Consider the following 121,896-nt stretch of genomic DNA (forward strand, 5'->3'; position numbering starts at 1 on the left):
ATATTCTTTGCGATCTTTTCTTCTAAAATATTTATATGTTCTCTCCAAGTAACATTTTCATCAAAAATAACTCCTAAAAATTTCATGGATTGTGCTCTTTTTATACTTATGTTATTAATAGATAAATCAGAAAACTTCAATGGCATATCAACTTTTTTATTTTGCCTGTGAAAAAGTGTGTACTTTGTTTTAGAAATATTTAGGGACAGTCTGTTTGCCTTAAAACCATTCTGCCACCTTAGAGAGTTCATTATTGACTGTGCGAAATAATGTGTTTATATCTTTATTATATTTGTGTAACAACGCATGCTGCTATGTACCGCTTATTTTTGAATTTAATTATGAATGACATGGAGTTAAGTAGTATGTGAATATTCAATGCATTCTTAAGGCACCAAACACTGAGCTTAGAAGTATTAATATGGGTGAGGTCATCAATTTATGTTTCGTTATCTTTCGCAAATTCGTTAAAACATTCATCTAGTTTAATTATGCTGAATCATATGGTCAATTAAGATTGTCACCTAAACAGACAGGGGTCGGCTTTCTTAAGATTGGTATTGAATGTAAGCGCTTAAAAAGCACCAGGGACGATGTTGCATCTGCACCTAAAAAAGTTTTATTCACAGGGAAAGGGACACGTGTTAAATCTTCCTGTTATTAAAAAATCCATTCAGCTTTATAGCTTACATTCAAGACAATTGATTATTTGCCATGTACTCATCGGTTTGCAATTTGATTTAAAAATATTTGTCACAGCTGATATTTGTCAAAAATAGTTGCATTTAATGGCGGACATTTTTATCGAAAGTATCCTATTAGTTAACAAATATGCTTATAATATTTGCCATACTCTTTAAACTTTGTTAATCGTGGTTACTTGTATTTCTTCCTTTTTGAAACTACCTAAGTTAACGTCTTCAGCCCAACATTAGCTATTACATAATGTTATGTAACAACAATCTTTTAAGAGTAATACAACAGATAAGTTGGTTAGAACATATGGAAATCTTGCATTGAATTATGGTACTTAATGGGTAGCTGTTTTGTATCCACCCAGGTAATTTTAGCCCTACAGTTTGTTTAAAAATTCTTAATAATTGGGCAATGTAATGGCTGATCTTCCCTAACCACAATTTTAAATGATCTCTTTCTTTTATAGTCTTTATTTTGATGCGTATACATGCGTAATCTAACATGTCAGCCTTAACTCTTTTACATCGGCGCTAGTACCTCTTAGCATTAGAGAATTCTTTAACATCTATTTTTCCCAACTGAAAAAACTAAAGTATTGTACCAAATTTGAACTTATCGTTTACCTTGTGACAGAATCATGGAGTTTGCCAGTCATTTTTATATTTTGCAAAGGAAAGAAATTGTCCAACAAATGTTAGACACAATTGCTTGTCCCTACTGGTATCCATTTAGAACTAAAGTACGTCAACATGTTTTTTCAAGATAATAAACAATACAGTAAATAAGACACTCTTCGGGGAAATATTAAAATCAAAAACTTTTTCTAATTTTTATAAATATTTTGTAATCGTTCCTTGATGTCTGTAAGTCGCATTTTTACACCGTATAATACTCTCTTTGAAACTTGATCATTGTACAGCATTTGTTTCAAACTTCTGGTTTCTTCAACACTCATCACAAGTCCACAGTCAAGTCTTCTGTTGAGGATTTCGATTCTCATTTGTAAGTATTTAATCAAATCCCTGGCTTGATTGATTTGTTGGTACACACCAGTTAACTTTAAATTTGCGTTAAAACGGTTCAAAACTAAAATAAAAATTAAACTTGCATTCTGAATACATGTTTTTTTTTATAACAGCACATAACCTTGGAAATGCAGAATAGTTACGTATAGTGTATGCAGAAAAAATCCTTCTTTACTTACATGGAATAATGTTATTGCAAACGATGATATTATCATTTGCAAGTGCCAACAGAACAGTAATGTCTCCATCGTTGGGTTTCATTGGGACTTCTGGAATGTTAGTGCAATTAAGAGGTTGCATTGGAGCCATTGTGGTTGTCATGTGATGAGACATGCCTGTAACTAATAATTAAAATGGGGGAAAGAATGAGTGAAGTCAATACAAATAAATATTTAAGTAAAAATGAAAAAGAAATTAATATCAATCATTTACCTGAAGCTAATGCAGACAAAGCAACGAATATGCAGTTCCAAATTTTGACCATTGTGGATAATAATGCTCTGTGAAGATTAGCAACTAAAAATCGTACCGTGAACCTAAAAAAGGAATTACTGTTAGTTACATTTTATAACTTACATAGGAACTATATTTTTTTAAAAAACGTTGTATTACCTTTCTGATTTAATCTAAGTGAGTTGTGTTTTGGCTATTGATTGATGTACCCCTTTTATAGCAAAACATCGGTGAATGAGTCAGGATCTATTCACGTAAGAAAATTGCCTAGGAATTATATTTTAAATAGTCATATTTCGAATAACCTTTTATCTCAAAAATCAGGAAGCTTAATTTTGTTTTCACGTACTTTCCGTTAGCCACGGAAGAATGATAAAGCATTATTTGATTTTAAAATTATAGTATGACATTTGTAAAATGACTGCACATTTTAACGGAAAACAAAAAAAAAAAATGAAACTTTGCTATCCGGTTGTTCTTATCATTTTATTTGAATTTCAAAAAACAAAAAAAGCAACATAATTATGAAAAAATAAAAACAAACAATACGGCACAAAACAAAGCAAACAAACATGAAAGTGGCGAGCTGATGAAGTCATTTGTACTCTTTATACTAATAAAAGATGAGAATTACATGGTCTGGTACTTTCGAGTTAGATGCCTTGAAATACTGGACAAATTTATGTTTTAATAAAACATTTGGCAGACAAACTAGACGGAGTTACTTTTTTCCAAGCATTGCAGGGTTATGCTCTAAACAGGTGGATACTTCCCAGGTGCTCAAGTATGCCAATCGAGAACCCTGAGTAGCAAAGTAAATGCAAATACCTTTTTAATAACTCTCTGTACTCTGGATTTAGCAGTATTTTTATTTCAGCTGGGTACATTATAATGTAAAATCTTTAAAAGCCTGAAATTAAGCCTGATTTAGCAATATGTAATAGAGCATTATTAGACAGTATAATGTTTTTTGGACGATGTGTCTTAAGAATGAACTAGAAAAGCAAACCTTTATAGTAATACAATTTTGTTGTCTATTGAACTTTCGATAAAAGTAATTTTTGCTTGCATCAACACTCAAGTCTCAATGCAGTTTTTTTAATTTGTTCAATGAGTTTGTTTATGGTCTGCATAAAATGCTGCTAAATGGATATAAAATTTTACATTCACATCAGATCACGTTGCATTTAAAGCAGCTTACTACTAAAGTCTGTAGAATTTGATCTAGTTGCCAATACAGTTGAACTCATGTAATTCGAACTCCTATAATTCGAAAACTCACTTAATTCGAACAGATTCTGTGGTCCCCTCAGAATTTACCTTGAAAACCTTACAAGAAAACTCCTATAATTCGAACCCATGTAATTCGAAAAATCATGTAAATCGAACAGATTTTCCGGTCCCATCAAGAAATTTTAATCATGTAATTCGAATTTTCGAATTTTTTGAGTTTTTGAAGCTTACTAACTCGATAATTTGCAATCGAATGTTTATTTTTTTACATTCGATTGGAGCTCGTCCACTGCTTTTGGCTTCCATTTCTTATGAAGACAAGATGGGGAAAAGAAAGCATAAAGAACTCACTTTAAGAACAAAATATGAAGCCCTCCGTGACTTGGAGGATGGTATGTCCAATAAAGACGCATCCATCAAGTACTCCGTTCCAAGCAGCACCTTGTCAACATGGAAGAACAATAAAGAGAAGATATTCCTTGCTTTCAAAAACTCGTTAGTATTTCATTATTCTAACTCGAAAATACAAAAAATAGTTCGAAAGTAAACCTGTGAAAGACTTTTTTCATCGAATTAGGTCAAAAATATGAAAACTCATCTAGTTCGAAACTCATGTAATTCGAACAAAATTCTTGGTCCCTTGAGAATTCGAATTACATGAGTTCAACTGTAATTGTTTTCATTCACTTACTCGCTCTTTATTCTCGTATTATTGACCGCTAAAATCTATAACGTGGTTGTATGACATTTTCATAACCACAAAAGAGCCCTGTTAAATTTTATACTTTAGCTAAACTCAAAAGCTTCCTCTTCCTTTGGATTTTTTTAAGTTTTTTTTAATAAGTTGAATACTTTCGTGTAGTTATTTTTTATCAATTATTTTTCCAAAGTGACAGAAAATAAGGAATTCGTCTGAAATAACCACGGAGACATGACAATGCACATTACATAACGGAGCGACGAATTGCTATTATAGAAATGCACCGGTCAAGTTATACTTCCTATGACATCAAAAACAAAATTAAAAACGAGCCGCGATAAAACTGAAAGGCACTAGTTCCAGTGGCAATAAAATTATATGGACTTCGAAAAGTTGTATGCGCACTCTATTTACAATGTAAACGATTTGTATACGTTGCCTATAAAACTTATATATGGAGTACATCTTAATGTTTAATGTACTTCCGTTAAGTTCTCTATGCCTCAGTTTTCTTCATTTGAGATAAAATGAGTTTTAGCCGATGTTGGTATCTTATAGCTTTTAGAAGACAAGTCTCAAAAAAATGCTTTGGTACGTAGTTATTTCTCGAATAATAATAGGCCAAAATTAGGCAAAATAAGCAGCGTCCCTTAACGATAATGCATTAATGAAAAATTGTCATGTTCACGCGGATCATTTTGCAGTGAATATAAATCTACTTATAACACATCTTTCTAAAATATAGATAAACAACAAATACAAATTGAAATAATAATTTTCTTTAATTCTAATTTCTACTTGTATCATGGAGGGGGTCTTCAAAATGTGATTCCAATGCAATAATATATTACCAAGTGTGACAACTACGCAATTAAGCTGGGTAATCACCTCATTTAAACTGAAATAAAGAAACAATCAAATGCTATTATTAGAGTCATTGCTAACAAACACGAAAATCAAAGTTACAAACTTTTAGTTTCCTTGACAACGGATGAAAATGAGTAATTACAAGTCATTTACCAGGGAAAGGTACATCTAAAGAATGTGAATAAAAATCCTACTGCAGACGTATATGTATGTAATAATAACTTGTATGTCACGTTTTGACAAAAGTGGGATAAACTTTGACTCCTCATTTTCGATTAACTTAAACTACGTAGAGTAAAGAATTAGAAAGGTTGAATTGATTTCTCTTGCCTAGTTTGGGTTATTTTAGCCATTTCTTAGAACAAATATATAATGGTTTACAGTACTAAAACCGTGAAAATAAAGTAACAAATTGCTATGTTACATGTCATACGACAAGAACAATCCAGTCTTATAATAATAATAAAAAAGCATAGAATTCTTACAAAACTCCTATTTAAAGAAGTGAATAAGTGCATAATTGATGGTACGATGCTATATTATTATATAGAAGACTATCAATAAATGTGGATAGTTTCGTACACACAGGAAATTTATATTGTATAGCAACAGTTCCAGGTCAACAATAATAATCACTATTTATTCCTTAAATTTGGCACACAGGATTAAAACTTCGAAATATATCCTTAAGAGGTCATTAATTATCTGCAAAACCCTTGTGATTCTGGAAGTGAATTAAATAAATATGATGTATGAAGTCGTATAATTGAGTAATAAATAATTCAATCAAAGACCTGCATGCCATGTTACTATTAATGCAATGTTGCTGACTAATGACAACATCAATTAATTTTCCATTCGGCTGCTGATGCGGCAGTTTTTTGAGTAATCAAGGCTTTTTTTACTTATTAAACTCTGCAAATTTTTCAGTTTACGCGTGTAATTGTGGACGTTCCCTAATTACGTACAGGTTGTGGGTGAGAAACTCGCAGTCGGCATAGAAAAAGTGTGCGTTTGGAAATAGTAATTGAATAGTAATTTAAAACACGTTTAAAATTAGCTTGTTTTTTCTTAGTTCAGGTCTTTATCAGATTTTTGAACAGTGTCACTGTTGTTGAATTTATTGTGTTGTGTTGTACATGGCTCGACGTAACTTTGTGACAAAAAATTGTATATATTAATAAATTGCAAGCAAAAAGTTTCCAGACTAAGAAGCCCTTCAATCTAGATATTTTATCACTAATAATTATGCGTAGACAACGTTCATGTAAACGATTGGTACGATTACATCCATACGGATGGACAATAGGAGAGCTAAGAAATAATAAAGTTATTAGAAGGAAGTCTTTTTACCTTGGAAAGATTTACAAAGATATTCACTGAAAAATATTAATTTTCTACTGACTTTAGAAAAAATGTTTCTAACAATTACGACAATAAAGTTCTCATTAAAATAATCATGTGATATAGATAAATCTGAGAGCAAAACTGTTTTAACTTTGTATAAGGTATTGTCGCAATTTGTTATAAACATACTCCGTCGGTTAATTAGGTTGATGTGATTATTACGTCTTCCTACTGTCATTTAATGCTATGGAAACCAGGCATATTGACCGACAACGTTTAAGGTAAGTACATGAAACCATTACTTACAATAAGAAGAAGAACATAACTTTAAAAGTTGAAATTTGTTTCTTAATCTCAGATAGATTTTAAGTTATGGAGCGTAGAAAGACAGTCTGTATAGTGCGTATTTACGCCTTTGAACAATACGGCGCGCCTTTAAAACAAGGTTTTAAAAATGCAGCTTTTTCTTCCTTTAGTACGATATCATATTCTTGTAATTACCTCTTTCTTTATCTTCGTCATGTCCATATTTAGAATGATTTTTTATGTCCTTTTCGATTGTTTAAAAGACAGTCATTTGTACTGAAGGATTTATCATATATTTCATATTAATAATTGCACACGGAAGATAACGAGGAGTGATTAAACGCAAATAAATTTTGAAAAGGTTTTCCGAACGGTGCTTCAATCCTAGAGTTTATTTTAAGAGAACGCGCATTAAAATTTGTTTCTGATTACAATGCCTGGAAATTTGCAGTTTTCGTAATAAAGATAGGTCAACATTCCAACTTTTGCAGACACACAAAAATTGATAAGAATAAAAAAAGTTTATAACATTTTGCCATGTTTATGATCTAGAAATTAGCCATAATAACCGACCACGTTTAAAACTTGGGCACTACCAGGCATGAGCACTATAATGGCAAGAAACACAATTTCCGCACTAAATAAATGAAGATATAATTTATTCACGTCAAATAAATATTACATAGCATTTATAAAAAATCATTTATTATAAACGCTATGTGTAAATGATACTTCTATTTTTTGGATATATATCCCAGCCGTTCTTTGATGACTGTAAGTCGCATTTTTATACCGTATAATACTCTTTTAGAGACTTGATCGTTGTAATACATTTCTTTTAGATATTGTGCTTCTTCTACACTCTTCACAAGTCCACAGTCAAGTCTTCTCTTGGTAATTTCCATTCTCATTTGTAAGTATTTCATCAAATCCATAACTTTATTGATTTGTTGGTACACACCGGTTAACTTTAGGTCAGCAATGAAGCGATTTAAAACTGAAAGAAACGGTGGACAATTTACAGTCTGTTTTGGTTATGTTTGTATGACAATTTCCTTGCGATGAAAAGGAGTATTTGCTAATGCAATTTATTAGATAATAATACGTACTGTTAAAATTTAAGAAATCTAAAGAATAACTGGAAAAAATATTTCACTTACATGGAATAATGTTATTGCAAACTTTTATGTTCTCATTGGCAAGTGCAAGGACCGAAGTAATATTTTCGTCATATGGCATCATTGGAACCTCTGGGATGTTGGTGCAGTTAAGAGGCTGCATGGGAGCCATCGTCGTCATCATATGGTGAGACCAAGGAGGTTTAAAACTTTTCTAATAACGTTTTCAATTCTTCTGCAAAAAATAAACATGTCATCATTGACTTTTATCAGGTATCCTCTGCTGACTTGGTCCACCCAAGATCTTGTATAATCCAGAAAACTATATACCTGCAGTTTATCATCACCTGAAACTTTCAATGAGTTCAGAAACTGCAATGCAGCCACAGCAACAACTTTGTTTTTCGAATCTGCTAATCTTTGGTATTTTTTACGTAGCGAGAAAATTATGTATCCTGAAACATAATACAGAACAGTTTGTTCCTCAGTTGTGAGTTTCAAGTCAAGACTTTTTTCGACATGTCGATTTTTGTTTTCATGAGCTACTAGTATTTTTATTAACTCCATAACAAATTTCTGCAACAACATAGAGAATTCTTGACTGTCAATGCAGTATCCTTTAGGTAATACATGTTTCCAATGTTGTCTGAATTTATCGTCTTGTGCAAGTTCATGCACTTTTCTCCAAAGAGATTCTTTTCCTGAACCAGTCAGTAGGTTAGATTTTTGCAATTCTTTAAATATGCGACACACTACATTTTCAGAAATAATGTCCAAAACATCACTCCCAGCATTCAAAATTGAGTTGGCTAATTCTTTGACACGATTTCCAGGTGTTTTGAATCCTTTCACAACAATGTTATTGATTGGGTCTTTTGAAATTTTAACCATAGCATCACGAACAAAATTCATTTTTTCTTGCTGCAGCTCATGATCGGTGATGGATAAAGATTCTAAAAGGGTGCAAAAAAAAAGGTTTATACCACCAGTTCACAATATTTTGCTCTATATATAGCAAAAAAAAATTCCTTATGTTCTCAGAGTTCATGAATGAATACTTACGATTCGATTTTGATTTAACTTGTTTTGTGGAAATTGTTGTAGTTGATTTATTTTTTGAGTCATCAAGAGTTTTTCTTGCCACTGTTGTTGTTTCTGGATCTATTATTGGAATACAGAGTTGACATCAGAACACAGTTGTGATAACAAAACAAGACAACAACAACAAAAAGCATATCAAATGATGATAATACAATAGCTTTTCTATGAAATCTACATGCAGAGTCAAAAAACAAAACATTATAGCTAGCTAGCTAATGGTGTTTTAAAGAAAACATGACTTTATTAAACTGAAGCATTACCTGTTGGCTTTTTACATATCAGAGTATGTTTCTTGTAGTAAGCTTCTTTAAAATACTGTTTTTTGCACTTGCTGCACACAAACTTCACATTTTTGGTACTGTTGTTATCAACCACCATGTCCACATCTTCTTCATCAACGAATACTATTTGAGGAATACCCAAATATCCAGCATCTACTTCATTTTCTTCTTCCAACAGATCTTCCACAAACGATACTTCCACCTCACAACTTTCGTAAACAGTAAAATCTGACAACATTTCTTCCGTCACAAAAAAGTCATCATCCAATTCTATTATATTTTTAACGTCTTCGCCTGCCATTTCGCTTCTTGCTTGTTTATGATATGTAAAAACGACAAATTTATCAACTAACAAGCATTTACCGCTGAGAGAAAAATAGCCGCGGGCTCATAATTTATGCAAATAGTAACAAAAGACAACGGCTAATTTATTAATTTAAGCGCGAGATTTCAAATTTTGATTGACAGAATTCGATGTAAGAACAATAGAGAAAAGTAAACATGAGACACGGATGATTTCAATAGAAATAAAAGAGTTCTCTCTCCTTCTTTTTAAACCTCCTTGGTGAGACATACTTGTCACTAGCGAAAAGAATGAACATAAATATAAGTTGTATGGAATCAAAGTAACCAATGTTAGACTATGTATATAACTAAAGTGGTATAAATGATAATTACCTGAAACTATTGACACAATAACACCAAAAATGTAGTACTCTATTCTGGCCATGTTTGTTTCTGAAAGTTGAGTTTGAGAATTTACCAGAAAGAGTGTTAAGAAGAATCTAAAAGAAATGAATTGAGTTAAGTCAATCGGCTGAATATTACCCAGAATTATTTCTTGTTTAAACATGTCAAAAATATTGTAGCTACCTACCTGCTTGATTTGCTTTCAGAGAATTGTGACTTTCCAACTGTGAAATTTCTTCTTTTATGGCAAAAGATTGTTAAACGAGTTAAAACTTATCGAGACAAAAAAGCAACTAATTTGTCTAGTCATCTTTCCAGCAATCATTTTTTTATCGGAGAAACAGGAAAAGCAATACTTGTTGTGGGATTTTCAATTCCGTTGCAACGTAAATAGGATGAAGCAGTATCTGTTTGATGGTCTGCGAACTTATTACATTAACTCATTGACCTTGTCAGGATGACTTTTCTCACTCTGATAAAAGAATTATGACTAGATGAAGTACACCAATTCAAAAAGAAAGAAAGATAGCATTATTATAATGTGTTATCGCTTAATAAGTAATGTAAGATACGGAAAAAAATCTCTGTGTTTTAATCCAAAAGAGAAAATTAATGCTAAATTTGAATTTAAATATATTTCTGAAAATATTTTAGTACAATTTTGTAACTGAAACCTTGCTACAATAATTCTGCGTTTAGAATAACTAATAAGTGATTACATCAACGAACAATCTTGAAATTATTTTTCAATACACGTTTAGTGACTCATCATGTTTGATTGCAAATTAATTTCAGCAGTGTCAAACACCTGACTGCAATTTCGGAACTGATTTTAATAATAAATTCAAGAAAGTTCTGTTGTTCTGCCATTATTTTGATAAAAAAGTTTTCTACATTATGGTTGACATTTCTTCTTACGTCAATACCGCCACCACTAATTACAGTAATTAAAATAACTTCCTACTGTAACTTTCGAAAGATAATTAAAAGTGAATTAAGATTTGAACTTCCACGCCTGTATCCATGATAAATACATGTACATATCCGGGTGAAGTATCTGCTCACGTCGTTAGATTTTGCTACACGCAATGTAGTAGTTTGGCTGGTGGTTCAGCGATATAATCATGTTACAAACACCTAAAAATAGAGACCGGATATATGGAATTCGAACTTATGAATGTTTACAGCGGACTTAGAATCTTAGCTTATTTAGTCAAACCCCTTTAAAACCTTTAAAATGCACTCAGCATGACCATTTTTGTAAATGTTGTTTTTTTTAGTTCAACGTTAATTACTTCGTAGAGCAGACGTGTTAGAAAGTGCAACTAACGCAATTACGACGCTAATTCCCTAATCTACGTGTCTAAAATGTAGTACTTCAGCAGCCTCCTACCGACTGTTGAAAACTTTCGAGCTGATTCTTTTTCTAACTACGAAAAAGGACTGGAAAGTACTATTGACTCAATCTTTTGTCGAGGAATTGTAGCTGCCAGACATTACACTGTACGGCATGGAAAGTAGCACAACTTTTTTTAGCTTTATTCCCTAGCTTTATAAACTCAGTTGGTAATTTAAGCAAAAGCAAAAAGGAAAGGTAACATGAGTTTCTGATCTGAACTTCGTAACTCCAACTAAACTGATTGCACTCTGTATCATTAAGCATCGTTGTTTTATCTCAAAAAGTCGATTGAAATAGTACATTTAAAACACTATTTTAACCAGGTTTTGTGAAAGCAAGATTTTATAGAGCAGTGTAGAACCAGTAAACCGACAGTACACCATGGGGATGTAAGGGGGTTAAAGAAAAGGTCATTTTAAAATTAGTTGTTGAGAATAAAGTAAATAACTGCAGGCTAATGTTATTAACGTCTTTGGTTGACTGTCCCGACTGTGTCCATGTTACATTAATGCTAGAGGACCTTTAACAATGCTACAACTTAGTTGTTTGCCGCACAGGCAAGTTCTTGATTAGAAAATGACTGACTGACTAGTAGGAAAAATACCAATGCATTGCAAGTAGTACAATTGGGGAGTCATCCTGCAACACTAGTAAATGTCTTCGAATAGGCTAACACAACTGCATAAAGAATTGCCATGGTATTTCAATTTCGCAATACCATGCAATGTGTTAGCATTACAATATCTTTTTTTTTTATTTTGCCGTTGAAGAATTTACAGTTTTCCGTAAGAATAAAAAGCAAATCTTAAGCTATTATATCGTATAATCTAAAGATAGGATTGCATATGCTAAAAAAATTAGCTAGAGAGATAAAAAATGGCAGGAGCGAGAAGAAGGCTATAATAGCCTTATCACCAAGCCCCCAACCTATATAAAAGGTTAGCATTGAAGATGATGAGGAGTTGTGTTATATGTCGTACGTTGTAACTGTCGCGTGTTCTAAAATGAATTATTAGATTGTCAATAGCAATAGTTTATTTTTTAGTTTATGTTTGAATTCGCTAAGTGATGTAATAGTTTTCATGTCGTTATCAAGAAATGTATTCCACAATTTAGGTCCTCTGCTAGTTATAGAGAACTTTGTGATTGTATAATTAATCCTAGGTTGTGAAAAACTGTTAATTGAAAATCTGGATGGATATTTATGTTGTATCTTCTGAAACAAATTATTAAATACTCTTGGTAACATATTGTTTTCAAGCTTAAACATAAAAATAAGAGTTTGATAAATGTTTAGTTGGTATACATTCAGTACACTGAGCTTTTTAATAACTCTCTGGAGTGAGTGTACCTGTCAACATTTAAAATAATTCTGATTGCATTTTTTTGTTTATTTTGTAATTCTGTCAATTTTCTAGCGTTGGTGCTGCACCACGCAGTATTTGCATAATTTAAATAGCAGTGAATGAAAGAAGAATATATGTTTTTTCAACAATTCTGATCTGGAACAAATTTTGCTTTAAATAGGATGCCAATATTCTTTGCGATCTTTTCTTCTAAAATATTTATATGTTCTCTCCAAGTAACCTTTTCATCAAGAATAACTCCTAAAAATTTCATGGATTGTGCTCTTTTTATACTTATATTATTATTAGATAAATCAGGAAACTTCAATGGCATATCAACTTTTTTATTTTGCCTGTGAAAAAGTGTGTACTTTGTTTTAGAAATATTTAGGGACAGTCTGTTTGCCTTAAACCCATTCTGCCACCTTAGAGAGTTCATTAATGACTGTGCTAAATAATGTGTTTATATCTTTATTATATTTGTGTAACAACGCATGCTGCTATGTACCGCTTATTTTTGAATTTAATTATGAATGACATGGAGTTAAGTAGTATGTGAATATTCAATGCATTCTTAAGGCACAAAACACTGAGCTTAGAAATATTAATATGGGTGAGGTCATCAATTTATGTTTCGTTATCTTTCGCAAAATCGTTAAAACATTCATCTAGTTTAATTATGCTGAATCATATGGTCAATTAAGATTGTCACCTAAACAGACAGGGGTCGGCTTTTTTAAGATTGGTATTGAATGTAAGCGCTTAAAAAGCACCAGGGACGATGTTGCATCTGCACCTAAAAAAATTTTATTCACAGGGAAAGGGACACGTGTTAAATCTTTCTGTTATTAAAATATCCATTCAGCTTTATAGCTTACATTCAAGACAATTGATTATTTGCCATCTACTCATCGGTTTGCAATTTGATTTAAAAATATTTGTCACAGCTGACATTTGTAAAAAATAGTTGTATTTAATGGCGGACATTTTTATCGAAAGTATCCTATTAGTTAACAAATATGCTTATAATATTTGCCATACTCTTTTAACTTTGTTAATTGTGGTTACTTGTATTTCTTTCTCCTTGAAACTACCTAAGTTAATTTAGAGAAACAGATGAAGGAAATGTAACGTCTGCAGCCCAACATTAACTATTACATAATTTTATGTAAAAACAACTTTTTAAGAGTAATACAACAGATAAGTTGGTCAGAACATATGGAAATCTTGCAATAAGTTATGGTACTTAACGGGTCATTAAAGTGTACTATAAACTGTTTTGTATCCACCCAGGTAATTTTAGCCCTATAGTTTGTTTAAAAATTCTTAATAATTGGGTAATGTAATGGCTGATCTTCCCTAACCACAATTTTAAATGATCTCTCTCTTTTATAGCCTTTATTTTGATGCGTATACATGCGTAATCTAACATGTCAGCCTTAACTCTTTTACATCGGAGCTAGTACCTCTTAGCATTAGAGAATTCTTTAACATCTATTTTTCCCAACTGAAAAAACTAAAGTATTGTACCAAATTTGAACTGATCGTTTACCTTGTGACAGAATCATGGAGTTTGCCAGTCATTAGATTTTTAGCCGTCGTTTCCTTATCTGTTGTTCGTATAATTTTGTCTCGCTGATAGCATAGCACGTAAAAGGAACAGTATGTAAAGAGCATTTGAGAGAAATTTGTATTTTTATATCTACTCGTTAAGATAACCTGTTTGAAAAACGACGGAAAAACAGCTCAATAAGACAACTGATCTGGAGCAAAATGAATTGTAAATACGTCCAGCATTTTGTAATAGCCCACTAATTACGCACAAAATTCTTTACAGCGATGACTTTCCGTTACACGAAATTGTTGTTATATACCACCTTAGGCCGCTTAAACGATTTCGTAATGTATTTAGTTTCTCTTATATAAAAAGATTTAGGGGGAAGGAGGAAGAAATCTTTTCCAAAAATACACTGCTGAAACTAAGCAAGAAACACATGCTTGTACTTACATCGCAAATTTATTTGACAAGAAAAGCTAGCTCCTATACCCGTCATTTTTATCAGAATAATGAAGTAAATGCAAAATCCTGTTTTAAACAGTTCCGCCTATTACGTTCTGTTATGACATACACTTTCTCTGTGCAAACCTTTGAGCTTTTTATATTTTGCAAAGGAAAGAAATTGTCCAACAATTGTTAGACACAATTGCTTGTCTCTGCTGGTATCCATTTAGAACTAAAGTACGTCAATATGTTTTTTCAAGATAATAAACAATACAGTAAATAAGACACTCTTCGGGGAAATATTAAAATCACAAACTTTTTCTAATTTTAATAAATACTTTGTAATCGTTCCTTGATGTCTGTAAGTCGCATTTTTACACCGTATAATACTCTCTTTGAAACTTGATCATTGTACAGCATTTGTTTCAAACTTCTGGTTTCTTCAACACTCATCACAAGTCCACAGTCAAGTCTTCTGTTGAGGATTTCGATTCTCATTTGTAAGTATTTAATCAAATCCCTGGCTTGATTAATTTGTTGGTACACACCAGTTAACTTTAAATTTGCGTTAAAACGGTTTAAAACTAAAATAAAAATTAAACTTGCATTCTGAATACATGTTTTTTTTATAACAGCACATAACCTTGGAAATGCAGAATAGTTACGTATAGTGTATGCAGAAAATCCTTCTTTACTTACATGGAATAATGTTATTGCAAACGATGATATTATCATTTGCAAGTGCCAACAGAACAGTAATGTCCCCATCGTTGGGTTTCATTGGGACTTCTGGAATGTTAGTGCAGTTAAGAGGTTGCATTGGAGCCATTGTGGTTGTCATGTGATGAGACATGCCTGTAACTAATAATTAAAATAGGGGAAGAATGAGTGAAATCAATACAAATAAATATTTAAGTTAAAATGAAAAAGAAATTAATATCAATCATTTACCTGAAGCTGCTGCAGACAAAGCAACGAATATGCAGTTCCAAATTTTGACCATTGTGGATAATAATGCTCTGTGAAGATTAGCAACTAGAAATTGTACCGTGAACCTAAAAAAAGGAATTACTGTTAGTTACATTTTATAAGTTACATAGGAACTATATTTTTTTAAAAAACGTTGTATTACCTTTCTGATTTAATCTAAGTGAGTTGTGTTTTGGCTATTGATTGATGTACCCCTTTTATAGCAAAACATCGGTGAATGAGTCAGGATCTATTCACGTAAGAAAATTGCCCAGGAATTATATTTTAAATAGTCATATTTCGAATAATCTTTTATCTCAAAAATCAGGAAGCTTAATTTTGTTTTCACGTACTTTTCGTTAGCCACGGAAGAATGATAAAGCATTATTTGATTTTAAAATTATAGTATGACATTTGTAAAATGACTGCACATTTTAAGGAAAAACAAAAAAAAAATGAAACTTTGCTATCCGGTTGTTCTTATCATTTTATTTGAATTTCAAAAAACAAAAAAAAGCAACATAATTATGAAAAAATAAAAACAAACAAACGGCACAAAACAGAGCAAACAAACATGAAAGTTGTGAGCTGATGAAATTATTTGTACTCTTTATACTAATAAAAGATGATAATTACATGCTCTGGTACTTTCGAGTTAGATGCCTTGAAATGCTGGACAAATTTATGTTTTAATAAAACATTTGGCAGACAAACTAGACGGAGTTACTTTTTTCCAAGCATTGCAGGGTCATGCTCTAAACAGGTGGATACTTCACAGGAGGTCAAGTATGCCAATCGAGAACCCTGAGTAGCAAAATAAATGCAGATACCTTTTTAATAACTCTCTGTACTCTGGATTTAGCAGTATTTTTATTTCAACTGGGTACATTAAAACGTAAAAGCTTTAAAAGCCTGATATTAAACCTGATTTAGCAATAAGTAATGTATCATGTTTTTTGGACAATATGACTTAAGAATAAACTAGAATAGCAAGCCTTTATAGTACTTTTAAAACTACTTAATACAATTTTTTTGTCTATTGAACTTTCGATAAAAATCTTAATGCACTTTTTTAATTTGTTCAATGAGTTAATGTTTACGGTCTAGATACAATGCTGCTAAATGGATATAAAATTTTACATTCACATCAGATCTATCACACTTTGTATTTGAAGCAGCTTACTACTAAAGTCTGCAGAATTTTATCTAGTTTCCAATATTTGTTTTTATTCACTTACTCGCTCTTTATTCTCGTATTTTTGACCGCAAAAATCTATAACGTGGTTGTATGACAATTTCATAACCACAAAAGAGCCCTGTTAAATTTTATACTTTAGCTAAACTCAAAAGCTTTCTTTTCCTTTGGATTTTTTGAAGTTTTTTTTAATAAGTTGAATACTTTCGTGTAGTTATTTTTTATCAATTATTTTCTCAAAGTGACAGGAAATAAGGAATTCGTCTGAAATAACCACGGAGACATGACAATGCACATTACATAACGAAGCGATACACCGGTCAAGTTATACTTCCTATGACATCAAAAACAAAATTAAAAACGAGCCGCAATAAAACTGAAAGACACTAGTTCCAGTGGCAATAAAATTATATGGACTTCGAAGAGTTGTATGCGCACTCTATTTACAATGTAAACGGTTTGTATACGTTGCCAATAAAACTTATATATGGAGTACATCTTAATGTTTAATGTACTTCCGTTAAGTTCTTTACGCCTCAGTTTTCTTCATTTGAGATGAAATGAGTTTTAGCCGATGTTGGTATCTTATAGCTTTTAGAAGACAAGTCTCAAAAAAATGCTTTGGTACGTAGTTATTTCTTGAATAATAATAGGCCAAAATTAGGCGAAATAAGCAGCGTCCCTTAACGATAACGCATTAATGAAAGATTGTCATGTTCACGCGGATCATTTTGCAGTGAATATAAATCTACTTATAACACATCTTTCTAAAATATAGATAAACAACAAATACAAATTGAAATAATAATTTTCTTTAATTCTAATTTCTACTTGTATCATGGAGGGGGTCTTCAAAATGTGATTCCAATGCAATAATATATTACCAAGTGTGACAGCTACGTAAATAGGCTGGGTAACCACCTCATTTAAACTGAAATAAAGAAACAATCAAATGCTATTATTAGAGTCATCGCTAACAAACACGAAAATCAAAGTTACAAATTTTTAATTTCCTTGACAACAGATGAAAATGAGTAATTAAAAGTCATTTACCAGGGAAAGGTACATCTAAAGAATGTGAATAAAAATCCTACTGCAGACGTATATGTGTGTAATTATAACTTGGATGTCACGTTTTGACAAAAGTGGGATAAACTTTGACTCCTCATTTTCGATTAATTCAAACTACGTAGAGTAAAGAATTAGAAAGGTTGAATTGATTTCTCTTGCCTAGTTTAGGTTATTTTAGCCATTCTTAGAACAAATGTATAATGGTTTACAGTACTAAAACCGTGAAAATAAAGTAACAAATTGCTATGTTACATGTCATACGACAAGAAAAATCCAGTCTTATAATAATAATAAAAAAGCATAGCATTCTTACAAAACTCCTATTTAAAGCAAGTAAATAAGTGCATAATTGATGGTACGATACTATATTATTATATGGAAGACTATCAATAAATGTGGATAGTTCCGTACACACAGGAAATTTATATTGTATAGCAACAGTTCCAGGTCAACAATAATAATCACTATTTATTCCTTAAATTTAGCACACAGGATTAAAACTTCGAAATATATCCTTAAGAGGTCATTAATTATCTGCAAAACCCTTGTGATTCTGGAAGTGAATTGAATAAATATGATGTATGAAGTCGTATAATTGAGTAATAAATAATTCAATCAAAGACCTGCATGCCATGTTACTATTAATGCAATGTTGCTGACTAATGACAACATCAATTAATTTTCCATTCGGCTGCTGATGCGGCAGTTTTTTGAGTAATCAAGGCTTTTTTTACTTATTAAACTCTGCAAATTTTCCAGTTTACGCGTGTAATTGTGGACGTTCCCTAATTACGTACAGGTTGTGGGTGAGAAACTCGCAGTCGGCATAGGAAAAGTGTGCGTTTGGAAATAGTAATTGAATAGTAATTTAAAACACGTTTAAAATTAGCTTGTTTTTTCTTAGTTCAGGTCTTTATCAGATTTTTGAACAGTGTCACTGTTGTTGAATTTATTGTGTTGTGTTGTACATGGCTCGACTAACTTTGTGACAAAAAATTGTAAATATTAATAAATTGCAAGCAAAAAGTTTCCAGACTAAGAAGCCCTTCAATCTAGATATTTTATCACTAATAATTATACGTAGACAACGTTCATGTAAACGATTGGTACGATTACATCCATACCGATGGACAATAGGAGAGCTAAGAAATAATAAAGTTATTAGAAGGAAAGTCTCTTTACCTTGGAAAGATTTACAAAAATATTCACTGAAAAAAATTAGCTTTCTACTGGCTTTAGAAAAAATGTTTCTAACAATTACGACAAGAAAGTTCTCATTAAATAATCATGTGATATAGATAAATCTGAGAGCAAAACTGTTTTAACTTTGTATAAGGTATTGTTGCAATTTGTTATAAACATACTCCGTCGGTTAATTAGGTTGATGTGATTATTACGTCTTCCTACTGTCATTTAATGCTATGGAAACCAGGCATATTGACCGACAACGTTTAAGGTAAGTACATGAAACGATTACTTACAATAAGAAGAAGAACATAACTTTAAAAGTTGAAATTTGTTTCTTAATCTCAGATAAATTTTAAGTTATGGAGCGTAGAAAAGTCTGTATAGTGCGTATTTACGCCTTTGAACAATACGGCGCGCCTTTAAAACAGGGTTTTAGAAATACAGCTTTTTTTCCTTTAGTACGATACCATATTCTTGTAATTACCTCTTTCTTTATCTTCGTCATGTCCATATTTAGTATGATTTTTTATGTCGATTTTAAAAAGACAGTCATTTGTACTGAAGGATTTATCATATATTTCATATTAATAATTGCACACGGAAGATAACGAGGAGTGATTAAACGCAAATAAATTTTGAAAAGGTTTTCCGAACGGTGCTTCAATCCTAGAGTTTATTTTAAGAGAACGCGCATTAAAATTTGTTTCTGATTACAATGCCTGGAAATTTGCAGTTTTCGTAATAAAGATAGGTCAACATTCTAACTTTTGCAGACACACAAAAATTGATAAGAATAAAAAAAGTTTATAACATTTTGCCATGTTTATGATCTAGAAATTAGCCATAATAACCGACCACGTTTAAAACTTGGGCACTACCAGGCATGAGCACTATAATGGCAAGAAACACAATTTCCGCACTGAATAAATGAAGATATAATTTATTCACGTCAAATAAATATTACATAGCATTTATAAAAAATCATTTATTATAAACGCTGTATGTCAATGATCCTTCTATTTTTTGGATATATATCCCAGCCGTTCTTTGATGACTGTAAGTCGCATTTTCACACCGTATAATACTCTTTTAGAGACTTGATCGTTGTAGTACATTTCTTTTAGATATTGTGCTTCTTCTACACTCTTCACAAGTCCACAGTCAAGTCTTCTCTTGGTAATTTCCATTCTCATTTGTAAGTATTTCATCAAATCCATAACTTTATTGATTTGTTGGTACACACCGGTTAACTTTAGGTCAGCAATGAAGCGATTTAAAACTGAAAGAAACGGTGAACAACTTACAGTCTTTTTTGGTTATGTTTGTATGACGATTTCCTTGCGATGAAAGGAAGTATTTGCTAATGCAATTTATTAGATAATAATACGTACTGTTAAAATTTAAGAAATCTGAAAAATAAGTGGAAAAAATATTTCACTTACATGGAATAATGTTATTGCAAACTTTTATGTTCTCATTGGCAAGTGCCAGCACCGAAGTAATGTTTTCGTCATATGGCTTCATTGGGACCTCTGGAATGTTGGTGCAGTTAAGAGGCTGCATGGGAGCCATCGTCGTCGTCATATGGTGAGACATACTTGTCACTAGCGAAAAGAATGAACATAAATATAAGTTGTATGGAATCATAGCAACCAATGTTAGACTATGTATATAACTAAAGTGGTATAAATGATAATTACCTGAAACTATTGACACAATAACACCAAAAATGTAGTACTCTATTCTGGCCATGTTTGTTTCTGAAAGTTGAGTTTGAGAATTTACCAGAAAGAGTGTTAAGAAGAATCTAAAAGAAATGAATTGAGTTAAGTCAATCGGCTGAATATTACCCAGAATTATTTCTTGTTTAAACATGTCAAAAATATTGTAGCTACCTACCTGCTTGATTTGCTTTCAGAGAATTGTGACTTTCCAACTGTGAAATTTCTTCTTTTATGGCAAAAGATTAATAAACGAGTTAAAAATTATCGAGACAAAAAAGCAACTAATTTGTCTAGTCATCTTTTCAGCAATCATTTTTTTATCGGAGAAACAGGAAAATCAATACTTGTTGTGGGATTTTCAATTCCGTTGCAACGTAAATAGGATGAAGAAGTATCTGTGTGATGGTCTGCGAACTAATTATAATAACTCATTGACCTTGTCAGGATAACTTACTCTGATAAAAGAATTATGACAAGATGAAATAAACCAATGCGAAAAGAAAGAAAGAAAGAAAGAAAGAAAGACAACATTATCAAAATGTGTTATCGCTTAATATGTAGTGGCATGTAGTAAAGATACGAAAAATTTCTTGTGTACTTTAAGGAAAAAGAGAAAATAATGCTGAATTAAAATTTAGATACATTTCGCAGAGCTATTTAGGAAAAATATTTAGTGCAATTTTGTTACTGAAATCTCCTAACATAATTCTGCGTTTAGAATAACTATTTGGTGATTGCATCGATGAAACATCTGGAAATTATTTCTACAATCCACGTTATAATGACTCATAATGTTCGATTAAAATTTTTTTACGTCAGTCTCAAACACTTGGCTACAATTTCGGAACTTGTTTTAATGATAATTTCAAAAACAATAACTAATGATAGTTTGAATTATTCTTCCAATTTTTTAAGAAGTTTCCGTACATTATTGATATTTTTTCACATGTCAATACCGCCATCCATAATTACAGAAGTTAAAATCACTTCCAACTGTAATTTTTGGAAAGATAATTAAAAGTGAATTAAATTTAAGCCTGTATCCATGACAAATACATGTACATATCCGGGTGAGTATCTGCTGAAGTCATTCAATTATTACTGCACGCAATGTAATGTTTTTGGCCGGTGATTCAGCAATATAATCATGCTAAAAACATATTAATAACAGTGACTTAATTTAATTCACTTAGTGTATAGCGGACTTAAGACTTTAACTTATTTAGTCAGATCCCTTCAAAACTTTAAAATGCGTTGACGTCAGCATGTCCATTTCGCAAACGTAGGCGGCTTCTTTGAGTCTAACGTATGTTATTTGGTAAAGCAGTTGTGTTAGAATGTACCTGAAATGTGTCTGAAAATTTAGTACCTCTGCAGCCTACCGACACAAGAAAATTCATGAGCAGATTACTTTTTAAATTAGAAAAGGGGCCAAAAAAGCTATAACTTAGTTGTCTGTCACACAGGTAAGTTATTAGTTAGTAGATGACCGACTTACTAGTGGCTTAACACCACGGCATTACAAGTAGTACAGATGGGGAATTTTAACCTGCAACTTTAGTAAATGACTACAAGTGGGCTAGCACTACAGCATAAGAAGTCAGCGCGGTATTTCAATTTTACAATACCGTGCAATGTGCTAGCCGTACAACATCTTCACTCACTTCTCTATTATATTTGTGTAACAACGTATGCTTTTAGATACTGCTTACCTTTGACTACAATTGTAAATAACATGGAAATAAGTAGTATGTACATATTCAAGACGTATGCACTAAACATTGGGCGTCGAAAATAATTTAAGGATGACGTCATCAATTTTTCGTAAAATTGATTACCATCTAGTTTAATTATGCTGAATCATATGGTCAATTAAGATTGTCACAAAAAAAGACAGGAGCGGTTTTATTAAGATTGATGTACAATGTAAGCTCCTAAAAAGCACCAGAGCCGATGTTGCATCTGCGCCTTAAAGTCTGTTATTCGAAGTGAAAGGGACATGTGTTAGATTTTTCTGTTATGTAAATATACATTCAGCGTTTTTGCCTCTATTTAAAACAATTGATTATTTGTCATCTATACTCATCTTTTGGTATATTTTGATTTAATAACATTTGTTACGCTTTATATTTGTTAGAAGTACTTGTATTTAAAAGTTGTATTTTCTATAGAAACCTTCATGGTAGTAAACAAGGAATATGCTTATAATGTTTGCCGTTCTCTTTTAACTTTGTGAATTGTGGTCACTTGTATTTCTTCCTACTTTCAGTTAATTGGAAAAGCAGATAGAAGAAATTTAAGGTCTACAGCGCATCATTAACTATTACATAATGTTATATAACAACAACCTCTTAAGAGTAATACAAGAGAAAGCTAGTTCCTGTACCCGTGATTTTTATCAGAATAATGAAGCAATTAAAAAAAACTGTTTAAATAGCTCCACCTATCATCTTTCGTTTCATATATACTTCCTTTATCAAAATCTTAAACTTTCTATATTTTATGACGGACAACAATTGTCCTACAATATTGGAAACAACTGCTTGTCTTTGCTGGTATAAGCTTAGAACTAACTAAGTCAATTAAGTAAAATAAGTTTTTTCTCAAGATATAAAATAATACAGTAAATCATAAAATCTTCAAAGAAATACTAAAATTAAAAAACTTTTTTAATTCTAATAAATATTTTGTAAACGTTGCTTGATGTTTGTAAGTCGCATTTTTACACCGTATAGTACTCTCTTTGAAACTTGATCATTGTACAGCATGTGTTTCAAACTTCTGGCTTCTTCAACACTCATCACAAGTCCACAGTCAAGTCTTCTGTTGATGATTTCGATTCTCATTTGTAAGTATTTCATCAAATCCATGGCTTGATTGATTTGTTGGTACACACCAGTTAACTTTAAATTTGCGTTAAACCGGTTCAAAACTAAAATAAAAATTAAACTTGCATTCTGAATACATGTTTTTCTTATAACAGCACATAACCTTGGAAATGCAGAATAGTTACGTATAGTGTATGCAGAAAATCCTTCTTTACTTACATGGAATAATGTTATTGCAAACGATGATATTATCATTTGCAAGTGCCAACAGAACAGTAATGTCCCCATCATTGGGTTTCATTGGGACTTCTGGAATGTTAGTGCAGTTAAGAGGTTGCATTGGAGCCATTGTAGTTGTCATGTGATGAGACATGCTTGTAACTAATAATTAAAAGACGGAAAAAATGACTGAAATGATTACAAATAAATGTTATAGTCAAAATAAAAAGGAATTTTATATCAACCATTTACCCGAAGCTGCTGCAAGCAAAGCAACGATTATACAGTTCCAAATTTTGGCCATATTTGCATAAAAATTTTCTGTGAAGATAACCAACAAGAAATCGTACGGTGAATCTAAGAAAAGAAAGTATTGTTATTTACATTTGATAAGTTACATAAAAACAATATGTTTTCTATTGGTTTAATTACCGTTGTATTACCTTCCTGATTTACTCTCAGTGAGTTGTGAATTGGCCATTGACTGATATACTCCTTTTATAGCGAACCATAGTTGAATGAGTCAAAACCTATTGACACAAGAAAATTACCCAGGAATTCTATTTTAAATGGACATATCTTTTATCTCAAAAAAAGGAAACTTGGTTTCGTTTCCACGTACTTTCCTTAATCCACGAAAGAATGATAAAGCGTTATTTTTCTAAACTCCAAAGAAGTTTTAAAATTAGAAGATGACATTATGTAGATGACTAAATTGAAACCTTGCTAAGATTCCCTTGTTCTTATAATTTTAATTAAATTTCAAAAAGAAAAGAAAAACGTTAGTATGAAAAAACAAAACAAACAAAACTAAACAAAACAAACAAACAAGAAAAATTAAAACTTATGGAGCTAATGAAAGTACTTGTACCCTTTATACTAATAACAGGTCATAAGAACATGCTTTGGTTCATACGAGTGAGATGCCTCTAAATAGTGGACAAATTCATGTTTTAATAAAATATTTGCTGAAAAAACTAAACTCTAAAAAGGTGGATACTTCAGAAGAGCTTAATTGGGAAACTTAAGTAGCGAAAGGAATGCAAAAACCTTTTTAATAACCTTGTGTATGCTGGCGTTAGCAGTATTTTACTTTTAACTCGGCGCATGCATTAGAATGTAAAAGCGTTAAGAATGATAAATAGGTCTGATTAAGCCATAAGTTATAGAACATTCGAGAGCATCATGGTTTTGGAAGGTCAAGACTTAAGGATAACCTAGAATAGCAAGACTTAAAAGCAATTTTATAACTCCTTTACAAAATTTTGTCTACTGTTTCCCTACTGAACTTTCGAAAGAAATAATGTTTGCTGGAATAAATAGATAAATTTCAATGTGGATCTTTCTAATTTGTGCATAAGTTAATATTTAAGGATTACTACCAAATAAATAAAAAATTTACATTTAGTTTAGAACGACTACCCTTTGAAAGCAGCCTACTGATAAATTCTGCAGAAAGATGATCTAGTTGCCCTTTTTTTTACCACTACTCAATGTTTTCGTATTTTTAAGCACTGAAGTTTATAAGGTGGAAGTATGTCATTTTTACAACACTCTAAAACCCTGCTAAATTTAATTTCTTAACTTTCAAACTTCCTCTTCCTTTGGATTTCTTTTACTTTTCTAACAAGTTGAAGTCTTTCGGAAAGTCATCTTTTAATAATCAGAGTGACAGGAAATAACTTGTTTGTTTGGAAATTTGTCTGATTACGCTACGAAGACATGACAATGCATATTACATAACGTAGCGACAAATTGCTATCAATAATACACGTGCTTAGTTATATGTCCCATGACATTAAAAGTAAAATTAAAAGGAACAGCTATAGAACTAAGTCACACAACTTCTGGTTACGATAAGAATGTATGGACAAAGAGACGTGGTATGCGAACCCTATTTAAGCAAGTATGTAACCTGTATACGTTGCCAAAAACCTGATATGAAGAGTGTGTATTAACATACTTATGTAAAGTTCCTTGCGCTGTTTTCTGTATATTTAAGATAAAATAACTTTTAGCCCAGATCGGTATATGGTAGTTTTGTGGGAGACCTAATTTAATTCAATTTAATGAATGGTTGACACTTTCTTACAACATATTTTTGACGCATTTTTAGCAGGGAAGCAAAGGACAGTAGAAAAATATCTTAAAACGTTCATGCGTATTGGTGAAACGGTTTTAAATTCTAATTTCTACTAGTGTAACAAATGGCTTTTAAAATGTAATTCCAATGCATTAAGATATTACCACATGTAACAGCTACGTAAATACGCTAGGTAACCATATTACTACATCAAAAACAATTTAAATTCAAGTTAGGAGATAATCCAATTACATTGTTAAAGTCATCGCTTATATTTACCACAATTTAAGCCATTAATTTTTGGTTTTCTTGACAACGGATGCATACGAGTAATAAAGACTCATTAACCAGGAAAAGGTTCATCTAAAGAATGTGAACAAAATTCCTACTGTAGACAGCTTTGTTTGTAGTTATAACTTGAATATCACGTCTTTCAAAACTTAAACTTATATTTTTCATTTAAATTAAACTGTGTAGACTTGTCCTATGTAACGGAAAAGAATTGAGAAGGTTAAATTAATTACCATGCTAGCTCTGGGTATTCTTAGCCGTTGATAAGACAAACGCAAAATGTTTTACAGTACTACTGCAACAGTAGAAATAAATTAACAAACTCTTAGCTTATATTGAGTCTTACATTAAAAAAGACATAGCATCCATAGAAAATTCTTAATTAAGTTAATAAGTAAGTGTATGCTGCGCAAAAATGTGTAAGGTTGGCAAAGAAATGTGAAATGTTTGGTATCCACAGGGAATTTATATAGTCTTGCAACAGTACCAGACCAACAACAATTATCCCATATCATTCCCAAACGTTAGCACACATGAACATAAATGTGAAATATATCCTTAAGACCTTATTAATTATCTGCAATACCCTTTGCAATTCTAAAAATATAATGACCTTCTTTTGACATAGCGCTAGCCCAAATCATGTCCTCGAAATCATGATATATGTACAATCTTCTATGAAATTGAGTTTTGTACGTACTACTCTATGATGTATGAAGTCGTATAATTGAGTAGTAAACGATCTCGTCGAAGACGGCTGCATGTTATCTTACAATTATTGTTTTGTTGCTGACTAATGACAACATCAATGAACTTTCTATTTCGGCTGCTAATGGAGCCGATTTTTTTAATAAACAAGGCTTCTTATACAAAATTAAACTATGCAAACTTTTGAGTTGACGCGTTTAATTGGGGACCTTCCCTAATTACATACAGGTTGCTTGTGTTTTCATCAGTCGGCACAGGAAAAGTGTACTTTTACAAATAGTAATTGAATAGTATTTCTTAACACGTTTAAAATTAGCTTATTTTTTCTTAGTTTAAGTTTTTATTAGATTTTAGAACAGCATCATTATCGTTGTATTTGTTGCTTCATATTATGCATATCTGGTCGTAACATTTTGACAAAAATTTGTAGATATCCAATAAATTGGAAGACAAAAGTTCCAGAAGTTATTTCTACCCTCGACGCGATAAAGATAGAGTTCTACTTAGCCTGTGTATAAGTTTTTTGAAATAGTTTTAGAAAAGCATTTTCAGATAGCTGTTTCAGATTTCACTTCTCAGTATTTCTAGTAATTATTTAACCTAGTTATTAAGCTCATTTAAGTTTAAGTTCTCAGATCTTTCAGAATATTAAAAATTGCAAATTGCTAAAGTCTTACTAATCTTTTTTATAAAATCGGAAAAAAAAAATGATTCAGTTACGGCCAGAATGTTTCAAATGGCTCTAGGTATTTTGTAAAGTTTTTAAACGTATATTTGATTTTGTGAAAAAAAGGCAGAATCTTTTAGCGAATTTCTCAATGATATTATCATTTAAATGTGTGAGGAGTAGAAATCAGTATGAAAAGCCTTTATACCTCCATCAGGCTCTTGATAAAAATCAAAGAGAAACTTTTACACTGAAGCAAAAGATAATTAAAGAAAACATAAGCATTTAGAAAAAAGTCTAAATTCTGATTTTGGAACCACCTATTAATCTTTTTATGTGGAACAGTTATGAAAGTGTTGCATGCTCATTGCCCCAAATTTAGTTAAATAAAATTTGACAATAAATAACTTTAACATATTTTAAAATTCCTGATTAATAGGCACATAGGAGACGTGACCAAGTTTCGCAATTAAACTTTGTTAGTTCAAAAGATATTTAAAAATATCTGTACATGGATCCGAAAGGGTTAAGTGCACCCAAATTTGTTTGTTGTTTAAAAATATTTTAAATAGCATTGTATGTAGGAAAACCAAGGTTTTTTTCTCAAACTTTGCCTGTCAAGAATGGTTTAAAAAGTCTTGAATCGAATGAGATTAAACAAAATCCAATTCGAGAGTAATTAGTTAAAGATTACTTATTGATTGTATACTTATTAAACCTTTCCTGCAAACTCACTTTTTTAGTGCTATAATAAATTTTTACCATAGAATTGCTTAAAGTAGGAGAAGTTGGCATGGTGCGGAAAATTCTACGAAAAATTCCAGTCTTAGTAAACATTTTTGCACCGATATTTTGTACAGCCTTTACTTCCCTTATAAACAAAATATGGAGTTGTTGTATAGCAAAGGTATGTATACAGCACCTTGATAAGATACATTTAATTTAGGGATTTAATATGACAGTGATGCCAAACTGGCATATGATAAATAGATATTATTCAGACATATTTTTGAATAAACCTTTTGCAAAACTCTTTCCCGAATTTATAAGATACTTCTCTAAAATTATGATAAACCGAAGAAAAATGCACTGTAATTTACAACAAATGCTATTTTGGCACATAACCTTATGCCCATTATTTCTGATTACTTATACTTTATGTTTTTATAATCATTAGTTTATCTTAAAATGAAGGAGACAGTGGGCAGGTATGCAAGGTTTAGAAAATGTTTCTTAAATTGGCATCATCAAATCTAAAAATAAAAACTTTAAAGACAGCCGTTTCATTAAAGAGGCAATGGTAGCCTAATGATGACTTGATGATAACAAAAATAATTTTTAAAATATCATTAGTTTGATGTTTCATTTTCTTAGTTTTTTTATCATCGTTATTATTGTCAATAATACCATGCCCATTATTTCAAAAGGCGCACAAATTATAAATTAAAGGTGTTCCTTGTAAAAGCGTACATGAACGCAGCTCCGCCTAATATGGTCAGTTTCCAAAATACCAAACGACAACTGCTTAAGCATTTTGATTTTGGGGTGAAAAATATGCTTGCCGCAAAGATTTTGAAATTTGAGTCGTCCCACTCCCAATGCTGCCATATGCCGCAGCCAGAAATTTTTACTGTAAACTAGCTTTTATAGACAAGTATGTACAAAATGTAATAAACAAAAATACTATCACATCTTTCCTAATAGCTGTTGTCTGTTTGTTTATCTGTCTCTTACGAAAACACAAAATGGGATATATAAAGGACGGGCGACCCCGTGGATTTTTTCACCTGTTAACTACTAGTTTTTAAGTACTATTCTGAAAATGTACTTTTATTGCAGAAATAAAATTTTTTAGTTACATTATCGCTTTTTCAAATTTATAAGAAATGACAAACGACGACATTTGCAGAAAACAATTTGGTTCATTTTAATCCATAACAAACACTAAAAAGTCTGGTAAGCATTGTATTTTAAGAAAAAAAAAAGATACAACATTTTCTGTTGAAAAAACACGCTGATAGCGAACAATTTTCTTTATTTAATTAATATTTTGTAAACGTCCTTTAATGTCGGTAAGTCGCATTTTTACACCGTATAATACTCTTTTTGATACTTGGTCATTGTGCAACATTTTTTTCAAACTTCTAGCTTCTTCTACACTTATCACAAGTCCACAGTCAAGTCTTCTGTTGATGATTTCTATTCTCATTTGTAAGTATTTCATCAAATCCATTACTTGATTGATTTGTTGGTACACACCAGTTAACTTTAGATTTGCATTAAAACGGTTCAGAACTAAAATAAAAATTTAACTTACGTTCTAAAGACATGGTTTTTTATAACAGCACATAACCTTTAAAATGCAGATTAGTTACGTATATTGTACGCAGGAAATCCTTCTTTACTTACATGGAATAATGGTATTGCAAACAATGATGTTATCATTTGCAAGTGCCAACACAACAGTAATGTTTCCATCAGACGGCTTTATTGGAACTTCAGGAATGTTAGTGCAGTTAAGAGGTTGCATTGGAGCCATTGTGGTTGTCATGTGATGAGACATGCTTGTAACTAATAATTAAAAGAACGAAAAGATGAGTGAATTCAGTATAAATTACTATAATCGTCACAAAATAATGAAATATTATATAAATGATTTACCTGAAACTGCTGCAAACATGGCAACGAATATACAGTTCCAAATTTTGTCCATATTTGCATAAAAAAGTTCTGTGAGGGTTACCAACAAGGAGTAGTACTGTTAAGCTAAAAGAAGGCAGTAATGTTAATTGCCTTTATTAAGCTATTGAAATAAGATAGTTTATAATGGTTTCAAACCGTTGTATTACCTTGCTGATTTGTTCTGACTGATTTATGGCTGAACCATTGGTTGGTGTACCCCTTTTATAGCAAAACATTAGTGAATGAGTCAAAAGAATGCTTTGGTACGTAGTTATTTCTTGAATAATAATAGGCCAAAATTAGGTGAAATAAGCAGCGTTCCTTAACGATAATGCATTAATGAAAGACTGTCTTGTTCATGCAGATCATTTCGCAGTGAATATAAATCTACTTATAACACATCTTTCTAAAATATAGATAAAAAACAAATATCTTTAATAAAGACTATCGATTTTCGTAATTGAAATAATAATTTTCTTTAATTCAAATTGATACTTGTATCATGGAGGGAGTCTTCAAAATGTGATTCCAATGCAATAATATATTACCAAGTGTGACAGCTACGTAAACAAACTGGGTAATCACCTTATTTAAACTGAAATAAAGAAACAATCAAGTGCTATTATTAGAGTCATCGCTAACAAACACCACAATCAAAGCTACAAATTTTTGGTTTCCTTGACAACGGATGTAAATGAGTAATTAAGAGTCATTTCTCGGGGATAGGTACATGTAAAGAATGTGAATAAAAATCCTACTACAGACGTTATGCATGTAATTATAACTTGGATGTCACGTTCTGAGAAAAGTGGGATAAATTTTGACTCCTCATTTTCGATTAACTCAAACTACGTAGAGTAAAGAATTAGAAAGGTTGAATTGATTTCTCTTGCCTAGTTTAGGTTATTTTAACCATTCTTAGAACAAATGTATAATGGTTTATAGTACTAAAACTATGAAAATAAAGTAACAAATTGCTATGTTACATGTCATACGACAAGAAAAATCCAGTCTTATAATAATAACAAAAAAGCATAGCATTCTTACAAAACTCCTATTTAAAGCAAGTAAATAAGTGCATCATTAATAGTACGATACTATATTATTATATGGAAGACTATCAATAAATGTGGATAGTTCCGTACCCACAGGAAATTTACATTGTAAGCAACAGTTCCAGGTCAACCATAGTCATCCCTATTTATTCCACAATTTTGGCACACAGGAATAAACATTCGAAATATATCCTTAAGAGCTCATTATTAATCTGTAAAACCCTTGCGATTCTGGAAGTGTAATGAACTTCTTTCGACATGGCTCTAGCCCAAATCTCGTCAAATCATGAATTCCTATGAAATCGATTGTGTGCGTTTGTACGTCTAATATCAAACCATTTATTACTCAATAGTTCCTACATGATTGAATAAATATGATGATGGAAGTGGTATAATTGAGCAATAAATAATTCGATCAAAGACCTGCATGCCATGTTACTATTAATGCAATGTTGCTGACTAATGACAACATCAATTAACTTCCATTCGGCTGCTGATGCAGCAGTTTTTTGAGTAATCAAGGCTTTTTTTACTTATTAAACTCTGCAAATTTTCCAGTTCACGCGTGTAATTGTGGACGTTCCCTAATTACGTACAGGTTGTGGGTGAAAAACCCGCAGTCGGCACAGGAAAAGTGTGCGTTTGTAAATAGTAATTGAATAGTAATTTAAAACACGTTTAAAATTAGCTTGTTTTTTCTTAGTTCAGGTCTTTATCAGATTTTTGAACAGTGTCACTGTTGTTGAATTAATTGTGTTGTGTTGTACATGGCTCGTCGTAACTTTGTGACAAAAAATTGTAAATATTAATAAATTGCAAGTAAAAAGTTTCCAGACTAAGAAGCCCTTCAATCTAGATATTTTATCACTAATAATTTTGCGTAGACAACGTTCATGTAAACGATTGGTACGATTACATCCATACTGATGGACAATAGGAGAGCTAAGAAATAATAAAGTTATTAGAAGGAAGTCTCTTTACCTTGGAAAGATTTACAAAGATATTCACTGAAAAATATTAGCTTTCTACTGGCTTTAGAAAAAATGTTTCTAACAATTACGACAAGAAAGTTCTCATTAAATAATCATGTGATATAGATAAATCTGAGAGCAAAACTGTTTTAACTTTGTATAAGGTATTGTTTCAATTTGTTATAAACATACTCCGTCGGTTAATTAGGTTGATGTGACTATTACGTCTTCCTACTGTCATTTAATGCTACGGAAACCAGGCATATTGACCGACAACGTTTAAGGTAAGTACATGAAACGATTACTTACAATAGGAAGAAGAACATAACTTTAAAAGTTGAAATTTGTTTCTTAATCTCAGATAAATTTTAAGTTATGGAGCGTAGAAAAACAGTCCTGTATAGTGCGTATTTACGCCTTTGAACAATACGGCGCGCCTTTAAAACAGGGTTTAAGAAATACAGCTTTTTTTCCTTTAGTACGATACCATATTCTTGTAATTACCTCTTTCTTTATCTTCGTCATGTCCATATTTAGTATGATTTTTTATGTCCTTTTCGATTTTTAAAAGACAGTCATTTGTACTGAAGGATTTATCATATATTTCATATTAATAATTGCACACGCAAGATAACGAGGAGTGATTAAACGCAAATAAATTTTGAAAAGGTTTTTCGAACGGTGCTTCAATCCTAGAGTTTATTTTAAGAGAAAGCGCATTAAAATTTGTTTCTGATTACAATGCCTGGAAATTTGCAATTTTCGTAATAAAGATAGGTCAACATTCTAACTTTTGCAGACACACAAAAATTGATAAGAATAAAAAAAGTTTATAACATTTTGCCATGTTTATGATCTAGAAATTAGCCATAATAACCGACCACGTTTAAAACTTGGGCACTACCAGGCATGAGCACTATAATGGCAAGAAACACAATTTCCGCACTGAATAAATGAAGATATAATTTATTCACGTCAAATAAATAATACATAGCATTTATAAAAAATCATTTATTATAAACGCTATATGTAAATGATACTTCTATTTTTTGGATATATATCCCAGCCGCTCTTTGATGACTGTAAGTCGCATTTTTATACCGTATAATACTCTTTTAGAGACTTGATCGTTGTAATACATTTCTTTTAGATATTGTGCTTCTTCTACACTCTTCACAAGTCCACAGTCAAGTCTTCTCTTGGTAATTTCCATTCTCATTTGTAAGTATTTCATTAAATCCATAACTTTATTGATTTGTTGGTACACACCGGTTAACTTTAGGTCAGCAATGAAGCGATTTAAAACTGAAAAAAACGGTGAACAACTTACATTCCTTTTTGGTTGACGATTTCCTTGCGATGAAAGGAAGTATTTGCTAATGCAATTTATTAGATAATAATACGTACTGTTAAAATTTAAGAAATCTGAAAAATAAGTGGAAAAAATATTTCACTTACATGGAATAATGTTATTGCAAACTTTTATGTTCTCATTGGCAAGTGCCAGCACCGAAGTAATGTTTTCGTCATATGGCTTCATTGGGACCTCTGGAATGTTGGTGCAGTTAAGAGGCTGCATGGCAGCCATCGTCGTCGTCATATGGTGAGACATACTTGTCACTAGCGAAAAGAATGAACATAAATATAAGTTGTATGGAATCATAGCAACCAATGTTAGACTATGTATGCAACTAAAATGGTATAAATGATAATTACCTGAAACTATTGAAACAATAACACCAAAAATGTAGTACTCTATTCTGGCCATGTTTGTTTCTGAAAGTTGAGCTTGAGAATTAAACCAGAAAGAATGTTAAGAAGAATCTAAAAGAAATGAACTGTTCAATCGGCTGAATATCACCCAGAATTATTTCTTGTTTAAACATGTCAAAAATATTGTAGCTACCTACCTGCTTGATTTGCTTTCAGAGAATTGTGACTTTCCAACTGTGAAATTTCTTCTTTTATGGCAAAAGATAGGTAAACGAGTTAAAACTTATCGAGACAAAAAAGTAACTAATTTGTCTAGTCATCTTTTCAGCAATCATTTTTTTATCGGAGTAACAGGAAAATCAATACTTGTTGTGGGATTTTCAATTCCGTTGCAACGTAAATAGGATGAAGCAGTATCTGTGTGATGGTCTGCGAACTAATTATAATAACTCATTGACCTTGTCAGGATAACTTACTCTGATAAAAGAATTATGACAGGATGAAATAAACCAATGCGAAAAGAAAGAAAGAAAGGCAACATTATCAAAATGTGTTATCGCTTAATATGTAGTGGCATGTAGTAAAGATACGAAAAATTTCTTGTGTGCTTTAAGGAAAAAGAGAAAATAATGCTGAATTAAAATTTAGATACATTTCGCAGAGCTATTTAGGAAAAATATTTAGTGCAATTTTTGGGTGAAAAATATGCTTGCCGCAAAGATTTTGAAATTTGAGTCGTCCCACTCCCAATGCTGCCATATGCCGCAGCCAGAAATTTTTACTGTAAACTAGCTTTTATAGACAAGTATGTACAAAATGTAATAAACAAAAATACTATCACATCTTTCCTAATAGCTGTTGTCTGTTTGTTTATCTGTCTCTTACGAAAACACAAAATGGGATATATAAAGGACGGGCGACCCCGTGGATTTTTTCACCTGTTAACTACTAGTTTTTAAGTACTATTCTGAAAATGTACTTTTATTGCAGAAATAAAATTTTTTAGTTACATTATCGCTTTTTCAAATTTATAAGAAATGACAAACGACGACATTTGCAGAAAACAATTTGGTTCATTTTAATCCATAACAAACACTAAAAAGTCTGGTAAGCATTGTATTTTAAGAAAAAAAAAAGATACAACATTTTCTGTTGAAAAAACACGCTGATAGCGAACAATTTTCTTTATTTAATTAATATTTTGTAAACGTCCTTTAATGTCGGTAAGTCGCATTTTTACACCGTATAATACTCTTTTTGATACTTGGTCATTGTGCAACATTTTTTTCAAACTTCTAGCTTCTTCTACACTTATCACAAGTCCACAGTCAAGTCTTCTGTTGATGATTTCTATTCTCATTTGTAAGTATTTCATCAAATCCATTACTTGATTGATTTGTTGGTACACACCAGTTAACTTTAGATTTGCATTAAAACGGTTCAGAACTAAAATAAAAATTTAACTTACGTTCTAAAGACATGGTTTTTTATAACAGCACATAACCTTTAAAATGCAGATTAGTTACGTATATTGTACGCAGGAAATCCTTCTTTACTTACATGGAATAATGGTATTGCAAACAATGATGTTATCATTTGCAAGTGCCAACACAACAGTAATGTTTCCATCAGACGGCTTTATTGGAACTTCAGGAATGTTAGTGCAGTTAAGAGGTTGCATTGGAGCCATTGTGGTTGTCATGTGATGAGACATGCTTGTAACTAATAATTAAAAGAACGAAAAGATGAGTGAATTCAGTATAAATTACTATAATCGTCACAAAATAATGAAATATTATATAAATGATTTACCTGAAACTGCTGCAAACATGGCAACGAATATACAGTTCCAAATTTTGTCCATATTTGCATAAAAAAGTTCTGTGAGGGTTACCAACAAGGAGTAGTACTGTTAAGCTAAAAGAAGGCAGTAATGTTAATTGCCTTTATTAAGCTATTGAAATAAGATAGTTTATAATGGTTTCAAACCGTTGTATTACCTTGCTGATTTGTTCTGACTGATTTATGGCTGAACCATTGGTTGGTGTACCCCTTTTATAGCAAAACATTAGTGAATGAGTCAAAAGAATGCTTTGGTACGTAGTTATTTCTTGAATAATAATAGGCCAAAATTAGGTGAAATAAGCAGCGTTCCTTAACGATAATGCATTAATGAAAGACTGTCTTGTTCATGCAGATCATTTCGCAGTGAATATAAATCTACTTATAACACATCTTTCTAAAATATAGATAAAAAACAAATATCTTTAATAAAGACTATCGATTTTCGTAATTGAAATAATAATTTTCTTTAATTCAAATTGATACTTGTATCATGGAGGGAGTCTTCAAAATGTGATTCCAATGCAATAATATATTACCAAGTGTGACAGCTACGTAAACAAACTGGGTAATCACCTTATTTAAACTGAAATAAAGAAACAATCAAGTGCTATTATTAGAGTCATCGCTAACAAACACCACAATCAAAGCTACAAATTTTTGGTTTCCTTGACAACGGATGTAAATGAGTAATTAAGAGTCATTTCTCGGGGATAGGTACATGTAAAGAATGTGAATAAAAATCCTACTACAGACGTTATGCATGTAATTATAACTTGGATGTCACGTTCTGAGAAAAGTGGGATAAATTTTGACTCCTCATTTTCGATTAACTCAAACTACGTAGAGTAAAGAATTAGAAAGGTTGAATTGATTTCTCTTGCCTAGTTTAGGTTATTTTAACCATTCTTAGAACAAATGTATAATGGTTTATAGTACTAAAACTATGAAAATAAAGTAACAAATTGCTATGTTACATGTCATACGACAAGAAAAATCCAGTCTTATAATAATAACAAAAAAGCATAGCATTCTTACAAAACTCCTATTTAAAGCAAGTAAATAAGTGCATCATTAATAGTACGATACTATATTATTATATGGAAGACTATCAATAAATGTGGATAGTTCCGTACCCACAGGAAATTTACATTGTAAGCAACAGTTCCAGGTCAACCATAGTCATCCCTATTTATTCCACAATTTTGGCACACAGGAATAAACATTCGAAATATATCCTTAAGAGCTCATTATTAATCTGTAAAACCCTTGCGATTCTGGAAGTGTAATGAACTTCTTTCGACATGGCTCTAGCCCAAATCTCGTCAAATCATGAATTCCTATGAAATCGATTGTGTGCGTTTGTACGTCTAATATCAAACCATTTATTACTCAATAGTTCCTACATGATTGAATAAATATGATGATGGAAGTGGTATAATTGAGCAATAAATAATTCGATCAAAGACCTGCATGCCATGTTACTATTAATGCAATGTTGCTGACTAATGACAACATCAATTAACTTCCATTCGGCTGCTGATGCAGCAGTTTTTTGAGTAATCAAGGCTTTTTTTACTTATTAAACTCTGCAAATTTTCCAGTTCACGCGTGTAATTGTGGACGTTCCCTAATTACGTACAGGTTGTGGGTGAAAAACCCGCAGTCGGCACAGGAAAAGTGTGCGTTTGTAAATAGTAATTGAATAGTAATTTAAAACACGTTTAAAATTAGCTTGTTTTTTCTTAGTTCAGGTCTTTATCAGATTTTTGAACAGTGTCACTGTTGTTGAATTTATTGTGTTGTGTTGTACATGGCTCGTCGTAACTTTGTGACAAAAAATTGTAAATATTAATAAATTGCAAGTAAAAAGTTTCCAGACTAAGAAGCCCTTCAATCTAGATATTTTATCACTAATAATTTTGCGTAGACAACGTTCATGTAAACGATTGGTACGATTACATCCATACGGATGGACAATAGGAGAGCTAAGTAATAATAAAGTTATTAGAAGGAAGTCTTTTTACCTTGGAAAGATTTACAAAGATATTCACTGAAAAATATTAGCTTTCTACTGGCTTTAGAAAAAATGTTTCTAACAATTACGACAAGAAAGTTCTCATTAAATAATCATGTGATATAGATAAATCTGAGAGCAAAACTGTTTTAACTTTGTATAAGGTATTGTTTCAATTTGTTATAAACATACTCCGTCGGTTAATTAGGTTGATGTGACTATTACGTCTTCCTACTGTCATTTAATGCTACGGAAACCAGGCATATTGACCGACGAAACGATTACTTACAATAGGAAGAAGAACATAACTTTAAAAGTTGAAATTTGTTTCTTAATCTCAGATAAATTTTAAGTTATGGAGCGTAGAAAAACAGTCCTGTATAGTGCGTATTTACGCCTTTGAACAATACGGCGCGCCTTTAAAACAGGGTTTAAGAAATACAGCTTTTTTTCCTTTAGTACGATACCATATTCTTGTAATTACCTCTTTCTTTATCTTCGTCATGTCCATATTTAGTATGATTTTTTATGTCCTTTTCGATTTTTAAAAGACAGTCATTTGTACTGAAGGATTTATCATATATTTCATATTAATAATTGCACACGCAAGATAACGAGGAGTGATTAAACGCAAATAAATTTTGAAAAGGTTTTTTGAACGGTGCTTCAATCCTAGAGTTTATTTTAAGAGAACGCGCATTAAAATTTGTTTCTGATTACAATGCCTGGAAATTTGCAATTTTCGTAATAAAGATAGGTCAACATTCTAACTTTTGCAGACACACAAAAATTGATAAGAATAAAAAAAGTTTATAACATTTTGCCATGTTTATGATCTAGAAATTAGCCGTAATAACCGACCACGTTTAAAACTTGGGCACTACCAGGCATGAGCACTATAATGGCAAGAAACACAATTTCCGCACTGAATAAATGAAGATATAATTTATTCACGTCAAATAAATAATACATAGCATTTATAAAAAATCATTTATTATAAACGCTATATGTAAATGATACTTCTATTTTTTGGATATATATCCCAGCCGCTCTTTGATGACTGTAAGTCGCATTTTTATACCGTATAATACTCTTTTAGAGACTTGATCGTTGTAATACATTTCTTTTAGATATTGTGCTTCTTCTACACTCTTCACAAGTCCACAGTCAAGTCTTCTCTTGGTAATTTCCATTCTCATTTGTAAGTATTTCATCAAATCCATAACTTTATTGATTTGTTGGTACACACCGGTTAACTTTAGGTCAGCAATGAAGCGATTTAAAACTGAAAGAAACGGTGAACAACTTACAGTCTTTTTTGGTTATGTTTGTATGACGATTTCCTTGCGATGAAAGGAAGTATTTGCTAATGCAATTTATTAGATAATAATACGTACTGTTAAAATTTAAGAAATCTGAAAAATAAGTGGAAAAAATATTTCACTTACATGGAATAATGTTATTGCAAACTTTTATGTTCTCATTGGCAAGTGCCAGCACCGAAGTAATGTTTTCGTCATATGGCTTCATTGGGACCTCTGGAATGTTGGTGCAGTTAAGAGGCTGCATGGGAGCCATCGTCGTCGTCATATGGTGAGACATACTTGTCACTAGCGAAAAGAATGAACATAAATATAAGTTGTATGGAATCATAGCAACCAATGTTAGACTATGTATGCAACTAAAATGGTATAAATGATAATTACCTGAAACTATTGAAACAATAACACCAAAAATGTAGTACTCTATTCTGGCCATGTTTGTTTCTGAAAGTTGAGCTTGAGAATTAAACCAGAAAGAATGTTAAGAAGAATCTAAAAGAAATGAACTGTTCAATCGGCTGAATATCACCCAGAATTATTTCTTGTTTAAACATGTCAAAAATATTGTAGCTACCTACCTGCTTGATTTGCTTTCAGAGGATTGTGACTTTCCAACTGTGAAATTTCTTGTTTTATGGCAAAAGATTGGTAAACGAGTTAAAAATTATCGAGACAAAAAAGAAACTAATTTGTCTAGTCATCTTTTCAGCAATCATTTTTTTATCGGAGAAACAGGAAAATCAATACTTGTTGTGGGATTTTCAATTCCGTTGCAACGTAAATAGGATGAAGCAGTATCTGTGTGATGGTCTGCGAACTAATTATAATAACTCATTGACCTTGTCAGGATAACTTAATCTGATAAAAGAATTATGACAAGATGAAATAAACCAATACGAAAAGAAAGAAAGAAAGAAAGACAACATTATCAAAATGTGTTATCGCTTAATATGTAGTGGCATGTAGTAAAGATACGAAAAATTTCTTGTGTGCTTTAAGGAAAAAGAGAAAATAATGCTGAATTAAAATTTAGATACATTTCGCAGAGCTATTTGGGAAAAATATTTAGTGCAATTTTGTTACTGAAATCTCCTAACATAATTCAGCGTTTAGAATAACTATTTGGTGATTGCATCGATGAAACATCTAGAAATTATTTCTACAATCCACGTTATAATGACTCATAATGTTCGATTAAAATTTTTTTACGTCAGTCTCAAACACTTGGCTACAATTTCGGAACTTGTTTTAATGATAATTTCAAAAACAATAACTAATGATAGTTTGAATTATTCTTCCAATTTTTTAAGAAGTTTCCGTACATTATTGATATTTTTTCACATGTCAATACCGCCATTTATAATTACAGAAGTTAAAATCACTTCCTACTGTAATTTTTGGAAAGATAATTAAAAGTGAATTAAATTTAAGCCTGTATCCATGACAAATACATGTACATATCCGGGTGAGTATCTGCTGAAGTCATTCAATTATTACTGCACGCAATGTAATGTTTTTGGCCGGTGATTCAGCAATATAATCATGCTAAAAACATATTAATAACAGTGACTTAATTTAATTCACTTAGTGTACAGCGGACTTAAGACTTTAACTTATTTAGTCAGATCCCTTCAAAACTTTAAAATGCGTTGACGTCAGCATGTCCATTTCGCAAACGTAGGCGGCTTTTTTGAGTCTAACGTAGCTATGTTATTTGGTAAAGCAGTTGTGTTAGAATGTGCCTGAAATGTGTCTGAAAATTTAGTACCTCTGCAGCCTACCGACACAAGAAAATTCATGAGCAGATTACTTTTTAAATTAGAAAAGGGGCCAAGAAAGCTATAACTTAGTTGTCTGTCACACAGGTAAGTTATTAGTTAGTAGATGACCGACTTACTAGTGGCTTAACACCACGGCATTACAAGTAGTACAGATGGGGAATTTTAACCTGCAACTTTAGTAAATGACTACAAGTGGGCTAGCACTACAGCATAAGAAGTCAGCGCGGTATTTCAATTTTACAATACCGTGCAATGTGCTAGCCGTACAACATCTTCACTCACTTCTCTATTATATTTGTGTAACAACGTATGCTTTTAGATACTGCTTACCTTTGACTACAATTGTAAATAACATGGAAATAAGTAGTATGTACATATTCAAGACGTATGCACTAAACATTGGGCGTCGAAAATAATTTAAGGATGACGTCATCAATTTTTCGTAAAATTGATTACCATCTAGTTTAATTATGCTGAATCATATGGTCAATTAAGATTGTCACAAAAAAAGACAGGAGCGGTTTTATTAAGATTGATGTACAATGTAAGCTCCTAAAAAGCACCAGAGCCGATGTTGCATCTGCGCCTTAAAGTCTGTTATTCGAAGTGAAAAGGACACGTGTTAGATTTTTCTGTTATCTAAATATACATTCAGCGTTTTTGCCTCTATTTAAAACAATTGATTATTTGTCATCTATACTCATCTTTTGGTATATTTTGATTTAATAACTTTTGTTACGCTTTGTATTTGTTAGAAGTACTTGTATTTAAAAGTTGTATTTTCTATAGAAACCTTCATGGTACTAAACAAAGAATATGCTTATAATGTTTGCCGTTCTCTTTTAACTTTGTTAATTGTGGTCACTTGTATTTCTTCCTAGTTTCAGTTAATTGGAAAAGCAGATAAAAGAAATTTAAGGTCTACAGCGCATCATTAACTATTACATAATGTTATATAACAACAACCTCTTAAGAGTAATACAAGAGAAAGCTAGTTCCTGTACCCGTGATTTTTATCAGAATAATGAAGCAATTAAAAAAAACTGTTTAAATAGCTCCACCTATCATCTTTCGTTTCATATATACTTCCTTTATCAAAATCTTAAACTTTCTATATTTTATGACGGACAACAATTGTCCTACAATATTGGAAACAACTGCTTGTCTTTGCTGGTATAAGCTTAGAACTAACTAAGTCAATTAAGTAAAATAAGTTTTTTCTCAAGATATAAAATAATACAGTAAATCATAAAATCTTCAAAGAAATACTAAAATTAAAAAACTTTTTTAATTCTAATAAATATTTTGTAAACGTTGCTTGATGTTTGTAAGTCGCATTTTTACACCGTATAGTACTCTCTTTGAAACTTGATCATTGTACAGCATGTGTTTCAAACTTCTGGCTTCTTCAACACTCATCACAAGTCCACAGTCAAGTCTTCTGTTGATGATTTCGATTCTTATTTGTAAGTATTTCATCAAATCCATGGCTTGATTGATTTGTTGGTACACACCAGTTAATTTTAAATTTGCGTTTAAACGGTTCAAAACTAAAATAAAAATTAAACTTGCATTCTAAATACATGTTTTTTTATAACAGCACATAACCTTGAAAATGCAGAATAGTTACGTATAGTGTATACAAAAAATCCTTCTTTACTTACATGGAATAATGTTATTGCAAACGATGATATTATCATTTGCAAGTGCCAACAGAACAGTAATGTCCCCATCATTGGGTTTCATTGGGACTTCTGGAATGTTAGTGCAGTTAAGAGGTTGCATTGGAGCCATTGTAGTTGTCATGTGATGAGACATGCTTGTAACTAATAATTAAAAGACGGAAAAAATGACTAAAATGATTACAAATAAATGTTATAGTCAAAATAAAAAGGAATTTTATATCAACCATTTACCCGAAGCTGCTGCAAGCAAAGCAACGATTATACAGTTCCAAATTTTGGCCATATTTGCATAAAAATGTTCTGTGCAGATAACCAACAAGAAATCGTACGGTGAATCTAAGAAAAGAAAGTATTGTTATTTACATTTGATAAGTTACATAAAAACAATATGTTTTCTATTGGTTTAATTACTGTTGTATTACCTTCCTGATTTACTCTCAGTGAGTTGTGAATTGGCCATTGACTGATATACTCCTTTTATAGCGAACCATAGTTGAATGAGTCAAAACCTATTGACACAAGAAAATTACCCAGGAATTCTATTTTAAATGGTCATATCTTTTATCTCAAAAACAGGAAACTTGGTTTCGTTTCCACGTACTTTCCTTAATCCACGAAAGAATGATAAAGCGTTATTTTTCTAAACTCCAAAGAAGTTTTAAAATTAGAAGATGACATTTTTTAGATGACTAAATTGAAACCTTGCTAAGATTCCGTTGTTCTTATAATTTTAATTAAATTTCAAAAAGGAAAAGAAAAACGTTATTATGAAAAAACAAAAACAAACAAAACAAAACAAACAAGAAAATTTAAAACTTATGGAGCTAATGAAAGTACTTGTACCTTTTATACTAATAACAGGTCATAAGAACATGCTTTGGTTCATACGAGTTAGATGCCTCTAAATAGTGGAAAAATTTATGTTTTCATAAAATATTTGCTGAAAAAACTAATCTCTAAAAAGGTGGATACTTCAGAGGAGCTTAATCGGGAAACTTAAGTAGCGAAAGGAATGCAAAAACCTTTTTAATAACCTTGTGTATGCTGGCGTTAGCAGTATTTTACTTTTAACTCGGCGCATGCATTAGAATGTGAAAGCGTTAAGAATGATAAATAGGTCTGATTAAGCCATAAGTTATAGAACATTCGAGAGCATCATGGTTTTGGAAGGTCAAGACTTAAGGATAACCTAGAATAGCAAGACTTAAAAGCAATTTTATAACTCCTTTACAAAATTTTGTCGACTGTTTCCCTACTGAACTTTCGAAAGAAATAATGTTTGCTGGAATAAATAGATAAATTTCAATGTGGATCTTTCTAATTTGTGCATAAGTTAATATTTAAGGATTACTACCAAATAAATAAAAAATTTACATTTAGTTTAGAACGACTACCCTTTGAAAGCAGCCTACTGATAAATTCTGCAAAAAGATGATCTAGTTGCCCTTTTTTCACCACTACTCAATGTTTTCGTATTTTTAAGCACCAAAGTTTATAAGGTGGAAGTATGTCATTTTCACAACACTCTAAAACCCTGCTAAATTTAATTTCTTAACTTTTAAACTTCCTCTTCTTTTGGATTTCTTTTACTTTTCTAACAAGTTGAAGTCTTTCGGAAAGTCATCTTTTAATAATCAGAGTGGCAGGAAATAACTTGTTTGTTTGGAAATTTGTCTGATTACGCTACGAAGACATGACAATGCATATTACATAACGTAGCGACAAATTGCTATCAATAATACACGTGCTTAGCAATATGTCCCATGACATTAAAAGTAAAATTAAAAAGAACAGCTATAGAACTAAATCACACAACTTCTGGTTACGATAAGAATGTATGGACAAAGAGGAGTGGTATGCAAACCCTATTTAAGCAAGCATGTAACCTGTATACGTTGCTAAAAACCTGATATGAGGAGTGTGTATTAACATACTTATGTAAAGTTCCTTGCGCTGTTTTCTGTATATTTAAGATAAAATAACTTTTAGCCCAGATCGGTATATGGTAGTTTTGTGAAGGACCTATTTTAATTCAATTTAATGAATGGTTGACACTTTCTTATAACATATTTTTGACATATTTTTAGCAGGGAAGCAAAGGACAGTAGAAAAATATCTTAAAACATTTATGCGTATTGGTGAAACGGTTTTAAATTCTAATTTCTACTGGTGTAACAAATGGCTTTTAAAATGTAGTTCCAATGCATTAAGCAGGGGCGGATCTAGGATTTCTGATGTACCCCGTCATAAAATGTACTTATATTAGTGACACGCGAAGGCCCACCATGGTTGAGCCTTAGGGGCCAGAAAATTTTTAAACATTGGAGGATCCTAGATTGTCTGAAAACAACATTCCCGCATCTAAATTGTAAATTATTTGGAAAATAAAAAGGCTATTTGTCATTCGTACAGCATAAAACGAAAATCGTTACCGTGTCATCTTTTCAACAATGTTGTTTGGTTGCTTCTCTTTCTTGCTGAGTTTCTATTGTTATATATGAAGCCCATGAACTAAAGAAACAAGATTATCTCATATAATTTATAGATGTTAATAGGCCGTTTCGCTCAATGTCAGAGCTCATCAGCATGCCTAGGATAACAAAAAATGTCATTCAGACATGGACAGCCAAATAAAAAAGAAGTAAAGAATTAAGATAACAAGATACAATGATGAGGAAAAAATAGAGAAAAATTTAGCTATCATTGGCATATTTATATTTAAAAAAATACAGGATAACTTGACAACTGCAACTATGTTCTACTATTTCTTGACAGTTGCCAATTAAATGATAATGAATATTGGAATGAAATGGTTTGATATGAATAAAAATGAATGCAGGATAAAATGACAACTGAGTAACCCCATAGTCCCTGCAACTATGTTCTACTATTTCTTGACAGTTGTCAATTAAATGAAAATGAATTATGGACTAAAAAAATGGAAATGGAACACGAAATATGTTAACAATCAAAGTGATAAAGTAGTATTAATATAAGTGTTTTAATAATTTTGATAAACATATTTTCTATTAAATTAATTTTTTAAGAATACCAATAGTATAATATAATACCAACCTTTGCAACAAATATACATAACAATTAAAATTCAAGCCTACGATTTGAAAGAGCGTATTTATCAATAACTTTATCTTTGTCAGGGATAATTTCTTGATGGATATATAACAATGCTAACCCATTTAAACGATCATTGGTCATGGTACTCCGTGCGTATTCTTTTAACCTTCTTAATGCAGAGAAACTCCTTTCACTCTCACAGGAAGTAACAGGAAGAGTCCCAAGAATACGTAGGGCTATTTTTATATTTTCAAAACCAGGAAAAGAAACTGCTTTTAATGCCAATGATATGCTATCAGGGAGAGTATCAGTATGTTTTTCCCAATATTTTTCCCAGAGCGACAGTTCAGATTGAAGGGCATTAACACTAAGAAAATCAGACGTATAAAATGTAATAAAATCTTGAACTTCGTTTTTCCAGTCTTTACCCTGACCTTTAAAGAAAAATAAATGAGATGGAATTAATGCCAATCCTTTGTAAGCAGCAACTGTTTCAGGTTGAAAGCGCTTACTAATAGAAGTATTAAGAAAATCTAGAAGTGGTATTGTTACTGAACGTTTAAAATAATCAGATACAGAGTCAAAAGGAGTGTTTGACCTATGGATTTGTGTTTTGCAAATTCTTGGTGCTTTAATGGTTACATCTAGCTCATTTGCAATAGCAACTGCCTCAGAAAATACATTATTATGAAATGCATCAACAGAATTTCTAGTATCAATTAACTTTTTTTTCAATGCAGAAATTAAATTGATACCTTTAAGAATATCTATAGATTTAGATTGTATGTTTCGTGTGACAGGAAGAGTCACCAACAGAACTTTGGTAGTACACACTAAAGAAATTAAAAAATCAAATCTGGAAATTAAATTGACAAAACTTGAAGCCTTAGACTTTGTATCTCTGTTACACATACAATCAGAAAAGGACATATATTTAAGACATTTCACAATGGTTGTGTACAATTTCAAAAAGTCTTCTAGACCATCGATTCGTTCAACCCACCTTGTCCTACAAATATCTTTCAACTTAGATTTTGAGGTATCAGTCTTACACTCAACAACAAACTTTTGCAGAACGTTTTGTCTTGTTTCAGACAAATTGAAAAAGTATGACAATTCCTTCACTTTATCAAACACTTCTGACACTAACAATATGTCTAGGGAATCACACACTGTTAAATTAAGTTTATGAGAGTGACAATGTGTATAAATGGCTTTTGAATTAAGTCTTAAAATATGACAAGATAGACCATTAATGTGACCAGAAACTGACCCAGCACCATCATCGCCCTGTCCTCTGCAATCCATTATGTCAAGCCCTAGATCTTCTTTTAAACATTTCATAATTGTACTGAAGAGATCAGCACCAGATAATCCTTCAGAGCAGTGTAAAAATCGAATGAAGTCCTCTTTTATTTCACAAGTGCTATCAACATATCTTAAAATGAGAGCCATTTGCTCTTTAGTTGATGAGTCACATGCTTCATCTGCAATTATGGAATAAAACTTATTTACTTTAACCTCAGAAATGATTTCATTAGTAATTTTTTGACCACAACATCCAATTAAGTCATTCTGCACTGTTTTAGAAATATAACTGGCATTTTTAGCACTGGACTCTAAATGATCTTTTAATAGTTGATTGCCACTGCGAATTGAAAAGTTTAAAAACTTATGAAAATTTCCAACCCCGGCTTGATTAGCATAGCCTCCTGTCTCAGGGAGATATTTTCCATCATCCCTATGTCCCCGCTAAGCTGAATTGGTATGACCACATAAAATGATGGTATCAACAATAGATTTCAAAACTTCTCTATTTTTGTTTATTTTCTGTTGTAGCTGACCATTGACTAAAACATTGATGGGCTGGGATTTAGATAACATCTGACTAATGAAATTATTAAAAACAGTGGAAGTAAATTCATGTAAACCATTCTTTGTGGAGTGATGTTGATTAAAAGATCTAGTTGCATCATTCCATTTTGTAAAAGGTTGTAAAAAATGGTTTTGAATTTTACCACATTTGTCAGGGAACTTTGATCCAAAAAGAACACAGGGTAAACAAAAAGCCCCATCATAAGCTGGTGAGTAGCGAAGCCAAGGGTAATCTTTCAACCACTTCGAACGGAACTGACGTTTTAAAGTTTTAGGGTAGGTATAATCTGCAGAAGGGGAAAAAGTCTGATTTATTAGATCGAAAATTTGTTTGTCTGTCATCCCTTTTTTAACACGAAGTCTGTAATATGCAACATCAGTTACATCAAAATTTTGTGGAAGGGAATCAACTATTTTTGATGTTATGACTGATTTATTATTGTTTGGAAAAAAATTAGGTTCATGGCTAGTACTATTTTGTAAAAGATTACTAAAAACATTAGATACAGAAGAAGTAGAAGGATTTGAAATGTTGCTTGAAGGTGTATTATTAGTACCTTTATTATTGCTTGGGGATCCTGACTTGATGTAGGCAATTGCTGAGGAAGAGATACCTTTGGTAAAATAAGCTTATTCTTGGTGACAGGTTTAAAATCAATTTTCTTTTGAAAGAATCCAGAAACATTGGTAGACATACATTTCTTCTTAAATAGAGGCTTATAAATTAATTCCTTAGAAGTAAATAAAAGTGGCACATAGTGATTATGTTTAAAAGTAAGATCTGAAATGAGATAACCTTCATAACAAAACAAAATATGGAAGCAAGTTTCATCAATCTTTGGCACACGTGGAAAAACCTTTTTATTGAACATTTCTTTGTATTTGAGAGGACCACAATCAGGATAATAACACATAATATTTCTGCGAATTATAGAAGACAATGACAAAACAAAGAGAAAACCAGACCACTGGTTCATGTTTTTCAAACAAAAAGTAGCCTCAGCTTTGACAAGTTCAGCAGCCTTAAAATTAGTATCAACAGCAGCATGAGATACTGACATTGCTAAAATATTTGATGGACTTAAAGATGGATATTTGTCAACAAATAAATTGGGGTGAGAACTATAATACTCAGAATTGACAAAAAGTTCAATGCAAGCAAGTAGCCTTAACTGTTGCGTCAAACTATTATCACCTACCAGACATAAGGATATGGAGCTAAACAAGCAATTTCCAGATAATTCGCACCTAAACAGTGAAAAATAAATAAATATTTCTTAGAGAAATTAAAGAGAATTCACTCCTCAGAGCAAAGACACTAAGTTTTAACATTTTGAGAAGAATCAAAACCATTATTAATTCCACACACACATGCCAGCTAGCTACCATAGATACGGTTGCTAGCTCCCCAAGAGTAATAATCAAAACAAAAACCACGAATACATGTAGCTAGCTAGCTAGCCATAAGTAGTTCATGGTGATGACATAGTGATGTACACTTAATTACTATGGTAACAAATGGTCAGCAATAATCAGAAATGGAAATTACAGAAAATAAAATTTTACCTCAATGCAACACAATTCTTGGAAGAAACTGATGCAGAAAGATATTTCAAAGCATCTTCATTCACACCAATTTCTCCACAAGAAAGTACAGCATAAAGCTGTTCTGTGTTTAAAAACACATTTTTATTTGAATTTATCCATTTCTCAGAATAAATATTAAATATTTCAATCAATTTCTGCAAATCTTCGTCTTGAAATAATTTCAAAACATCTTCTCTCACTGAACTAAACGCCATGTTGAGCAATGATGTTGAGGAAGATATGAAGATGAAGACTAGCGTGAGCATTTTGCAGGGTATTGATTTTTAGCCAATCACAACTTAAGAAAACTTCTGTAATGACCAATCAAATCCTGCCGGTGTTCTTCTCCTGCAAACCCGGCACTCTAGACCAATAAGAGTTAAGAATAACCTCATTGCTCCGTCAAAAACCTGCAGAACAAAGTCTATATTTTTCTATCCACCATTAAAGATTAGGTCTAGCCATCTTTGCGCAGTGTCTTCGCAACGAAAATGAAGCTGATGCCATCACGCGCGCCACCGCCACCACCGCGCGACCATACACACGGCAGCAGCAGCGGCGGCAATGTTATTAATTTTTATATTGATGAGCGCTCAAATGAATACATTATTACACGCCCCAAATATTACTGGTTAGTACTAAATATTTGAAAATTAGATAAACTATACTTGTTATTTTTAAACCCCGTCCTTTGACCCATTTGACGGGGTTTAGATCCGCCCCTGTTAAGATATTACCACATGTAACAGCTAGGTAAATACGTTAGGTAATCATATTAATACATCAAAAACAATTTAAATTCAAATTAGGAGATAATCCAATTACATTGTTAAAGTCATCGCTTATATTTACCACAATTTAAGCCATTAATTTTTGGTTTTCTTGACAACGGATGCATACGAGTAATAAAGTATCTTTAACCAGGAAAAGGTTCATCTAAAGAACGTAAACAAAATTCCTACTGTAGACAGCTTTGTTTGTAGTTATAACTTGAATATCACGTCTTTCAAAACTTAAACTCATATTTCTCATTTAATATAAACTATGTAGACTTGTCCGATGTAACAGAAAAGAGTTGACAAGGTTGAATTAATTTCCCATGCCAGCTCTGGGTATCCTTAGTCATTATTTAGGCAAATGTTAAGACAACAATTATCCCTTATCATTCCAAAACTTTAGCACACATGAACATAACTGTGAAATATATCTTTAAGAGCTTATTAATTATCTGTAATACCCTTGCAATTCTAAAAATAAAATGAACTTCTTTTGACATAGCGCCAACCCAAATCTTGTCCGAAAACTCAAGACATATATACAATCTCCTATGAAATTGAGTTTTGTACGTACTACTCTATGATGTATGAAATCATATAATTGAGTAGTAAATGATTTGATCAAAGACGGCTGCATGCCATGTTACAATTATTGCTATGTTGCTGACTAATGAAAACATCAATAAACTTTTTATTTCGGCTGCTGACGAAGCAGGTTTTTTTAATAAAAAAGGTTCCTTTTACTAAAGTAAACTATACAAACTTTTTAACTGACGCGTTTAATTGGGAACGTTCGCTAATTACATACAGGTTGTGCGTGTTTTCAGAAGTCGGCACAGGAGAGGTGCACTTTACATTTAAATTGAATAGTAATTTATAAAACGTTCAACATTAGCTCATTTTTTCTTGGTTTAGATTTTTTAACAGATCGTTGAACAGTATCATTACGGCTGTATTTACTGTGTCGTTTTGTGCATGCCTCGTGATACCTTCTTAACAAAAAATTTCAGATATTTAATCAATTGGAAGCAGAAAGTTACAGACGTTAGTTCTACCCTCAATGCTCTGAAAATAGAGTTCCACTTAACCTGTTTTGTACTTCTCAAATGTAGTGTTACAAACGCATATACAGATTGCATCTGATTTCACTTCCTGGCATTTTTAGTAACATCATTGAGCGCATTAACTTTGAGTTCTCAGATCTTTTAAAATGTTAAATATTGAAAATTGCTAAAAACTTACTAAATTTTTATTAGAATCTTACAACCGCGGTGAAACAACTCCGTGTATTTTGTAAAGTCTTGAAACGTATATTGGATATTGAGCAAAAAAAGGCGGAATCTTTTAGTGAATTTCTCAATGATATTATCATTTAAATGTGTGAGGAGTAGAAATCAGTTTGAAAAGCTTTTATACCTCCATCAGGCTCTTGATACAAAGCAAAGAGAAACTTTTACACTGAAGCAAAAGAAAATTAAAGAAAACATAAGCATTTAGAAAAAAATCTAAATTCTGATTTTGGAACAACCTATTCACCTTTTAAAGCGAAAGAGATATGGTTCTGAAATATTGCATACTCATTGTCCTAAATTACCTTCAAAAATTGACAGAAATATTAAAATATATTTAACGTCATCATTCTTCAAATCCCTGATTTTCCAGCTAATGCATTTCTTGTCGTTTAAGGACAAAAATAATTTTACAAGCAAAAATATGCGAAATACAGGAAACGTGACCAAGTTTCAACCCTTAAACTTTGTTAGTTCAAAAGATATTTAGAAATTATCTGTACGAGGATCCAAGAGGGTTAAGTGCGCCCAAATTTGGTTGTTGTTATACTAAGAAGATTTTGAATTGCATTGTATGCAGGAAAACCAAGGCTTCCTTTCTTAAACTTTGCATGTCAAGAATGGTTTAAAAAGTCTTGAATCGAATGAGGTTAAAGAAAATCCAATTCGAGAGTAAGTGGTTAAAGATTACTTATTGATTGTATACTAATTAAACCTTTCCTGCTAACTCACTTTTATTAGTGCTATAATAAATTTATACTATAGAATTGCTTAAAGTAGGAGTAGTTTGTATGGTGCGGAAAGTTCTACGAAAAATTCCAGCCTTAGTAAACATTTTTGCACCGATATTTTGTACAGCCTTTACATCCTTTATAAACAAAATGTGAAGTTGTCGTATGACAAAGGTATAAAGCACCTTGATGCGATACATTTAATTTAGGGATTTAATTTGACAGTGATGCCATACTGGTATGTGATAGAGATATATTATTCAGATGTATTTTTGAATAAACGTTTTGCAAAACTCTTTCCCGAATTCATAAGATACTTCTCTCAAAATATGATAAACCGAAGAAAAATGAACTGTAATTTACAACAAATGCTAATTTGCCACATTACCCTATACCCATTATTTCTAATTACTTATACTTTATGTTTTTATAATCATTAGTTTATCTTAAAATGAAGGAGACAGTGGGCAGGTATACAAGGTTTAGAAATTGTTTCTTAAATTAGCACTATCAAATCTAAAAAATAAAAACTTTAAAGACAGATGTTTCATTAAGGAAGCAATGGTAGCCTATTGATGATTTGATGATAACCAAAATAATTTTTAAAACATGGTTAGTTTGATGTTTCATTTTCTTAGTTTTTTTTATCATCTTTATTATTGTCAAAAATACCATGCCCATTATTTCAAAAGGCGCACAAATTATAAATTAAAGGTGGTCCTTGTAAAAGCGTACATGAACGCAGCTCCACCTAATATGCTCAGTTTCCAAAATACAAAACGACAACCGCTTAAGCATTTTGATTTTTGGGTGAAAAATATGCTTGCCACAAAGATTTTGAAATTTGAGTCGTCCCACTCCCAATGCTGCCAAAGTGCCGCAGCCAGAAATTTTTAATGTAAACTAGCTTTTATAGACGAGTATGTGCAAAAGGTAATAAACAAAAATACTATCACATCTTTCCTATAATAATAGCTGTTGTCTGTTTGTTTATTTGTCTCTCTCGAAAACACAAAATGGGATATATAAAGGACGGGCAACCCCGTGGATTTTTTCACCTGTTAACTACTAGTTTTTAAGTACTATTCTGAAAATGTACTTTTATTGCAGAAATAAAATTTTTTAGTTACATTATCGCTTTTTCCAAAATTTTAAGAAATGAAAAACGACGACATTTGCAGAAAACAATTTGGTTCATTTTAATCCATAACAAATACTAAAAAGTGTGGTTAGCATTGTATTTTGAGAAAAAAAATGATACAACATTTTATGTTGAAAAAATACGCTGATAGCGAACAATTTTCTTTATTTAATTAATATTTTGTAAACGTCCTTTAATGTCGGTAAGTCGCATTTTTACACCGTATAATACTCTTTTTGATACTTGGTCATTGTGCAACATTTTTTTCAAACTTCTAGCTTCTTCTACACTTATCACAAGTCCACAGTCAAGTCTTCTGTTGATGATTTCTATTCTCATTTGTAAGTATTTCATCAAATCCATTACTTGATTGATTTGCTGGTACACACCAGTTAACTTTAGATTTGCATTAAAACGGTTCAGAACTAAAATAAAAATTAAACTTACGTTCTAAAGACATGTTCTTTTATAACAGCACATAACCTTTATTATGCAGATTAGTTACGTATAGTGTACGCAGGAAATCCTTCTTTACTTACATGGAATAATGGTATTGCAAACAATGATGTTATCATTTGCAAGTGCCAACACAACAGTAATGTTCCCATCAGACGGCTTTATTGGAACTTCAGGAATGTTGGTGCAGTTAAGAGGTTGCATTGGAGTCATTGTGGTTGTCATATGGTGCGACATGCCTGTAACTAATAATTAAAAGAAGCAAAAGATGAGTGAATTCAGTATTAATTAATATAATCAACAGAAAATAATAAAATATTATATAAATCATTTACCTGAAACTGCTGCAAACAAGGCAATGAATATACAGTTCCAAATTTTGTCCATATTTGCATTAAAAAGTTCTGTGAGGGTTACCAACAAGGAGCAGTACTGTTAAGCTAAAAGAAGGCAGCAATGGTAATTGCCTTTATTAAGCTATTTAATAACGATATAGTTCGTTTGAAACCGTTGTATTACCTTTCTGATTTGTTCTGAGTGATTTATGGCTGAACCATTGGTTGGTGAACCCCTTTTATAGCAAAAAATTAGTGAATGAGTCAAAACTTATTGACGTAGAAAGTTAGCTGGGAATTTTATTTTAATTGGTCATTATTCCAATAATCTCTTATCTCAAGAACAGAAGTACTTAGTTTTGTTTTCACGTACTGCTCCTTAGCCACAAAAGAATGATAAAGCATTATTTGTCGAAACTCCAATGAATCTTTAAAATTAGATGATGAAATTTTTAAGATGACTGCGCGTTTTAAGCTAAAACCAGAAAAATTATACATTCGCTAAGATCCCGCTATCCTTATAATTTCTTATAAATTTCATATAATCCTTATAAAGACCATTATTATAAAAAAAGGAAAACATACAAACAAAAAGCATAAAACATATGCAGCTGATGAAATTATTTGTACCATTTTTACCAATAAGAGATCTGACGTACACGTTTGGGTGCATTCCAGTTGGATGCCTTGAATTAGTGGAAAATTTTGGGTTTTAGTAAGATATTTGGCAAAAAAACTAGACCGCGTCACTTTTTTTGAAGCAGTACGGGCTTACAGTTTAAACAGGTGGATATTTCAAAGAAGCTCAAGTACGCATATTGACAACCTTACGTAGCAAAAGGAATACAGAAACCTTTTTAATAATTTGTGTACCCTGGAGTTAGCAGTATTTTAATTTTAACTCGGTGCATTAAATGCAAAAGCAATAAGTTTTAGAACATTAATTAGACAGTATCATGTTTTTTAGACGATAACATAATTTAGAATGTCAAAACTTTAAACTAACGTTATAAATTTTATACATAATTTTGTTGACGCGTTCAGTACTGAACCTTTGATAGGAATAAGTTTTGCTTGAATCAACATTTAAATCTCAATGTTGACCCTTCTAATTAATTAGTTAATGTGTACGGTCTGGATAAAAAACTGTAAATGGATATTAATTTGTACATTCACGTCTGAACGTCCAACGTGCTTAATATTAAATTTTGCTGAAAATAATCTAGTTAGCATTATTATTTTTCAGTACGTACTCTTCTAGTTAATCTAGTTAGCATTATTATTTTTCAGTATTTACTCTTCTAGTTAATCTAGTTAGCATTATTATTTTTCAGTATTTACTCTTCTAGTTAATCTAGTTAGCATTATTATTTTTCAGTATTTACTCTTCTAGTTAATCTAGTTAGCATTATTATTTTTCAGTATTTACTCTTCTAGTTAATCTAGTTAGCATTATTATTTTTCAGTATTTACTCTTCTAGTTAATCTAGTTAGCATTATTATTTTTCAGTACGTACTCTTCTAGTTAATCTAGTTAGCATTATTATTTTTCAGTACGTACTCTTCTAGTTAATCTAGTTAGCATTATTATTTTTCAGTATTTACTCTTCTAGTTAATCTAGTTAGCATTATTATTTTTCAGTACGTACTCTTCTAGTTAATCTAGTTAGCATTATTATTTTTCAGTACGTACTCTTCTAGTTAATCTAGTTAGCATTATTATTTTTCAGTACGTACTCTTCTAGTTAATCTAGTTAGCATTATTATTTTTCAGTATTTACTCTTTGTTTTCTTATTTTTAGTAGCCATAGTGTATAAGGCAGATGTACGACATTTTAAAAAACATCAATCCATGTTAATCTGAATTCTTAACTTTTAAACTTCCTCTTCTTGTTAATTTCTTTCAGTTTTCTAACAAAATAAACTCTTTCGTGGAATCATTTTTTATTTATTATGTTATGATGTTTACACAGTGATAGGAAATAACTTGTTTGCTAGGAAATTTGTCTGGCGTTGCCACTGTGACATGACAATGCACATTACATAACGATGCGACGAATTGCTATTATAGAAATAAACCGGCTCAGTTATATTTCCTATGATATGAAAGTTAAAATTAAAACAAGCGGAGAAGAAACCGAGTGACACAACTTCAGTTACGACAAGAATATAAGGACTTTAAGGAGATCTATACAAACCCTATGTGCGCAAGCATGTAACCTCTATATTTATACGTTGCTAAAAAGTGATATGAGGAGTGTATCTTACTAAGCTTATGTGAATTACCCTGCGCTTTATTTTCTTTATATTTATGATGAAATAATTTTTAACCCAGATTGGTATCTTATAGTTGCAAGAGGACAAGTCTCCAAAAATGCCTTGTTAAGTAAAAGTTGCAAAAACATTTGCAATAAATACTACTGGTGGCTGTTTCTTGAATCAAAACTTGCCTTAATTAGGCAAAATAATTACCGTTGCCTAACGTAGATGTATTGTCAACCATAACATTCCTACATTCCGTTACAGTTGAGAATGGGGTGTAATGTTGTCAGAGAAACACCATTGTAAATTAAAAACAAATACTTTAAAGATTGTAAAATGCTTGTCAATTTTGAGCAACAGCAGGTTTCGTAATAAGTACTGAGTTTAGCCTTGTAGCGGCCTTGTAGTATAATTCTAATTTACATTAATTAAATGTTGGCATTTTCTTGCAAACATTTTAGCAGTGAAAATAACTTTTTTATAACACATCCCAGTAGAATATGTTAAAGTCGTCGCTTACATTTACCACAATTCAAGCTACTAGTTTTTGGTTTCTTGACAACGGATGCATATAAGTAATGAAGACCCATTTACCAGGGAAAGGCTTATCTACTAAGGAATGTAAACAAAAATCCCACTGTACACGTCTTTGTTTGTAATTATAACTTTAATATCACGTCTTGCAATAATAAAAAAAAGTGTTTGCTCATCGTTTTTAGTTAATTAAGATTGTTACGAGGTGCTGGATGTAACAGAAATAATTGAGAAGGTTGAATTATTTTTCCATGCCAGCCCTGGGTATCCTTAGCAATTGAAAAGGAAAATATGCAATGTTTTACAGTACTATTAAAACTGTGGAAGTAAATTAAGGAAATGTGTGCGCATATCACAAGAACAATTGTGTTTTATTGAAAAAAATAGCGTCCATGAAAAATTCCTGTTTAAGTAACTAAGTAAGTTCATTCCGATGCTATGCTAAAATGTGGAGGACTATGAAAAAACGTGGATAGTTACGTACCCACAAGGAATTTATATGGTGCAGCAACAATTCCAGGCTATTAATAATTATCCCTAATTATTCCAAAATTTTTGCACACAGGAATAAAACTTTGGACTATATCCTTAAGAGCTTGTTAACAATTTGCAATACCCTTGCAAGTCTGAAAATATAATAATAAACTTCTTTTGACATGGCGCTAGCCCAAATCTCGTTCCAAAAATCACGAATTTCCTTTAAAATTGAGTTTCGTGCGTTTGTACGTCTATGATCAAATCACTTATTACTTAATGCTTCATACATCAGAGAGCAGCTATTATGTATGAAGTCGTATAATTGAGTAAAATATGATTTTGGTCAAAGACGCTGCATACCATGTTACTAATAATGCAATGTTGGTGACTAAAGACAACATCAATAAATTTTCTATTTCGCAGCAGACTTTTAATAAACAAGGCCTATTTACTAAATTACGCTATGGAAATTTTTAAGTGAAAGCGTTGAATTGGAAACGTTCCCTATTTACAAAGAGATTGTGCGTGTTTCCCGCAGTCGGTACAAGAAAAGTGTACTTTTATAAATAGTAATTGAATAGTAATTCATAACACGTTTAAAATTAGTTTTTTTTACTTAGTTCTAGTTTAGATTTTCGAACAGTATCATTATCGTTGTATTTGTTGCTTCGTGTTATGCATGGCTAATCGTGGCTGCAGATATCCAATAAATTGGAAGCCAAAAGTTTCAAATGTTGTAGATTTTACTTCCTCGTGTTTCTAATAATATGGATTTATGAACTCACCTAGTTGTTAAGCTCATTAACTTTAAGCTCTGAAATCTTTCAGAATATTAAATATTGCCAAATACTAAAAACTGGCCACCGTTATTTTCATCCTATTAGTCGATAAGGTCCATGCAAAAGTCCACTTACGCAGAAAAGAAAAATTGGACAGACAGAAAGTTTATGTTTTTTCATGATATTCGCAGTGCATTCATTTTTTTGTTAACCCGACGCATCTGTTGAAATTACCGGATCTATTTTCAAAGATGTATATACCTGTTGCCTTTATCGTATAGAGCTTGAAGGGCCGTGTATTTTTGACAAGCGATAACAAAGAATTTGTTGACAAAAGGTCATCAACCCGTCCATTCCGAAATAAATTCAGGGACCCAATATAGACCACCCCTTCTACGTAACAATTGAGCACACAAAATTTTTTAATGCTTAAGGCGAATAGTGACTGTGAGTATTGACTGAAAATAAAAGGTTGTTCATTTTATTTAGTTAAATTCAAAATCTAACTCTGAGGGGAGATGTTCAGGACAAAAGCCCTGGCGATGAAGGTTGTCTCCTGCGTGCTATGGAGATAACCACTTCGGCTTCTTGTTCAAAGTTTGAATGGATTAAAAGGCAGCTTTCTGTACCAGTATTGTAATGGAAAAAGCGTGGTAAATTTTAAATTTGTACTGGCAACCCATCGCACCTTTTTAATCCTCGTGGCGATTAATATTTCTAACGTGATCTTTTTTAATTCCAGTAGGAAGAGAGCGGAGGAAAAAATTTACCATTCACTTGAGCACATATGGAAGAAAAGGAAAGATATTCTGTCATTAAAGTTATTTAAGTGAAACAAAACAAAACAAAACAAAACAGAAGAAGTTTTTACGTTTAAGCAGGATTCAATAATTTTCCAGTTTTTTATGGCATGTTATAAACAAATACTCATTCTTTCTTGATTAAATTGTTCTCCTACTTCTTGTAATTATCATTATTTTCTACGTAGCAATGAGACGGAGATAGTCAACATATATTATTGGCTACATAGCTTTCAGGTGTTTAAGTAATTAATGCTAAACTAATATTATAAACGTTGTGTTGTTATGTGGGAAGTGGTGACATATGCAGAATTCAATAACGTAATTAAAATGTTCAATTTTTTCTTTTTTACAGATAGGATCAGTCTAAGTGTGCAGAAGTTACGGTGACGCCGTCATACCCCACTAATTACCAACTTCCAGCGTGACTAATTTTTATCGCCGGTATAGGCCAATATTATTTTTGAGCATGTTTCATACTTGCGTAAATTTTGTTTTCAAGACTGAATAAAGGCGTAAACGATGAGGCAAAAAGTTTTCAATAAACGCATATACAGCTAAAATATTACTTTTGAATAATTTATAACGTTATTTAAAGAATAAAACTTTTTATCTGTTCTCATTCCTGACCACCTGTTAGCCGATAAGTCAACATAGCATCAAGCGAGACGATATACCAATTTCTTTTTGAATTAGTAAGATTGGTGGTCCCTTTATTAAAATTTAACCTGAATAATATTGTTGATTAACTATTGTTTAATAATACCAATAAAAGTAATTTTTCTCCACCATATTATTAACTAGCCTTTAAAGGTCTTAAGCCTACATTGTCACGATAAAACCTTCCATGTTTTCTTGTAATAGAGAAAAATTAAAAGCGATAAAATTTCTAGTGTATAACTCATCAGAACAACAGTTATTGAAAATAAACCGATCGGGGTGGCTAAATTGCCACACGGGATAGGTGGTAATTCTACCACTCTAAAAAAGAGTTAATGTGGTATAGGAAAAAACGACCATTAGTAATTAGTACAACTTAACACGGATGACGAGTTCTGAAATATACTAGTTGATAACTAAGATAATAGCACAGATGATGAACGTAAAAAAGATCCAATTTTAATTTTTAATTATTGAAAGTATATGCTGTTTTTAAATTAATTTAAGTAATTAGTAACAACTACAACAATTTGATTTCATATTTGCGTGCATCAATTAAAGTATAGTGTGAGGTTACCAAAATTTGAGCAGGAGTTTTTTTGGTTATGCTTAGAAGCCCACAACTGCGAACAACCAAATGCAATCGCATTTTGATTTTCTAGATATGTAACTATTTGTCAAGCTTTCCTTAAAAAACAATATAAAGAAACACTAAATCTGGTTCATATAACTCTAGAAATTTTAGAAGAAAAAGAACTAGCTAAAAACTATTGATTATGATATCGCGTGTCGAGACTTGATTCTATTAAACACAATTTAATTGATAGTACTGCGAATTGTCATTACATACGAAGATTACATATTTTTATCAGTGCATCATTCAATGGTCGTTTCGTACGTTTGTTTTTCAAATCTTTGCTTTATTTGTTGCACGTGTGTATCATTACATCACTTAATGCTAATTAGAAGGAAAGTATATCTTTTGTGATTTAACATTACAATGCAAAATGAGAATGATGAAGAATTCTGTAAAGTCACAAATCTTATTGTTGTTGAAAACTTTTGTAAATAAAAACAAATTTACAAATTTATGAATTTAATTGTTTTAAATGTTTTCGCGTTATTGTGCGATTTTAATCAGGAATGACTTGCAAGAGGTTTATAAAAACTGATGTTTTCTTACTACATGACATTCTTTTTTCATTGATGAAGATTTTGAATTATTTCTATCAACTGATATAAACACTTTTAGAATAACGAATGTCTTCTTTCAGAGATAAAATATGTAGCGTTACTTTTAACAGCTGTTTAAGCACGTAACTCCTCGAAAAGTTTATGTTATTCTTGTGGATGCTCTTGATAAAGTGCATCTTACAAACAATGCTTCTTTTAAACAAGTATCATTATATCTTTTTCTTTGTTATAGAATTTAAATAAGGACGTCGCGTTACTTCATTTTTAACAAAATAACAATCGAATGTCTCAAAAATAAGAGGATGCAAAGGGTACAGTTGTTAATTTTTTTTACATGTAGGATTGTTTATCCTCTACTGTTACTTCAAACAATGCTTGCCTTGTAAAAGTTTTTCTAAACTTGGTCAGCAAAAAGTTGTGTTATGACTTAGTCAATATGAAATGAATAAGCTTTTTGCAAGTAAGTAATACTTTAGTCAAATAAATATCAGAAGTCACACATTACCAGGACTTCTACACAGTGCAAAGTTCTACTTTTTTTTCAATTCGTGAAAGCATTTTATATATTCTTTGTTCAATTAACAATTTTTTTTAAGGCGGGAGAGAGAAATAAGTAAATGGAACAAAGCTAATGGAAATTCGCAAACTGAGTAGGCTTTAATGTCTTTTTTTGCTGTTCCAATATACTCCTGTGATTACCAGACTGGTATATTTAAATACTAACTTTCTCCCGAATTATTTGTCCTTCTACTTGTCTTAATTAGGATTATTTCCCACCCGAATTAAATTACTTACACAAGGAGTCATCTTGTCAACAACTAAGTAATTAGGAATTATTAGTCACAAGATGTTTTCCTCACGGGATTTCAATTTTTTTGGGTCAACTAAATACAGCTAATTACACATTTACTTAAAAATTAAAAATTTATATTTATACTTTTTGCTTATTTATAGACATTAGAACTGATAGACTTTTCCGCCGTTAGAATTTTGCCACTTTATAATACAGCATTGACACTGTTTATATATACCCTCATGTCAAGCATAATAAATACAGATACAAAACTACGATATTAATACCATTAATTATTTCACTTGACAGACTTTCGTTAAGAATTAAATGGCATACTCCTGGTCGTAACCCCTTCAACATTTCTTAGTTGTAAAAGATTTAGTTGGTTATTAGCCCTCTTTTTAATAACAACAGAAACTAATTATTAAACTTGCCTCGAATTTTATTTCAGCAATAACAAATATTACAATAACTTATAGTGCTGTTAAAATATTATTCATAAGCTAAGCGAGTCAAAACATTTTCAATTCTTATAAATATTTCTTAAACGTTCTTTGATGACTGTTAGCCGCATTTTTACACCGTACAAGACTCTCTTTGAAACTTGGTCATTGTACATCATTTGCTTCAAACTTCTTGCTTCCTCTACGCTCATCGGAAGTCCACAGTCAAGTCTTCTGTTGATAATTTCAATTCTCATTTGCAAATACTTCATTAGCATCATGACTTGATCAAGTTGGTCGTACACACCAGTTAATTTCAATTTTGCATTGAAACCATTTAACACTAAAAATAACAGAGTCTAATTTTACGAACTAACTATTACACGATATTAGAACAGGAATATTATGTGGCATTTTTTGCCCGAGTTAAGTGTCATAGTCTAACTAAATTGTTTTTTACGCCAAATATCATTGTCTGGATATCTGCCGTTAGAAGTGCAAAGGAGACGTTCAATTTTTTAAAACCAATAATACTCATAATTTTATTCCAACGTCTCTTCTGAAAATACGACGATGAAAACTATCACACAAGTATTATTTATTTGGTTAACTGTGCATTAAGTTTTGCGAAGTTTAACTCTATTCAGTCCACGGGGGGAGGGGGGATGATATTTACTGAGTTTCAGTATTTATCTATTAGACACCTGCTTGCGAAATGTTTTAGATCCCATGCCATCTCAGAGGCTTTGATATTGGCTATTACTCGAAACTACCCCTAACAATTTCTATAAAACCTTAATAACTGGGAAATAATAGCTATTGTTAGAATTATCTTTAGAACTTGAAACTTACAACACAACTTTGTTTCATCAAGAAGAATCATTTTCTATGTTTTGAACACGTCATTAGTCCATGTTAAACAACTTTTATTTAGTTATCAGAAACTTCTAACCGAATGCAAAAATTCGCTCTAGAACTAAAGTATTTAAATTTTAAGCAGACGGTGACATTTTGAAGAAATTTTAAGCTTTTGATGACGTCACATAAAATGTGTTGACGTAAGCACAAATTTATTGCCACCATTTTGTTCCTTTTGTAATTACAACACGGTAACTGTTAGCTAAGTGTGACAACAAATTAATCAATATAATTTTTGTTGTTTTTCCAAGGATTCACAGCCTTGGTTACGGTTTGTTAGATAAACACATTCCACCATAGCCTTTAAGTTAAAAATTAAGAAAATATAAGAAAGTCCTAAGATCGCGGCCAAACGAATAGAGTTTAAACATATTTTCCCCTTGCTATTGAAATTTTTAAAACTTTCCGCGTTTACTCCTTACTATAAAATATTGCTTTTATGTCTTTCCTAAAAGCAAATTATGTTGGAGATTTTGTAGTAATAAGAATAAGGGCCAACTTCATTCAATCAATGCGTAATGAGACGACATGGAAAATAATAATTCTGTCTTTTGTTACAAAACTCATTTTCAAAATTTTGATCATCTTATTCTGCATACAATTAGTAAGAAATTGGATGACTTACATGGAATAATTAAGTTGCAAACTCTTATGTTATCATTTGCAAGTGCCAAAACAGCGGTGATGTTCCCATCATATGGTTTCATCGGAACTTCTGGGATGTTGGTACAGTTAAGAGGTTGCATTGGTGCCATTGTGGTTGTCATGTTATGGGACATACTTGCCACTAGTAGGAGAATTATTTTTGTTAAAAAAAAGTTGCTCAAGCAGTTTAATTAGACATTACTACCAAACTCAAGTACAATAAAAAATAAAATGAAGAATATGATATTTACCTGAGGCTACTGAAAGGAGTGCTGTGAAAATGAAATAGTCAAATCTCCCCATATCTGATTTACTTGATGTGAAGTTTAGTTGCAAGAATTGTTAAGAAGAAACTAGAAAAAAGAACATTATTAAATATCTTCATTACTAAATTATTTCGTTTGAAATTGTTGAAAGTGTAAACGAATTTCTCACCTACCTTTATGCTGTGTGCAAGTTATCATTTCACTTCACACAGGTTACCCATTATATAGTTTTCACTAGGTCAAAGAGGCAAATGTCATCGAGGCATAATTAGCAGCAATTTAATAGATCTAGCCTAGTCATGTAACCCAGTAATTACTATTTGATAAAAACAGGAAGACTCGTTTTTTGCGGGTTTTCCTGACGTCGCTAAAAGAAATGACATTGCAAATATTTGTAAAAGTTCTAAACATATTGCTAATATTAACCTAGCGTTCACTTGAATACACTTCCTATGATTTCAAAATTAAAATTAGAATTAAACTTGACCATGGAACAAGTGAAACAGAATGTTATGGCCTTCTGTTTCGCTTTATTTTACCAAATTAATTCTAAATAACAGGTCGAAATTTTTTCTGAGACTGGATTAACTATTTCAGTTTATAAATTGCAATTTGCATTTAAAGTTAAGATTTTTACGATTATACGCAAGAGTGAAATGAAGTTAAAAAGCAGAAGAAGCGAAATGTCAAATAAAAATTAAATGACGACAATTTCCATGATATTTTCTAAGTAAATCACTCTGTTGCATTACAATCACGTTTTTGACAACCTTTCCCTTTATAATCCCCAAATGTTGAAATGATAGCTATTGAACTTTTATAAATACTCACGTAAAAAGACGTGGTTAAGTACCGAAAGTGTCCCTTCAGGTAAAAGGAATGTAACTTTTTGTGTATAGATTGAGCAGTAAGTTCTATCCCACTACGCTTTTCTTTTGCGCCACTTTACGGCTGTTATGCATTACTCAAGGGATACTGAAAAAATATTACGCATCATTGAAAAATCAATCCGAGATAACGTAACAAAGTAATTTTAGAACAAGTTAACTTTTCCCTTTCTCTACAATAGAATAGGAAAATAGAAAACGAATAATGCATTTGCATTATCCAATACAAGCATTGCTGACAAACCTGGGAACGGTAATGCTTAAAGAGACAATATTTTAAAAACATATGATGGTCAAAAGAATACAAGTACCGCAGGATACTGTTATATACAGCTTGTTTGACACTCACGATTTGAATTATGTAACTGCGTGCTAGTTGCAATTGATTAAGTATCTTTCTTCCTTTGGTGGTTAAATATTTTGCCATGTTTTGCATATTTTTAAAAAAAAAACTTGGGAAATAAAGTAGTGGCTAACCCATGGAAAAATTCCCGGATATTTACTCGTCGTAAAAACCTATAGGGATTTTCTGTCACCATTTGTGTTTAACCTGTTGCGTTTCATGACAGCCAACATGTGCTACAATACAAGTTGGATCAATATAGTAATTGGCGAAGGGAAATGCAAATTGAAAAATTTCTTTTAAGGAATAAATTACCTATAAGAAATGTTCTGATCGACTCCAATGTAGATCACAATAAATATGCCATCTAGGTCTATACATTTGACCCCTGGTAATTTTTCTCCATATTTTAGCAATAACTAAATAAATAAGGTGAAATTGAGAATCTAGAGGTTGAGGATATTATTAGCATAGCGAAAGTTACTGTTAAATTTGATGAGCGTGAAAAAAGAAATGAAGTAAATGTATAATTGACGATGTTTTCTATTTTTGTTATTTACTCACATCGCGTAGGTGATAGTATTTAAAACGCAAAGCCTAAATAAGCGCATTTTTTATGAGGAAACTTTACTTATGTATTTTTGTTTTCACTCACATCGTTATTTTATCGCGCTGTACACTTTTTTAGCTGTACTTAACACGAATATTTCTCTTTGCTACAGCTCCTTTTACATCTTTTCGCGGTTCTTCTTACTTCTTGTTAGTCGACAAGGCCCGAGCAAAAGTCAAAAAGTCGTTCAGGAACTTTTTTGTATTTTCATGACTTCCGCAGCGCATTTATTTCTAGAAGTTCGTTAACCCGACGCATCTGTTGTTAAGCAAACACTCGCAAAATTACCGACATTATTTCAACATTCCAAAATGGATTTAGGAACCCATTAGAAACCACCCTTTTTACATGATTTTCTAATGGTTATGGCAAATATTCACTGTGATTAACAATTGAAAATAATAGGTTTTACAGTTTATTGAGTTCAATTCAAAATATTACTGTTAGGGAAGCATTTTAGAAAAAAATCCTTGCGGCCAATGTTATCTTCTGCGTGCTGTGAAGGTAAACCACGGCGGCATCTTATTTAAGGACTGTAGGGGGTAAAAATTATTGTAATGAAAAAAGCGTGTTAAATTTTGAATTCCTGACAACCCATTGCACCTTTTTAATTCTCGTGACGATGAATTTTTGTAACGTAATACTTTTTGATCCTAATAAGATGATAGGGGAGAAAAAGATTTACCATTCACTTGAGTTCACTTTTCGTGAAAGTTTTTTACGTAAAACAAGGCAAAACAAAACGAGACAAAAGAAGTTTTTACATTGAGCAGGATTCATTTACCTTACAGTATTTAAAGGCATGTTATAAACAAATATTCATTTTTTCTTAATTAAATTGTCCTCCTTCTTTTCGTAATTATCATTATTTTCTACGTGTCGGTGATACGAAAAACAGTCAACACATATTAATAGCTACCTAACTTTAAGGTTTTTTAATTATTAATGTTAAACCAATATTATAAACGATTTGTTTGTAGATTTACGTGGAAAGTGGTGGTATATGCAGGATTCAACAACGTAATTAAAATGTGTTATTTTCTATCGTTACGGTGATGCCGTCATACGCCACTAATTATCAACTTCCAACGTGATTCCTTATTAAGTAAGTTATTTTTGAACGTTTCTTATACTTTCCCAAAGCGTTACTTTCTGATTGACGGTATTTAAAAAATAATAAACATTTTCTCTTCTTATTCCTGAGCACGTCAACATAACATTCGTCACTCAATTAAAGTAGCTATAGTCCGACGCTATGCATTAATTTGCATCTTCTTAGCAACGGAAGGACTCGAATTATTTAAAAATGAGTTAACGTAGGAAGTAAATTTAAAGAAATGTAAAGATAAACCGCAGTTCAGACGATGCAGTATTTTCATTTTTATTTCTTTTCTTTTATTTAGTACTGGCCTAAATTCTTGGGAATAAAATTTGAGCGAGAGATTTTTAGTCATGCTCACATATATATGAGAACAATAAAATACAATTGCATTTTTAATTTTTAAATCTGTAACTATTAATAGAGCTTTCCTTAAAAACAATGAAAATACAATAAAATAAAAGGAAAATATTTATTATGTTATCGCGTGTCGAGATTCTATTAAACACAATTTAATCAAAATTAATACGAATTGTTATTACGTACGAAGATTACATATATCTGCTAGTTGATTATTTAGTGTTCTTTTCGTACGTCTGTCTTTCAAATATTTGCTTTATTTGTTGCACGTTTGTATCATTACATCATGTAGTTATAATAAAAATTATGCTAATCAAAACTGTCATTTACCATTGCATTGCAGACTGAGAATTATGAAGAATTCTGTTAAGTTATAAATCTTATTGTTGTTGAATACTTCAGTAAAAAAAATTAAAAAATTTACGAATTTAGTTTCAAGTTATTCCTATTTGTTTAAGTTTTAGCCTTTTTGTGCGATTTTAATTACGGATGATCTGCAACAGTTTTATAAAAACTGTTGTTTCCTTACTACTGTCATCGATGAAGAATTTTGAATTACTTCAATCAACTGATAAGGAGGCTTGTATGAATTATAAATGGCTTCTTTCAGAAACACGAAATGCAACGTGGCTTCAACTTCTGTTTATCCAGCAAACTGTACACCAAAGCTAATTGTATTATTCGTAGGATTTCCTTGATGATGTCCGTCTTATAAACATTGTTATTTCTAAGCAAGTACCATTATATATCTTTTCCTTTACCAAAAAAAAGTAAAAAAATAACGGCGCGTATAGTAGTGGGTATTTGCAGGAAAAACATGTATTCAAATTTGTCATAAAATGCAGCGACATTTACCGTATTATTTTCTGTTATCTTACGTTTTGGAAAAAAATAAGTCGGTAAAAAGTGACCATTCTGACTTAACAACTGATATTTTTTCACAAGTTCTTTTTTTTACAAATAAACTTTTTTGCTGGTTAAGATCTTTTACTGATTTTTGACTCATTCTATAGCATGATAAGAACCAAATGTCTCAAAAATAAGAGGATGCAAAGCATACAATTACTATATATTTTTTCAAATGTTGCATTGTTTATTATCCACTCTTTTTTCATGCAGTCTTTGCTTCATGACAGCTCTTCTGAACTTTCTCAGCTAAAGGTTGTGTTAAAATTTACTCGATTTAAAATGACTAGTGAGTATTACTTTTCTCAAAAAAAGTATTTTTGGTCAAACTTATTTTTACAGAAAAGCTATGTCAAAATTCATATCATTATCAAGACTTATTTAGTCTTACATGCGGTCCGCTTTACTTGTGAAAGCATTTTATACATTCCCTGTTCAATTACCAATTATTCTTTGACGCTGGAGAGAAATAACTAAATAAAACAAATCCTATGAAAGTTTTCAAATTGATTAGGCTTCAATGTCTGATCATGCTGTTATTACCGTATCGGACATACTCCTGTGATTACTAGAACGGTACATATTAATACTGACCTTTTCCTGAATTATTTGCCTTCTACTTCTCTTAGCTAGAATTATTTTCCACCCGATAATATATAAGTTAATTGCCCAAAAGGAGTTATGTTCTCAACATACTAGTAGTTATTGGTCACAAGAAGATTTTCTCACAGGATTGTAATATTTATGTTCCAACGAAAACCATTGAATTGGACATTTACTTAAGAGTATTTAGATTTATATTTTTTGAATATGTATTACATTACTTATTTATAGGTATTTGTACTGATGAACAAGCCTGTTGGTAATTGTTTTACCAGTTTTTAAACAGCATTAGTACTGTTCATACACCTGCCAAACATAATAAATAATACTAAGATACTATTACCAACAATTATCTCTATTGTTTCACCTTTGTTAAGAATATAATGTGAAATTATTTAATAGCATTCTCTTTGTCGTAACCCCTTTAACACTTCTTCGTTGTAAAAGACCTAACATTTAATTTTACCATGAATAAGAAAGAAGTGTTCAGTTGGTTATTAGGCCTCTTTAAAAAAAAAAATGAAACTAAGTATTAAGCTTGCCTCATATTTTATTTCAGCCGTAACAAATATTACAATAACTTCTACTGCCGCTAAAATATTACATACACGCAAAGCAAGTCAAAAAGTTTTTAATTTTTATAAATATTTCTTAAACGTTCTTTGATGACTGTTAGTCGCATTTTTACACCATATAAGACTCTCTTTGAAACTTGATCATTGTACATCATTTGCTTTAAACTTCTAGCTTCCTCTACGCTCATCACAAGTCCACAGTCAAGTCTTCTGTTGATGATTTCAATTCTCACCTGAAGATACTTCATCAGCTTCATGATTTGGTCAAGCTGTTGATACACACCAGTCAATTTCAATTTTGCATTGAAACTATTTAACACTAAAAATAACAGTACAATATTAGGAATTGACTAATAGACGGTATTAGAACGAGAATCTTATTTTTTGCCAGAGTTAAGTGTGATAGTTTAACTAGTTTGTGTTTAACATCCAATATCATTGTCTCGATATTTGTTGTTAGAATGCGCAGAGGCAACTCATGATTTCATTTCGAACGTCTTTTCTGACAATACGACGATGAAAACTAACACACTAAAGCATTATTTGTTTGCTTAACTGTTAAGTTTTAACTTTTTGAATAATATCTTAAAAATTCTGTGGTCTGAATCTGCGTCTGTTACAAGTCTTTCAATCCCGATTGGTGACAAAATACTCTTTAGTGATAAATAAGAATTTTTATGCCATAAATGAGGGTCCTTTTACTTCGTCTAACAATTATCAAAACCTCTGGTGTAAGTCCTTATAACATAGTAAGTCAGTCAAAAATTGATTAATTTATTTTTGTCGCGTTTAAAAGGATTCACTTCAATTGTTACGATCTGTTAGATAAACGCAGTCCAACATAGTATTTAAATCTGAACTTAAGAAATTATAAAAGCGCACAAAGATCGCTTTCAAAATTTTTTTCTCTCTCTATCTAAAATATTAACACCTTACGCGGTTATTCCTTACTTGCAAGCTATGAAATATTGTTTTTATGTCTTTCCTGAAAAATTATTTATGTTGGAGATTTCGTTGGAGACTTTGTAGTAATAAGAGTAAGGGCCAATTTTATTGAACCAATGCGTAATGAGACGACATGCAATATAATAATGCTGTCTCTTGTACAAAACTCAATATTAAAATTTTGATCTTATTATTTTGCATACAAGTTGTAAAAAAGTATGTATTAAATGACTTACAAGGAATAATTAAGTTACAAACTCTTATGTTATCATTAGCAAGTGCCAAAACAACGGTGATGTTTCCATCATATGGTTTCATCGGAACTTCTGGGATGTTGGTACAGTTAAGAGGTTGCATTGGTGCCATTGTGGTTGTCATGTGATGTGACATACTTGCCACTAGTAGGAGAATTATTATTAATAAATAAAAGTTGCTTAAGCAGTTTACTTAAACCATTACTACCAAACTCAAGTACAATGAAATGAAGAATATGATATTTACCTGAGGCTACTAAAAGGAGTGCTGTGAAAATGAAATAATCAAATCTCCCCATATCTATTTTACTTGATGTGAAGTTTAGTTGCATGAATTGTTAAGAAGAAACTAGAAAAAAAACATTATTAAATATCTTCATTACTAAATTATTTCGTTTGAAATTATTGAAAGTATAAATGAATTTCTGACTTACCTTTATGCTGTGTGCAATTTATGATTTTACATCACATGGATTACCCATTATATAGTTATCCGTAGGTGAAAGAGGCAAATGTCATCAAGGCAAAATATGCAGTAATTTAACAGATCTAATCTAGTCATCTAACCCCAGTAATTACGATTTGAAAAAAACAGGAATAGTGACTTGTTGCGAATTTGCCTGACGTCTCCAAAAGAAATGACACTGCAAATATTTGTAAAATTCGCAAACATATTGGTAATATTAGCCTCGCATTTACCTAAATAACTTCCTAGGATTTTAAAATTAAAACTGGAATCAAACTTGTCCATAAAACAAGGTATACAACTGGCTATATTGCTTTTTTTACCATGACAAATTTAATTTAAAAAATAGGACGAAATGTTTTTTGAGATTGGATTATCTATTGTAGTATACAAACAACAATTTGCATTTAAACTATATTAATGAACAAAAGTGCACTTAAAGTAACACGATTAAAACCAGCCATACCTCCTTGTATCGTGACGTGGCGTATGCTTTGTCACTTTTAAAAAAGGTGGGCACCTTTGCTAACAATTTTATCAGTATTATGTCCATTATTGTTTTACCGAATTGATTAACTACAGAAAAATGCAGAATATGGACCAATGTGTATTTTTTACACAAAAGGAAAAAATGGATAAGGATGATGTTTATACTAGAATCACAGATAAAAAAAAATTTTTTACACCAATATGGATCATATTTGTTGTTGAAAACCACAAAATGATATTATGGCAAAATATCTCGTATACACATGTACAATAATTTCGAGATTTTAACACTTAACACCCTTATTGGTTTTAAAAATGTTTTTAAATCTGAAGGTACCGCGGCTATTAGGAGTAACATTGACATTCAACATAAAGAAAGAACTTATCATTTGTGGTTCAAAATTAATTCTTAATGACACAAGATTAAGATAGCAATTCATCAACTACTAAAACAATGCAACAAGTGCGTTTTGTCTATCAATTTTAGAGAGAATCAATATTGTTCTTTCATGACATACCGAATGTAATAACCCGTGGGCAAATCATTTTAATGGATCTGGAGTGTCTATAAAACAAAACGTCATTAATTTTTGTGTACCAGTGACTCAAACTGATGTCGTATTAACCGATTTTAATGCTATGTCAATAACTTAAACGCCATCTAAAGAATGTCTTTCTTCATTGTCCTTTGGCCTCTTTTACATGAACCTAACGTAAATGTAATCTCTATTTTTTTCCTCCTGTATTTATAACTTGTTTTGTAAATTTTCAACTTCTCAAGCAGATACTTTACTATTGTTCCTAATTCTCAAATAGTAATATTTTTGGCACACTACTGATGCTAATTACTTCCAGTTCTACTATTTAGTAGTATAATCATTGTAAACAACCTCTTAAAATATGCAGTTGCTGCTATCTTTCCAAATCCTTATCAACAGGATTTATTAGGACAAATTAGTGCTAGAAAATGGGTTTTTTTTTACTTACATAAATGACATTAAAAGAAATTAAATAAAACACTTCGCAAAGTAGTTTTGTCTAATTGTAATTACATTATTACTAAGGTTGGAAGGATAACCACCCTGGCATGATCATGTTGTTTGTTATCAACAGGAAGTTTAAAATCAGTTTAAAAAATGTCGTCGTGTTATTTCTTGAATTGTTGACACATCAAGTTATGAAATAAATACGTCCCCTTCCTGTATTCATGATCAAACAATTCTTGGAAAGTGACTAGACAAAATTGATCTGAAATGCGCATGCACAGCTTTTTAATGGTATAAAAACGACAAATCTGTTTTCACAATTTACTAACAACTAATAAAACAGGTAAATGTAATTTACTGTCTTCGTAAAATTAAATACATGTAGTTATCTTCTACTAATAGCAATTTTTTTATAGATAATCCTACCTCTGTCTTCAATCTAATCGGTTTCCAAAAATAATTTCATCATGCACCACAGGGTATATGATATCTTGACCGTAATGTTTTTGATGGCTTCAGGTAAGTTTGTCTTAGTACATGGAAATTTGTGAAAATTAAATGTGGAAGTGCGTTTCTTCTTTATTTTTGTATTCTCACTCGGTTTCCTGTCACTGCAAAAATAGAAATAAGATTTCGCAAGGTAGCATTAGTTGGATCATCCTGTTTCTTTATAACGCTATACTTTTGAATGAGATACAATGTTACCTAATACTTCCTATATGAGGAAGTAAAAACTTGTTTCACTCCATTTGTTAGTAGTACATTCACAATATAACATGACAACAACCATGGCTACAATGGATAATTCGACAATGATGACTCACGATGCTAATATGACAACGATGGTTCCAGCCATTAATATGACAACGATGCCTCCCCTAACTAATATTACAACGATGGGTCCCGTTATCAATATGACAACGATGGCCCCTGTTGCAAATGTGACAACGATGGAACCAGCTTTTAATATGACAACAATGGCTCCTGTTACAAATATGACAACTGTGGCTCCTATTACTAATACGACAACTATGGCACCACAAACAACTCCAGTGCAACCTCCACTTAACTGCACTAATATTCCAGAAGTACCAATGAAGCCCTATGATGGAAATATAACATCCGCGTTGGCGCTTGCTAATGAAAACATTAGAGTATGCAATCAGATTATTCCATGTAAGTAAGCTAATGTTGTAATTTCTTTCACCTTCGGAGATTTGCTTAACCACATAAATATTTCTTTAAATATATTAACAATTTACATTAAACACTGACCTCACTGCTTTTATTAGCCTCTTAAATTTTTAAATATCACGATTATTCTGTGCCAGAGGACAAAGCATCATTGCGTTTTTCCCATTTTTCAGTTCTGAATCGCTTCATTGCTAACCTAAAGTCAACTGGTGTGTACCAACAAATCATTCAAATCATGAACTTGATGAAACACTTGCAAATGAGAATAGAAATCATCAACAGAAGACTTGACTGTGGACTTGTAACGAGTGTAGAAGAAGCTAGAAGTTTGAAGCAAATGCTGTACAATGATCAAGTTTTAAAAAGAGTATTATACGGTGTAAAAATGCGACTAACAGTCATCAAAGAACGTTTAAGAAATATTAAATAAACATGGCAAATTATTAATGCTCATTGTCTTAATGTAGTATGGTTAAAAAAATAAATTATTTTGCGCAAAAAAGCAGGTTTTTATTTTTTTGTGATAGACTCATTATGAATTTTGATAAACAGATTACATGCCTTTTTAATAAGAATATCAAAATTTAAACCAGATTAGTCATCGCCTGTATTATTACGTTAAGTCCGGTATGTATGTCTGTGACAGGCAAAGAGGATGTGTTCGTTTTCTTTTAAAAAAATCGCCGTAGCAACATGTTTTTTTTCTCGAGGAAAGCTGCGAGTTTTACTTGTTTGCAATTTGCATACACGTAAGAAAATTAAGAGAATTTATTTGCTAAATAAAGGCACGTGTTTAAAATAAAGGAATTTTATTCGCGAAAAACCTGCCTCTCTCAAGACAAACGTTACAATTTTGTGCAGCCTTAGTAATAATGTATTTGGAAATAAACAAAATTACTTTTTGGGGTTGTTTTTTTTTATTCATTAGAATGTTAGGATTTACAGTTGTGTAGGGTAACCTAAAACTCACAGAGGCATCAAAATCAAGGTCAAAATGTGGATGTTTCTCTAGCCCTCGTGTGTCCTAATATATCTTGTTGGTTTGGTTTTAATGATAAGAAAAACATGAAACTACAATGGTTATGCTAATAACTAGTAGAACGCAAGGTAATTAGCATCATTACTCTGCCAAAATATAACTATTTAAGAAGAAGGAAAAATAGTAAGTTATCCGTGTGAAAGGTTAAAAATTTAGATGGATAGAGAGTACATTTACGTTGAACAGATTTTTATCAAACCATTATCATTATCCCCAGAATTAAGTAAACAATTAAATTGGTTCATGTAAAATTAAGGCAAAAAGCACTCTTTTAGATAATATTTGTTGACATAGTTTTGACATCGGCTTGATATTTGACTATCAATTGGATTTAATGGTATACAAAAAGGAATGGCGATACTTTCTATAGACTTTTAAGATCCATTGAGTTGAGGTCAATGAAACTACATTACGCAGGCGCTTTTGCGATCGGGACGTTATTAAATAACAATGTTTTTGTATAAAATGTAAAGCCAAAAAGCTTTTGATGCATAGTTGTTGGTAAATAATGACAATGTTCAGTTTGCTATCACAATCTTGTGGCATTTCACATTAATTTCGAACCACAAGGTGATAAGTCTTCGTGTTAGTTCAGGGTTAGCCTTCTACCACGAAAAGTCAGCATTTATAACAAATCAACGGAAATATCCAAGTTATTTTATGTTACAATATAAGACAGGAATGAATATTACACTAAGCAAAATATTCAACCGTTTAATGGAAGTTATTGCTATAATATATACAATGCCGAAAAATAGTACCCTAGGTCAAAAGTTGATATAATCAGCATTGGAGAACATTTCCGATAGGGAATTTATACTTTGTTGGAATTTATTCAATTCTTTGAGTTATCTATATCGCCAATTACTATATTTTTTAATTTGTATCATAAAACGAAAACGATGCTAGTGGCAACAGACAAATCCCGTTGGCTTTTAGGACGGTAAATATCCGGAAATTTTTACACAGGCTACCCACTTGTTCATTTTTTAAGATATGCAAAGAAAAGCAAAATATTAAAATAACAAAGGAAAGAAATTAAAAAATCAATTGCATCTGGCGCACAGTTACATAATTGGTGGTGCTGGTAAACAATATTCTGCGTTACTTGTATTCTTTTCAACATCACTTTTTTAATATTGTCTCTTCCAGCTTTGCCGTTACCTACTTTGCCCGCAATGCTTGTGTTGGATAATGCGAATGCCTTATTATTTGCCTGTTCTCTAATTTTTTTTACCCTACTTAATTTTAAAGTTACTTTTTGGGTTATGTCGGATTGGTTTTTCAATGATGCGTAGTATTTTTTCAATATCCCTTGAGTATTGCGTAGCAGCTATAAAGTAGTGTTAAAGGAGAGGAATCCTAAGATAAGATTCACTTCTCAATTTATCCATAAAATGTTATATTACATATACCTACCGGGTCATTTTGGCAGTTTGGTACTTAATAACGTTGTTTCCGTGACTATCATGCAATTTTAATAGCTATCATTTCGAAATTTGCGAATTATAAAGGAAAAGTTTGTCAAAAACCTAACTCCAATGCAATAGAGCGATTTATTTAGAAACAAACAGAGGAGTTGTTGTGATTTAGTTTTTATTTAACCTTTCTTTTCTTCTATGTGACATAACTGTTGAACATAATAATTGAGATACTAAAAGTTGTATTGGTGATGGAATTGTCTTCACAATTTCCTAATTACCATTCCATACTAAAACATTAAGTTTCATGCTGGTAAAAAAATAACTGCTCCCGAATTAACTTTACATTTATAATTTATTTGATACATGTTAGTAAATACAGCGCAGCAGTGCAATCATTGCTTGCTATTAGGGTCAGAAAGAGGACTTTTGGAGCGCGTTTTCGTTGTCATGGAATTTTATTGTTACCAGGAAGTATGACTTATATTTGTAAAAATTTTTTTTTTAGATCTTGGTCTGCGATTTGTAATTCAAGCAATTTCTTCTTCTTAACCGATCTAAAAATTGGTGAATACAGCATTTTAAAAATGATAAACAAGTAATAATATAAAACAAATTATAAAAATATGACGTTATTAATTTTATTTCAAATTTTATCTTTCTTATCAAGGGTTATGCGTGTGCAAAATAACATGTCCTAAAGGCTTTCAGTTTGGGTGTTAATGTCTCATCAGTAAATTTGAGCAAAAACCTTGATCATTCTCCTGGAAAGGCACACATGTTCACATTAGGTGTTAATTGGCTTATAAGCAATATTTACACAATCCGAATTTAAGATCATTATTGCCGTCATTGCAACTTGTATCAAAGACATCGTGCCAAGAAAACAAAAACTATAAAATACAAAGAAAACAGATAATTCAGATATACCTTGCGTCCTTAAAACATTGCATTTGCTGTTTTAGCTCTTTCTTTAAATTATTACCCCGTTTATTGGTGATTTTAAAAAACCGACTTTTAACAATCTTAGTCATGAGTGCGATTTCAAATTTTTGACTTTTTTTCTATATTAGTAAGAAAATGGAAGGGAATTTATATTTTGTATTTTTCCTGCAGTTAGTTACTTCGGTAAAAAATGTTGGACATAATACTGAGAAAAATTTAAGCACTTGTATTATTTTGCGTCAATATTTGTTCATTACTTTAGTTGAAAGGCAAGAGGCCCATTTTTACGCCATAGTAATCAATCTAGTTTTATAATACATTTCGTCCTTTTTTTTAGAATTAAATTGGTCATTGTAAAAAAAGCGATAGAGGCAGCTGCATCACTTATTCTATGGTCAAGTTTGAATCTAATTTTAATTTTAAAATCATAGGAAGTGCATTTAAGCAAACAAGAAGTTAATATTAGCAATATGTTTGCAACTTTGCCAAATATTTGCAATGTCATTTCTTTTAGCGACGTCAGGTAAACCTACAACAAATAACTCTTCCTGTTTTTGTCACATAGTAATTACTGGGGTTACATGACAAGACTAGATCTGTTAAATTACTGCCTATTTTGTCTCGATGACGTTTGCCTCTTTTACCTAGCGATCTCTATATAATGGGTAATCCGTGTGATATGAAAACATAACTTGCTCACAGCATTAAGGTAAGTTAGAAATTCATTTAACCGTTCAGCAATTCTAATTTGGCAATGAAGGTATCCAATAATATTTCTTTTTCTAGTTTCTTCTTAACAATCCTTGCAACTAAACTTCACATCAAGTAAAACAGATATGGGGAGATTTGAATATTTCATTTTCACAGCAGTTCTTTCAATAGCCTCAGGTAATTATTTATCACATTCTTCATTTTATTTTTTTACTGTAATTGACTTTTAAGTTTGTTCGTTTAAGACAAACTGTTGGGGCAACTTTTGTTTAATTACATTTTTTTCGCATTAGTGGCAAGTATGTCCCATCACATGACAACCACAGTGGCACCAATGCAACCTCTTAACTGCACTAACATTCCAGAAGTACCAATGAAACCATATGATGGGAATATCACTGCTGTTTTGGCACTTGCTAATGATAACATAAGAGTTTGCAACTTAATTATTCCATGTAAGTTATCTAATAACATTACAATAATACTAGCGACAAGAATAAATTAATCAATTTGTTGTTTTACTTAATAAATAATTATCTGCCATGAAACTTGCAAAACTTATTACACAGTTAAGCAAATTAATAATACATTAGTGTGATAATCTTTATGAACTCATTGTCAGAAGAGATGTTGGAATAAAATTATGAGTATTATTTTTCTTTTAACGTTTAAATGTCTCCTCGGTAGTAACGACAGATATTAAGACAAAGATAGTAGATATAACAACTAAAACTAGTTAAACTATCACACTTAACTTACACAAAAACTGCCACATAGTATTCTCGTTCTAATACAGTGTAAGAGCTAGTTCTTAATATTGTACTGTTATTTTCAGTGTTGAATGGTTTTAATGCAAAATTGAAATTAACTGGTGTGTATCAGCAACTCGACCAAATCATGATGCTGATGAAGTATCTGCAAATGAGAATGGAAGTCATCAACAGAAGACTTGACTGTGGACTTGTGATGAGTGTAGAGGAAGCTAGAAGTTTGAAACAAATGATGTACAATGATCAAGTTTCAAAGAGAGTCTTGTACGGTGTAAAAATGCGACTAACAGTCATCAAAGAACGTTTAACAAATATTTCTGAAAATTGGTTAACGTTGAATTAAAATATAACGCAAGCTTAATATGTAGTTTCAGTTTTTTTTGTAGGGGTTACGGAAAGAGGGTGCCATGGAAATAATTTTGCATTGTACTCGTAAATGGTGATTATTGGTAGTTTTATCGTAGTTTTGTATCTCTATCTACACTTATAAAATTTTTTTTTAACATATCACGAAAACGACATGACATAGGAAATTTAATTTTTTTTCATTTTTTTGTGGCTAAATTTTTCAGCCAAAAATCGGTAATTACATTAACGACCGGCGTGATTATCGAACATAAGCCACTTTGGTTCGTAATTTTTTTGTTGATTTGGGACCTCACACGGCGTACATTAGCTCGATAAGATTTGCCAGACGACGGGTAAAGATTAAATGCGTTTGTTTACATCCCTACAAAATTGCGTCATACTAGTAATTTACTGAGGAGAAAGGCCTCATCGATACTGTCATAGCGGCAACCATAGTGCTACTTCGACATTAAATATATCGAGAACGAAAACTCACAAGAACCACAAAAAAATTACACAGTTCATATTCACAGTATAATGCACATTTCGAGCACTACTTGCTGTCACTTGTTAGTTCTCTTTTGAGGTATATGTACGGTGCTAATGCTGTATTATATGTATTATAAACTAGTTAAACTAGAACCGGCACGCACGATCATACATACGATTATTATCAATACAAATGGCTATAAATATGTGCATGTAATACGTATTCAAAAAATGTAAATCTTAAACAATTTTAGGTAAATGTCCAATTCAAACGTTTTGATTGAAGCAAAAACGTTGAAATCATGTGAGGGCAAAGTGACTCATAATTCCTAATGACTAATTTGTTAATAAGATGGTCGATTAATAATTCTAATTAAGAGAAGTAGAAGGGTCAATAATTCAGGAAAAAGTCAGTATTTATCTATACTGTTCTGGTTATCGCAGGAGTATATTCGTTACGGTGTAAACAGAATAAAATGACATTGAAGCCTACTCAATCGGAAATTTTCTTTAGCTCTGTTTCATTTACTTATTTCTTTCTCCCGCCTCCAAGATTAATTGTTAATTGAACAAGGATTGTATAAAACACTTTTATCGAAACAGAAAAAAATGTAGCACATTATAAAACTATGTCAACATTCCTCATAATAATGTGACTTGCAACATTTTTTTGACAAAAGTATTACTCACTTCCTAAATACTTAGTTATTTTTTATCGACTAGTTTTTAACACTACTTTTTGCTGACAAAGTTTAGAAGAACTCTTAAAAAAGAGACACTGTGTGAAACAAGAGTGGATAATAAACATTTCTAAACGTAAAAAAATGTATCCTTTGCATCCTTTTATTTTGAGACATTTTGATTCTTTTTATGCGAAAAAATAAGTCAAGAATCGGTGAAAAACCCTTGAGCAGTGGTTGATTGGTAAAAAAAGCGTAAAAAACATCAGATATTTTACTCTTTTCCGGTAAGGTAAGATAACAGATAGGTAATATAGTAAACTAGTCGTTAGACCGTGGAAAAATCCACGGGTTCGCCCGTCCTTTTTATACCGCATCACGTGCGTCTCGCTGTTTGCACACCTAATCTACCGTTTTGCCTGACAGACACACAGTCACACAGACAGACAGACGTATACGGGTATTATAATATAGATGTTGCCACATTTTATGAAAAATTTGAACAGCTGAATGTTATTACTATAAACACCGAGGACTGAATATACCATACTTCTTTATTTAAAATTCTCTAACAAAGAAAAATAAATAATGATATTTGTTTAGAAAGAAAGTTGTTTGTAGGACGGATATTATCAACGGCGTCCTTAAGAATAACACAATAAATATTGCTTTGCAGTTACTAGTTGAACAGCTGTTAAAAGACACGTTACACTACATGCTTCTGAAAAAAGCCACTTATTAATCATATAAGCCTTTTTATTAGTTGATAGGAATAATTTAAAATCTTCATCAACAATTGTCACGCATGAAAGAAAACATTACTTTCTACAAAATCCTTGAGAGTCATTCCTGATTAAAATAACAATAACGATAAAACGTGGAGAAATAGGAATAAGCTAAAATTAAATCCAGCATCATCCCAAGGGATTTTTGACTCTTTAGAATAGAGGCAACATGAAAACAATGTTCTCCTTTCTTGTTGATGAGTTGTTGAAGTCAACACCTTCCAAAATTCAAACGCCTCAGTGGTTCTTTCCACGGGCTTTATCGACTACTCTTTTGTGATAATGCAGAGTGTATGTCGGTTTGTGACAGGCAAAGTAAATGTGTTTATTTTCCTTTGATGTAGCCGAAAAGTTATGTCTAATATGTTAAATTTTCTGACGTTACGGCACGACGTCTATAACACTAATTTAACGTCAATATCCTATATCTATATAATAATAAGCCAGTTCCGTGTGTCTGTAACAGGCAAAGTTGATATCGTCATTTTCCTTTGATGTTGCCGAAAAAAATCTTTGATGTTGCCGAAAAAAATATGTCTTCTTTGTCGTGAAAAGCCGCGAGTTTTGTGTGGTTTGTTAAATGAAGTTCTAGCACAAAGTAACGGCTATTGTGTTTGCAAAAAAGATGGCTGTCCTTTTTAAGCATTTGTCTTCTCTTGCCTTCAAAATAAATCTTTACAAAAGCATTTAAAAGGGGGCATGGTATATAAATGAAGTATAGAAAGGTTTGTTTATGTTTTTTAAAGTTTTGATGATATTATTGATGCGAGACATGTTTGTTAGCTAGCATCAACCACACCAACAACAACTAGCTAGGTAGCTAGGAATTTATAAATATGTAGCCATGTTCTTTATACCTAGCTAAGTCTCCAGTTTATATTTAAGTGACCAGCTATTAGCTGCTGTAGCTACCTTATGTTAGCTTCAGTTTTATGTTGCTTTTTACATGTAAGCTAATCTTAGTGGTCTTTGCTAAGAATGTGACTGTAACTTATTTTAATTGACATTTTAAGCTTAAATTAACAAGCCACAACAACTTTTAAAAAAGTATTACATAATATTTAAGAAGAGTTTAAGGACTGTTTTTAAGCAAATAATGTATTTTTCACAATTTGTGTATGCAAATAATGTATTTTTCACATTTTGTGTAACTAAACTTATATACATCAGTTACATGCAATATGACGAAACGATTTTTATTTAACATGTAGTAATTCTGGTACCTTAAGTGTAGTGATTTTTGTTGTTCTAGATGTTCTGACTAAAATTTTTTTGTTTATTGGCATTTTGTCTCAATTAAGAAAAGTTTCAACTTTTTTGAGGGAGTACAACACCGAAAAAACTTGTGTTTTTTTTATATTTTGTATAAATTCTTACCGGGCAGGACTCTGTACAACATACCGAAATGACTGATCCCTCTCTATTTATAAATTTGATGCGTTCCAAATCACAGTTTTTTGAAATTTTGGGTAATGTTTAATGAGTACAAGATGCAAATACTGATTTTTGTTGAATCAGAAGTATTTCCTACAACCATTCTTTTTTTACACTTTTGTGGAGAAAAAGTGTATGCAATATCATCAGAATAACTGATTTTGTTGCAAACTGTTTTTCTTTTTCACATTTTGGATTGAAATATTGTTATAAAGGGCATATATCAATAGACATATATATACCAAAATAATTAAATTCTGCAAACTTTGATTTTGTCGTTCACCTCTCATCTTTTATATTTTGATTAAACTTTTGAGGAAAACCATAGGAAGTATTTAGAATTTGTATTTTGTGTTGCAAATTTAGTGCAAAAATTTAACTGTTGTGAGGGAGGACCATATGCAATTATATATACTAAAAATAATAATTTGATATTCTACAAGTTGTATTTTTGTATGCACTTAAATGACTGCTTTTTCTGAGTTGAATTTGATGGGTTTCATATCAATTTTGTGGAAGATTTTATGGCTGAAGACAATATAGAACATGCCAATTGAACTGATTTTTGTTCATATTTTGATTTGCTCCTCATAAACCTTTGTGTTCTACATTTATTGTAAACTTTTGTGAGGAAGGACCATATATATATACAATGTTTTCAAAATAATGATTTTTGTTGATTTGAAATTTACTCCTTGCTCATTGCTTTTTCGACATTTCAGGTTAAAATGTTTGGTAAAGTCAGTACGGATCATTAGACAAAAAATTGTTTTGTTAACCGGTTTTAACCAATTTTTACATTTTGTGCATATTTTTGCGGGAGAGGATGGTATGCAACCGAATAAATGATTTTTCAAAGTTTAACTTTTTGTTTTTAGGTGTTTTGTGTTTGTTTAAGTTTGGCTTTTTGATATTGTTCAGGTTGTATTGTTGTATAAGCAATTAGGGAAAAGACAATGTTTAAAATGGGTAAAGAACTTATTTCATAGATCTGTGCTTACTGTTGCAAGCCTTTCTTTTCGACGCTTCAGATTAAAATATTGAAGGTTTTCAACATAATCACATAATAAGATGTATACATATTTGAGATATGTGTTATTTCTGACATTATTATTATTGTTGTCGTAACTGTCTGGGTTGTGACTGTCAATGTTGTAACTTTCTACTAACTAGATTTTACACCTTGCACGCCGTTGTTTTTCATATTTTGTCTGAAGTTTTGTTGGGAGGATTTCATGCGATTTGACATTTGATATTTTGTGTTAGATTTTAAGAACTTTTTTGTTAAATTATGACTTATTTACTTTCTTTTTATGCATTTTCAGATTATTTTTTTTAGTAAAAGGCATATTCAATATACTGAAATATTTGCTGATGTCATCAAAATTCAAATGACAGAACTTTTCAATCGTTTTTCTGCCTAAGTGGATTTTTACACGGGCCTAATCGACTAGTTAAACTAATAAAGACATTACAGTGCACTTAAAACTTTGAGGTTAAATAACTTGAAAACGAGGTGGTGACGTTAATGATTTTTTACCGCGTGATTAACTAGGGACCACTTGGGACCAAATAGGTAAGTTTCCCAACCTGGGTCCCCGAATCCGTTTCGTAATGCATGGGTTGATGACGTCATCAAAAAACTTTTAAACCCTGAACATCTCTGCAGCCGTTTCTCGAAGATAAATGATCCTATACATTTTCCCGATCAGCGTTTCAAGATCTATAGGATGAAGGCAACAGGTATACAAATTTCAAAAGAAAAATTAATGGTGTTTTTCCGGGTCTGTATGATATCAGCCAAATTTCGAAACCCTTATATCTCATTAACCATTCGTCGAAAACATATAATCCTATACATTATTCTGATGAGAGTTTTAAGGTCTAAATATTTTTTTGTATATGCAATGCTGACGTTAGCAAAGCACCCTAAACAATCTGTTTTTCTGCCTGAGCGGATTTTTCCATGGGCCTTATCGACTAGTTAACATATTAATCATTAAAAACTTATGAAATAATGCAAACAGCTACAAATAAAGCAAATGTTTGAAAAACAAATGTACGCAAGGACCACTGAAAAATCAACTAATAAAAAGCTTGTAGCCTTCTTACGTAATGACAATTCGTAGTAATTTCAATTAATGTGTTTATTGGAATCCAGTCTCGACACGCATAATATTTCTTAGCTACTTCTTCGTCCTAAAATTTCTAAAGTCATATGGCTTCAATTTAACGTATTTTCATTATTTTTGAAGGGAAACTCGATTAATAGTTACATATCTAAATCAGAATGCAATTGTATGTGATTGTTCACACATATCAGCATTTTCAGCATAAACAAAAATCTCCCACACATTTTTGTTAACTTATTGTGTGATTTTAGGCTAGTACTAAATAAAAAAGGTAAAAACATAGATGAAAATGCTATTAGGAAAATATTGAAATGTCTGAACAGCGGTTTATGTTTACATTCTTTTAAATTTACTTTCCATATTAAAATCATTTTTAAATTATTTGAATTCTTCCGTTACTAAGAGAATACAAATGAATACGTTAACTTCAGACGGAGTCAGATTCAATCGGATTGAGTCACGCAAATACCAAATTAAGATATTGGACTCATTACTAATTACTAATTAATTTATTAATTAGTAATTAGTAATGACAATATTAAAGTCAAATGACACCCAAAAAGTTAAATCGCAAATACGATACCATCCATTGGTGGGTTTAAACAATGACCGAGTCGTAGCAAAACAACATATCCCCACAGCACTTAGAATGACTATGAGCTGTTCTTTTGCTTAAGCTGAATTATTGAAGACGCTAATTAGTGATTCCAATTAGGGATTTTTCTTTTGTACATACAGACATAGAATAAATCAATCGATATCTCGCATGCATTTGGTAAGCCGTCGACGAAATTGCTGAGACTTTAGAATAAATTAAATCTCACGATTTGTGAGACTATAATCAAAATCTGTAATTGCAGTTTTTGAGATGACGGAAATTAAGAAATTTTAGAAAATAAACATTTTTAATTTTGCTTTTTTCTAATAAGGTAATTTAAGCTAGCAATGATCGTGAATTATCATCAATTAAAAATGTATCTCTCTACATTTTGTTATTAAATGTTAACCATTCTCATCAAGCGTTGATAAAAAAACACATTGCTTAGACTGTGTTTAATCGCATGTTGCCACTTTATCATTTTTTGTGACGAAGCGTTGAATTGTTAAAGAAATAAATAGAGAACTACCAAACAGTAACAATAAGGCGTAGAAAACACTCAGAATTTACACTCATAATTAGTGCATTATTTTAAAGAAGTTTAGTGCATTGTCTTTCCGCTCTTTAAAGTGAAATGTAATATGACTTGTGTGTAACGGCAGCAAAATTAGAAATTAGCCGTCCTGTTTTATTATACTTTATCCATAAGTGTAGCTAGCTATAATCGTAGACATATTCCTGTTTTGTACCTAGCTCACTAAACAGCTAGAAATATAATATCAATAAATTCTATAATTAGTAAAATGGAAATAACTTTAAATCAAATAAAGTTTTTAAACCCAATATCTCCTAAACCTTTCATCGAAAACACACGTGGTTCCACACATTATTTAGATTATAGTTTTATACTCTATACAATAGAAGTAACTGTAAAACAAATTTTTGAAAGAAAATGTTTTAGTTATTGATGGGTCCATTTCTGACGTCATTGAAATTAAAATGGTGATTAATTTTTATTGTTTATTGTCTAAGTGAATTTTTCCATGGATTTAATGAGTAGGTTTTTAATATTGATAGGCTAATTTCGTGTATCCCTCTGTCTGTTTGCACCAGGTAAAGTGAATATGTTTATTTGATGTGGCCGTAAAACTTCTATATCTTTCCTTACGTTAGGGCACAACGTCAATACATTACCTTGACGTCAATAGCTTATAACTTATAACGCACTCATAACTTTGAGGCTGGATAACTTTAAAACAAAACTTATTTTAAAACCTTATTTTATTGAGCAATAACTAGGACCACCTTGGACCAAAATTGAACCAAGTTCCCCAAGCTGGTTCAACCCACTTGTTTCAAAAGATCCGGGATTATGACGTCATCAATTAACATTTAAAAAGAACATCTGTTTAAGCCTTCGTTAAAAGTACAGTTCCTAACGGATAAAGAAATTTAAGAATATAATTTTTTGAATGTTAGTGAATATTTGCAGGAGTCGGCAAAATTTCGAAACTGTAACATCTTTTTCATTTTAGGCTCTACACTATAGATGCAACGGTTAAACATTTTTTTTAAGAAATAACATGTTCTTGTGTTTCAACGGATCATTGGCGTCATCAAAATTTAAATGATGTTCGTCGTGAAAACTTTTTTCCGTAAAAATAGAAATGAAAGTTTTATGTGGTTTATAATGATCAATATAATGATCAATAACATTTTTTTAAGTATTGTCTATCAAGATAATTTAAAATTAAAATGACCAGGCCATTTGTTTTGTTTGGTCTTTCACTTTTCGTTTCCACTGACTTACTTTTATTTATTTATTTATTCTGTAAAAAAAAGGTTTTTCATTGCGCTTGATTTGAAAAAAATCCTATGCTCTATGATCAAACCAAAGGCAATCTCTGATTTAACCGGCTACATATTGTAGCATATTTCCTAGCTTATGTAGATATTTTGGTAAGGTTTATGAAGCCAATTTTTTATTTCGAGGTATTTTCACTTTTGAAAATGGATGAAAAGAGCAGAAGTTGGTGGACAATTGTATATTGTCCACATATAAACACCTATACAACAGTTTTATTTGCAGGTTAAAAGAAAACCTGCAGTTAGCAAATTTTAACTCAAAGTTATTTGTTTTGTGTTAACGCGAAATTAATATTATCTTGGTTTTTTTTTATCTCAGTGGGGCAAGTTGAACTTTCAGTTCCCATTCTCGGAAGTGAAGTCTAGCTAAGGTCTAGAAGTTTTTTTGAAGGATTTTTGCCTGTCCTGGCATGTTTCTTATTATATTCTAGACCCCACGACCGTATACTATTACAATTCGCGAACATGTCAATTTACTTTAGAATTGACATTTTTGACACTTTATATATATTTGCTACAAAACTAAACATGCGTAAAATACAATTCTGCCACATCGGAGTAAGTAAAAACATTCCAAGGAAAGTTATAAATTTGTTTTATCTTCTAATTATAACCCTAGCATAGGATATTAATTCTTATCAATTGCCAAAACACATCATAAAATTTAAGGGGTAATTTCCAGTAGTAGTGTAGAACACAGGGAAAGTATGGGATCAAATGTTCGGCATGCTGGTGTTACAGGAAAGGCTTTTTCTAATTCCATGCAAACTGCAAAATCACTTTTACATGTTCTTCAAAAGTTAAACATACCACATACTAGCTATTAGAATATTTAAGACAAGGTCAGAAAATTAAAATTTACAAATTTTACGTTCTATGATATCCATGGTACCACCAAAAATGAAAAGTAAAATGCTTAGACAAATTACAAGAGCTATATAAATTAACTTGAGATACATTTATTCTAATGAAATGAGACAGAGGAAATTAACTGGGCGTGTTTTAAGCACCGAAATAACTGATATATTTGCATAACACTATGTTTTCTTCGCTGTAATTTTGCCATTTCTTGTTATTAATGTGGTTGATTGACAACCTTTAAGTTAACCCTATTTGGTATGGGGGGGGGAGGGAGATAAAGTGCCCGCGGCATTTTCAAAGTCTCATAACTTTTTAATTACTGGATGAAATTCCTTTTTTTTATTCCATGACAGCTACTAACACCAAGGTTCTGAAATATCAATTTTTCAAAAAAATTATTTCTTTAAAATTTAAATTCTGATCGATTTACATTTTCTCTCTAGAGAAATGCTTCAAATCTTTCTAATAATATCTTACATTCTTTTATTAGTTTTCTTTAATAACTAGTACTGTGAATAGTGTTGAAAAAGATAAAAACACGGGAAGTTAAAAAAAAGACATGTTTTCTTTGACCAATGTCTTATTATGACGTCATCACTTCCTGTGATCACATGTCAACCCAAATATTTTGTCACCAATTAAGTTACAACATATTGATGCTTCTTTGTGCCAAGTTTCGTCACTTAAAACCAAACAGAGAAAAAGGTACAGCCCCATACTTACAAGGGTCAAAAAAGCCCATACCAAATAGGGTTAACACTCTACTTTCATTAACAGGATATTAATAACTAGGAAAAGTTATACGTCGTGCATACTGCAAAAATGAATTAAGAAATAAAAAAATACGTACAATATACGTTAAACTAATTGCTGGCGTTCTGATCAGCATTTATGTAGTTGTTAAGGAGAGTGGTAGACTTGATGTAGTGTGGTAGAGGGAATTCAGGCATATTGCGTGAATATTGCGTCGTACTCACTCACATAATCAAAACAATTCTTTAATTTGCATGAGGTTTCTTGCACAGTGCAAGTAGTGTTATAAAAATAATTATCAGCAATGGTAATAGCAGTACTATATGCTCTACCCAGACAAAAACCATTGCCATAGTGTTAATAGCTGGTACACTGGATTGGTCGTTCATGTAAAGAAAGGCAAAGAATAGATTTTCTACATTAAGAAATATTAAACATGAAAGTGATCCTGTTTCCAAGTGGTTCAAGATTCGCGTGCGGTATGGTAAAACATACAGATGATGTAGAAGACATACATGGAACACCAGCAATGTAAAAAACAATTTTGATATTGGGTTCACGACAAACGCACACAAGGCAGCTATAATTATTCGTCGACCAATCAACACAGCTTCCCAATTCAATTGACCATTTTTGTTGGAAATATAAGGACCAATAAAAATCTCTGTTACCTTGTCGATATCTTCCGTGTTAGTCATGACGTCTACTGTATTATTGGTACATAAAGAACGTAAGTAATAATATAATGATATTGGTGGAATAGCGAAAGATGGGTAAAATTGGTTAAGAGTAATTTGATTTCTTCGTAACATATTAACAGAAACATGCACAGAAATTGTAAAACGTATTATCCATAATATAGTTACAACCAAAATGCAATATTGCCACCAGTTGTAGCATGCGATATCTCCCTGCATGTATAAGTAATTTTTATCGTTTATTGACACACAGTTTAACATGTGAAAGCAAAATACATTCACTGCAGTATAGCCAAGCAAACCAACTTGGATTGAGCAAATGCATATGTTTTTCATGATTTTGTGAATCGTCGTTCCAGAAGGCACTGCATCAAGATTTCTTCTGTTTTTATAACGCTGAAATATTTTTATGATTGCAACTAATGCAAGAAGAATTAGAAAGATAATAAATACATTACCAAGCTTTATCGATGCTTTTGACAGCGCATCAAGATCTTTCATTGGACACAAATTTGATATGTTAAGTTGGCTTAATTGGAAATTAAAAAAAATTGATATAGTGTGTTTAATATGTATTATGTAACTATGCCCCTTTTCTTCCGGTGCATTTATTTCTATCAAAGCTTGCATTTGATAAAAGAAAAATGTGATATTTTTCAACCCCAAAATGCAAACGTTTGTTTGTCTTCCTTCAGTCTTTAATACAGCAGCATTGCTGAAAGGACAATCTTCCTCTTCATAAATGTTAGTTTCTTTCATGTTCTCATCCATGCTATCTTGAAAAGGCGTGTATTGATATAAATCATTGATAATTCCCGCCTTTTTTCTCCCACACTTCAGCTTGCGTAAGTTCTCGTACAAAGTCTTAAATATAATCTTAAAGTACATTAAAAAAACCACGTAAAATACGGCATATGCTACGTAGAATATCCAAAACAACCACTGATTGCATCTGTTCTTTCTTACACAACTATTACTAAAATAATTCAACGTGTGTCCGTTTTCACAAGCTCCACAAAGTATTCCTGTTCGTTTTTTGTTACAAGTGTTGTATGAAACACATTTTTTTGTCTTTTCAGAGCAGCAATATGCAGTGGGACAAGGTAAGAATTCTATTTCTTTGCTTTTTCCAATATATCCCCAAAAATTCCCTTTACTCTGTATCCCATACTCACACTTCCCTCCAGGAGGACATCGAAAGCACCTGAAATCTGACTTTTTTACGACAAGTTTGTTTTCTGACATCGTCCTGTTTACCATTGACAATGTAACACTATCGCCTTTTAGACTATACATTCCTCTTTCACATCTGCGACATTGGAATGCAATTGTAGGCTTAAAGTAAGCGATACCAAAATTGTGGGGACAAAACAGAGAAAGGTTATCAAAATTATCTTCCCCATATCTAAATTTGTCGTCCAAACGTATCCCATCTAGTACTGGAGCATCTAGAACTGTCTTGTCTATAATTATTGATACATCTGTGTAGCTTATTTGCGCACCAGTATTAATGATTATTCCGGTCGTTAAAGGACTATGAGTTGTGCCAATAAAGCGTACGGAATTTAAATAGAAAGCCCTATCGTAACGAGTAACTTGCGTTTTGATGTAAATACTGCCGCCGGTAATATTAGCTGAGTTGTAAAAAAATATAGATGAATTAACAACACTAGCACCTTTTCCTTTATAGACATATATAGCGCCACCAGTGCCGGCAGTATTAAAAGAAAAGAACGAGTTGTGAACATTCCAAAAGTCGGTATTGTAAATAAACACGGCACCACCTCGAATACTTTTATTCCTTTCAAATGAAGAATTATAAATTGTCAAGCTAAAGGCTGAATATACTTGTACAGCTGAAGTTTGAAATCCTGAAAACTTGAGTTTATTCAATACGATTGTGAAACATTTAACTGTCTTAACTCCAAATATGTATCTTTGATACGGATCATTATCTGCTTGAAACGTAGACGCTTCTATTTTGATGGCAGAATTTTGGCGATTACAGTGTATTAAAATCCCAAGAGAACATTTAAATATGCTTTTTGTGACCTTGATTTTAATTGTTTTTTTTTGCCCAACTGTCCACCAATGCATTATTCTTCTCTCCGTTACCATAAAAAGTGCAGGAGTCTATAACAATCAGCAAGTTTCCAACATGAACACTTCCAATAAGATTTGAGCGTTTTATTAAACTATGATGTATACGTATTTCAACAGATTCTACATGGCTTCTTCTAGTATTAAAAATGAATTCAGTTAAATTGTTAAAGCTGCAGTTGGCGATTAATGCACTAAAAGATGAGTTTCAATCCAGAAGTGGAGTTTTAATAAAATGAATGTGCTCAATTTTTAAATAGATATGCTTATTACTGTATGTACGGAATAAATACTCTTGATATTTGCCTTGGTGACAGGACGACTTTTTTTACCCCCATAGGAAGTGATTGTAATGCTTGATTTAAGGATTATTGAACTACTTACGTAATATACATATGTTTTCTCTGTACCCCCGTCCAATTGCACAGTAGTTGGTAAAAGAGGATTCTTCTTTACAGCAAATTCAAATGTATTACATGGGTTTAGATACGTGCCACAAAATTTATTATCTTCACCATTGCGCTTGGAAACGTACACATCCGAAGTACCTAAAAACAAAACCACTTTTGTATAAAGGAACATAATCCTTGATCTTTGATGTAGAATTATTCGATATTAAGGCTACGTTGCGGTCGGAAAAACTTCAAGACTTGTTCTCCTATGTTCATTTTGTTTGGGAATTAGCAATATTGAATACCTAAAACCTTAGAAAAGCCTATCTCAATTTGGTGGACATTTTAGCGATTAAATCATTTTTCCATTTAAATAATATAATTATTCTGAATATGCGTCTATAATCTTTGCGGAGATGACTTTTTATTTGTCAAATGACAAATAATTCTTCTGATATGAACCCATGTACATTGACTGACCAACTGCCCTCTGGTATACCATCATAGCATACTTATAATGTTAAGGTTGAATACTTGCCAACGAATATTAAACAATTTAATTCTTGTTAATCAAATCAAACGGTTTAAGTTAGTCCGCACTTCACATCATCAAAATAGTTTTTTTTTATATCTTCTTACCCCTTGCATTTTTTGGACAGTGTTTCAAGACTTATAGAAGAAACATTGAAAAAACGTCTTTTGATATTGAGGTTGGCTAATCATTAAAAACATTTAAGCTAAGATAAAATTCATTTATCAAGAAGGCATGTTGTTGCACGTCACTTTCATTACCTATATTATAATAAAAAAAGGGTAATCGCATAATTAAAACTAAAGTTAACGTAGGCGAATCGCTCATGACATTGTCAGAACAATTTTTTTATAATTTGTCCATAAATGGAAAAAAAATTGTTGGCTTACAACTGCTTTAAAAGAGAGAGAAACTGCGCTGCGGCACGGTGGCTGAATGAAATCATGATGAGTGTTGACTTTAAAGACCAGACCAACTGGCTTGGTTGTTTGTGGGGATTTGTACTGAGTAACAAATCCCCACTATAAATGAATTTTGTTTACGTCTTTGTGAGTGCTGAATTATTTATAATTGAGTATTTTTTACACATTTACTAAAGAGGTGGCTAAATTAAAAAAACAATGGAATATATTTTTCTTTACTGTGATGGTCACGGGTCAATATACACAAAATAATTAAACAAGAAAAAGTTAATGATCAAAATGGAAAAAATGTTGAACAAAATGTGATAAACCTTTTTTATTATTTTATACTACTGAACTTAAAGAGAAATAAGCGAGTAAAGATAAAGAAAGTAAAGATTCGTTAATAAAGATGAAGCCACCATATCGCGCGTTCGGTTTGTTGATCAATGTTTCGGGCATGTATATTTATTCAAATTTGGCGCCTTTTTATGATAACAATCTTCATCGCTGAGAGCTGGCAGTATCAACGTAAAGGGACTCAAAACATGAAAAATAATATTGTTGATGGTCATGACAGAGCCGGGTTATAAGTGACAACACTAAAATTTTACTGAATTTTACATCTCCAGGTCATGATGCCATTTTGATCAATTTTTAAAGCTCTATCTAATCCAAAAGCGGTTAACAAACTAAAACATAATGCGAAATAACAAACCGTTGATGTTGTCATCAAAATAATCCATTAGTGGGAGGTTAAACAAAGAGTTATTTTTTGATTCATAGAACAAATAACTTCAAAACTTTTATTTTCGTTTCATACTGCTAACACGTTTTCTCTTTGCGGTTTATGACGTAAATGTGTTAAAAAATTTGTTGCAAAGGCCAGCTTAAAGAAACCAAAATTCCGGACAATATCCCCAACCTATATTTGATAATTATTTTCGCTGCCTAATTGATTGGTTAATCGCCTTGGTTTAAGCTCTCCTGAAAGTGTTCTAACCTTTTGTTTTGTTATATTCTTGCTGTTGTTATATAAAATAAATAAATATCTACATCTGATGCATTTTTTATACAACCAAAGTATAATAGTTTAAAGAAAATACTAAAGAGACAGCACAATCTTATGTCTTTCACCTATACACGAGCTCCAAAATTTTGTTTTTGACACACTTTTACATCATTATTGTTAATCGGTCCCATAACATCGTGACAATATGCGTTCGGTTAGAAGAAAAATTTTTGAGGCGAAACAGTAACTGCTTTGCCCAGAGATCAAAACAGGGATCGAGATTTTATGCATTAGTCAAATTAAATATCAAAAATTATTTCTGGGTTATCTTTCTTTAAATACCCTATTAAACCTATTCATTCAGAGGTGTGGACATATTGTTCCAAATGAACAAGAAAAACAAACGAACAAATAAACAAGGAAAGAAATAAATAAACAAATAAACAATAAGTACTGTACTGCAGTAGTAGGACAAAAACTTGGTGAATATTAACATTGTTTTAATTGGCAACTTTTTATCAAATTCTATGGAAACAGCATTTGGAAAGTTGCCATGACGACAGTTAAATGTGGCCCTCAAAAAATGCTACACGGATCACTAAAGTTAAAATTTTTGCTAAATGCTATTTAACCGAAATTAAAAGAATTTTATTTTTTGGGATAAAACATTCCCTGGAACACCACAAATTCTTTTGAGCCTACAGTAATGCGCAAATAACAATTTAAAGCAATTTTGAGCACTCTTGAAATGTATCAGTCTTAACATAAAGGAAAAAACCCAAAATAAAGCATATAACAAATTTTAAACATGAGCAAAAAACAATGTACTCTGGTCAAAAAGAAAGTCTCTTGCTAATACGAATACTAATAAATCACTCACCAATCATGTTGCAAACCATTACAGCTAAAGTTAAATGTAAAAACAATTTAATTGACATTTTGATATGGTTTAGCTTTTAATTGAAGTTATTCAACTCTTTATTCCTCTAGTTGTTTAGCTATGAGGTAAACATATTTTCATATGTATATTCAAACATATTTAATAACGAAACAGAAAGCTCTTAATTATCTTCCAATAAGGTTGTCTAATTGGTATAGTTTTGAAAATTAAATTGGTTTTTCCTATTATCATAAAATGAAATGTAATGTTCCCTAAGTTTCTTTTAATGATATGCAACCTTGTCGTAGGTGCTATTCTACCTCCTTGTCGTTTTTAACCAACATTTAGTACTAATTTTTCAGACACCGCCTTACCTAATATTTTTTTGTTTCCATACCTCTCATTCTTTAAATATAAGCAATTAATTAAAACTATCCCTAATCTTCGAAATCCTGTTAATAGGTGAACTCAAAAATTCTACTGGAATCCCTTTAAGAGCCTGAAACTTCCACTATTGCTTTTAATTCATAGTCATGTGTTTTGTAGATAGTTTGGTTTGTATGTTGGAGGCTGTTTGTAATTGTGTGGGTGGTTTTAAAGTAAAGCTTGGACTTCTGATACCCAAAACATGTTTAGCGTTTTCGTTAGTTGTCAGGCAGATGGAATAAAGATGTTCGAGCAATACTCCCCATAATGTTGCGTTAGTAAATAAAAACAAATGTATTTCGAAACAGCGACAATTCTGAAATATCAGTGATCAGTTTTAGCGTTCATTGCATCATGTCACATCAATTCCAAACTGCATTAGTTGGCTTGATTGTATTGGATATTTTAATGCGAGGCTATATAAGGCTGCCATGTTTATTCTAGAACATCAGATTTTGTAACCGCGCCAGAATCTAGTGTGTCAGAATATACGGACGGCGGTCAGTAATGCGTAACCACAACCCCCAGCCTCCACGTTCGCACAAAATGAACCAACGTCCTAAGAATCCATGTGGGGAAGGATTGAGGAAGACTTTCTTGTTCAACTTAAGAACTAGTTTATAACAAACATAACTATTAAATTTTGAACAATGTCCGTAACGAATATGATAGTAATTCTTGACTTTCGTTACAAAAAATGGAAGTAACAAATTCCTAAATTTTATTTTTAGTACTCTGGTTAAAACGCGTCAGCGTAAAGTTAATTTGCATTTCACATAAAAATTTGATCGAACTTGATTGTTTGTGTTCAGCCTTTTTGCAACTTTAAAGCTGCTTTCGCTATGAATGTGAAACATAAATTTTTATAGAAAGTTCGCTATAATAATAAATAAAGCTTTTTTTGCCACATTATTTTTTTTGGAAAATGGCAATTTCTCGGTTATTTCTTAAAATAGCTAAACATCATCGACTGATAAATGCTCTGCCGCCAATAGGATGCAAAAGCTTAACTCAAATGTATAAGAGGGGGGAGGAACATTGAAAATGCGCTAGTTGCAGTTTTTGCAAGTTATAGAAAAATTACGTGACAGCCACCGAAAGTGGCAAAAACCGCGAGAGCAGCACATGCTGAAGTCAGTGCGAGTTAGTATGGTTTCCAATAATTTTTGTGAACAATATTGGTATAAGCAATATTGGTATAAATATTCATAACGAAATGTTGAACCAATTATATGCATCCGGTAGAAAGTGTTCGGATAAAGAAGTTTGTTTAAACTACTTTGAAAAATAAGTCATCAAATCAATACTTAGAACTCAGACAACTCTGTGAAACTACCAAAAGAAAAGTCCTTTTATTTCACTGGAGCAAAATTATATAATGAGTTCACACTCCATATCAAAATTGAAGAAAACTTTCAACGATTTAAAAGTTTGTTAAATCATCATTGGTTTTTCCGTCTGCCTCATATTTTTTGAAGTGAGCACTTTTTCCTCGTTTAGGGATACTCACGCTCGAATTCAATACCATTTGTCTACTGAGGTGCTGGGAACAAATCTGGGTCATACTCATAGCCATCGTTATAGTGTCTTATATTCTTGTATTTTTATATTAATTTCTTTTTACTTCCTCTATTTCAAATTACAAAGCGCGACAAAATTGGATTACAAAGTGCGATGGGATTCAAAGTGCAACGGGATTATAAAGTGATACACTATAAAGTAACTCAGGTCTGGCAAGTTTCGAGGTGCCCAGTCACTTACTATATTTACTTTAAAATTTAGTGCGTGTTAAATATACTTACTGTCGCATATGTGCTTTTATCTATATATCTATATCTGTGACATAGAAAAAAATGTCTTCTTGGTTAACTTTTGTTACGTTACCGGAAGACAGTAATGAATTGGACTGACGACAATGTGTTTTATAAAATTAGTAAGCACATGGAATTTTAGTTATAACTTTCCTCCACTATCTTGAACACAGAGTGGTGGCATCAGTTGTTTTTTATCAAAATTTCTAAAACAAGCTATATTCTTTACTATTTTTTTATTTTGATTCCATCGAAGTGGATATCTTCACGGAGCGATCGACTAATAGTATTTTTATGGTATTCCCCTTGGAATCTTGTGCTGTGTAGCAAGGAAGTGCTTGTGTCCTCTTAAGATATATCTTTGGTATATTAACTACTAATTTGTGCACATCCATCGTATTTGATAAAATTTTAATCATTCGCCAGTGCGAAAGAGGTGAGAGTGAGAGTAATGTTTTCTGTGTGTAATATCTTTCTGCTAGATATACTACTGTAACTTACTGGCGATCTTATAGTTGTAGTAAGACAAAATTTGCAATAATGAGAATGTATCTTCACTGCAAAATAATACAAAAAATACAAAAACACTAGTAAATAATATATTAGCTTACGAAAGATTATTGTATGAATTGACGGAATGTTATTGACTTGCAATGAATCGCTGCAGCCAAGTTATAAAACTTATAGTAGTAGTAGTAGTAGATGTTTTCCTTCTTATAATTGCGTTGAAATAATTAATCAATATTGTGTTTCATTGTATATGCCTTATTGCGTTTTGATCAAATTCCGCTGGAAGTGCCGCATTATCTGCTTGCATTCCGGATATTCCATTAATCGGTTAATCAGATTCCACGTGCAGTACCGCATTTTTTATCTGCTTCATATGGTCCGACCGGTTTAATTAAAAACAAAGCTTGTTTTGAAATCCCCCAGGTTAATGTAAGGGTCATCAACATATATATCAAGTGTTTTCAACAAAATGATAGTTTTAGTTTAGGACACAAAAGCTCTATAAAAATCTTCTGTTTTTGATAATGCATCTTTATGTGTATCGAATGAGCGACATATACGCGTCATTCATGTTTTTTTTGTTACTTTTACGGGTAATATATTGCTTATTAATGTGGACAATTACCTTTCTACCTTATTACACGAAAATAACGAAGCTAGTAATTAACGCGAATTTTGAAATTTAGCGTTAATTAAAACTCGGTTAATTTATTCATCGTGAAAATATCTCCTCCGTTAATTAAGTGTTGCGCAAAAAAAAAGGTCCGTTAACCTTAATTGTCAAAAATAATTTTTCAACGACTTCAACATAACTCGTGGATATATAGATGTGCTCAATAAAAATAGAAATTTTTAGGCACCGTTAATCTCAAAAAGGAAAGAAGATAATCAAAGCAGGATGGAAAGCAGCAGGTGTACGGTAAACTTGAAAAATGCCAGTTACAACGATAAAAACACTATCAAAGATAACCCTTTTCAGTAATCTTTTTTGAGCATTTTAGACAAAAAGATAAAATACGTGCGATGACATTTTATTATTTCTTTTTTATTCTCTTAGCTTGAACCTGTAAAAAAGTGTCTACCCTTTTGAGAATTCGCGTAATGAAGTACCATCTCATTATTTGAAATTCGTTGTTTTGTGTTAATTACCACAAAATTCGAAATTTGCGGTAATTTTAGATCGTATTAATTGTGAACCCGTTAATTACTTGCTTCGTTGTTTTCGTGTAATAAGGTATACGGAAAAGCATACGGAAAATATAGACTTTTGCCTATTACTTGCCTAAAGTCACTACGGTGGGTTCCCACCTCATAACCTCGGTTCAAATTTTCCCACATAGACAAGCTAAACGGTTTATAAGCGTTTTAATCAAATTATTTGGCCGTATACGTATGTTAGATTTTTTTATGCATAATCTAACGTTTAAAATGGATAAAACAATCGATTAAACAACTTGTGCAGGACCGTCTGAAGTCAATTTTTTGCATAGCTAGCTTCAATCAGGTACCTGGAATTACATGATAATTTGAAAATTATATAGCCAGTTGGCACCTGAGAAACCCAATGACGTGTAATAGTCAACTTGACAAATCATGTACCAATTTCCAACGACAAGTTTCTATATTAGAGCTAGCTAACTACACGTTACAGCTCAAAGAAATGACTGCTTGCTACCAATCAATCCAATAAAATACACATCACTAAACTACATAAATCTCAGGTAAGCAAAAGCATAAATAAAATGATTGATTTAAACATTTGGACAACAATCAAGAAAAACGTACAATAAAAGTTTGACAACGGCTGCGTGTAAGGAGTGAAAAAAAGCGCACCACACAAATCTGTGACTTAAAACGCTGGGCTCCCTTAGCCCTAGAAAGTGATATACAGAACTTGATTCATTGAGACCAATCTCATTAAACAATAAATCCAGAAAAACTATGCATTTGAGGGTCACGTGACGAGGCCTTCTCCAGGGCCATGTTCATCTCGCCGTCCCAATAGAAAAAAGAGACAACATGCGCTAGGTTAACACTATCTATGTAAACATTTGTAAAAATTGTCACTAGTCCAAAAAAGTATAATGTTGGAAACTGTTACAACACATTTTCAGTTGTCAGAATTTAAAGGTGAGTAAGTAAGTCAGTAAAAAGTAAGTAAGTAAATAACGGGAAGTTTTAACGTCCTTGGGGATTCCGTCCTAAGGGCCCTCCCCTCCGACTGCCCCTATGTTACAATGTTACATTACCGCTTACGTATAGCATTGCTCTAATATGCTTGCCTGCCACACAAACCGATTAGCGGTTAGTAGATGGCACCAAATGGGCTGACAACACCACATATAAAGTGCGCCGGAGTGGGGACATGAACCTGAAACCTTATGATTACAAGTTGAATGCGCTACCACTACACCATCTCCGCCTAAAGGTAAATGTTAGTTAAGTAAAACTTCAAAAAACTTGGCAACTTTCTGCTTTCGATTCTTAAGTAGTGAAGTACGCAAAGTCTAGTTGAGTCTTTTTGGGTTTAGTATCGACATTTTCCAACTTACAAGACCATATGCTGTTATACGTGCAAATATGTATTTTATCCATAGATCAACAAGTTTGTTATTAAAAACAATGTTTAAAAATAAATTGCGGAAGACTCTTTTTCATCAAAAAAACGTAATAAGTTCTCTGCAATCGAACTAAGATTAATGTCATTCTGCATGTTTGTGTTTCACGTGTTTTTTTCATCTTTTACTAAATGTTATTGTTTACTGTTTCCCTTCATGTGATTGTAGAATTTATACCGAATTTTATATCAACTCTTAGTGCATTTAATTAACACGCATCCGTGAACTATTAAAAATACATTTAACATAACTTTACCATGTTGATTAAGTGTTTTAAGACAAGCACGTATCCAATCCCAAAAAAAGATCTGATTATTGCTCCAATTTAGGAAGCAGTGTGCAATTTTCCATCTGACAACAATGTTTCATTGTTTCGTTGACGCAGTGCTATTGCCCTTCTTAGTATCGTTATACCTTTTCATTTTAAAAGCCTAAGAATGTAATTTGTGATGCATGTTTTTTTGTGATTATAAAGACATTTTAATGCATAAGTACAGTTTATTTGCATGTAACCATCTTTCTTCTTTTCGGTCTTTATATATTTGTTATTGTTTTTTTTTTCTATTTCGCATGACAAGTTACTTAGACATAATAATTGTGATATTTTCACTTTCAAGTTTTAAGTTTAATTACAAATGATTTTAAAAGCATTATTAGCACGTAAATGATGTATATCTCGGTTAGAAGAGTTTGGTAGTTCACAAAAATTTATGTTTTCACGGAAAGGGGATAAAACGTACACTAGTAATAACAACTGACTCAGCATTTAAAACGTAATGTATGGAAAGCAACAAAAACTGACATTTTCAAAAGCAAAAGACATTATGACAAGGATTCTGAAAGTGATTACAAAATGACTGCCTGACGCCTGTTAATTATATGGAAATTAAAAGTTAAAAATAAATATTGAAAAATCCTCAGTACTGCAAAAAGTACTAGTTTCCATGGTAGCAATTACGAATCAATTTCTACTTTTATTTTCAAGTTACCAGTGTGGAAGAGACAGGAAGTTACAATGGTTTCCTCTGTTAGTTGTTGTTATATTCAATCGGAGCGGGTTTTCCTTCATTCACTTTCCTTAATTTTAAATCAAATGTAGATTTTTAAATAATGTCTTTTAAACGTTTCCTAGTATGAGTACTTAAACCCTATTCGGACAGGGAGCTACCAAAGCATACAGTTTTAGGGGTTATAGTTTGGTAATTTTTATCATTTTCAGTCAACTTCGGAAAAATTGAAAATTTTTGATTGTGACATCACGTCTGTTCCTATGATAATTCCTCGGCTTATAGCTAATCGATAAAAAACTGGCCTTTTTTCATGACATGATTAGTCATATTTTTTTCTTTTTTATGCTTTTATCAACTAATTTGATACGTTCAAAACATTTCAAACAGTGTTTCTTATTCCAAAGTATACGTTGTATTATTTCGGCTTTTTTTCGGGTTTGCTAATACATGATGACTTTATTTTCGACTGCAATGACGTCATTAAATTTTTCTTTGTCTAACTCATCCGAAGTGCTCACGAATAGTTCTGCCAAGTTTTATGGCATGCTTCATCACTTTTAGAGGGAGGTGTAGGGGAGAGGGGGGTTATACCCGAAAGATTAGTTCTTCACAACCCTTAAAAAGCCTTGCAGATAGATGTATTACTACATTTTTTTCTCATGAATAAATCTTAAAAAAAAAAAAACAATTTTAAGGTTTTAGCTACGAACGAGGTAAGGATGCAGAAACTAGCCAGCTATGTCTAGCTGAAGTTTTTTGTTAAGTTTTGTATAATGCATTTTGTCCTAGTCAACTTTTCTGCATAAATTCGAATTTTATCACAGTTACAGCTTTGGCTACAACCATTCGCAAAATATATTTAGACAAGGCGGCAAATTTCGAAGTTTGTCCCTAAAAGTAATCATGTAAGACGTTTCTGTAGTAGGTACAGTGATTTACTTAGGATCTTAAATCATTTGGTTAAAACCTAACTCTCTAAATGTGTTGCTTGTTGCTCCAGTCGTGGCCTTTTTTCTCAAATTTTAGGTTTCTTTTGAATTATTTCGCAAGGCAGACCAGCGCAATTTAAACGCTGCTGACCTAACCAACACATGTGCAAAAGGAGTCCTTGCGTTCACCATCGACTTGCTTTTTGCCAAATTTAAAAAATGGCTAAAAAAGCGTTGTAGCTAAAACGTATGGCAGCATTCAGACGCATCGATTTTGCAAGTTTCACAAAAACATGTACTTATCCGCTTAAACTGGCGTTATAAGCCAGGTCACTGATCTAATCGTTATGGCTCCAAATATGCTGATAAAACTATAAAAAGTGTGTCAAAGTAGAACATAGAACCTATAACGATTATTAGCCGAATACGCTGCAGCTACACCCTATCCACATAAATACAAATTGTTTTACTGAGCTTTGGATATTCTGCTCCCAGGTCTCGCTTTTACTTGGTTGCATTTTTCGCTGTAGTTTTTAGTTAGCGTACGCGTAATTTGACAATTCGACAATTTATCAAACTCCTTTTATAGATATAGACCCTGCGCAATCCTCCTCTTCCTTAAGCTTTTTAAGAAAATAAGACGGAAAAAATACGTTTTAAAATCTAGCTTACAAATAATCTACATTAGTTTTTTCAAAAATATTTATACATGCTAAAGATAGCCCTCAAATAAACAAGGGCCATATCACAGAACTTATGTACATATTACAAAATTTATGTGTCATATCACAAGGGTAATAACAACCAGGCAACAAATTATTATTTATGATTTCCTGCTTACTCTTGGTTTCACATTGAATCATCATTACCATTATACTGGTATTGGTTCAAGGTTGCTTTTCGAAAAGACTTCATGTTGTAGAAAAACTCCATCTTCTGCGTAATTAGCAATTGAGTGAAATGATGGCCATTTCGAAGGTGCAGTGGAAGCGAATACTGACGATAAATTGCTCACACTGTCGTACAGTGCTCCCTGAAAATTAAAAGATTGGATAAATGAATTATAAATTAATGGCAATGTTAAAGCAACCTATAAACCTCGCCCATTGTTAGAATCCTTTTAAAGTGTAGCACAAAATTACCTTATCACAATCTCCTTCGCTACATTCTTTATGTTTTTTGGACTCCACTTTTTTACATGTTGCTCTCATTCTGTTTAAAAAGAAATTTAATTTGGGTAGCATCTCTTTTGATTTAATTGGTTTCTTTCCGCCTGAAAGTCGTGTAACTAAACTCATTATGTTCTTAGGTATCCTGTATCCGGCATCTTGTGTTGCCAATAGAAAAGAGGGTATAAGGGTTATTGCTTTGTCGTAACTGGTAAGGTATAAAGGAATAAATTGGAAACTGCTGTTTTGATGATATGCCATTGCAGTTATGAGTTTCAAAGCGAATTCGTATGGTCTGTGCTTTGATGAAGTGTGTTCTAAATGGTAAGAAATGGAATGTTATGTCGGTATTAAAAGTACCTGCTCGTTAGGAAAGAAAAAAGCTGTGCGATGGACACGCAGAATGTTTATGTTTGCACGGAATAACAAATCCGATATATTATTGCCGTCTTTGTTCTCATTGCGCACACGTAGTAAATCAATCACGAAGTCCGACTTTTACGGATAATTAATAAGCAACATGAAATGATCCAAGCTATTTATGATAGTCGTTTTAAATGTTGTGGTGTTGAGGTTCGGAGGCCTATTTGTGTTTTTATTTTTTTGCCTTCTGGAAGTTTTTTTTATTTCTTTAATATTTGACATGTTAGCCATTTACAAATCTTAAAGAAAAGAATTTTAAGATTTTCGCCACGAACGTAGATTAGCAGTGTTAATGCTATTTTATTAGCTACGATTCATTCAGTATATTATTAAGTGGTTTTATCTTTAGCTGACATAAATGTTTTTGTGTTTTACTGAACAATCTGGTTATCACTAAGGGGGCATTGAAGTTTGGGTTACTTTAGCTGAGTTGGCACTAATAGACAAAAGCAGGTAGTTTGGCTGCGGAAGGTTATCTAGTTGCACCACAAACCGTGTTCTAAACTTGCTGAAAGTCTGAAATTTATTGATACAATGAGAGGCGAAAAACTGCGACCTGTCGACTCGTTAAATTATGCTTTTAATTATTAGTTTCGGAAATTTTATTTAAGCTTATTCGCAAAATTAAAAGTGTTTTAGCTGAATTGGATGAAGCTTGTGTTAATAACTTGATATCATACATTCGATGGTTAAGTCATTCATTAAAATGTATCATTTTATGTGTAATGTTACTATTTTTTGTCATGTATTGTGTATTCATTCTGTTTTCACACTTGTTCGGTCTTCTATGTTTTATTTGTCTCATAATATAAGTCCTACCTGTATTATTATGTTGCATCTTCCCCTGTGTATTATTAAATTGTCTATTGTTAATTTTTAATGTCATTAGGGATTTCAGTTAAAACTATTTTCGTTCATCTATTATTTATGTAATTACATTATATAATAAAACTGAGTAACACACAAAATCAATCTAAGCGTTTCAACATCAATTATCGAATAATAATTTACTTTGGCAATTTCATCCAGTTTGGTACTTGGCAATCTGGTAAGAATATTATCTAATATACTTATATTTAAACATTTTTGGTCAAATTTTTCAAAGCTAAAACTTGTATATATTTCTTTTTTAGGTTAAATTAAGTAACTTAACTTAATCAATACCAATCAAACCATTTCTTTACTACAAACAACCCAATCTAAACCCTGGAGAGACCTACAGTAATGCCAGGTGAAATTCTTTGTTTTTATTTAAACCGAAGTTTGATTCTAGAAAGAACTTATTCCGCAAAATAAAGAGAATGTCTGGTGACAGATCTAGGACAGCGTTAAAGTATCTATTTAAATGATGTTGCAGGAACGCTTTTGTTTAATTATTAAACAGATTTGCAATGTAAAATATACCTGTACTAAGCGCTCAGTCTGGATTTGTGAAAGAGTTTACTTTAACTCGGTTAGAAGAGTTTGGTAGTTCACAAAAATTTATGTTTTCACGGAAAGGGGATAAAACGTACACTAGTAATAACAACTGACTCAGCATTTAAAACGTAATGTATGGAAAGCAACAAAAACTGACATTTTCAAAAGCAAAAGACATTATGACAAGGATTCTGAAAGTGATTACAAAATGACTGCCTGACGCCTGTTAATTATATGGAAATTAAAAGTTAAAAATAAATATTGAAAAATCCTCAGTACTGCAAAAAGTACTAGTTTCCATGGTAGCAATTACGAATCAATTTCTACTTTTATTTTCAAGTTACCAGTGTGGAAGAGACAGGAAGTTACAATGGTTTCCTCTGTTAGTTGTTGTTATATTCAATCGGAGCGGGTTTTCCTTCATTCACTTTCCTTAATTTTAAATCAAATGTAGATTTTTAAATAATGTCTTTTAAACGTTTCCTAGTATGAGTACTTAAACCCTATTCGGACAGGGAGCTACCAAAGCATACAGTTTTAGGGGTTATAGTTTGGTAATTTTTATCATTTTCAGTCAACTTCGGAAAAATTGAAAATTTTTGATTGTGACATCACGTCTGTTCCTATGATAATTCCTCGGCTTATAGCTAATCGATAAAAAACTGGCCTTTTTTCATGACATGATTAGTCATATTTTTTTCTTTTTTATGCTTTTATCAACTAATTTGATACGTTCAAAACATTTCAAACAGTGTTTCTTATTCCAAAGTATACGTTGTATTATTTCGGCTTTTTTTCGGGTTTGCTAATACATGATGACTTTATTTTCGACTGCAATGACGTCATTAAATTTTTCTTTGTCTAACTCATCCGAAGTGCTCACGAATAGTTCTGCCAAGTTTTATGGCATGCTTCATCACTTTTAGAGGGAGGTGTAGGGGAGAGGGGGGTTATACCCGAAAGATTAGTTCTTCACAACCCTTAAAAAGCCTTGCAGATAGATGTATTACTACATTTTTTTCTCATGAATAAATCTTAAAAAAAAAAAAACAATTTTAAGGTTTTAGCTACGAACGAGGTAAGGATGCAGAAACTAGCCAGCTATGTCTAGCTGAAGTTTTTTGTTAAGTTTTGTATAATGCATTTTGTCCTAGTCAACTTTTCTGCATAAATTCGAATTTTATCACAGTTACAGCTTTGGCTACAACCATTCGCAAAATATATTTAGACAAGGCGGCAAATTTCGAAGTTTGTCCCTAAAAGTAATCATGTAAGACGTTTCTGTAGTAGGTACAGTGATTTACTTAGGATCTTAAATCATTTGGTTAAAACCTAACTCTCTAAATGTGTTGCTTGTTGCTCCAGTCGTGGCCTTTTTTCTCAAATTTTAGGTTTCTTTTGAATTATTTCGCAAGGCAGACCAGCGCAATTTAAACGCTGCTGACCTAACCAACACATGTGCAAAAGGAGTCCTTGCGTTCACCATCGACTTGCTTTTTGCCAAATTTAAAAAATGGCTAAAAAAGCGTTGTAGCTAAAACGTATGGCAGCATTCAGACGCATCGATTTTGCAAGTTTCACAAAAACATGTACTTATCCGCTTAAACTGGCGTTATAAGCCAGGTCACTGATCTAATCGTTATGGCTCCAAATATGCTGATAAAACTATAAAAAGTGTGTCAAAGTAGAACATAGAACCTATAACGATTATTAGCCGAATACGCTGCAGCTACACCCTATCCACATAAATACAAATTGTTTTACTGAGCTTTGGATATTCTGCTCCCAGGTCTCGCTTTTACTTGGTTGCATTTTTCGCTGTAGTTTTTAGTTAGCGTACGCGTAATTTGACAATTCGACAATTTATCAAACTCCTTTTATAGATATAGACCCTGCGCAATCCTCCTCTTCCTTAAGCTTTTTAAGAAAATAAGACGGAAAAAATACGTTTTAAAATCTAGCTTACAAATAATCTACATTAGTTTTTTCAAAAATATTTATACATGCTAAAGATAGCCCTCAAATAAACAAGGGCCATATCACAGAACTTATGTACATATTACAAAATTTATGTGTCATATCACAAGGGTAATAACAACCAGGCAACAAATTATTATTTATGATTTCCTGCTTACTCTTGGTTTCACATTGAATCATCATTACCATTATACTGGTATTGGTTCAAGGTTGCTTTTCGAAAAGACTTCATGTTGTAGAAAAACTCCATCTTCTGCGTAATTAGCAATTGAGTGAAATGATGGCCATTTCGAAGGTGCAGTGGAAGCGAATACTGACGATAAATTGCTCACACTGTCGTACAGTGCTCCCTGAAAATTAAAAGATTGGATAAATGAATTATAAATTAATGGCAATGTTAAAGCAACCTATAAACCTCGCCCATTGTTAGAATCCTTTTAAAGTGTAGCACAAAATTACCTTATCACAATCTCCTTCGCTACATTCTTTATGTTTTTTGGACTCCACTTTTTTACATGTTGCTCTCATTCTGTTTAAAAAGAAATTTAATTTGGGTAGCATCTCTTTTGATTTAATTGGTTTCTTTCCGCCTGAAAGTCGTGTAACTAAACTCATTATGTTCTTAGGTATCCTGTATCCGGCATCTTGTGTTGCCAATAGAAAAGAGGGTATAAGGGTTATTGCTTTGTCGTAACTGGTAAGGTATAAAGGAATAAATTGAAAACTGCTGTTTTGATGATATGCCATTGCAGTTATGAGTTTCAAAGCGAATTCGTATGGTCTGTGCTTTGATGAAGTGTGTTCTAAATGGTAAGAAATGGAATGTTATGTCGGTATTAAAAGTACCTGCTCGTTAGGAAAGAAAAAAGCTGTGCGATGGACACGCAGAATGTTTATGTTTGCACGGAATAACAAATCCGATATATTATTGCCGTCTTTGTTCTCATTGCGCACACGTAGTAAATCAATCACGAAGTCCGACTTTTACGGATAATTAATAAGCAACATGAAATGATCCAAGCTATTTATGATAGTCGTTTTAAATGTTGTGGTGTTGAGGTTCGGAGGCCTATTTGTGTTTTTATTTTTTTGCCTTCTGGAAGTTTTTTTTTATTTCTTTAATATTTGACATGTTAGCCATTTACAAATCTTAAAGAAAAGAATTTTAAGATTTTCGCCACGAACGTAGATTAGCAGTGTTAATGCTATTTTATTAGCTACGATTCATTCAGTATATTATTAAGTGGTTTTATCTTTAGCTGACATAAATGTTTTTGTGTTTTACTGAACAATCTGGTTATCACTAAGGGGGCATTGAAGTTTGGGTTACTTTAGCTGAGTTGGCACTAATAGACAAAAGCAGGTAGTTTGGCTGCGGAAGGTTATCTAGTTGCACCACAAACCGTGTTCTAAACTTGCTGAAAGTCTGAAATTTATTGATACAATGAGAGGCGAAAAACTGCGACCTGTCGACTCGTTAAATTATGCTTTTAATTATTAGTTTCGGAAATTTTATTTAAGCTTATTCGCAAAATTAAAAGTGTTTTAGCTGAATTGGATGAAGCTTGTGTTAATAACTTGATATCATACATTCGATGGTTAAGTCATTCATTAAAATGTATCATTTTATGTGTAATGTTACTATTTTTTGTCATGTATTGTGTATTCATTCTGTTTTCACACTTGTTCGGTCTTCTATGTTTTATTTGTCTCATAATATAAGTCCTACCTGTATTATTATGTTGCATCTTCCCCTGTGTATTATTAAATTGTCTATTATTAATTTTTAATGTCATTAGGGATTTCAGTTAAAACTATTTTCGTTCATCTATTATTTATGTAATTACATTATATAATAAAACTGAGTAACACACAAAATCAATCTAAGCGTTTCAACATCAATTATCGAATAATAATTTACTTTGGCAATTTCATCCAGTTTGGTACTTGGCAATCTGGTAAGAATATTATCTAATATACTTATATTTAAACATTTTTGGTCAAATTTTTCAAAGCTAAAACTTGTATATATTTCTTTTTTAGGTTAAATTAAGTAACTTAACTTAATCAATACCAATCAAACCATTTCTTTACTACAAACAACCCAATCTAAACCCTGGAGAGACCTACAGTAATGCCAGGTGAAATTCTTTGTTTTTATTTAAACCGAAGTTTGATTCTAGAAAGAACTTATTCCGCAAAATAAAGAGAATGTCTGGTGACAGATCTAGGACAGCGTTAAATTATCTATTTAAATGATGTTGCAGGAACGCTTTTGTTTAATTATTAAACAGATTTGCAATGTAAAATATACCTGTACTAAGCGCTCAGTCTGGATTTGTGAAAGAGTTTACCAACAATAAGTGTTCAAATTAGCGTTTAACGTATTTCAATGACTTCGTGCTACCAGGCATCCAAAAATACACAATTTTTTTCTGCAGGAAATATGTACGATTGGCGAAACTCTGAGGTGGATTCTCCCACAGGCTAACGACTAGTTATATTATAATCAAATAATCAGTTTAAAAAAGAATTTTCGAATGTCGCTATATTCCTTTCCAACCGAGGGAGGGGATAACAAGTGTTCGATAGATAATATTATAGTGTGAACGTTCTGAACAATTTTTATGGATAGTACGCAAAAGGTTACGAAGCAAAATTTGTTACAAAAGAAAGGAAGAAATGTATCATCTTTACCTTTGTTGTGTTCCGTAAAGAGTATTAGAACATAATCGCATGAGTCGATATTTCTTTGTATGTACGACGATATTCCTCCTTCAGCATCTATTTGACTTTGTTCCAGCAGTGACAATTTTACATCTATACCATAGGCTTTCAAAACTAACGCCAAATCTCTCATTAAGGTGTCCAGAAGCTCGCATCCAGGACGATTTAAGATCATTACCCTTGTAATTGTGTCTATAATAAAAGTATGAAAATTAGACTAAATGAATATGAGATTGTGGACCGATCCTTGTACAAGAACGATGGAAAAATCTATCGATTCTGACGTCAGCAATGACCCATATACATGTGAAAAATATTTGTGAGAAATTTACTTAGCTTGTTTCGGAACAGGTGGGTTGACCCAGCTTTAGGAAATTAGCCTAATTTTAGACATACGTGGTTCCTATTTAACTATACAGGGGCGTAAGTTATTTTCATCCTTCCCTAAGCTATTTGGCCTGAAATTCATTAACTATAATTAAGTTATTAACTATTACCATGCTTTTCTTCTTCCTTAAAGCCAAAATCTTTTTTTCGTGATTCTCGGGACCATTTGTGTGAACCGATGAAATTCTGTTTTATCTTCCTAACTATGTTAAAGACAACCAGAATTAAGATTATCAATAAGCCTCCTATGGAAACAACGATGATGTGTGTTTTGATTTGTGATTTCTTTGTCAACTTTCCTTCAGCAGAAAAATTGAACGGCACAAGTCTACAATGATTTTGTGTCAATTTAGATTGGTTTAAGTATCGAGTAACTTTAATGATGTCATTTGAAAAATGCTTGCATACTTTTGACATGCTATTTTTTATTTCGGAGAAACCTAGAATTAAAATCAAGATTATTATCAATGACTCATTGCACGGCAATCACAAAATGATTTAAATCGAAACAAACCGGAAAAATCAAAGCAATCCGTTTGATGCAGCAAAAAAAAGTTTAAATATTGAAATTGACATAGCTTTTAACAGGTTCTGAAATAAATAAATCTGGTAATGATATTCAGAAGGTTAAAAAAAACTCGTTCAGCTAATTAATGTAGGTTGATTCCCGAAGTAATACCTATCAAAGTTTTTTTAATTTTAAGTTTTATCAAAATATTACCTGGAGGCTTGAGACAATTGGAAAATGCCTTTTCTGCATCTAGAATAATGTTTACCGACAATGCATTAACAAAGATTTAATATGCACGATAATTCAAAGAACATGTCACATAGCTACAAAAAAGAGTCGACTCAAATAAGAATAATATATACAACTACGCATAAAGATGAACTTTATAATGCAACCTTTCTTCGACTTGTTTTGACCACAAATTGTAGACATAAAGAAGAATATTCTGTAGAGCAATCATGATTTACTGTTATAGGACTTACTAGTTCTGCTGAATGTTACGGCAGCAATCTCGCATTTTGCTACAAGTAAAAAAAGTACAAAATCGAAATTACGAAGTTATAATTATTTGTACGACGGGCACAATCATTCTTTTCTAGATAAAAAAGAATCAAATGTAAAACGGATCTTTTGCGCATTTATTAATGATTTGTGATTTGTGATTGAAAAATCTGCATATTACTTATGAGTGTGCCACGTGCATGTCGCATGTTGGGTATTGTAATGCAACTAGTCTACTTATATAACGTGCAAGTAAATTGTGTTTTTGAGAAGAAAAAAAAAAGAATTACTTGCCTATATAATAAGAAACATTTGGAATGTCGACACTTCGAATATAAGGTCTACAGTTCTTGGATGAATAATTTTGCTGTACCTTTAACAGGTAAACCTTGAAGTTCAAAGAATGGGCCAGAATTACCCGCTACATAGCATGTTGTTTTATTATTTCAACCTTGTCTATATTATCTAAAAGGCCAAAAGGAGACTTCTTTATACTGCTTGTTGCTTTATTGCACGAAACAAAACTTTAATCTTGATGGAAAACATTAAAATGCACAATTCTATAAAAGCAAGCGACATTTTAAATAAAAATAAATATCTGATGCTGATATGAAATACTTACATGGGGTTTTCTGTATGATAAGAGTTTGCGTTTGGCCAGATGGAATTTGTGTGACATTTATGACGTATGGTACATCGTAAACTAATTTATGATCAGCTATCAAATAACGTCCCATAATCTAGAAAATATGAATCAAACAATTCGTTAAGTGAATCTCTATAAAATACTAAGCTTCTATATGTCTTTCTGTTTGTGACTTTTGCAAATGCCATATTTTTTACCACCCAAATGCGCGAGTTTTTCGAGTTTTTTTGTCAATATCTTTTAACGTCAATATCTTATATTAAATTAATGAAGCCAGTACAGTGCACTTAAATTTTGAGGCCAAATAACTTGGAAACGAGGTGGTGACGTCAATGATTTTTCACAACGTGTGTAACTAGGGACCGCCTGGGACCAATTTGGGTAAGTTTCCCAAACCTAGGTCCCCAAATCCGTTTCGGAATGGACGGGCTGATGACGTCATCAAAAAACCTTAAAACGGTAATATCTATGCAACCGTTTGTCAAAAGTACATGATCCTATACATTTTCTTCATCAACGTTTTAAGATCTACACGATGAAGGCAATAGGTATACAAATTTCTAAAAAAAAAAATTCTGTTTTGACGGGTCAGCAAAATTTTAAACCCTTATATTTCATTAACTGCTCATCAAAACCCGCGATCATATACATTTTCTTGATCAGCAGTGTAAGCTCTACACAACGAAGAAAACATGAAAATAAGTTTCTCAATTTATTTATTCTGTATCTGCTCTGCTGACGTCAGCGGAAATTGTAAAACAACGTAATTTTCCATCTTCCTTCTGGCTAAGTGGATTTTCAAAATAAATTTACAAAAACATTTGAAAAAGGGCATGGTATGTAATGAAGTACAGCAAGGTTTCAAAGGTTTGTTTATGTTTTTTTTAGTTTTAATGATATTATTGATGTGAGACATGTTTGTTAGCTAGCATCATAAAGCCAACCACAGCAACAACAATTTAATAGCTAGCTAGCTCGGATGTTAAAAATATGTTCTTTATTCCTCGCTAAGTCTCCAGTTATATTCAACTGACCAGCTATTAGCTGCTGTAGCTAGCTTATGTTAGCTTCAAACTTAAGACTCAAAGTACCTAGCTAACTTGTGAGTTTTATGTTGCTTTTTACATGTAAGCTAGCTACCGTAGTTATCTTAGTGGTCTTTGCTAAGAATTTGGCTTATTTCACTTGACATTTTAAGCTTAAATTAACAAGCCACAATAACTTTTAAAAAAGTTTTACATAATATTTAAGAAGAGTTTAAGGACTGTTTTTAAGCAAATAATGTATTTTTCACATTTTGTGTAAGCAAATGTTTTTTTTTAACATTTTGTGTAACTAAACTTATATACATCGGTTACATGTAATATGACGAAACGATTTTTATTTAACATGTGGTAATTCTGGTACCTTAAGTGTAGAGATTTTTGAAAAAACTTGTTTTTTTTATATAATTCTTATTTGACAGAGGTTTTTGACATCATGGGGAAACTTTACGTAGCTTTTACATTTTTTACCCTAAATGTAAAAAATGTACATGAAAGGCTGGTGTAACCTTTCATTTATATACATAATGTATATAATATATACAAGCTGTTGTGTGATGTTTGAAATATTATGTGTTAGGATCATGCAATATAGCGAAAGAACTAATTTTTGTAGAATTTGACTTTGCAACTTGTAAGCAATTTCTGTTTTTATATTCAAATGAGAAATTCAACTGACAATATATACAAAGCGTAAAATTGCCACAAAGTTCATAAAATGTTATTAACCCTGCAATTTTTAAACATTTTCCTGGTTCTATTTTTGGTTTGCGAAGTTCTTTTCCTGCAAAAAGTTCTAAGAATAAAGTACAGAAATTACTTATTTTTAAGATGCGTAAATTTAATTTCTTCTAATTTATGGTTTTGATATTTTCATGTAATATATAGTTTGTGGGAAAAGGCTGATGTTGTCGATTTAGAATAATTAAACACAACTGTTTTTTACATAAACTTTAGTGCATATGGCCATATTCAATACACCAAAAGGGCTACTTTGTTGATTTCGGTTTTATATATACTCTTTGTAATATTTTTTTCTTCTTTTTTACATTTTGGATTATATAAATATTGTTGCAGAATATTGTATTTAAAAAAAATGGAATTTTGCAAAGTTCAATTTTACTACTCAATATTATACATTTTATATACGTATATTCTTTGGGACAGGATGGTACGAAATAGACTAACATATATGATATTGGTTGTTTTTAATTTACAGGCTGTGCCGTATGAAACTTTAAGGTTAACATTTTGTCAGACAATGGCATAACATATACTGACAGAACTTATTTTTGTTGTTTTAGACGTTATAACTTGAACTTCTTTTAACATATTACAGAAGACATACAGAAGGAGAATTAGATTTTGCATATTGCAAGGTTTTTTTTATATTTTGTATAAATTCTTACTGTGCAGGACTCTGCACAAAACACCGAAATGACTGATCCCCCTCTATTTATAAATTTAATGCCTTCCAAATTGCAGTTTTTTGAAATTTACAGTACAAAATGCAAAATATCAAAAATACTGATTTTAGTTGAATCAGAAGTATTTTCTATACAATCATTCTTTTTTTACACTTTTGTGGAGAAAAAGCGTATGCAATATCATCAAAATAACTGATTTTGTTGCAAACAGTTTTTCTTTTTCACATTTTGGATTGAAATATTGTTTTAGAGGGCATATATCAATAGGCATATATATATATACAAAAATAATTAAATTCTGCAAACTTTGAATTTGTCGTTCACCTCTCACCTTTTATATTTTGATTAAACTTTTGAGGAAAACCATAGGAATTATTTAGAATTTGTATTTTGTGTTGCAAATTTAGTGCAAAAATTGACATAAAATGAACTGTTAAATTGATTGTTGTTGTTTTAACATGAATTATGACACAAATTTTGTTTTTGCATACTCTGTTATCTTATATATATATATATATTCTATGTGAACATTTGTGACAGAGAACTATGTGAGATTTGAAATTTTGTGCAAGGTTTATTTATCGTAAAACAGCATTCTAGTTGCTAAAAGGACTGATTTTTATTAGCTTTGGGTTTAAACACCTTTTTTTTAATTTTTTTTAACAGTTTGTCTAAGGTTTACTAAAGATATATTGTAATATATGCAATATATAACAAAAAGTTTTGTTACATTATAATTTATCCTTGCAATCAATTTCTTTAAACATAATTAATAATTTCTGCCAAAGGCACAATTTATTGTTTATTTTCACATTTTGTGTCAACATTTCGCAGGATTTGTAATAACTTAGCTGATCTTAACATATACATTGACAAAGAGTTTTTTTACATTGATCAGCTTTTTTTGTATGTGACATTGTGATTGATTTAGATTTTATGAATGAAATGCCCTTTAAAATGCTTTGGTAAACTTTTTTCCAGATAATTTTTGCATTTTTAGAAGGTCAGTACAAGTAATTTTAGTAGATTTACTTTTTAAATGACACACAGTTGTTGGATACCTTCAATTTTTAGTCATTTATATAATACGGCAAATTGTAAGCTTCGCACCTGCTGTATTGCTTTTTATGGACGTTTTATCTGTTACACGAATTAAATGAGAAATTAGTGGATTCTTCCACGGGAAAGAGCTAGTATTAGTAATAATATTATAGTATCAAAATGATTTTACTAGCAAAAAATTGTGCGAACAGCGATTGTACCTCTCTCCTCAAGAGAAACTGAACCGATCTTACAAAAACTAAAATATTGGAAACTGAAAAATAACCTTTTAGGAAATAAAAAAGTCCTATAAAATGATTAGCTTTAATAAAAGTTGCCTTATCTTATAATAAGTGCTATTTTTGCCCCTGATCACTCTTATGAAAATGACACAACTCTCAATACTACTCCTGCTGGTCTTTTTTGGGCTCTTTAATGCTTGGGTGGGGGGGGGGGGGGGTGAGGGAGCTGATATTCAGCCTTCCCTCCGTAATTTTTAAAGTTGTTATACATTAGACATAAAACTTATCACAGCTGTTCCCCATGTCTTAAGTAACGACTTGGTCAAAATTTGCTGATGTAAGCATTTTTTCTAGTAATGGCATCAATTTTGCGGAAATGAATAAAATTAGCTTAAAATTGAGATTCGTAAAATATTTGTATAAATGGTTGGCATTTAATGACACCAATATTGCAAACGAAAAATAATGTAGCGATATATACTAAAAATTTTGTGTACTAACTTAATAAAAACTTGTAAGTACTTTTCTCAAAAAATAATCCTGCAAGATTTCACTCAAATCGAGAAATGGTTGTTTGGGCAACACTTTGGTGAATTTTCCCAAATAATTTTTCCAGAAAATTAAAGCTAAGTTAAAGTTGGAAAAGTCACAAAAGGTATGAGTGCAGGAACATAAACAGTTTGGAAAAAAAGATGACCCTTCCACCCACCAACACAAATGGAAGAAATATTGCACAAATAGGCCAATTCAATTGTATAATGCAGCGTTCCAAAACAACTATGCGTTACTTAACAACGAAGTATACGAATGAATTACCTCTTCTTGTAATTTGTACTTGGAAAGGTATAATTCAGCATCATTGATGTATATGTTTACTAAATATCCCCAACAACCTAAATTACAATCGAGAGAAAAATATATCTGGTAAACTCTAAATTTTTTTTCGACAATGTATGCGTAAAATTATCGATCAAATGAATAAGGTTTTGTTTGGTTTTAAAATTAAAATCAGCCTATGGTCTAGTAAAATGTTCTAGTAAAATGTTCTAGTTCCAAAGACTTCCACGACATTTGGTGCTAGAGACTTCTGAGAAAAATACAATGAACAGTTGCTGTGATACTTAGTGACCGTCCAAGGACACTACTCTGTTGTTACAGAAAAGTACACTTTTTTTTTCCAAGTCAAATACTTAGACAAGCATTTCTTTAACATATTTCACGGTGACAAATCACATCTAAACAATTTGATTATCCTAACCTGTTTTAACATTTTGCAATGTTACGAGGAGGTGTGTTTGTCTCGTGACTCGGCGATTAGCATACACAGCGTCTATCGAAAAAGGAATCCTAAAGCATTTCTGATATATAGATAAGCACTCTTCACGTATTGATGCTACATCTACCAATTTAGCTAAAATGTAAGGAACACATGAAAAAAAATAATGTAAATTAGATTAGAAAAAAGTATAGTTATTTGTGAAATCTTTTAACTTTTCGAGATAACAAAACAGTGCTAAATTATGTCCCAATCCTGCTGCGGCAGAATTTTTGCATGAACGTCTTTTTATCACAGGCGGTTGAAAGTTGTACTTTAACCCTATTCGGTCCTGAGGCACGGACGTTTTTTTAATAACTCCTTAATGCTATGATGCATGGCTATGATACTTACTGAGTCATCCCTTTCAGAGGCTTTGATATTGACTATTACTCGAAACTACGCCTAAAAATCTCTATGAAACCCGTATGCTAGGGAAAAAATTAGTGTGTCAAGTTTGATTCAATTTAAACAAGCCTATGAAAAGTTATTGCGGGCGGGCGGAATCCATCCCCCCCCCCCCCCCCGGTTATAATATGTTCGAAAAACCCCGGACCGAATAGGGTTAAAATGGCAGAGTGAACATCATGAGAACAGACTGAGACTGCAGAGTCTGCTTTAATTTGGTCACTATTCGCTCTATTCTAAAAATTCTCCAAGGAAAAACACCCTACCTGTTAGGTTTTTAATTTTCTTCTAGTTAAAACATTCGGTGTTAAGCCTTTATACCTATACAGTTGGTATAATCCATCGTGAAATCAAGCGGTTAAAATTGTTTTAGGAACCTCAAGGTGACTTTACTTCCGCTAATGTAAACGTTCCTGGTTTAGCGTTTTTGGCCCCTTTCGCAAAAGATGTTTCCCCCAAAGTTTTAAAAAAAAGCTCATTCAGGATAGTTTTTTTCGGCAAAATATTTCAATTTGGGTGAACCGCAAAAGTTTTTTTCCCGCGAAATAAAAAAGGTTGTCAGGAAAGGTTTTCCCCCGCTAAATGATTATGCTTTATTGTGTTTCCAGCACAGACGACATATGAATTAAAAAAAATTATTTTTAACTTCTCCGGATTCTACAGTCCTACTCAATTTATCTCCCATTTCTGCCAAAACAGCCCTTTCCTCCGAAATAAAATGATTCTATGCTTAACTGCATTATAGTACTTGTTTTACATAAATAATATATTCTACAATTACGGTTTGCCGATAACTATTTACAGCCATTTGGTACAGTAATGCAATAATGTTTTAAAAATTTTAACATTTAATTTCCTCTGTTATTAATTTTGTCTTGTAAATAATAGCCTTGAAGGAGCTACAAATCGATAAGTGCACTCTCCGTCATATACGTCCCTTCCATCCTCACACTTTCAAATGACGGTGTGTAATGAATAGACCACTCAAAAGATCAAATGCTAGAAATTATGCACACCTCAAAGCTTTGGACTTATTTATGAATAATTTGCAGTTGCAGTCTTGAAAAAAACATTTTCTTTTAGTATTCATTTTAGCCCTTGTCATTATACCTCCCTTTCAACAAGACCCCAATTTTAGTAGACGTCCGAAATTATAATCATTTTTAACAATTAACTCTCCGGTGGAGAAAGGCTTATTCGATATTGGCCTGACCATTCAAAAGAAGTGGAAAATATCGCCATGATAAAATAAAATTTTTAAAAAAAGGTACGCGTTGTCTAAAATTACATTCTTTTAGAAAACTTTCGTACGTCAGTTGTACAACGACCACAATCAAAACACATGTGACCAAGCGTACCAACAAATAATGTGCAACAATTTTTGTACACGAATTTGGATACACTATTTTCCAATTTGCTGGGCTTAAGCGAAAATCACCTATTCAATTTTCTAATCTCGGAGATAGGGAAAGACTAAAGGCATCTTGAGTTTGTTTATAGTGATATTTCTTTGAAGACATGACATATACCAACAATGACATGGTTACAAGAACTAAAAATTAGCAAGTCTGGATTTGGAACTATCTAATCAATATCTGATCCACACACACTGTAAAATTTGTGACCAGATAATTGTTAAATACGGCGAAATTGTGACTAGAAATTCCTTTCAGACGAATAAAAAATTTATCACCAGAAAAGTAAATGTAGTTCTTTGTTCGAAAGCGTTGGAATGGCTGCGAAAAATTGGCTAAATTTCGGCCAAGCAAAAAACAACAAGCAGAAAACACGTATTTGCTGTCAAATGTAACAAAAGCTGTTTAATTTTAATATTCAAGGTTTAAATCATAAAGATACATACTGTTGTTCTTAAGTATTTCTTCAATTGCTTGTTTGTTGCAAGTTCTGTTGCCACCTAAAAATTAAATACTGAATTCAATATCAAAGTAACGAATTAACAATTGGATTGGTTACTACAATGTATTAAAAGAAATTGTAGTTTTAATTTGCTACTGTGCTGTATTAGGATGTGAAGAAAAAAAACTTTTAAGACCACATTATAACTGACAAAACATTGATTACAGATGTGTAGTTCCGATAAAACGCTATTCACACATGCCGGTTTATAGCATATGGAATTACAGAATAATTGCACCGGTACTGATACAGGTCCTGGAGATTTAAAGCTGATATTAACAACAATTTAAACAAGGTTTGTATATAGCCAAGTAAGCTAAAGCCCTCCGTAAAAATATTAAAAAGGTCTAAATGATAGAGCTTTGGAGAAATGATTATTTGTTGGGAGGAAATAAAATATTTTGTGAGGGATTGTGTATGTTTCAATTACGTCTGAGTGATATTTAACTTTTTACTGTTCCTTATAAACTTTCAATATGATCAAAGAGCTTACCTTTCTCGACGTCAATGGCCTAAAGAATAAAGGAACACGCTAATACAAATGAGATAAAATATATGTTTATCAAACTTCCTACGTCAACTGCTCTTTGCATCATTTAAAACTTTCACCTTAATCCCTGATAAATAAGCATTCAACAACAACGACAAAGCAATGATAATAACCACGACAGTCACTAAGACAACAACGACTATAACTACGACAACAAAACGAGAACAACGACGACAATGACAGCAACAACGACAACGACAACAAAAAATAAGCAAAAAAGTAACCAGAAAAGCAATCACAAAAAACTTAGCAAATTAAAAACATAGCATAGCATTGATTCAAATTGTCATATTAAATGCTATAATTGAATGCGGAATAAACTTCACGTAATTACATTTGACAAAATGCTGTTGAAATTAGTTGCATCCGCTACTAAGATAATTTGTGTGTAGAAACTGTTGAATGAAAAGCAATGTTTTTGGATGGCATTCTTTTAAGAATAACAAAAAGATGTCGCATCTGCTCAATATATCGTTTGCTTAATTATTAATACTTAACCTTTACAACATCTAATCGACTTTCGTCCACCAAATTGGACGTTAAATTTCCAGACAGCACCAAATGTCTAGCATTCATCGCATCTTCTAAGATATATTACTTCCTAAAGTTTATGCTACTGTTATGTTAAAAGCGTTTAGAAGTTCCAGAAGTTGAAAGGCATAAACTTTATTAGGTCTTTTGAAATTTACGTCGACACATTTATTTCAGCATCTGCGTGAGCGTTAACCTGTTTGCTGCACACAGTGAAGTGGGTCAGCTTGCAGATCAAGTGCCCGTGACTATGAATCGAACACCTCTCACCACTGTACAGTGTGTTGGCGATGCACAAAGTCACATTTGCTTCAGGTAAAACAAAGATAAAGTTTCCTGTTTGCATCTTCTAAGCGAGGTTTTAATTCATTTATTCCTTAGAAATAAAGTTATATCAAACATTGCAGAGAAAAAAATCAAAAATTTAAGGATTTTACCTGGAGATCCAACGCAGCATTGGTCAACATTAGAAAACTAATCAACATATACTTTGCAAGTACCATTGTAAGCTCTCTGTATCCTACAGCCTTTAATCACGCACAGTCTTTACTTATGTCTCTCTTTTCTATTTTTTAATATTTTTAAGTTAGAAACTATAAGGCGGTAACTATAGCAACAGCTTATACCAATATAGGTGATTAAGGTTTTAATTATCCTAGGAATCTTTTCAATGCTACAATTTTCTCTAACGTCATTCATATCATAATCCTTTCAAGTAATTTTAGGATAGAAAAACATTGCGTGTTTCAAATTTCGTTACAGTTGCAAACGGTACCCACTAGGCGCTAATCAGCATTAAGTTAGTAAATGAACAAATAATGATAACTAGGGCTGAAATAATTTTGAGCATTTACACTACTTAGTATAAAACTAGCGCTACTAAATTACTCACTTGCAAAGTTGAATCAAAAAATAAAATCGCCTTACTTTGCTGTGTCTGTAAGTGTCAGCAGCATGTTTATTCAGAAATTCGGAATTAAATTATTACTTGGCGACAAATACTTTTTTTTTGTTTGTTGCACTTTTGAAAACAATAACAAAATTATATAAATTGCTTAATAAAGAGTCATTTTATTTTTACCACAATTTTTTTTATAAACCATAGGTATTATAAGAATTTAAAAAATATTGCACCGTTTATATCCTAAAAGCATTTCCAATTAAAATAATTACCGGTTGATATATGGCGATAACCAGAGCTAAATATAAAAAAAATAACCTTTGGAACTTGCGGTAACTAGCTCTAACTAGCGCCAAAATAAAAAGCAAAAACGTCTCTATTAGAAAGAAAGTAATCTCAATGTTATTTCCTGCTAATTAGTGTTAATTAATACCTGTAGGTATACGTTTTTTAGGGTAAATTCTATGGGAAGTGTCAAAGGAGTGCATTTTCACATCCCTTAAAAACACGACCACTTAATCTTACTTTCCACCGGTTTCTGTTTACTTAGAGTTTATAAGGCGATGATTTACCGTAGTTCTGAACCAGAAAATCAAGAACTTGATGGAAAACGGGCATGCTATTTAAATTAGGAGATCAAAAGTAAGGGCCATTTAGATTATCTGTTACTTATCTATCACTCATTATGTGGTCTAACTAATATGAGGGAATTAAAAGAATTGCTCCCAAATAGTCTCTTAATGTTACATTTATTTGTTACTATTCTCTAGCTACGTTTTGCATCCTTTTGCATCATACCCTGAATGTTGCAAACGCCACCTTTGTATGTAATAACAATTTGTAACGTCGCAAAAATATACTTTTGATGTAATCATTTACATTTGATGTGTCGCAAAGAAAAAAAGGATGGCAAGACAAAACTAAAATTTTTTCATGTCGTTTATGGTAAGACAAACAACGGCATTTTCTATAAAACGCTTTTTCATCAACATTTACAAGTCTACAACCAATGTATGGCAAGATATGCGAAAATTTATTTTTAAAAGGCATTGGCGATTTTAAATACTTTGTATTGACTTGAATTTCTGTTGTCATACTTAGCACAATCACGAACGCCATTAAAAAACAAAATGACAGCAAGAAAGTCATGCTTATGTCACCAATTCTTCTGTGGGGTTATCAGAAACTTGGAATTTGTCCAAAAAATCACTATCTGCTTAAAGTTCTAGAATTCGGTTTACGTTTTTGACAGTAAACATTTTGTTCGTGTATATAAAGAAAG

General features: G+C 31.7%; 5 protein-coding genes across 6 annotated transcripts; all 5 read right to left on the minus strand.

Annotated features, from left to right (window-relative positions):
* Positions 1–7,925: 7,925 nt before the first annotated feature.
* On the minus strand, positions 7,926–9,686 carry LOC130649250 (uncharacterized). The gene is made up of 3 exons (XM_057455537.1): positions 9,107–9,686; positions 8,808–8,906; positions 7,926–8,698 (listed from the first exon to the last, which is right to left on the minus strand). Exons 1-3 carry the CDS (start codon positions 9,426–9,428, stop codon positions 7,926–7,928), a joined length of 1,194 nt encoding a protein of 397 aa, XP_057311520.1. The 5' UTR covers positions 9,429–9,686.
* A 51,748-nt stretch (positions 9,687–61,434) lies between these two features.
* LOC130638021 (uncharacterized) lies at positions 61,435–68,697 on the minus strand. The gene is made up of 4 exons (XM_057446970.1): positions 68,411–68,697; positions 63,597–63,698; positions 63,326–63,487; positions 61,435–62,125 (listed from the first exon to the last, which is right to left on the minus strand). Exons 2-4 carry the CDS (start codon positions 63,646–63,648, stop codon positions 61,863–61,865), a joined length of 477 nt encoding a protein of 158 aa, XP_057302953.1. The 5' UTR covers positions 63,649–63,698; positions 68,411–68,697; the 3' UTR covers positions 61,435–61,862.
* Positions 68,698–87,864: 19,167 nt separating this feature from the next.
* Positions 87,865–94,280, minus strand: LOC130638037 (uncharacterized). Its single transcript, XM_057446971.1, has 2 exons — positions 94,176–94,280; positions 87,865–91,506 (listed from the first exon to the last, which is right to left on the minus strand). The coding sequence occupies exon 2, from the start codon at positions 90,974–90,976 to the stop codon at positions 88,406–88,408; it is 2,571 nt and encodes an 856-aa protein (XP_057302954.1). The 5' UTR covers positions 90,977–91,506; positions 94,176–94,280; the 3' UTR covers positions 87,865–88,405.
* Positions 94,281–102,135: 7,855 nt separating this feature from the next.
* On the minus strand, positions 102,136–104,386 carry LOC130629915 (uncharacterized). The gene is made up of 2 exons (XM_057443323.1): positions 102,622–104,386; positions 102,136–102,512 (listed from the first exon to the last, which is right to left on the minus strand). The coding sequence occupies exons 1-2, from the start codon at positions 102,907–102,909 to the stop codon at positions 102,351–102,353; spliced, it is 450 nt and encodes a 149-aa protein (XP_057299306.1). The 5' UTR covers positions 102,910–104,386; the 3' UTR covers positions 102,136–102,350.
* A 2,054-nt stretch (positions 104,387–106,440) lies between these two features.
* On the minus strand, positions 106,441–120,289 carry LOC130638053 (uncharacterized). 2 transcript variants are annotated; one of them, XM_057446973.1, is made up of 12 exons: positions 120,151–120,289; positions 119,126–119,144; positions 118,577–118,630; positions 116,251–116,403; positions 115,809–115,885; positions 111,216–111,333; positions 110,575–110,613; positions 110,303–110,341; positions 109,692–109,784; positions 109,165–109,386; positions 106,927–107,270; positions 106,441–106,817 (listed from the first exon to the last, which is right to left on the minus strand). In XM_057446973.1, the coding sequence occupies exons 1-12, from the start codon at positions 120,214–120,216 to the stop codon at positions 106,656–106,658; spliced, it is 1,386 nt and encodes a 461-aa protein (XP_057302956.1). In that variant the 5' UTR covers positions 120,217–120,289; the 3' UTR covers positions 106,441–106,655. The 2 variants fall into 2 exon arrangements, with proteins under 2 accessions (XP_057302956.1, XP_057302955.1); XM_057446972.1 differs by having other exon boundaries at positions 109,692–110,021.
* Between the last annotated feature and the right edge of the window lie 1,607 nt (positions 120,290–121,896).

The sequence above is a fragment of the Hydractinia symbiolongicarpus genome, chromosome 1 (genome assembly GCF_029227915.1).
Source record: "Hydractinia symbiolongicarpus strain clone_291-10 chromosome 1, HSymV2.1, whole genome shotgun sequence".
Lineage (NCBI taxonomy): Eukaryota > Metazoa > Cnidaria > Hydrozoa > Anthoathecata > Hydractiniidae > Hydractinia > Hydractinia symbiolongicarpus.

Bases quoted from the DNA above. Each gene is read 5' to 3' on its own strand.
- LOC130629915 (XM_057443323.1), bottom strand. From the start codon at position 102,909: ATGGCATATCATCAAAACAGCAGTTTCCAATTTATTCCTTTATACCTT. The intron at 102,513-102,621 runs GTAATTTTGTGC...TTTAATTTTCAG, and splicing joins GCGAAGGAGATTGTGATAAG to GGAGCACTGTACGACAGTGT.
- LOC130638053 (XM_057446972.1), bottom strand. From the start codon at position 120,216: ATGGTACTTGCAAAGTATATGTTGATTAGTTTTCTAATGTTGACCAAT. The intron at 110,614-111,215 runs GTAAGTATTTCA...TTTTACTTGTAG, and splicing joins TATCATACAGAAAACCCCAT to CAAAATGCGAGATTGCTGCC. The intron at 110,342-110,574 runs GTAAGTCCTATA...ACATTATTCTAG, and splicing joins CGTAACATTCAGCAGAACTA to ATGCAGAAAAGGCATTTTCC.
- LOC130638037 (XM_057446971.1), bottom strand. From the start codon at position 90,976: ATGGTAACGGAGAGAAGAATAATGCATTGGTGGACAGTTGGGCAAAAA.
- LOC130638021 (XM_057446970.1), bottom strand. From the start codon at position 63,648: ATGGGGAGATTTGACTATTTCATTTTCACAGCACTCCTTTCAGTAGCC. The intron at 63,488-63,596 runs GTAAATATCATA...TTCTCCTACTAG, and splicing joins ACTCCTTTCAGTAGCCTCAG to TGGCAAGTATGTCCCATAAC. The intron at 62,126-63,325 runs GTAAGTCATCCA...TGTTATTTTTAG, and splicing joins TTGCAACTTAATTATTCCAT to TGTTAAATGGTTTCAATGCA.
- LOC130649250 (XM_057455537.1), bottom strand. From the start codon at position 9,428: ATGGCAGGCGAAGACGTTAAAAATATAATAGAATTGGATGATGACTTT. The intron at 8,907-9,106 runs GTAATGCTTCAG...TTCCAATAATAG, and splicing joins GATATGTAAAAAGCCAACAG to ATCCAGAAACAACAACAGTG. The intron at 8,699-8,807 runs GTAAGTATTCAT...GCACCCTTTTAG, and splicing joins AGTTAAATCAAAATCGAATC to AATCTTTATCCATCACCGAT.